Here is a 144179-nt window from a genome sequence, read left to right on the forward strand (position 1 = left end):
AACACTGCAGAAGCTACTTTCCTTCTATGTTTTGGAGAGGACAACTCTCCTGTAGGAGTTAAGAGGCAAGAACAGCTTTAGTTCCTTCAAGCTGCTGAATGAACACACGTAATTGCTGAAAACTGTGCGTACGTTTGGCAAGAAAAGTAATAGCTGGTGACAAATGCAAGTTTGTCAAGCCACACAGCATTCAGTAAGAGCAGACAACAGGTAACAGTTTTTAAGGAGCGAACAAGGAATCCTAAAGACAGACAAAATCTTCTGTTGTCAGAAAGTATTTCACACAAATTGCTGCATCTGCATTTCCCCAGTTCTCTTCACCTGTTCCCATCACAAGCATTTTCTCAGCAAGAAAGAGCCAGGACAGGACCTGCAAGAGAGCCACAGCAGTGGCATAAGGGCTAATGCTCTGTAGACAGCATAGAAATCCGACTGTCAGAAACCAAGGATAGTCAGAAGGGAGGCTGGAAAAGGAGGGGAAAGTGCTATTTTAGAAGACAAGTCCATGCTGAAAGAAGTATGTATTTACCTAAAACGAAAGATCAGCCAGGGGTCCCAGGGTATCGTTAACTGTCACTCCCAGACAGCCCACAACACTGCTCCAAGACCTTCTGAATTTCTGTCTCATTTTGGAAGGCCTCCACTCTTAGACTTGTAAGCTCTAGACTCACTCTTTGGAAGGAAGCACCTGACTTCCTTTCGCCAGTGAATACACAAAACCGCCCAACTTTGCAGCTTACGCCCACGAGCAGCAAGTCCTGGCTGACGCTCAAAGGTGGGCACGCTCCGTGCTGCATGGTTGCGAGCACTGCAGCAGGCTCTTCAGAAGGGCCTGCTCCTTTAGAGCTCCCACTGGCAGAAGGTGAGGTGAGTTATTGTACATGAACATCCGTGGGAGAAAGTCAAAGCCAACAATTTCTCGGGACAGAAAACAGACAAGCAGAAAAGGCAAGAGAGCAGGATAAACATGTAAATGAGAGAACAGAAAAGCAAATTGCATTAATGCTACGTAGAACGTTGCCAAATGTAATGCCTTCTAAAAAAATGGTTCCTTGAATTGTGCCTCAGGTGAAACCTAAATCTTTCACTAAAAAAAAAAAATAAATAAAAATTGTTTCTACTCCTTCTCATAACAGAAGAACATGATCCTTGAAAGTGAATACCTAGAAGGCAAACAGCTTTTCCTAAACAAAAGGGTAACGAAACATTGAAAGGGGAAAAACAACAGATGGCATAACTGGCCTCACTTCAGTAGAGTGCTCAAGGGGAAAAAAAAAAAAATAATAAGCAGAAACATTTCCCAGTGCCTCTGGAACCTGAAGGCAAAGCAGCAGTAATGAAGTGGCTGTTAATTAACCTTTTCAGTTGTACCCAGAAGAACTAGAAGTGTAAGTCCTATCTTAAGAGCAAGAATTCCTACTTTACCCCTCGGCTGACCGCATCAGCTGCAAGCATAGGTCTTCAACCAAGGACACCAGCTGTGATGTGCCACTCAGGACATTAAAGCCTTTCTTTGGAAAACAGACCAGACCCAGAATTACTGAACTGGTGGTATCCACTGAAAAACAGACCACCACGAGACCATCTCTAGCCTCCCAAACTGGAGCTGCATTTTAGATCATGCGACCGTCTGGGCAGTGCATCACAGAAGAGGGATTGACAGAAGATTCTGGACACCTCCGTTCTTGCAGGGGACATTTATCCCTCTGGGCAGTATGATACTCTGTAGTATCATACTGATGGTTACCATGGCTAAGAAGAGATGGTAACTCTAAACAAGGCACAGGGAGCAAGAACCAGCACACTAACAGGTCTGCTGCAACTCTCTGGAGCCAAACACCCAAGCCCTGTCCAGTCCGATGTTTCGGGGTAAGAATACAATGAACACACCCCTGTGGAAAGATGCTTTGACTATTAGAACTGGCTGATTTAAGAACTTTTTGCCGTTGGAATGAACAAGAGCCTTAACAAAAACATGTCATCTGTTCACCGCTGACCAGCTCCAGAGAGTTTCACTGGTTTAGTATGTATATAGAAATATCTCCAGCTGGCATATTTGTCAAAATAACTCCAGAAGTGAGTTTAACAGGTATTTCAGCCACACTTAAACAATTCATGCTATACACAGATATGGATGAGACTTAAGTTATGGCAATGTTATCAGTGGAAACTACACTATTCCGTATTTTCCATTTTAGCAGAAAGAAGTCAATGAATACCTCAAGTACTACCAACTAAAAAAAAAAATCAAAAAAACAGTGAATGCAAGTACTGATCTTTTATGGATGACCATCCTGGCCGCAGAGTTTCTCTCAAAAGCCTTGTTGAAATACCACAAGAAGAGCCCCACATCTCAAACTGACAGCTTCCAAATCAATTAGCTGCATCTGCTCCAAAACCAAAAATCACTCATGCTCAGATTTCCACTAAAGCACTGGATAGACATTCAATAAAACAGAGACTGACACAAGAAGCATCTGGGAAAGCAGCACTTACTGCAGGGCTCCCCCAGAAATGATCCCCCTGGGATCATTTTCTAGGGTTCCCATTCCTTTTTGAGGGGCACATGCTGTTGGGGAGGGCACTGGCCCACCAGAGCCTCTGCAAGAGTCACTAGCTGGTCTTTCCTCCCCCTCCTTGATTGCTTTTTTTTTTTCCTAGATAACTAGAATATAGAAATATATCCAACGTACTTAAATCCAAAGAGACAGAGCAAGAGCATGGATGTGGTTGCTGCTCGGCGGGGGGAATATCTACGATTTTCTGAAATTCTGCCTGCCCTGCCCGAGCCCCCCTCCCACCCTACCTGGGGAAGAGCTCTCCTTCCTTGGAGCTGGGGCAGGGCCACCCGGTACCCAAGGGGCCGGGGTTGGCTCCCCCTTTCCCTTGCTCATGGTTGTGCTACTGTGTTTGCTGCAGCTTGAAGCTGGTAGATCTCCCTTTGGATGGTGAGGGCATGGGTGGCAGAAGGGGGCTGGGGAGAAGAAGCCCTAAGCCTTGGGGAGAGGCAGAAGGGATGCTGCAGACCTCTCCTTGTGCATGATGGGAAGATCCCCACCCAGGGCCACCTCACTCAGGCCACACAGCTGCTTAGCTGCCCGTTGCCCTTTATTGCTGCTGGCCACATCTGTTTGCTGGACCGGGGTGTTGGAGATTTGGACAGGAACTGCCAGTCGCAGCTAGGGTGCTGGATCCATCCTGGGTCCAGCACACAGTTTGCCTGGGCAGGCCACCTGGCAGCCAGAAGCCTCTAGTGGGGAGCCTTGGGAGGGACTGGCAAGGGCGTGTTTGGCACAGGGAAACCCTGGGTCTGGGTCTCGTTGTGCTCAGAGCCTGGGTTTGATGATCAGACCCCCCTGACTGAAAGCCTGTCTCCATGAACCGTGTCCCTCTAGACTGGGAGAGCATCACCAGTGTCCTGGCCAACCTGCAGGGCCAGGTGTCTGACCTATGGGGTGAGAAGGGGAATGTGAGCTGGTGGCAGTCCTCGAGGGGGCTGTGGGGATGGTAGGGGGAGGTTGGGCAGGGAGAGGTGCAGGTGAAGTGCCCCCATGCTGGGATGACATGGGGGACTGTGCCCTGACTCGGTCACAACTCCTGTTCCCACATCAGGCAGCTGGAGGATGCCATTGGCAAGTTGGGGGTGGCTGGAGCCAACGGGCAAGTGGATGGCAGCGCCCGCATCAGCCTGTGAGAGCACTAAAAGGCTGGGAGAGGGTTTCCTGTGCCCCGGGGCTGCAAGGGAACCCGGGGGGGCTGGGGGCATATTGCTCTGGGGGCAAGGGACGCATTCTCCAAGTGGCCCTGCAGAGGCTAAGCCTCCCTGCGTGCCTCTCTCGCTGGCCAGGTCCGTGCTGGCAGAGATGGAGCAGGAGCTGCGAGAGCAGCAGGAGAGGAACAAGGCCGTGCTGGAGCAGCACGTGTCCAAGGCAGCCGAGCAGCTGCAGGAGCCGGTGAGGCCAGGGCAGGAGCGCTCCCTCCGCCTGCGTGCTCAGCGAGGTGGTCCTGGCAGGGATCCAAGGCATGTCCCCTGGCTTGGGCCATTGGGTCCCCTGGGCAGCTGGGCTCACTGGCCACGTCCATCCCATCTCAGAGCAGGTTCCTTGTTGCCTTCCTGCAGCTGGACGAGCTGACGGCAAAGGTGGAGAGCGCGAGACAGGAGCAGGTGAAGGCGCAGGCAGCACACCACATCTGCAGCAGGGACACCAGCGTGTAGCTGGGGCAGCACCTGCAGCTGTGCGAGAAGCTGGAGGAGCAGGTGGAGTCCCTCAGGTGGCATCAGGCAGTGGGCAAGGTGGCGAGGTAGCTCCCAGGGAGGAGCCAGGCAGGAAGATGGTGGCATGGAGGGCTTAGGATGGTGTTGCTGGGAACCACCCTAGCTAACCACATTGATGTTTCCACATAATGTGGGGAGCCTCTTGACACTCCCCAGATTGACTTGTCCAGGTTGGCATCATGGAAGCAAATTAAAGCCTCGCTGCTAACGTCCTGCTGGCACTGACAACCCGTGGTCACCAGCCAAGTAAGCTGCCCTGTGGGGCAGCCATCCCCCTTGCATGGCACCACCTTGTCATTTTCCTCCATGAAGGAGGACGAGGAGCTGCTAAAGCGCATCCAGGCCACCATTGAGCAGGTTCAAGCGGACCATAACACACTCCAGAAACTCCTTGATGGACACCAGCAGTTGCAGAAAGATGTCGAAGGAGGTGGCTGAAACCTCCATGGGGTCAGAGCATTCTCCAGGCTGGGACCACAAGGTCTTTGTCCCCCTGCCAGCCTTCTCGCAGCCCTGCAGAGGTGTTAAGTTGTGCAAGGGGCACAATGTGCTGCAGGTTCACTTCTCCCTCTCCTAACACGAGCTGGCCCTGGCCGTCATTGCTCCATCCTTTCCTTACCGCTCTCCTGCAGTTCCCGTTGCTCGAAAGCAGACAGAACCGCTCTGGCCAGCAAAGTCAGTCGCACCCAGTTTGAAGCAAACATGGAGCGGCTGAAGGAAACAATGGAGGAGCTGGTGAGCCATGCAAAGAGCCAGGAGCAGAGCTGGCAGCAGGTCCAGCACCAGCTCAGTGAGCAGCTGGACGGCAAGGTGAGGGCTGACTGGTCCCCGCTGCGCAAAACCAGCCCCTTGGGAGCCTGGCAGCCTGAGCCAGCGTCCCTCCGAGGGTCTCCCTTCCCGCTGTCTCCCCCGGGGACTGCCACGTCCCATCATGGGGTGGCTGGCTGAGGGTGCGCACCCGTCCGCAGCTGGACCACCTGGAGCTGGGGCCTTTCTGGGAGCAGCTGGAGGAGCTCTGGAAGAGCACCGCGAAGCAGCTGAAGGATGACATGCTGCAGACAGCGGCTGACAGTGCAGCTGGGCTTAAGTAGTGGGTGCAGTGGGGACAGTGGTTGGGACCTTGCTGGGGTGGGGGGTATAATCCAGGCACCAACCCCCATGCTTCCCCTCCCCAGTGGCTTCAGCTGAGCACTCAGCCCCACAGATGCTCGGTGGCCCATGGGCCTTTATTGCTGCTGGCCAGAGCCAGTTGCTTGGTGGCCAGGGCAGTGGGGGTTCCACCAGGAACTGCCAGTCCCAGGTGGTAGCTGGGTCCATCCTGGGGCACTGGATGAGCCCCTCTGCCCAGGAGAGGTGGCCGTGGACGAGCCTGACCTATGCTTTTGGTGAGGAGGCAGTGCCCGGGGGTGAGGGGCAGGGGTGACACACACGCACACCCACCCCCCGCCGCAGCCCCTGGGGCAGGCCCTGGCTGGGGGCAGCTCTGCCAGCCCAGGACAGGGCAGGCAGCAGGGGCACCTGCCTGGCCAGAGAGACCCAGAAATGGAGTCCTGGCCCCCATCCTGAACCGCACAGGCTCTTGTCCTGTGCTACCCAGGGCTGCCCCCTCCCCCCTGCAACATGCTGGCACCTCCAACATGGTCACCTGTTGCTCTGTCTGCCAGTCCTCCTGCTCCATCCCATCTCTGCACCTCCCCGTGTCACTCCAGACACTGTTGGGGCTGCAAATTATGGGGCACTGCATGCACTGCCGGTGGCCCACCTGAGCCCCCCGGGCCTGCAGGAGCCTCCTGCGAGGGGCCCCCAGCCTGGAGGAGAATAGGGACAGTGCAGAGACTCAGGCCCAGGGCATGCGCCAGCTGCCCTGTGAAAAGCGGGTCAGGCAGGAGCTGCAGCTGCAGCAGGAGAGTCCAAGCCACCTCCAGCTTGCCTCCATGGCTACAAGAAGTGGCCATGATGAAGGAGTCACAGCCTGTGAGAGCGATGTCTCTAAGGCAGAGCTTCTTTCCTTTCCCCTGGGTGCTCCCTGCCAGACGCCCCCTCCTCCAGGGTCCGTGCTGCCCCTTAAGCCGAGCCCAGCAGGGTCAAGGTCCTGGTCCCTAGAGATCTACCCCCACCACCGCTGTGTCCCAGGCCATGACTCCACCAGGAGCTCCTGGCATCCCAGCCCCATGTGGCAGTGGGCATCATGAACATCCAGAAGGCTCTTGGCTTGGTGAGATGCCGCCAGTCCCCTGGGAGTCAGCTGAGCCCTCAGTCGCCTCCGTGTCCCTGTCACCGTCACCCTGCTGCGCTGGCTCCTGCCCCTCAGCCATTGGTGTCACCTGGTGGGAAGGCTGTCCCAAGGGGGGTTGGGGGAGCTGACCTCTGCCTGCCAGTGCTGCCGCAGGGAGGGCAGAATCAGGCCCTGCTGCCTGCAGGGCAGGCTGGTGCTGGAGGGAACTGTGCGTCCACCAAGGCGATGCTCAGGCACTTTGGAACTCGGCAGCACAAAAAAAAAGGCAGAGAGGTGCAGGGCAGGAGGGGAGATGAGGTCGTACCCAGGCAATCCAGCCCCAGGCACAGCCCTCTGTCCTGGGCCCAAGTGAACTGGTGGATGCTCCTTTTAAACCCTGCTCCAGTGTCCTGACTGCTCTCCCTCCCCTCGTCCTTTCCCGGAGGAAACTCCAGGATGCTGCCAGCAATGTCGGACAGTGATGTATGGCCGTGAGCACACTCGGATCCTGCAGCGGGACAGGAGGTGGCTGCGTCCCCACCTCTGCTGGGGCTACCAGTCTTCCTGCGTCAGGGCACGGTCCATGGGTTGGCAGTGACAGCGGGGGTGGTCTGGTCCCTGTGGACCCTTCCTTCCCCAGGAAGGGCTGAGCCTCTACCCGGCCCTGGAAGAGGTGATGCCCTGGATCAGCTGCTAAAACGCCTGTGCGGGCGCAGAGGGGACGGAAGCACTAAGGGCGCTGGGGAGGGGCGAGGCAGATGTGGCCATGGGACCTCAGGAGGTCTCTGCAGGATGGGCAGCCTTTGCCTTTGGACTCTCGTGGGGCACTCGAGTTTGGGCCTGTGAGGCGGTGGTGTGGGGACAGGGGCTGGGGACATGGTGAAGGGCCTTGGGGTCTGTCATTGCTGCTGCAAGGCAGCCTGTAAGCCTTCTCCCCTTTTCCTCCTCATCCCTGGACGCCAGTGGGGGGCCAGTTAAGCTCCTTCTACATGGAGCCTGGCACCCAGACCACCACTCCAGGATTGCAGCCAGGGACCCCTGGCACCCAGACCACCACCCTGTACCTGGGGATGTAGGCAGAAGCTCCCATGATCCAAGGAGAGGGATCAGGGGTTTAACCAGGACCCCCCTGCATGGAGACTTGCCTCCCTGGCACTGAGAAAGTCCCCACGGAAGCCACCATGGGTGCTCTGGGGACACAAATGGCACAAGTGCCAAGGACGGAGGTAACACTTTGCCCAGCACACAGCTGCATCTCCAGGACACTGAAGCTGCACATCACGAGTTGTGTCTGCTCACAGCTTGAGACACAAGCTTGGAGATGCCGGTCTCGTGGGTCCCAATGGCCGTGCCCAGCAGCTGGGACAGGTTGAGCAAGGCCATGGCTGCTGCCCTGCCTGAGCCCCCGGAGCCCACCTGAGGGGGATGAGAGTCTTTGTGCTGGAGGGGAACAGAGTGGAAGGGATGGAGGGACAGGCAATCCTCTTCCTCCTCCTGCTCTTCTGCCATTTCTCCGGTAGACTGTCACCAGCCCTCAGTTTCCCCAGGGAGAGCTGGGTGTGGGAGGGTTGTCTGGGGACGCTGGTTTGGGCCCTGTGCTCCACCAGCCCGCTCACTCCTTCCCGAGAAATGAGATTGAGCTGTTGGGCCAGGATGGCCACAGTCACAGGGGCTGTTGGGACAGGCAGCTGCCTGCACTCATGGGCAAGGAGGGCATGGCGGGGGACCCAGGGGGGGTGCCCAGGTTTCTGCCTGCCAGGATCTGGGAGGTGAGGAGGAGTGTAGGGGCTGCTTCAAGCCAGTAAGACCAAAGCCTGTACATCTGCTCTGGCTCTGGGCAGTTTTCTTTTCGAAGCTGGCAGGGTTGAGGTGGAAGAGGGAGGAGGAGGATGAAGAGATGGGAACAAGATGGCCTGAGGCAAGAAGCCGACTCTCTTCTGAGGGCTCCTCGGCCCTCACTCCAGTGACTGGCAGAGCTGCTGCCTCAGGAGCTCGAAAGCTGCACCCAGGGACTGGTCAAGCTTTCCAGGCAGCACTGGGCCTGGCAGGAGAAGCTGCAGGACCCCTAGAAGGGCACCGGGCCACGTCAGCCCGGCGGTACAGCACCAGCACGGGGAGGGGCTGGGGGCAGAAGGGCAAGTTCTGAGCATCCGTGCTGATGTCGTGGCTGGCTCGGGTCTGGCAGATGCTGTGGTCTAGTGTCCACTGGCCCCGACCCACCGCCTCCCCGCGGCCTTCGGGAACCCAGTGGATACAGGAAAACCCAGTTTTTGAGGAAAACCCAGTTTTCCTCAAGCGCTTGGACGTTTTGAGACACGAACGTCTCCGGCTTCAGGTCAGCCGCCTGCTTTTGGCTTCCGCTGAGGCTGAGGTTTGAAGCGAAGTCTGAGGAGAACTGGGGCTGTGCTCCAGAGTACGACCCAGGGGACACCGGCACGACCCTCTGCACCCGGGTGCTGCACTTCCATGCTTTCTGCCCAAATACAGCCACTAAAAGCAAGCCTGAGCCAGGCAGCAGCACTTGAGAAGCCCCGACCTTGCTTCTGCAGGGGGCTGACCCCTGCCCCTCGCTGCCCAGCACCACCGCCTCGACAGATAACCCTGAGGAGGGGGACAGGATGGCACCGTAACCAGACCTCTAGGGGAGAAAAAGCCCTCTACCCAACTGGGACCAGCCCTCGCTGAGGTCGCGCGGTAAAATACTTGCGTACTATCCCTTCAAACGGAAGCGTAGCATTAGTAGGCTGATCGATATCAAGGACACTGACTAAAGTATGAAAAATTTATTAATTGCACGACTTCAAGAGCGTGACTGTTCTCTGCGCTGTCACAAAGGTCTGCTGGCTTGGTGGCGTTACCACCAGGCAGCCCTTTTCTGTGCAGAGCTGGAACAAAACAAGTGTCTCGACTCTGTGTATGGCTTTTTGCAGACGGGGTGAGAGAACCCGTGTTTGGGGCAACATTTTAGTGACCCAGATGGGACTGCCATAAGGCCTTGTCTGCATCGTCTTGCCGGCAGTGAAGGTTGGGATCGGAGTGGACTCCAGCGCGCACCGACCAGATTGATCTGACTCCTTCAGATCCTCTCCAGCGCTGGGCGGTAGGCGACTCAATGGTGCAACGAGATTAGCAGAGAGCTTTGATGGGGAAATCGGAGGCTGGTGAGTGCCCATTACTCCACTGAAGTTGCAAAAATGTGATAATCTGGTGGAATAGAGGATTGTCATAACCGGCAGTGGAAAAAGACAGGGGAAAAACCTCTATATATATATATGGAAAAGCGAAATGAAAAGTTGTGTTTTGGAGAAATGGGTTCTGATCAGTCTGATATCCCTCCTTGTTCACCCTTGAGTTGTATTTTAAAAAATTGGAACCGGTTTGCTGGAGACCCTCTGACAAAATCTCAAATGAAAGTGTATTGTAATCACAGTGACCGTTCCATAAATTAGAAGGTGATGCAAGGTGGCCAGAGCGTGAATCTGTGGACTGTGGCACTATTTTGAAGTTAATGTTGTTTCAGAGACACATGGGGGAGTGGGAAGAGCTACTGTATATGGATGCTTTTGTGTCGTGTTGGCTGCAATGAAAGAACTGGAAGACAAAATGTCAAAAAGAGAAAGTGCTATCAAAGGGAAATGGAGACTTCTTCTCGGAGAAATCTGAGGAGGATGTTCAATCGTTGGTCCTCCCCCTCTCCCTTCTGCTCCATCCACTCCTCCTCCGTACAAAGAACCGGAGCGGACAGAAGGATACAGACAAGAGCTTCAGTGCACCCATTTCAAGTCGCACCAGGGGGCAGACAAGAAACAAGAAAATCCTGAGTTACCTGCCCACAAGGGAAGCACCAAATTGGGATGCAAATTCCCCAGCAGATCCCCTGGTTCCCCTTCAGCTGGGGAATGAAACTAGTTGTGAAGGACCTTTCAGTAAAGTGCCAGCTGTGGGGGCAAGGGGAAAGCAAACACTAAGGCCTTTCTTGCAGCCCATGGACTGCGTCACTGGAGGTACCAAACTAACTCATGAGTTTCTCTGCACACCGGGATGCCCTGTTCCTTTACTAGGACGACACCTACTGTGCAAGTTAAATGCTCCAGTTACATTTTCCAGGGATTCTGTGAAACTTCACATCGCTTCGGAGATGGTGTGGAGAGCACAGATGTGTTTGTTGACTGACAGAGAGCTGGAGGAAAGTGAAGTAAACATCCCAAGTACAGGGATGGGCACGATGATCGCTTTGGTATGGGCCTGTAAAGAACCAGGGAAGGCCAAAAACGTAGAGCTGCTACCGAAAACTGTAACCAAGAAAACTCTCCAAACGAGCTGGTAGTTTAGAAAGCCGATGTTGGTTTATTGCAGCACTGGGTGCAGAGGGGATCTCTCCACCTAACGGGCACACCCAGCCCCAGGACAGAAGCTCAGTTATACATTGGAGTCATGCATGTTCATAGCATTTCCCTGAAGTTGTACATATCAGGTGTTTTTCTCTTAAACAGTTGGTTCATTTTCTCTCACCTGGCATGTCAAGCAGTTTGCATGCCCAGTCCATTGCCTCCGCCCCTTTCTTTCAGGTCTGGGGCAGGTTTCGGGTAGGTGGTCCATGAGTTGGTGGTCGCCATCTCCCCCTGCCAGAATGACTTTTCCCCTAGTTCTGCTGCATGTGCTGACAATCCAAAACACGGTAACAAAGTGAATGTATTTTCTGGGATGTTCCCCCTTCAAGCTCAGCCAATTCTTGATAGGGAGTTTCTCAACTAATCCCTCCTGACTCCTTAAGGAGTTGTGCAGGGCGGGGCGATGAAGATTGGCTGTGGGTCGACTCTGACTTTCTAAACCTGAAATTGCTAGAAGTGTCTATTCCTTTGCCCCCATCCCAGATCACAAATACAAAACAAAATCCTCTGCCAGCTGCAGCGCAGGCAGGAGTTGATGGGGTGGCGAAAGAGGAGCGAGGTATTATCACTCACACTCACTCCCCCTACAGTTCTCCTGTCTGGCCGCTTGAAAAGTCGAATGGACAGTGGAGGCTCACCATCGATTACAGGCAATTGAATGCCAACACTGCGCCTCTAACAGCAGCTGTACCAAACACTGCAGAATTAGTGACTCGAATTCAAGGAGCATCACACTCATGGATGGCAGCTTTAGACGTGAAAGACATGTTTTCCATGATCCCTCTTGAAGAGGGAGACAAGGCACAATTCGCTTTCACTTGGCGGGGAACACAATATACTTTTAACAGACTGCCTCAAGGGTATAAACATTCATAGATTCATAGATTTCTAGGTTGGAAAAGACCTTAGAGATCATCGAGTCCAACCATCCCTAATCCCCATTAAACCATATTCTCAAGTAGATCATCCACCCTATTCTTAAACACATCCAGGGATGGGGACTCAACCACCTCCCTGGGCAGCCTATTCCAGTGGCTGACAACCCTTTCAGAGAAGAAATACTTCCTAATATCCAACCTGAATCTCCCCTGACTAAGCTTATGCCCATTTCCTCTTGTTCTATCACCCATCACTAATGTAAAGAGCCCTTCCCCCACCTCCCCACCATCTTTTCTCAAGTATTTATAGGCCGTAATCAGGTCTCCCCTCAGCCTCCTCTTCTCCAGGCTAAACAGCCCCAACTCCCTCAGCCGCTCCTCATAAGTTTTATTTTCCAGCCCCTTGACCAGTTTAGTCGCCCTTCTTTGGACTCGCTCCAGGAGCTCAATATCTCTCTTAAAGCGAGGGGCCCAAAACTGGGCACAATATTCCAGGTGCGGCCTCACCAGTGCCGAGTACAGGGGCAGGATCACTTCCCTGCTCCTGCTGGTCACACTATTCTTGATACATGCCAGTATCCCATTGGCCTTTTTGGCCACCTGGGCACACTGCTGGCTCATATCAAGCCGGTAGTCAACCAACACCCCCAGGTCCTTCTCTGCCAGGCAGCTCTCCAGCCACTCTTCCCCGAGCCTATAGCGATGCTTGGGGTTTTTATACCCCAAGTGAAGGACTCTGCACTTGGCCTTATTAAAGCTCATGCCATTGGCCTCAGCCCAATGATCCAGTCTGTTCAAATCCCTCTGAAGGACCTCCCTACCCTCAAGCAGATCAACACAGCCTCCCAGCTTGGTGTCGTCCGCAAATTTACTGAGGGTACATTCAATCCCCTCATCCAGGTCATTGATAAAGATGTTAAACAGAACTGGACCCAGCACTGAGCCCTGGGGAACCCCACTGGTGACCGGCCTCCAGCTGGATTTAGCCCCATTTACCACCACTCTTTGGGCCCGGCCATCCAGCCAGTTTTTAACCCAAAGGAGGGTGTGCCTATCCAGGCCAGCAGTTATCAGTTTCGCAACCAGAACACTAGGAGAGACTGTATTGAAGGCTTTACTGAGGTCAAGGAAAACTACATCCACAGCCCTTCCCTCATCAACCAGGGGGGTCACCCTGTCATAGAAGGTGATCAGGTTTGATTGGCAAGACCTGCCTTTCATAAACCCATGTTGACTGGGCCTGATCACCCGGTTAACCTGTACGTGCTCATTAATAGCACTCAGGATAACCTGTTCCATGACTTTGCCCGTCACCGAGGTCAGACTGACAGGCCTGTAGTTCCCCGGATCCTCCTTCCGCCCTTTTTTGTAAATGGGGGTAACATCCGCCAGCCTCCAGTCCAGCGGAACTTCCCCAGTGAGCCAAGACTGCCCAAAGATAATGGACAGGGGTTTGGCAATGACATCCGCCAGCTCTCTCAGGACTCTCGGGTGGATACCGTCAGGCCCCATAGACTTGTGGGCATCCAGCCGATGAAGCAGATCCTTGACCCGTTCCTCTTGGATCACAGGAGCTTCGATTTGCTCTCCCTCCCTGCTCTCAGACACCATAGGCCAGCTCACCTAGGAACTACTAACCTTATTATTAAAGACTGAGGCAAAGAAGGCATTAAGGACCTCAGCCTTGTCCTCATCCCTAGTGACTAACGTACCCCCTGTGTCCAGTAGGGGCTGGAGGTGATCTTTAGCCCTCCTTTTGTTATTAATGTATTTATAGAAGGTCTTTTTGTTGTCCTTTACGGAGCAGGCTGGTCTAAGTTCCAGTTGGGCTTTTGCCCCCCTGATTATCTCCCTACATGTCCTAACTTCCTCCCTGTAGTCCTCCCTGGACGCCTGCCCATTCTTCCAACACTTACAGACTTCCCTTTTTCTTTTGAGGTGTTCCCAAATCTCCTTGGTCATCCAAGCTGGTTTTCTACCCCAGCGACTCGATTTCCAGCACACAGGGACAGCTTGCTCCTGTGCCTCTAGAATTTCCTTTTTGAGGTGTAACCAGCCCTCCTGCACTCCCTTACCCTTGAGAGCTGTCTCCCATTGGACTTTGTTAACCAGACTTCTAAACAGCCCAAAGTCAGCTCTCCTAAAGTCCAGCTTGGCCGTTTTAGTGCTCCCCCTCCTAACTTCCCCTAGAATTGAGAATTCTATTATCTCATGGTCACTATGCCCCAGGCGTCCTCCAACCTTCACATCTCCCATGAGACCTTCTCTGTTCACAAACAGCAGGTCTAGGGGAGCACCTTCTCTAGTCTGTTCACTGACCAGTTGTGATAGGAAGTTGTCCTCTACACACTCCAGGAATCACCTAGACTGTTTTCTGACTGCCATGTTATACTTCCAGCAGACACCTGGTAGGTTAAAGTCACCCACAAGGACAAGGGCTGGTGAGTGCGAGACTTCCCCCAGTTGTTTAAAGAATAGTTCATCAGCCTCACCGTCCTGATAGGGTGGCCTGTAGCAGATACCCACTACAATATCCGCCTTCATAGGCCCCCCTTTGATTTTTACCCACAGACACTCCACCGAGTCATCCCCAACATTAAACTCTAAGCAGTTAAGACCTTCCCTTACATAAAGGGCAACCCCGCCACCTCTTCTAACTCTCCTATCCCTCCTGAAGAGCTTGTAGCCATCCATGGCAGCCCTCCAATTATAAGAGTCATCCCACATTTCTGTGATGGCAACTATGTCATAGCTTCCCTGGTTAACAAGGACTTCCAGTTCCTCGTGTTTATTGCCCATACTGCGTGCGTTCGTATAGAAGCACGTAAGTTGGGCTCTCAACCCCATTGCACCCCTGGGGGGGGGGGGTAGCTTTAATTCCTGAGCCATTATCTATGGGATTTTCTTTTACCTCAAGGCAACTTGTGTGTTCCCCCTTACTACACACACCACCCCCTACTATCACTGATGTGGCAGGCCGAAGGTACCTGCCTACACACCTCTTGTCAGACACTGGTGGGCCGTCCTCGGCTGTTATTCCTCCAAGTCTGGCAATGCCCCCCACCCCCTTCACATCTAGTTTAAAGCCCTATTGATGATCCCAGTTAGTTCTGCAGCAAGAAGCCTTTTCCCCCATGGAGACAAATCTGCCCCATCCCTGGATAGAAAGCCTGGCCTTGAGAAGGTCAGCCTGTGGTTCAAGAACCCTAGGTTTTGTTCCTCACACCACTTATGTAGCCAATTATTTAAATCCTCGCTCTTTGTTTTCCATCCCATGTCATGTCCCGGAATGCAGTCTTATGTCATGTCCTGAAATGTAGTCATTATGTAGTCTTATGCCTACTCCTATGCCTATCCCCCTGTCAGTCCCTCCCTTTTCTATTAAATCAAGTAAATTCTTTTACTCGCATAAGTTTCCCGATTGATATAACGCTTCGTGCATTGAAGACACCCTTTTAAACATATGCCAAACCCACACGTACAGCCGTGTTAGTAACAATATCAAAGCAGCTGTAGCTATTAACAGTATATAACAGGATGTATTAGATGATTGAAAAGTCCTGTAGCAGAAGGTGACCATCCAAAAAGTGCTTCCCACCATTTATGTTCTCCATCCTTTTCTACTCTTTTTATAATTTTATCTCGTTTGCATCATAATGAACTGTCCCCAGAGTTTTCTGTCCACTATTTCTAATTTTTTCCAGTATTTGCATTAAACCAGGATGTTGCAGCAATTTCTTTGTCAGTTAAATTTGTTCCCATAGGTGTGGGTAATAACTCCTAGATCAATGTATAGTCTGACTTTAGAATTTGATGGGATGTGATGGGAACAGAATAATGGAAGTCGCATCCCGTGATCCGAGTGAAATTACAGATGCAGGAGTTTGAACGATTTTTAGTTTCTACTTCCGTCCCTTCTACAAATATGGAGCTACATTTTGTTTGCAGACACGCACAACCTTTCCCTGCATATATTATGATTGTCTTTGAGCCAACATCAGGGCGAATTTCAAAATGACACACCTTTTGATCAGTATCAAGGCAGATATCTTGTGCTCATAGGGTATTACCTTCACCTAGAAATCCTTGTTGTTCTTGCACAATGCAGGATTCTAGATCTACTGTTTGCCATCTGTCTCTTACCCTTTGGGCCCATGTTCTGTGTTTGAAAGGATAAAGCAGGGTTCTGTCATGGTATATCCCTAAAGCTATGATGGGATGTATCACAGTTATTAGAGCATTACGAATGGTTAATACAAAGGCCGTAACTGTGTGCGTGGTGGGGTTGTAAGTAAAATTTACCATATTCCACCAGGATTGAAGCTCTCTTTCTTTACTTGTGGCACCATCCCAGACTACCTTTTTTCAGTGGGAAATATCCCCTCTTTTCCTTCTCTTATAATAGAGGCAGTTACTGATTGCATCCATAGTTGGGCCTGAACACAATTCAGGGCTAGCGAGACATTGGCTTGTAGCCCGTCAATCACGTCTACAATTATATTGTGATCTCTTATGTTTGTTTGTTCCCAGTCTGGTAAGATTTGTGATGCTAACCACTGGTGAGCTCCTAAAGTCAATAACGAGGATTGTAAGGGCCATTGCAGTTTTGACCGATCTGTAGTGACAGCAGCCAGTTTGTTCATTATTACTTCTGAGTCCATGGTATTGAGAACTCCCAACCCTGTTCCTAACAGCCCCGTCAGACCTCTTGGTTTTTGTCTTTGAGAAATACCCTTCCTCTTTCTTAGCCAAGTAGTTCATCCTTCACAAGAGGTTTGTAAGAAAGAACACAACGGTTGGATTTCTGCAATGCTAATTTGCATTGATAACTCAACCCTTTTGAGAGAACATTCTGGGACATTGAGAGAACATTGAGAGAACAGCTACTGTCCTGTGTTTCTCATTACATACAGACCGATTTCATAAATTTTGGGTTCGAGCTTAGGTGCTGGCATAGGTCGTGTGATGGACATATCTTTTTATGATGTGTAACTATCGCAGCGGGCATTGTTGTAACAGGCCCAGCTACGGCATTTATTTTAAATTTGAATGAGAGTCCCATAGTACTATCGGCCCAGACACAAACCACTCCAGTGGTTTGTACTAGTGTGAAATTATGCCAACAATCTAATTCTTTAGAAGCACAGATCTTTGCACTTTTATTTGTGGGAGTAATTGAGATAGTAATTTGGGATGTCTTTTTATCCCATAATGGGGCCATTAATCATTCGGCATCCTACTTTGATTTTTTTTTTCCTACATTTCCTTGAAGTTGGTAAATTCCCTTTGTATCTTTACTCCATTCTTGTTTTAAATATTCTTGATTTCCATACATAACCACAGTAGATAGATTTAAACCTTCTCGAGCAGAGTATTTCCCCATGGGTCCAGGTCTCAGTGGCTTGTGACCAAGGCCACTCTGTATCATTCTGGCTATAAGGGCTTTCCCACCCCTGAATTATGACTGTGAGAAAAATAATTTCCCTGGTTGGACTTGTGTGACCTTCCATGGAGATCTATGGGCCTTCTTTACTCTGGTGTGATGAATCCAGGCATTCTGCTCCTTAATCTTGATTGCTGTGTAGGAGGTGAGGAGTACTTGGAATGGTCCTTCCCACTCTGGTTTCAATGCTCTTTCTGCAAGAGACTTTACATATACAAAATCTCCAGGTTGTATATTATGTACAGGTCCATCTAGACCTCTGCTTCGAGTTCCAAATACATGTTTTTCAATTTTTCTGAGTTGTTTGCTCAATGCCACTGTATAGGAAGTCATAATTTCTTCACCAATTTGTGAAGAAACCCCCTTTTGCACTCCATAAGGCCGCCCATATAAAATCTCAAATGGGCTCAGCCCTTCTTTTGCTCTGGGTTTGGTTCGTATTCGTAAAATTGCCAGAGGCAAAGATTGGGGCCAAGCCAATTTGATGATTTGTTGTTTAAACAAATGATTAATTTTCTCTACTTGACTGCTCGATTGTGGCCGATATGGAGTATGTAATTGCCAATCTATTCCTAGATGGTGACTAATTTGTTGCACTACCTTAGAGATGAAGTGTGGTCCTCTGTCTGAGGATATTACTGCTGGGACTCCAAGCCTGGGTATTATTTCTTGGAGTAATGCTTTGGTTACTTCTCGAGCTTTAGCTGTTCTACACGGAAAGGCTTCTGGCCAGCCTGAAAAGGTATCAGTTAGTACAAACAAATATTGATACCCCCCTTTTCTAGGAAGTTCTGAGAAATCAATTTGCCAATGTTGTCCTGGAGCATTCCCTTTCCCAATTTGGCCCATTTCTGGCTTTGCAATGTTCTTTGGACTAGTCTGGAGGCAGAGATCACATTGCTGAGTTACTTGTCTGACAGCGGTATACAGATTTCGAGCCACTATACTTTGGATAAGATATTTGTATAATGCTTCCACTCCTCAATGGCCTTTCTTGTGTTCTTCTCAGACTAATGGCCAAACCATGTAAGAAGGAGCTGTAAGTTTTCTGTGTGGTGTCATGGCCCACCCATCCTCATTATATGATCCTTCTAGATCTGTAATGAGTTTACAGTCCTCCTTTGTATATTCTGGCTTACCTTCTAAAGATAAACATCCGTCAGGGGTTAGTGCCCCTTCCACCTTTATCTCTTTTCTAGCAGCCTGTTTTGCCTCTCTATCCGCCATGTGGGAAAATAACCGAAATTGGAGAAAATTGGAGAAATACAGCTTTGCAAAGTTTAGCTCAAAGGCTGCAATATTAGAGCAGCTTTGAAACACGGTTGCTGCTCCCAGGACGGACACGGCCTGCTGGACACAGCTGCTGCTCCCAGGAACAATCAAGCCCACACAACATCCTTGAAATGGGGAGTGGAGTGATATGGAGATATCACGGCTCACCCCGTTACAAACAAGGCCCACGCAATACCCTTGCAATGGGGAGCAGAGCGATACGGAGGTACCACGGCTCACCCTGTTATCAGCGATAAGGGAGCACCTGGTGAAAGACAAATCGCAACCGCTGCCTTGGCAGTAATGGCGAATTAGCCACTGAATCACACCTCCACCCCTCACGAAAGAAATTTTCACCAATCCTAATGAAGTGATGTATGACTAGAGTCACTCGAGCTCCACCTAAAAGTAAAGAAATAATATAAAATGGCAAAAGACAAAGGGGATGCTAGGGAGAAGCCCCCCCCCCCATTGGAACGTCTGGGATCAGTCGACGGGCTGAACCTCTCTTCTCCCCCCCATAGGGACACCTGTTGGGAAAGAGCTCTGTGTTCTGCGCACTTAGCTAACACCTTGCAGCTATTTAGTATTATCACTGATCCATAATAGTTTTATATTATCACTGCAGTATTTTAATTAAAGTTGTTTTGTAGTCAGTCACTATCACCGGCTATCCTTGAACCTGTATTCTGTCATGAATAAAATATATATATATATATATGTTTCCGGAAACTTTTGAATTATTAAAAGGAATTTGGCCCATAGTATTACTAGTGTCGGTCCCTTATAAGTGGGCAAACCACCCTCTGATTCACCAGACTGCCAAGGGAAGGCAGGGGGAGTTGGACCCAAGGGTCTCACCTGACTTGGGAACTGGTATACTGGCCAAATTACCTCCTGTTTGTCTATTAGTGCCGAGTCCCACGATAAGCCAGACGAACCACCCTCTGATTCACTGGGCTGCCAAGGGAAGGCAGAGGGAGTCGGACCCAAGGGTCTCGCCCAACTTGGGACACTGATAGACTGGTCTTTTGAGCTCAAAATGTGACACGCCAGTTCATTTCCTCTTTCCAATTCTGTGCTCACCTTCTGGTGTGCCCTGATGTGCATAATTGCTACTCTTTGAAGAAGTTGTACTGCATTTAAAAGTTTTAAAATCTCTTCTGCACCCTTGATAGCTTTTCCTTGGGAATTTAGCAGTCCCCTCTCTTTCCATAACGCTCTGTGGGCGTGTACAACTCCAAAGGCATATTTAGAATCAGTCCAAATATTCACAACTTTTCCTTAAGCTCTTTCTAGAGCTCGAGTCAGGGCTATGATTTCGGCTTTCTGTGCTGAGGTGTCAGCTGGTGATGGTCCTGATTCTATTACCTTTTCAGAAGTGGTAATGGCGTATCCTGAATGTCACTTTCCACTCACAACATAGCTGCTTCCATCTGTGAACCAGTGTTCTACCCCCTCCATGGGGGCATCTTTGAGGTCAGCGCGGCTGGAGTGCGTAGCCTCAATTGTTTCGAGACAGTCATGATTCACTGGTTCTCCAGTGTTCCCACTGAGAAATGAAGCTGGGTTAACGATGTTAGTAGTTATAATTTCAACATCATCCTGTTCGGCCATGATGGCTCGATACCTCAGGAACCTCAGCGGGGAGAGCCAATGTCCCCCTTTTCTTTCAAGGACCGCAGACACTGTGTGGGACATGAAAACAGTCATTTTCTGGCCTAAGGTAAACTTCCAGGCCTCTTGGATATTCAGGATGACTGCTGCCACCGCTCTCAGGCAACTGGGCTATCCTTTTGCGGCGGCATCCAGTTGTTTGGAAAAGTACGCCACAGCTCGTCTGTATGGTCCTAGGTCCTGTGCCAGTATCCCTAATGCTATTCCCTGCTTCTCATGGGAAAATAAGAAAAATGGTTTACTCACATCAGGGAGTCCTAATGCTGGCGCTGACATCAGGGCCTTTTTCAGCTGGTGGAATGCCTGGTTTGACTCCGTATCCCACTGGAGGTATTTTTGGCTGGATGTTACTAAAGAATACAGCGGTTTAACAAGCAAGCCATAGTTGTATATCCAGAGCCGACGCCACCCCGTCATTCCTAAGAAAGTTCGTAGCTCTTTCCCAGTCTGTGGTCGGGGGGTCTGACATATGGCTTCTTTCTGGGCTTGTCCCAGGAAACGCTGACCGGCACTGATTTCATACCCAAGATATGTAAATTGTTGCAATGTTACCTGTGCCTTTCTCTGAGACACCTGATACCCCTGGAGCCCAAGAAAATTTAGTGAACTTACAGTCCAGATGACGCAGGATTCTCTGGTATTGGTCGTGATAAGGAGGTCGTCAACATATTGTAATACTTTTCCTTCTTCTTGTGGTGGTTCCCGTGACTCTAGGTCTTTTGCTGGTTGTTTCCCGAAGATGGTAGGGCTGTTCTTAAACCCTTGTGGCAACACCGTCCAGGTGAGCTGGGTCTTTCGACCACTCTTGGGATTTTCCCATTCAAAAGCAAAGATTTTCTGAGTGGCTTCATGGAGAGGGAGGCAAAAGAAGGCATCTTTTAAATCTAAAACTGTAAACCAAGTCAAATCAGGAGTCAGGGCACTTAACAGGGTATATGGATTCTCCTCGTGGAGAACACAGAACCATGGATCAGAACGCCACACTTGCTCCACAGCCAGGCTGCGTCTCACTCGCTCAGACACTCACTCAGTGATTAATCACACAATCACACATTTCAGGGCCGGCCCAGCAAACTTATACAAACATCAAAGGCCTTATCACATGCGCTAGTGTTCGATGGTATAAACTTTGAATGGTATAAACTTTATGAAACACACGGTACCAGATTTTACAACAGATAGCAGTATATAGAGATTTCAAATCGTCCCCCTGCTTTCTTACACCTCTCACCCTTTTCGGGGTGCAGGGCCAGGTGCGGCTGGAACGAAACGTCCCCTCTTGTTACTTACACAAAACACGGAACGACAGGAACAAGAGAACATAGAGCAGATAACAGACAATTACCGATCCAGCTATTACCCCTCCTGCAGCTGCCAATATTCCATAAGCCATATGACTGGGAGGTTGCGCTACTCACCCACCCCTCTGTGTCAGACTCAGTGTTCGGGCGCCCCAGTGAAATGCCAAACGGCGCCTCGCCCTTCAGGGAAGTCGCGACAGCCTCGGAGTTTGCTCGATCTGCTCGCAAGATCGCTAGCGGCCTGCCAGTCCCTGCTTCCTGCTGGCCCCGTCTCCGGATCTGGATTCCAGCTCACCAGTCTCTGGTTCTTGCTGGCCCAGATTCCAGCTCACCAGTCTCTGGTTCCAGTCTCTGGTTCTTGCCGGCACAGATTGATGCCTTCAAGGATGAGAGATTGGTGAGCTGGAAACACCCCAGGGCCCTCCTTACCGCAGGGCACCCTGCCCTGCCCGGGGACAATGCTGCACGCCGGACGTCTCCGCGCGATTTACCAGCAGCCCCACACACGGACGTTTCCGTACATTTCTTACCCGTTTGTCCACGGCTCAGGAAGTCCTTGTCTGCCTCTGGGTAATCGGCTGAGGAGAGGAGGCTCCTCCGAGGAAAGTTCTCGGGGCGCGCCTAGGGGCGTCCGCTCCGCAGTCGGTTCCACAGTCAAGCAGAGAGTCTCCTGCCTGGCTCGTCAGAACTGACATGTGGAAATAGACTCTGCAACTCAGAAAGTTGCAAAGTCAGTGTGTTTATTGCAGTGCTGGGTGCACGGGGGATCGCTCCACCACAGACATGCACCCCCGCCGTAACAGTTTTCTTGTATTTATACAGACACACTCATCACCCCCTCCCCAAAAGGGCAGTCTCTCTCCCAGGAGATCATTTCCATAGCCCCCGCCTCAGGATCCGCCTCAGGCTCCTCCTTGACACGCCTCCTGGTGGTCGTGGGCAGGGGTCTTCAGTATGAAGGCCATAGGTCTTCCTCACTGTGTGTTTTCACTTCTTCCCTAGAATTCCTGTTTTGGCTGGGCTTGCAGAGCCAAACCGTTTCCCAGCCTGGCCTGTCCTTGAGTGGACACCTGGTTGTCTCCTACTTGTTATTGTTTGAAGAAAAACGTTAGTTCTTGTTAGTCCTTATCTCTCGTCTTTGTCTTTTCATTCTCCCTACGGGTCACGAGTTACAACCTTGCTAGCGTGTATTTTCTCTCTCTTACCGGGGTAGTTGGTGTTTCAAAGCAGGGATTAGTACTTGATAACTTCTAACATTTCACAGAGCTGTTTCACAGAGCTGTGTATTTCACAGAGTCTTATGTAGTCTTGTGCCTATTCTTATACCTGTCCATAGAAATAACAGCTAATATAGTTTTATATGGTCTTATGCCTACTCCTATACCTATCCCCCTATCAACACCACTCGTCACTGTCCTCCACTTGGACATTGAACTGTTGACCACAACTCTTTGAGTGCGACCATCCAGCCAATTCCTTATCCACCGAGTGGACCATCCATCAAAACCACATCTTTCCAGTTTAGAGACAAGGATGTCATGTGGGACAGCATCAAATGCTTTGGATAAGTCCAGGTAGATGATGTCAGTTGCTCTTCCCCTATCCATCAATGCTCTAACCTCAGCAGCAGTTGGTGAGAACAAGGTCCAGAATGGCACCTCTCTTCGTTCGTCCCTTGGTGGAAGACGCTGCGGTGCCCCGGGGCCTCTTCCCGTGTTGCACCCGCGGTGCAACCGGTGCCATCGGACTTGGACACGCTGCCGTGACACAGCTCCGTGCAGCCCGTGCCCGGGGAGACGCGGCTGCCGTGCAGGGCAGCCGTCCCTGCATAGGAGGGCTGAGCCGGGGCAGAGGGACCATCCCTGCCCCCCGCACAGCCTGGGCCCGCCGGCAGCCACCCGGGAGACCCGTCCTGGCCAGGAAGCAGCTCCGCTCCCTGCGCGTGGAGGCGGCGAAAGCACAACGGAGTTTGCCCGCTCCCTCGCATGGGGGAATGGCGAAAGGCTGCTGCTGGCTGCAGCCACACACGTTTCCAGCATCTGGCTCTGAAGCCAAGAGCCCTGGAAGCAGGGCATGAGAAATGCAGAGAAACATGGGCTTCCAGACAGCCCAAGAAAGCAGTCAAATGTCAGGAGAAACCTTTGAATCCCAGCGATCCGTCCGACAAGCACTTACACAAATAATCCACAAGAACTTCTTTTCCCTAATTTTCCCTCCAGGTCCCACCATCCTGCAGCCAGAGCACTGACCTCATGTTGACAGGGCTTTAAACTAGACTTGAAGTGGGAAGGGGGATGTCAGGCTTGATCAAGACAAGCTGAGAGCACCTGAGGAGCAGCAGAAAGGACATCCAGCCACTCCAGCCAGGAAGTCAGCTTCATTTGGAGCCCAAATTAAATGCCTCTATGCAAACGCACGCAGCACGAGGAATAAACAAGAGGAGTTACAGACGTGCGCATGCATGCAGGGACATGATCTTATTAGCACCATGGAGATGTGGTGGGATGAATCCTATGACTGGAGCGTTGAATGGAAGACTACAGACTCTTTAGGAAGGACAGGCAGGGGAGAGGAGAAGGAGGTGTCGCACCCTATGTCAAGGACCAGCTGGAGTGCATGGAGCTCTGCTTTATACATTTCATGTGCACAGATTTCAGGAGGCAAGCACACACATAAAATCTGGCCCATTATTGTGATTAAACAGTCAAGTACCTTTAAAAACATTATTTTAAGTAGTAGGATTAACAAGCATTTCAGAACTTGGAAAACTGAGGTACAAAAAGGTACCTTCATAAAGCTGCACCTCTCTTAATTCAGGGTATGTCACTATTTCTTTTCAACCACCATTCAAGCAAACCTGCCCAGCACTTGGAGTTTTGGACCCAGCAGCATATCACATCATCAAATGTGCTTTCATTTTTTTCATAGAATAAGTGTTCCTTCTACCTCAGATACCATTTTTGTCTGTCTCAAAGAGAAGCTGAGTGTTGAACCTGCAGCACTCAATCTAGTGTGACTACTCTAACTCCTCTTCCAGACATAGCTTCTATTTTTATTCATCTTCTTGGTGTGGGGCTGTTGCCTTCACAGATCGACACGTTTACATCCTAGAGAACTCTCAATATGCGGCTTGTTCTCTTCTGAAGAAAGGATAAAGCGAGCTTTTAAGACTGTACTTCAACCCTTCTCTTGGAAAAGCACATCCATTTCTAGGCTCATGGAAGATCTCAGCTCCTTAATGTTGCTTCCAGGCAGCTGCTGCCTGTGTGTGTACTCTGGAGACCTGCCCTTCCTAAATCCCGTAGGACACATGGAGTCGTGTGCTACAAACACATCTGCTACTGCAGATACAGCAGCCGAAGCAAGTCATTGTTGCTCTTCTCTGTGTCCATCTGTTCTCTGCCCTTGTAGGGGTCTGGCTGACAGCCCAAGTCCCTCACCATAACTCCCTGTTCCCCAAGTGCGCCAACACTTAAAACAGTCCTCTGCGCATTGGTCAGCTGTAACACAAAACGGCTTTTTTGTCAAGCTGTCAAATCAACCGTGCATGTTACTGCGCTATTTCCTTGAATATAGATGCATTTAGTCAGTACCAGACACCTCCCCGTCCTGTCCTTGGGTCGGGCTAACAAATGCCTGCTGAAGTCCCACCACGCACAAAGACCGACATTTCAGTTTTGTGTTTCCCGCTCGCGGTGCCGTTTAGCGCATAAACAGGTGACTCCACAGCCGCAAAGGGCATTCACCCTCCCCGAATCTATTGTTTGGATACCTGGATTTCAACTGTACACAAAATGTTAGGGACTGGTGTGCTGTCCCTAGGAAATGACATCCTTTTCTGTATCTGGAACTTGTTTTAACCTCTTAAGAGCGTACCTTTCATTTCTTCTCACCCCAAGGAAGAGGTGTCACCACAAACTGTCACCCAAGAAGGGGCTGGGGAAGGGAAGGACTGGATAATTGACTGTTCAAGACAAGAAGTTTATACCAAATCCTTGGCACACTCTTTTCTCCACTTTGATCCACGCATTTTTGTCTCTGTTGGTGGCCAGTCGGGCTGCCCACTGGTCACACCAATAGTGCCACTCCAGCAGCAGTTTCTGTCTGTGGAAAATAAATGCTGTGTCTGCATCATCTGGATGTGAGCAGAGAAAACGGATGGTACATCAGGTGGTAGAGTGTGAAGAAAGCTTCCAACACCTTCATTTAGCAAGTGCTGACACGACTACCTACCATCTTTTTGGCCACCTTCAGAAGAAGCCTCCTGCAGAGACCCATCCAAGGCTGCAGACCCACGCTGACACCCAGCTGCCACTGTGGATCAGAGCACACCGTGACCGTGGTTTCCAGGCTTCCTCTCAAAGCTGCCTACCTTCTGTGGTTGGTTCTGCAGCTCTCAGCGACTCTGGATTCAAGGCTTCCCCAATGCGTGTTGCAGTCGAGCAGCCTTTTCATCTTCTGTTTGCTCCTGGAACAGGGAGCCAGGGCCCAAGGGCTGCCTCACAGACAGCTCTTCTCTCAGATGGGGTCAGAGCACTGGAAAGCCCAATTCCTGATCTAGGGGAGGGTGTTCCTGCCCACGGCAAGAGGGCTGGAACTAGATGGTCTTTAAGGTTCCTTCCGACCCTAACCATTCTAGGATTCCAATTCACACAAATTAGAGTGGAGGTGGCACAACAGATACAATCCCAATGTCTTGATGATGGTACAGGTGTGTCCTGTTTTATGATTAAACTAATGTAGAGGCCATAAACTGTTACTATTAAATTAGGATCTGAGCAGTTGAGGGAGGTTGAGGTACTTGATTGTTGCATTCTAAAAAAAATTAAAACAAGCAAATAAACAAAAACTAAAAAAAGAGGTAGAATAGGGTGGGAAGGACTGTTTTTTTGCTGGTTTTGGTTTAGCCTCTGGAAATCTAGGATGGATAAGAAGAGGGGTGAAAGAGACAGCTAATCCTAACAGACCCTGCTGCTGAGCACATTCTTCCCTGATGAGGTCTGTGCAAGGGACGCTCACAGAGAAGCCCACTCTGAAGCAACCAACCAATCTCTTGTTTATTTAGTTTGACAAAGTCAAATCCCAACCTAATCAAGTGTGAAGGATTTTGTCCCCTTGTGGATACAACAGGCACGGCCCCATGGCACAGCAGGTACTACCACCTCTGCAGCAACCTCCAGCCACCTGTTCCTGAAGTCACATTTCCAGTAGGAAATCAAATGCCTGTCCTTAAGCAGACATCTTGGGCCTGGGTTTTCCATTCCTTGAAAATCCTCAAGCAAAGATATGGTATTTTCCAAAACATCATGCTCTAGTTCTACTGCATTCATTAATCCTGATGAGAAATTTTGTCAGGACTACAAATGTCTCCTCTGGCCTCTGCGGTCCACAAAAGGACAACTTTCCCTTGGTCCCCTACTAAATCCTCATACTAAACTTAATCGCATCATATTTTCTCCAGCACTTTTTGGTAAACAGCCATTTCTTCAATGGAAAAAAAACTGTAATGTTTTCAGCTACATTAAAACCTACACAAGCTCTTTCTATTCCAAGTTTGTTTCCCCCTTTAAAGGGAAGTTATCACAGATCAGTTTTTTCTGCAGCTTAGACTGTTACCTTAGCATTGCACAAAGACTTCTTGCAACCAAAAAAAAAAATTAAAAAAAAAAAAAAATCAGAAAACATCCTTTTGGTAGTTACAGTAAACCAAAGACAAGTCAGACCGTGGAAGTATATACACATTTAACATGTACACACAGCCAGGCTCTCTGACCCCCCACCCCACCAGCACTTTTAGACAAGTCATCTATGCCAGGCTGAAGATTTTCTAACAGTCAAAAAAACAATGTTGAGACTAAAGAGCATATTCAATGTTCAAAAAATCCCAACCCCAACCCCTGGGAAATCTAATGCCTGCACAGTTCTGGTTCAACACAGGTCCACCATGTCACTATCAGCCACACGCAGCTTGAAGGCTTTGCCCTGCACCTGGTGACTCTGCACTTCTGCCCATGGGAAAAGGTCTAAAACCAGCAGGGAAAAATCTACCAGCAAATTCCTCTTGATGATGAATGGAGGGAACGCCAACACTGCCATGTTTGTGGTGATGACAGGATGTCGCAAGGAGAGCACTCTCTCCCATACAAAGATCTAGACCTCCCATCTTCCAGAGCTCTGGGAGTTCCACCTTCAGTGGGCCATGGAGTCACACCATGGTCACCAGGCCATTGCCAAAGCAGCAACAACTGAATTCTGCATTAGCAATCACTCTCCACTGCATTTCAGGTGCAGCTCCACGTGGACTGCCGTGTGGGCTGAAATAAACCACCTCCCCTCTGCAGAGGTCCAGTCCCCTCTGAGACAGCACCTCTATGCCATCACCTGCACTGTCCCTGCTGACCCTCCAGGCTAAGGTCCCTAAACAGGCTTTGACAGAATCCTAACCAGTCCGTAAATTTCCTCATTCCTCAGGTTTTCAGCCTAAATTCAGCAGAAGCCGCTGAACAGAATCCACCCGCGGCCAGGCAGAGCTCTAGGGACCACCAGCACCAGCTCTGCTGAACCAGCAGAAACGTGTGCTGCGGGGAAAGGCTCTCCTTTCGAAGGCAGCTGGACAAGGCTGGCAGAAGGAGATACCCCACACCTTTGCCTCCTGCCTGAATTCCCCATTCCTGCCCCTGCCAAGTCACGAATCATCATTTCGGCCATTTATTCACTCAACCTGCAATCATTTCAGTTTTGGAAAAGCTTTGCAAGAGACTTGAAAAAGGTTTGTTTCTTTTTTGGTGTGAGGAACGTTTTGATCTCTCTTCTTCCAAACCTGACTACACGAAAGAGGAAAGAAAGTATCACGGCTTTTGCATTTCTGTTTTTAAAGATGGACTCTCTTGCATAAGAGAACCATCAATGCCATCAGTATTGATCCAGAGGGAAATGAAACTGCACTTCAAGCTCTCTGAAAACACCAACATTTAATTTTATAACATAATCAGGGGTTTATTCCACAATATAAACTGCAACATTTGATACAGCTACCCAAAAAAAGGAGAAAGCCAAAATACAGCTGTGGCAATTACTTTACAGACTGTTTGTTGGTTTTTTTTTCCTGTCTTCTACATCACTGGGCCATCAAGTGACACCAGGATCTAACACTGCTTTCTGTACATCAACCAATGCTAGAAGCAACCACAGTTCAGAATTGTGATTCCAGTCACTGAAACCTGACATAGAAGTTATTGCTCAGATAAATAAACCTAGCCTACGAAAACAAAGTGGAAAAAAAGTAAGTCTCCAAAGAGTTAGCAGGGTAACAGGGATTTCCTCAAAAGAGGATTTATTGGAAAATTCATGGTGCAGGTTTTTTTGCACCTACCTAACCCAAGCTGAATTAAATATGCCGGTTCAATTCCAGAGAGGTAACTTAATGCTGTACAATAAAAGGTGCAATGTTTCAATGCCTTCCAACCGGTGGAAAACCCTGCTAAACAGTCGGCGTCTCAAACCTCAACAACCACAACAGATCAATGGAAAATACAAAAGTGTCAAAAATTGCTTTGAGTTCTGGAAAATGATCCCATAAGGATAGAAGTAGCACCATTTGCAATCTGGTTCTTCAACCAGCCCTGTGGTTTTATTGGAAAACTCTGACAACCTTCTTTTCTCAAGTCCTGAATGGTTTTGGGGGAGTTCTACTTCCGATACCGAGAGTCTTTCCCAGCGCAGCTGATGCAGATGTAGTCCTCCTTCTCTGCCATTTCTGGCGAGATCCCCACACACACTTGGTGGAACCACTGGTTGCAGTTGCCGTCGCACTGGACCCAATCCACCTAACGAAGAACAGACAGACTGGCATTCAGAGAAGGACCAAATAAACACACAGCATTCGTTAGTCACTTTTGGGCTCTAGATCTATTGAAACGAGTGATAAACGTCCCATTCTACAACTGGCTAGTGCTGGACATTCAACTACACTCACTGTTCTCGGGACTTCTGTAGCCCAGCTCCTCTGAAGCTGAAAGTAAGTCAAGGTCACAGTTCTCTTATCCCTCCTGTTGCTTTCCCACCTCGAGCAAGGTTATGGAAGGCAACTTCACCACAGCCCTCCCAGACACCTGGGGATGTCCCTCTGCTCCATTTCCAGTACAGACTGATCCGTGCAGAGCTCCAAGGCACTGTCCCTCTCCACAGAAAGGCTGCAACCCACAGTCTGTCTACAACCCTATTTCAAGAGCAGAGATGAACGCAGCATCTGCACAGCACCACCTCCTCCTCATGACTCTATGCAGATGTTTTGATGTCCACCTGCCTTCCCCGGACCCAGCTGCGTGACTGCTCTCTGACAAGGTGGGAAGGATCATTACGAAATGAGTCCCAGCAGTAGCAGAAGCTGTCTCTGGGTTCCTAACTGCCTCGTGCTCTCTTTGGAAATAGTATTTCTGCAACCAGTTTCAGGGCAGCTGGATGTCCTAGATGCCAGTGTTCAGAACACCACAGCGGGTCTCGGCCTCTACTGACCTCATCTCCCTCAGGCTGGAGACAATTCATGGCAGGGCAGATGGCATCTTCATCCTCAGAGTCCTCCAGCTCAGAGAATGACACGTCTGAGGGAAGCAAGTGGCTTTCACTGGAACGCTGTATCTCAAAGAGACGCTCTCGCTCTCTCTCCAGTTTGCTAGTGCAGAGATCCTTTGAGCGACTCAGTTTCAGGTTCTTCTTTTTGGCTGTTCTCCTTCTTGTTACTCTTGTTCTCTTCTCATCACAGCAACTCTCTCTCTCAAAGCGCCGCTTTAGTTTCTCTCCATGTAACTGATTCCATCCTTTCTTCCTCGGCAACACTCGTTCTATTGGAAAGATATTTTGGCAAAATTGGAAGTATGCAGCTAACACTGATGATCCTGTTATTCCATACCCTGTTTTTAGGAGTAGGCTTAAGTAAAAGTGCAGTGTTTGACAGAGTGCTGCCTCTTCAGCAGAAGCAGGATGTGTAAGGGCAGCAAAGGATAGGGTCACACCCCAGAGACAGAATTTGTAGAAAAAAAGATTCTCAATTCCCACCTCTGAGTCCACCGCTTCAGAGGCAGCTCTCTTGGAAAGCCTCTTCAACACAGGAGAAGATTCAAATTATGACAGAAGTATTTAAAATACAGAGAGTGACCACAAAACCCAGATTCAAACTGCAAAAATGCATTAGGACACAAAATTATATTCAACAGTTTGCAAAAAAATCATTATTAACTTCTTGAACAAGAAAAACGGGTTTTCATGAAAGTACAGACACACACAAACCTCTTCGTAAGCTTATGGGTTCAGGCAGAGCCTGAAGCCTCTACTCCAAGCGACCCCAAGCTCAGCGCTGTTGTCAGACACTTGCCTTGTCATTTGTCGCTCCAACGGATGATCTCTGCTCTGTTTGCAAAACAGGGCTTGGCTTTGTGAATAGCATCTGGTACAGCTCCTGTATTTCAGGCAGAGAAACCTGTAGCAGCTGGGCTTCCATCATCAGCTCATCCAGTTCTGTGCTAATGACTAGTAGGAAAGACAGGGAGAGAGGAGAAAAGGAATTCTTCAGTGTCAGCACTGCCAAGAACCGCACAGATAATGAAAATTCTTCTCTGGAAGCACATTAAAAAAGAAAACAAAAGAACAAATCAGTGAACGACTTTTTTAATTCTCCAACAGTATGAGTTAATTCTTATCTGTTCCCTCTTCACTGCTCGTTTTTAACAGCAGGCTTAAAAAGAAAAATAAAGGCTTGGCCAGCATTTCTTGCTGATTCAAGGATAAGCAATTGCCACCATTCTTGGGAATTTCTCCTGCTCCTGAAGCTGCAAGAAGCATGATGATCCCCTCACTATGTAAACAGTGGGTAAAATGAACAAACTGAGTCAATCCATAACCAAAGCCAAGAGAGGAGAAGAAAAGCCAAGAGGATAAGCCTTGCAACGGAGTCATGCTGTATGGTCAACCCACTGCCGCTATCAAGCTGCAAAACTTGCTGCGGGCTTTGGAAATAGTCACAGCTCGGGGAGGCCAATATCATCGTGTCAATAACAGCTTTGGAATATAATATTCGGTGCAACTCAACTACGGCCTGAAAAATAAACCTGGTAGTACAAAGGATGGCAGTGTTCGATTGTAGCGGGAACGTTAAACTGGAGTGTCTTGTGCAAGATTAGAATGGACTGAGCTGCACTGACTTGACAACTCGAAGAGTAGATCTGTGTCCCTGGAGCATTACGCATCAGGAGGAAAGAAAAGACAAATAACTTTTTACAGTCAGAAGATGACGCAGTTCACAGCGTGCCTGCGTTAGTCCCACGAACACAGAGCCTGAGCTAGGCAGCATGCAGAACCCGCGGCGGAGTGACTGGGGCACAGCCGCAGCAGCTGAGAAAACTCAAGTCTCTGTGATGTGTGACAGTTGTGCCGCAGCAAAATCTACGTGGACTCATGTCCTATGGATTAAGTACCCCATGGTCTCCAGCACCACTTCCCTATGTCGTCCCCATCCCCCTGCTACAATTTCCAACGTCTCTCTCCTCCATTTCCTTCCTCTGCAGCCTGTTCAGCTGGCCACAGCCCGCGGTGTGCTGTGCATGTGGGAAGGGACCAGCTCTCAGCGGATGCCTCTTGTCCTACCATGTGACATCTTTTCATGACACGCAGGGAATTTCTATCGCTGAGAAATTCACCCCTCTGCCAAAGCTGGACGTTAAGTTCCAAAGTCACTGAGGGGATGGAGAAGCAACTCAATGTACTGCGCAGTCATGTGCCTCCCTGCCTCACCCATCTCCTGTTGACCTGGACACCCTCTCTTCTCCACCAAACTCACGGAAAGAAAAGGATGGGGTCAAAAACAACAAAAAAAATCAAAGCAAAGATTACAAACCATGAAGTGGGATGCAGTGCTGTCCTGCAGAAAATACAGAATGTAAATACATGGTTCTGTTATCCCAGTCATGAGGCATGGAGAAAGACATTGCTCCAATTGTCTGGGAAACCTAGAAAATAAAACAAAAGGTACAGATATTTTCACTAAACTTAGTTCTGAAGTGTCAAACAACTGCAATACAACAATTACTTCTCTTACAATTGCTTACATCTTGTATTCTTGGAAACTGTTCCATCTAACACACCCAAATCCTTCATCCTACCCCTCAAAACAGGCCAAAGCAATTTGATTGCCCCAGTTCTTGGCTGTGAACTCTCATTGCCACAGAGATCAGGAACCACCCCTAGTGCAGGCAGCCATGTGCTCTACCAGAGGAGAAGGAGCCTGTGGAGCAGAGACAACCCAGGCAGAGTCACTGCGGCCATAATCCCACACGGGTGGAAGCGAGGGCTTCAGCTCTAGAATGGACTCAGGGGACATGTCACCCTTTCCCCCTTTTGCTCACAACAAAGAAGTGATTTCTCACTGTCTTGATCTGATGAGACACCATACCCTTTGGAAGCACTTCTCTTTACCGCAGCACACCCAGAAGACATGCCAGTGGCCAAACATGTGCTTACTCATGCCAAGGCCGTGACGCAAGACAGCAAGTGTCAGTTTGGGACTCACGAGAGTCCCAAAGGCATCTCACCAGGTGCCTTCCAAAATAGCATTGGCCTCGCTAATTCAAGTGTCTGGGCCCCTTTCAAAACCTTGCTCTCGTCAAGTCTCACAGCTGCTTCTCAAGGGAATGTTTCCAGCTCATCTAAATGCTCCACGTGCTTCACTTTGGCCAGTGCCAAAGAAGCCCAAGTCCAGTGGGTATGGCTATGAGCTTCTCTGGGGGAAGGAGAGTGCTGGCTTAGCCCAGAGAACAGGGAAAACAGAATTGGGACAGGACAGGACAGCAATGCTGAGGCAGCGGGTTTGCCAAAAAACCACTGCAAATCCATTGAGACCAAAGCTTTAGCTCAGCACCTGTGCCGAGTTGGCTCTGGAGGCCACCTCTAACCTGCCCGCAGGCCCGTGGTCTCCAGGAAGGCTCCTTAGCGCAGGCTCAATGAGGGGCCCGAGCTGATGCGTGTGGTCAGATGCTCTTCCATTGAGCTTCCCAGGCAATTCCGATTTGGGAAATGCAGACATAAGGACTTGAACTAGCTCTGCTAGAGTTACCTTGGATTTAGGAGGTTTACTGAGCTCCAGATCCCACAAAAACAGTTAGCAGTTAGACTGCTCTCAGGTCAGAGGAACCTCACGGTACCACACTGAGCTAATAAAACTGAGCTAATAAAACTGAGCTCACTGTTTCCATTTCTGACCCAAACATCAACTTATATGCCCAAAACCTTGTCCAGTTTTATTCAGCTATCCTACCTGGTCTAGTAAAAAGATACTTTCAAACCTAAATTATCAGAAAAATTCTATTAGATGCTTAAACATCATTTTAATTTCTAAAACTAGGCTTGCCTTTTTGAAAAAATTGGTCTATACAAGCAGCTCGGTGTGACTAAGTTACGTGAGAAGCAGCTACAATTGCTCTTTCAAGCCCATGTGGCACATTTGATGTTTTAACGTAGCTGAGCGTGAAAACACAAACACACAGACTAACTGGAGCAGGGTTGGACTAGCAAAACTAAGGGGTTTCAATCAAAAAAGGAAAAGAAAGAGTGCATTTAATTTTGGGGTGGTTTACTTCAAATTTTTTTCTGCATTTATTAACTTGGGAAAGCTAGAAGTGCTTAACCCATTTCCCACTATCCCTGAGCTTTTTGCTGAAAGATCTTCACTGGAGCAAGTCTGAAACTCCCTCAAGACCGCTCGTGAAACAGCTGCAGCTGAACTCAGTCATGTCAGCAGAATATTCAGCCTGGGAGCTCTAGCATAAAGGAGAAGGAGAAAAAAGGAGCAGTAACGGATGAAGACACCCTCTTGAAAACAACCTCATCCGAGAGCTGAGCTGGGAACACACCGGACAGTTTGTGTCTCTGGTACGAATTCACAACACTGAAAACTACACTGAAACACTGGTAAGAACAGAACAGAAAGACTGACTGACTACTAAGCACTCTAGAAACAAGAGCTTCAGCAACTCTGTCATTAACAGTGTCACATGAGAGTGTAGGAGCTGGGAGGAGGAGAAGGGAAAACAGGCCCTTTAGGAGTCATTGTTCCCAGGACTCCAGCAGAAGGAGAACAGGAAGCTCTGGCTGGAGGAACACACATCCTGCCTAACTGTCAGCAGAATCCCAACTCCTGATATCTGTAAAGCAGCACACAAACAGCATGCCTGGCCAGTCTTTGTACACAGATACAGGGAACCCAAAACCCAGAGTGGTGCTAGAGGCTGTTCTTGCTGACCACACACCACCCACCGCCAGGAAACCCAGAAGCAGCTCAGCCTCACCTGCTTTGTCTCTGGCAACTGGCCTGCTGTGGCTTGCCATCTGGTGTACAACAGTCCTGAGCCAACTGTGTCTTGTACACGTTGGAGATTCCCTGAATAGAGCATTTGTTGTGCTTTGTGCTGCCAGTTCACAGTTCTCTCGATCATATACCGTAAGGCATCCCCCTCAGGAAGCCTCACACGGATACGCTGCAAGGAGGCCAGCAAAGGCAGGATCTTTTCCAAAGGTGGCTTTTCTGATCGATGGCAGTGTGGACAGAGCCACACACGAGGTCCCTGCGAGACGTTGGGCACCGAAACACAGCCGGTATGGAAGAAGCCTCTGCAGAGTTCACACTGTATCATCGGAGCAGCCGGCTCCTTCTGGCACAGACAGACTTTCAGTTCGGCGTCCTCTTCACTAGACAGCACCTTCACCTCGTTCGCTGCTCGCAGAGAACGCAACGCTTCCATCTCTTTCAATCGGGCTTCCCCCAGTGTAGCCATCTAAAGGGAGTTCAAAGAAGGGGACGCAACCGCGAAAGGAACGTTATTCATTAGAAACAGGGTGACCTCTGCACAATCATACTCTTCAGAGATGCCAGCGAGTATTGGGGATCATTAAGAAGCTCCTCACCCCTGTACGCCTTCAAGGCTTTCAATGTTGGAAACCAGGCAGTTAGGAGCACCTGCAGCCACGTGACTTCAGTTTCCTGCCACCTTCTCATCAGGCCCAGAGATACAAAGCTAATTCCTTTACAAAAAATAACTTCCTCGCTCCCTTCCTCTCTGTTCCAAATCCTTTGTGTTTTGTACTACAATAGCATTACCTTCACTAAAGCAGCTTAAATGCTGAAACCAGTGCAAATTTGGCTCACAGGTACTTCTCTATGACCATGTCTCTCGTAAAACGTATCTGGGCAGTTTCTGGAAATAGAAACACATCTCTGATCCCCACCTTGCACACACTGTCAAGTGCACAGGGCTGTACCCCGACCTATGTACTCACTCTGAGGTTTGTGAACACTAAGCGAAACTCGGGTGTACTCCTGAATGTGGTGTTTACCCTTTCTACACCTGCTCAGGATCCCTTTTTTCAGGAATCTTTAGCAGGAGCTGCTATTAAAGATAGCAATATATTCCAGTTCCATGAAGGCCATTTCGTAGCAGCTGCAACTAATTAATTCTATGTATTTTATTATGTACATAAAAATAAATGTACGCAGGAGGGTTTTAGAAATATAGAAAAATCAGTTATTTCACACATCATGGCTTTGAAATGTGACAACTAGAGGAAAACCAGCTATGCAAAAATTAAGACGACTGTTCAGCACAGGCAGACATGGGACTCGGGCACAGCATGCGATGTCACGTATGCACGGGTGCTGAGCACTGCAGCTACAGCGCTGGGTTGTGAAAGTATCCACACCTCCTCTAGAAGATTCTTGTTCCCCTCGTGTCAGAAGCAAAACCTGCCACGCTAAATGAACACATTTTCCTGGGTGCAGTCCATGTGTCCTTCTCTTTCAACACCCCAACCCTTAACGAGAGGTTGTCTAGTCAAAGAGGAGAACGGGGTGTGATTCAAAGGGCCCAGTCTCTTTTCCTTACGGCACTCGTAGGGATGCCGTCAGTAAGTCTGGATTTCAGACAAGGGAGGTCAAAACTGAAGCACTGAACCTACAGGTTTTGAGTAGCTGCCATAGGTTAAAACTTTAATGTCCCACACCTAAAGGGACAATTCTATCCAAACCCTGCCAAATCACTTTACTGCTCCCCCCTAATCATGGGACATTGTTTAATCTGACCATGGTGGAGGCTCTGAAATAGGTCTTTTGGGATGAAGCACTTCACCACCACCGACTAAGCCTCCTCCATCCAGAACTACTGGTTTATTGCCTGAGGTTTTCTTCAACTGTCGATGGTGTTTGTTTTAATTATAAATGGTGTTGGGTTACTGTGTTCTTTGAAAGGATCAGACTTGGGAAAGCCCTAGCCTATCTTTAATCAGGTTTTAGCATGGTGGGGGAAAAAAGGTCCCCATTTTTTATTGTCCTATGCTTTCTTAGGCTATGGGCATTGCCTGGCAAACTGTAAGACTACTTCACGCACAGACAACACACATTTCTTCCACTAAAAGCAACTGTGGGGAGTCTCACAGCAGCAAGCACAGAAAAGCGCAGTCCTATAAGTCCTCCTGCAGAATAGCACAGCAAGCAGAAGCGAGCGGAAGGTGACACTCTGCACGAGAGGCAGACAGAAACAATGATTCAAAGAACTTTGAAGAAACCCCAGTTTGAAAAAAATCTTCAACCACGTACCGCAGATGCAGTATCTTTGCTCTCAGAGAGCGCTCTTTCTAAGTCACTCAGACTCTCCAGTTTAGTGCTTTTCTTCTTTCCACTTGGCACCAGCTCCTTCAACTTCTTCTGCTTTCTCTTCAGATTCAGCATTCCAACATCACACCAGGGACATAACACCTGATGGACAGAAAAGCATGATTGCCTGCAGCATTTTTCATGCATTTATCCTGCCCTAACACCCCTACAATGCGACTCTTAGAACAGGGATTCCTGCAGTTGTCTCCAGGAAAGATTTGGGGGACCAGGATGAGGTTATCTGGGAAACAGAGAGAGCCGGAGGGTTAAAAATTCCATGTGATAAAACGTGCAGAGCACAAACACCTCCATGTTTCATTCTGATTGCTGGTATCTAGAGACAGTGGATACCCTGAACAGCCTCCATGCGATTCCAGCTGCACGCCTGGGCAAACAGCAGAGGATTCCAGAGGCTGCCCTGCATTCCCAGCTGTCCTAATGGAGGGAAGAGGGCTAGGAGTAAGGGGAACTCAGTGCAGGCCAGAGAGTGTGCGTTGCTCAAGAACTACAGGTGTTCACACACATGCAGCAACAGATCCAGAGGGCCAGCTAAAGCAGCTACAGCCTCACCCTGATCACAGCTCACCCCCGGGGACGAGGCAGGGATGAACCCGCGCTCCAGCGAGCTGCTGCAGCCTGACACACTGAACTAAATGCAAGGCCACAAACAGGTCAAGATTTCCATGTTCCTATTGAAAATGTCAGACTGTGGCACGGCATGCTCTTGTTAGGCACTGATTCAAAAGAAGACAGAAAGTATAGCTAAATCTTAAGCACTTTAAAACTCTGACCTATGCTTTTAATGATAATTTAAATCTCATCTGAATTATGTTAAAATAAGTAATAGAATCCTAAACCAATTCTGCAAATATACTTAATATTGACTGCTATTTCCGGAGTTAAAACCGCAACTCAGAGGTGCCTTTGCTGCGGTATGAATGGCGGTCTTCCCCAGAGCTGAGATCTCCTACCTCCAGAAGAGAGTAAGGGGAGTTCTCGCACAGAAATGTGTTAGCTGCACACTCCTTCCACGCTTGAACTTCTGACACCAAGGACTCCAGCCTTGGCAGGTAGTCCAGATGCACTGGAATAGATCGACCTCTCGTGACAAGTTCCACTAATGTGTCCAGTACAGGCACACGTCCTCCAACCTGTCAGATTATAAATTAAAAAATGCTTGATGTATAGAAGACATATCACTTCCATGAATCACAGCGATTCATTAACTGAAGGCAGAGCGAGTAAAACAGCATTTACTGTTAGACACTTCAGTCACTTCCACAGCTGCTAGTCCAACACTTGTGCTTCTCATGCTCTAGTCATTATACTTAATGTAATTACCAAATGACAGTTTAAAGTAGGGGGGGAAGAAAAGGGACTGCCAACAATATGAGCAGAGTCCCAATCTAAAAATCTGCATTCACAGCAGAAAATCAAAATAATTTTGGAAGAGACACAGAGGGCAAGTCTAACCCAGTCCCCAGCACGCCAAGAGCAAGGAACCTTCTCAAGTGCCCAAAATGCCCTTGGAAAGCCAGCTCTGCTCGTGCACTTAGCAGCCTATGCCTCAGGCGAGACAGTTACAAGAGGGCCAGAAGCCGAGCAGCTCTGAGAGGGAATTTCTACAAGAGGCCGTGATGCAGGACTGGAGAACTCTTCATCCAGAACAACCCCAACATCTCTAGCAGCAAACCTCAAAGCACTGATACCAAGAACTTCCTGCAAGTCACAGTGACTGCAGGCATTTACTAAAATCTTCGCAGAACGGAAGCGCAAATTCTGGACGCGTACAGACATTGTTCTGTATTCAGTAGGCAGAATTTCAGAATCCAAACCCAGAAATTAGCAAATGCCAAGACCAATTCACTCGAGTGCTCAAGATAATCCTCAAACAAAAGTTAGTATTACATGAGCTTTATTCCTTCTAAAGTTTAAAGCCCAGGACAACTAATTTTTTTAAATAAAAGCTTGAATTCAAAAGAAGTTTACGCTCAATTAAACTGAAAATACTAGTAAGTCAGATTAGAAGTTCACCTCATGGAAAAAAACGTGGACAAATGAAAATGTAAGAAAATACTTGGCAACTTTTGTCACAATGTGACATCAGAGCTGTCCCAGTCCCACCCCTTCCTGATCTGTGCAGTCCCACTGACCCCTGGCTCAGTGCTGGCCAGGCTGAGCCATGAACCACCTCAAAGAGTCGGCCCGGCTCCGATGACTCACTTGGGCTTGAACTCGCACCGTGTCCGGCGGCATGAGCAATTGTGCTCACACAAGGGGGGAAGTGGGAAGAGAGAAGAGGAGAGGGTTAAACTGCCATTGAACTGTAAAAGAAGCAAAGAACCTAAAAAAATAAACAGGAAAGGAAACTGGATCCACAAATAACACTGTCTGAAAGGGTAAAATTAAAAAAAAAAAAAAAATAGTGGGAAGCAGCAGAAGCCAAGGTGAAAACCTGTATAGGTCTTTCTCTTCATCAGACTCTGGTTTTCATTCTCTGCCATCAACTTTTTGCTCAGTTTAAGACTTATTTCAGAGTGTGAACTCAGAAATGCAAATCACACAAAGCTGCAAGAAGCCTTAAAAATGGAAGAGGATGGAGGGAAGAGGGAAGGAAGTGGAGCAAATAAGTAACTTCCACCTCAAATTTCAGACAGGACTACTACAAAATTACACGTATTTTAATCTTTGAAATCAAAGGCTGGCCATACAGGAACAGGACAAGAAACAGCCTTGAGACTGGCCATGCTTCACGGTGAACAAATGAGGGAATACCTCTCCATCCCAGGACACCTGAAATATCACTAATGATACAGACGTGGAAACAGCAGATAAATTCTGTGGGGCCTCAGAAGAGGCGATTCCCCCACCAGTGAGTATGAACAGCCTTGTGTCAAAAGGTCTTGGTGAGACATTACCTGCAGGACTGTACATAAGGCATGCTCCACAAAGGTGCATTCAAAACTGGAGAAAATGCAAGGACAGGATTTGTCCAATCAGGAATATTTCTGGATCTGGAAATCTTTTTTTTTTTTTTTTTTTTTTTTTTAAAGGCTGCTAGAGGAAAGTTATTTGCTTAGTGAAGCAAATGAAGGCTGTGAGATAATACGATTGGGGACTTTTACACACTTTAGGGGATCTGTTTATTCAGGAGTCGGCAAGAAGAATTTAGATTGTGTCACCTGCTCCATACTATGATACTATGTGTTACAGCAGTGCAGGAAGATGCAGAACAGTACACAAACATGTGATTACCAGGTAATTGTTACTAAGTGATTGAGCAAAACTTCCCTTCAGGTAAAGGTCCATAATAATAGAACATCTTTTAAACTTCAGATTTTTTTAATAGTTCCTTTCTAGACTTTTTGGCAATTTGGTTAATTGCAGAGGTGAAGGAATACAAAGCAGGTCCAGAAACAGAAGTAAAAAGAGTAGCACTCCTCGGAGCAGAACTGCGCCCTGTCTAAGGCAACAGAGGTTTCAGATGAAGCCTTCTTAGCTCAGCATGATCCTGAAGCACCAAGCGCACAGAAGAGAGCGCAGAGCATGGGTCTGTTCACCTGACAGGGGCTACAATCACTCACCAAGAAGCCAAGAGCACAGGCTACGTACCTGCAGAGCTTCCACTTCCCGCAGCCAGTCTTCGGCCTTCTGTACCGCGTCTTTCAGTGCGACACCAGTCGGCAGATAGGCTGGGATCTCCTCTATTTCTCTCACTGCCGCGACAAGACTGCTCAGGGACTGCCGTGGACTAGGTAGACAAAACACCTCAGAATGTAAAACACTGCAATACAATCGGGGGTCTTCTACTCATCTGGTGCATTAAGACCGAAGGGTTACAGCAAGTAACGATGTTCTGTCCAGCACTAGAGGTGCACGCTGTACAACCAGGGCATTAGTAATGCAGGGATGCTTCAGAAATGTCTAGTTGCTTGTTATAGACTCCTACTAGAAACAGTCGCACATTTGGGCTTAAGGGAGATTTAACATTTATTAACTTTTGAATGGAAGAACCTTGGATCCTTCAACGCACACTGAACCCTAGGCTAGTACCAGCTAAGAGATTCTAGGTGAGAAGGTTAAAAAAAAAAAAAATCTGAAGATGGCTTTTCCGTATATCACAATTTGATTCTGACATTTTAGAAGGGTACAAATACAACCACATCTCCATTTTGGAGGCTAAATCCAAGATCATTCCAGTTTTGTGCTCTATGAAGTTATCACATAAAACAGTATCGTTACTAACGGGTAAGAAACACTCGAATGCTTTCATGATTATGAGGCTGGGGGGAAAAAAATAGAAAATTGAAAAAAAAAATAAAATCAAGAATCCTGAGGGAAGAAGCCTTGCGTACAAGTCTGTGCCACCTTTCTAAACTTTACACAGATGGCACACTCTCTCCTTTTACTTTATAAATCAGAAGGTCAAAGTAAGAAGCAAGAAAACTTTTCTCAGTCGGAATGTATTTGGCCCATTTCCTTCTCCCCTGCACCAATTAGTCTGGAAAAATCTCTTCTATGTCAGAAATAGTCCATGTAATAACATTTTACCAGTTGGTAGTATATATCTAAGCTCTATCTAGACGTGCATCCTCCAGTCTGACATGGAGGGAGGGACGCAGGTGGAAAGTGACAAAAGGAGAATTTGCACAATGATAGTGGAGCACCACAAACACTGCAAGCAACAACATTTAAAACTGCTCAGTCACTCATCTCCCTTCTTCATCCCTCTCCTTTTTGGATGGCACGAGTTTTGCCTTCATATTGTGAAATGGGTGAACAAAAGAGAGCCCCTTCAGAAGTAGAGCCAACTCTTTCCATCTTACACAGCTCAGGGAACTACAAAATGTAACGTTAAGATTTAGCTTCTACCTGGCCTTGAGTAGATTTCTGGCTTTGTCATCCCAGTGTTCAGACACAGTAAGGAGCTCCTGCAGCTTCGCCATTGCTTTCTCAACTGCTGGGTAGGGAGCGAGTCCAACACCTGAGTCTATAAGACGTCTCATATCATCCAGAGTAAGAGTGCTTTGGTCTGAGGAAGCCAGTTGCACATCCTCGAGCCAGCGTGCCTGTTCCAGACGTATCCGCAGTTCAGTCAGTTGGGGTAGATCAACGTCGAAGTCAAAGCTGACATCCAACAGCTCCTGAAGCTCTGCAGCACTGGGCATTTCTTCAGAGAGAAGTTTTTGGCTTTGCTGTTGGAAAGCTTCCACACGATCAAGAAGATCCTGAATCATACAAATGCAGCAATAAATAAAAAGAACACCCTATCACTAAACATTGAAGCGTAAGCTTAAACATTTAAGCACAAGCCTCCTGGCAAACACCCCATTGCAACGCACACAACATGCACGGCAAATTATCATGATGTCTGGAACACTGAAATAGTATCTCTTCCACACCTAGTGTAGACATCAGCATCTCCTCATACATAATGCGTCCACAAGCTTGAGGATCATAGATCAAGGGAATTCCACTCCAAGCTCCTTTGAACTAAGAGACAGGTGTCCAAAAGAGGTCTCAGAAGAACAGAAAGGATCTAAAGGGACATAAGTGTTCCACCAGTGCTGGTTTCTGGCTTTGTTCTTGAATGATAAAGAAGGCTGAAGAACAGTAAGGCTAACATTAAAAAGGCTTTGGAGAATGCTGGGAAGAGCACTGAGCTTCTGTGGTTCATTCATCATTCAAAGATGATCTGAGGGCTGGAACAGTTCTGCTATGAAGACAGGCTGAGAGAGTTGGGGCTGTTCAGCCTGGAGAAGAGAAGGGTCCGGGGTGATCTTATTGCAGCCTTCCAGTACTTAAAGGGGGCCTACAGGAAAGCTGGAGAGGGGTTTTTTACAAGGGCGTGTAGTGATAGGACAAGGGGCAATAGCTTTAAACTGAAAGAGGGCAGATTCAGATTAGATATAAGGAAGAAATTTTTCACTCTGAGGGTGGTGAGGCACTGGAACAGGTTGCCCAGAGAAATTGTAGATGCCCCATCCCTGGAAGTGTTCAAGGCCAGGTTGGATGGGGCTTTGGGCAACTTGGGGTAGTGGAGGGTTTCCCTGCCCGTGGCAGGGGGGTTCGAACTAGATGATCTTTGAAGTCCCTTCCAACTCTAACCATTCTATGATTCTATGATTTCTGCTGTACTGCTAAGGTCTTTGACTGGACCTAATCATCCTTGCAAGCCAGAGACATTTTACTCCTTCATGCAGCCCAACACCAGCTCTCTCTCCCTCTCTCTCTCTGTTCAACAGCTAATTGCCCCCAAAAGGTACAGCTGTGGCTGCTTGCACTTCACCCAGGAGAATGGACAGCCAGAGTAATCTCACTGCGAAAGCTGGCATTATTCTGTATCTAGCCCTCCTGCCCAATGCCTCTAGTACTGGCTGACATGCTATTCCAGCAGGAAGTTCTTCCTTCACAGCTGACATCCTGGTATTTTGCCAATGAGGCTGTTTGCCATGGGAGGCAATCTCTCCCATAATGGAAATAAAGCCTTTTTAAGATATATATTAAATTGTGAACTGATCTCCAGTAACTGTTGGTCATTTATGTGAACAGCCTGATTTGCATGACTACATATCATTTAGAGTTGTTGAGAATGACATAAAAGAATAGCCTGACCATACGTGTTTGATACTGCCCTGTTCAGGAATGCCAGAGGGAGAAGAACTGTTTGCATGTCTGGCATTCCTATCTTCTGCTTTTTAAACAGTAAAATAACTTCAGAATTACAACGCTATAAACAAATAACTGTATATAGGATTACACAAAATCTGATTCACACCTTGCAGACCTGATACAGTTTCAAAAGCAACAGTCGTAAATCCGAGTTGAATTGGTCTATTCTGATTCAAAGCTCCATGATAATGTCTGGTCTCTCAGTGTTGTGTGGATGCTTAATCATAGAATCATAGGAGAGAGTTCAGGAGCTGGACCCTGCATCTTCTGGATCTAAGAGTCACAAATATGCAAAGCTCTGCTTCTTTAAGACAGGAATTGCAAGTGCCCAGAATTTATGTTCCTTTGGTTTTTTATTACTCCTCAGTGTGATATGCAATATTTTGGCAAATTCTGAAACCAAGTCTTCAATCACTTTAAACTTCTCTGAGGGCTGATCATCTGATGAGCAAATAATCAGCACCAGCTGATGGTCATGGGAGACAAAGTGATCTGACTCACCATCAGCAGCAGGTGCTCTGCTACAACAAGTATTTAGGTAGCCTAGGCTGGTAGCTTTGGCCAGGGTTATCTGTGTTGAGTCCTGGAACATGGGCTGATAGCACGAGGAGGTATCTCATTACTTGACCAGAAGAAAGCTGGTTCTGGGTTCACAAAGAAGGGAAGGGACATGCGTGGGAGAACTCTCACTCAGATCATTACGGAGTTTTGAATGTTCTCAGATAAACCTGGCTTCACTCTGCAGAGGAGACTAGTTAACTGACCCCCAACTTTTAAGTTAGCCAGGTCATCCTGCTGCTTCTCTCACACTACTTCATACAACATTAACGTTTGGAATCCCCCATGGAGTATAAAATCGACTGACCATGAACACCAGCAGGTCAGAGCGCTGCATTCTTAAGCGACTCATGTGCACAAGTTAGCCAGGGCTGACAGTTTAAAGGCATTTACTTTTGGAGCTACTAGTAAGACAGGAGATCAATGCAGTGCAAATACGCCACCGACAAATGCTCAGGTTCCTTCTCCAGCGTTGTCCAAGTTACCTTCAGTAATGGTGTCTGACTGAGGACACAGGGGAGAGCGTACAGCTGCCTCACGAACAACCGGAGCTCATTCACAGTCAGCTGATTTTGACATTTTCCTCCTCCGGAGCGGTACCTGCAATTACACACAATTCAACTTTGTTGGATGCCACTACAATAACCAAAATAAAACATAAATGTCTCAAAGATCTGCTTATGACTTCTCCTAAGTCAACTTTACTCACAAATAATAGAATCAAAAAAAATCACAAATAAAAAGAATCCAAGCAGCCTCAGGCTCACATACATGAGAAAACTTCAGTTAGCTATAGTAGAATAAGCTATTGTTGGAAATACTCTTTCATATTCAATAATATTCTGCAACAACTACCAGCCTTGGAAGAGCACTGGTTATTATAGAATAAAATTAGGCTTTTTTCCAGAACACAAAGCAATTGTGGATAAACCATTCAGTTATGTTGCAAAAGCTATTGCAGCAAGCTCTCCCCATGTCCATACCTGTCGTGGTTTTTGGACTGAAGGTCGAGACAAGAACCGAAAAGGGAGCACCCACCAAACATGGTCTCGGGCAAAACATGACTCAGGCTTACTTCTTAAAACGAAATAATTTATTAACAGTTACAAGAGACACAAGGGAACAAGAAAACCGGTTACTTGAGAGGAGAAAAGAGAAAACAAGGCCCGATCTTAAAACAACACCTCCCCACCCCCTATTTTCCTTTCGTTCCTGGCTCTGCCTTCCCCCCAGCGGCGCAGGGAGACAGGGAATGGGGGAGTACAGGTCAGTTCATCCATGTTGTTCACTGCCGCCTCTTTCTTAAAGGAGGAGGAGTCTTTACACCATTTTTCCCTTGCTTCGGTGGATCCCCTACTCACAAAGAAAAAGTCCCCAAACTTTTCCAAAGTAAGTCCTGCCCGCAGGATTGCAATCCTCCCCATGGATCGCACCAGTTCGGGCTTTACCAGTCTCGGCCTCTTAGGGAGCTGCTGCCACTCGCGTCGGCGTGGGTCGTCCCACGGTCTCCAGATGCCTCCACGACCTCGTCGTGCATTCCATGCCCCATTATCAACAGTACCTGGTCGCGCATCCCCTGCTCCACGACCTCTCCTGGGCTCAGGCATCTCCTTCCCGACGTGGGTTTCTCCACAGGCCACGAGTGGGTCGCTGCTCCGCCGAGTACACCCTGGCTGCAGGGGGGCCGCCTGCCATCTCACACCGATTTGCAAGGGAAGCCTCAGCTCCAGCACACCTCCTCCTGCTCCATCTTGGCTGACCCGGTCGTTGTAATTGTCTTCTCTTAGATATTAATCCTCTCTGGGGAAGCTCGGCCCGGCGGGCACCCCGGGAGTGGGGCGCTTACCGAGTCCCCCATGCGGCTCCCCCGGCGCCATCTTGAGCACATGGCGCCGGCCCGGGCCCGAGCGGCCGCTCGGCCGGGAGCCGGGAGCGAGGGCAGCGCCCTCCTGCTCTCTCCTCGCTCCTGAGCAAAAAGCCCTTTCCCGCCCCTTTGTCCCAACTTAAATAGGGCCATTCGCAGAGGCGCCGCCTTGGCTCAACCTCCCCCGGGGGGGATGGGACTCCGATCTGGTGGCACAGGGAGCAAATCCCCTCCCCTGCCACCAGAACACCCCCCCACACATCAAACTATCACAATACCAAAAGAGAACAAATCCCAGTTTCGAAAGGGTTTTACATTCACAGGTCATGTAGGCACTTCTGAAAAGCCCTCTTTATGCTGAAATCATCCTTTTCATTTTTATCTGAAAGCTTTGTATCAAATGAGTGGCTTGTAAGTGTTAAGAAATCGGCTAATATTAAAAACCTCTCTAAACTCAAGCCAATATCAACTAGGTCTGAGAACCCCAAACAGAAAAGGAAAGAAATCTCTTACAATGCTGGCTCAGATTTAGTACACAATATGTCGTTTAAACAAAAGAGGAAAACAACACCCCAGCAGGATATGCCAGCACAACTGGAATATATGAATACTATAAAATAAAATTTCATTTATCATTCTATGTTAAAAACAGGTATTTGTAAAGGATATGCAAGATCACATTGGGAGTTCCAAAATCCATAGCAAGCTGAACAATAAAATTCAGTCAAAGTCTCAGGTACAACACAGGCTGGTTAATGGGCTACTATGTTTTCCTAATTTTTCTGGAAGTTGTGTGTATCTCCTTTCAACAAAATGCCCAAGCTTTTAAAATAAATATTTATGTATATATATACACATACACACACACCTGTACGTACCTAAACTGCAAAACTGACTGTCGCAAGATGTTTTGGATGACTGGACATTACATGAGCCCAAAAAAAAGCATTCACAGAAGAAAAGCCCACATCCACCCAGGGTTATTAAGCACAAAAACGTACAAGGTCTTGCAATTCTTGGAGACTCTAAGAAGCAGAAACGGTATCAGGAGGCCTGGAGAAGGAAGGGGACGGACAGAGAGAACATCCCTTTGTACTTGCCCTGCTGCCATACTGTTCCCTTCCAGGGTCACCTATGTGCTTGTGCCAGGGAGGAATGCGGGCTATGCTGTCCTTGGGCCCGATTCAGACAGCGGTTCACAGAACAGTCTTCCAAACAGCATCTGTTTGGATGGCTTCATCACCCATCGCCGAAAGAACAAATGGAAACAGGGATGTACAGCCCCTCTGCATTTCTTCAAGTACTACAGAGATGGTGAGCGAGAGTGACAGGATTTACTCTCTGGGAATATTTCTCATCTACCTCTGTCTTCTCTCTCCAGGAACTGTCGTGTACACTCCTCAGGAGGAAATCCATGAGTATCACTGCCTACCATGATTAACAGGGATAACCTTTCCAGCTGAGTCAAGTCTACTGCAAGACTCTTCCAAACTGAGAATTCAAACAAAATGCTCAGTCCATAAAGCAAAGTCCCTCGAAAGCATGAAACAAACTTTAGGCAGAATGCACAATCCTTCAGCACCAACACATAACAACAACAACAACAGGTTGCCCAACATCCTGCAGCTATGTGAACTGCATGTAGATGACACTGCATTTGATACAATATGTAATAAGATTTTAAGCAGATTATTCCCTTCTTTTTATCTTCCTACATCGGTTATGAACACTCCTCCCTTTCGTTTTTTCAGAAAAAAAAAATCCCTCAAATAATATGGGTTTTTAAAACTCTAATTATGAAGACACGCAACTGGACTTTTCCCACAAATATGCCACCAAAAGCTCCAAGGAGAAATGGTGAGAGAAGGGCTAAAACCACTTTGGAACAAACGAGAAATGCAATCCAAGCACTGCCTTGATCCCGTGCAGCGTGACCCTGGGAGCACTATCCAGCACAGTCTATAATGCTGAAGGAGCTGGCAAGCACAGCTGTGAGAAAGGCCAGCAGGCCCTCACAGCGACAAAAGAACAGACTTAGTCAGCAAGATGAAGATAACAATCACTCCCCGCTCTTTCCAGGCCAAGCAAAGTCCATGTGCTGGTTTTGCCTGGGATAGAGTTCATCTTCGTCATAGTAGCTTGTATGGGGCTAGGTTTTGGATACGTGCTGAAAACAGTGCTGATAACACAGGGATGCTTTAGTTCCTGCTAAGCAGTGCTTAGACAGCATCGAGGCTTTTTCTGCTCTCACCCCACCCCACCAAGCGAGGAGGCCAGGAGTACACAAGAAGTTGGGAGGGGACACAGGCGGGACAAGTGACCCCAACTGACCAAAGGGATATTCCACACCATATGGTGTCATGGTCAGCATAAAAAGCTGGGTACACGTTAAGAGCAGAAGAGACCCTTGAAAGAGCATGCCTGGCACAGAATAGCTGGAAAGGGCCCGGCTGCTGCTCCAAGTTCATCCTCAGGAGGCCTGAGCAAATACCAAGGATAGGAAAATACATGGACTGGAAAGGCCGGATGAGGAGAGATGGCTCAACGCTAAAGGAAGGAAGAGATCAGGAGTGGATAAATCCTTCGACAACAATGACATGAATCTCTGGGTTGGAAACTACTTATCTGACAGAAATTATGTCTGTTGGAATGCTGAATTTTTCATTTCCTGTTGCAGTATTTTTACATTGCTGTGACAGAGGCTTTATCCTCTTGTGTTTGCAAGACAGTGAGGTTGAATTTTTATCAAGTCCTTGCTACAGACTTACACAAGGATGAATAGGAAGGGAAATTGCAGCTACAAAAATAATGTCTAAATAGAATCATAGAATCATAGAATGGTTAGGGCTGGAAGGGACCTTCAAAGGTCATCTAGTCCAACCCCCCTGCAAGGAACAGGGATATCTCCAACTAGATCAGGTTGCTCAGGGCCTTGTCCAACCTGGCCTTGAACGTCTCCAGGGATGGAGCATCCACCACCTCTCTGGGCAACCTGTTCCAGTGTTCTACCACTCTCATAGTAAAAAATTTTTTCCTAATATCCAACCTGAACCTACCTCCCTCTATTTTAAAACCATTACCCCTTGTCCTATCATAACTGGCCCTCCTGAACAGCCTCTCCCCATCTTTCCTGTAGGCCCCCTTGAGGTACTGGAAGACCGCTATAAGGTCACCCCGGAGCCTCCTCTTCTCCAGGCTGAACAGCCCCAACTCTTTCAGCCTGTCCTCATAGGAAAGGTGCTCCAGTCCTCTTATCATCTTCGTGGCCCTCCTCTGGACCCTCTCCAACTGGTCCATGTCCTTCTTATGTTGGGGGCTCCAGAACTGGACGCAGTACTCCAAGTGAGGTCTCACAAGGGCAGAGTAGAGGGGGAGAATCACCTCCCTCGACCTGCTGGCCACACTCCTCTTGATGCAGCCCAGGACGCGGTTGGCCTTCTGGGCCGCAAGAGCACATTGCCGGCTCATATTGAGCTTCTCGTCCACCAGTACTCCCAAGTCCTTCTCCTCAGGGCTGCTCTCGATCCATTCACCACCCAGTCTGTATTTGTGCCTGGGATTGCCACGACCCAGATGTAGGACCTTGCATTTGGCCTGGTTAAACTTCATGAGGTTGGTACGGGCCCACCTCTCCAGCCTGTCAAGGTCCCTCTGGATGGCATCCCTCCCTTCCAGCGTGTCGACGGCACCACACAGCTTGGTGTCATCGGCGAACTTGCTGAGGGTGCACTCCATGCCACTGTCCACGTCACCAACAAAGATGTTGAAGAGGGCCGGGCCCAACACGGACCCCTGAGGGACGCCACTCGTGACCGGTCTCCACTTGGACATTGAGCCGTTGACCACTACTCTCTGAGTGCGGCCATTGAGCCAATTCCTTATCCACCGAGTGGTCCATCCATCAAACCCATGACTCTCTAATTTAGAGAGAAGAATGTCGTGCGGGACAGTGTCAAAAGCTTTGCACAAGTCCAGGTAGATGACATCCATTGGTCGACCCTTGTCCACCGATGCTGTCACCCCATCGTAAAAGGCCACCAAGTTGGTCAGGCACGATCTGCCTTTGGTGAAGCCATGTTGGCTGTCACCCACCACCTCCTTGCTCTCCATGTGCCTTAGCATGGTTCCCAGGAGAATCTGCTCCATGACCTTGCCAGGCACAGAGGTGAGGCTGACCGGTCTGTAGTTGCCCGGGTCCTCCTTGTTCCCCTTTTTAAAAATGGGGGTTATGTTCCCTCTCTTCCAGTCATCGGGGACCTCGCCAGACCGCCACGACTTCTCGAATACAATAGCCAGTGGCTTGGCAACTTCATCCGCCAGTTCCTTCAGGACCCGCGGATGGATCTCATCAGGTCCCATGGACTTGTGCACCTTCAAGTTCCTCAGATGTTCTCGAACCTGGTCTTCAAGTACAGTGGGCGGTGGTTCATCCTCACAGTCCCTGCTAGTTCTTTCCACAGCTTGGGTGGTAAGACAAGAGGCTTTACCATTGAAGACTGAGGCAAAAAATTCATTGAGTACCTCAGCCTTCTCTATGTCCTGGGTAACCAGAGCACCAGTATCCTTCCGGAGGGGGCCTACATTCTCTTTGGACTTCCTTTTGTCCCCTACATACCTATAGAAGCATTTCTTGTTGCTTTTTATATCCCTTGCCAAATTCAATTCCTTCAGGGCTTTAGCCTTGCTCACTTGATCCCTGGTCACTCGCACAGCTTCTCTGTATTCCTCCCAGGCTATCTGTCTCCGCTTCCACCCTCTGTAGGCTAACCTCTTCATTTTCAGTTGGTCCAGGAGCTCCTTGCTCATCCACGCCGGCCTCCTGGTCTTTTTGCCCGACTTGTTCTTCGTCGGGATGCACCTCTGCTGAAAATAGTAGCTGAATGTTTTGCTGCCAAAGTCCTTCCAAGTCGGCGTTTAAAGTACTGTGAGAACACAGGGAGTGACAAGCTACAAGACAGCTGCTGAGGCAGGCAACATGCAGAAACCACACATGTGCTGTTATACCAGCACAAAGAGCAACTGCTCTGATAAACACCACGTTGTTCAAAGCAGCAGAGACAGAGTAAAGTTGTTCTTCCTGAAGTACTTCATGCTATTAAGAGTGTTGGACTTGAGCAACATCGTCCTTCACAAATATAAAATATAAACCCAAGAGTCTCTTAGAAACCTGTCATCCCATGAGACTAGATACAGCCACTGGAAGTCTAAGCAGAGAACCTGCAACAGAAGATAGTAATTTGTGACTCCCAAAAGAAAGGCTTGTACGTTGATACACTCGCAAACTGATGCAACAAGGAGACCTGGCCTTGTCCTTCTGGATCTTCTGACTCCTTTCAACTCATTTCAGATAGGCGGAGTGCTAGCAGGACCAAGCAGCCGGGTCACAAAGAATGGATTACCCAAACACTGCCCTATCTTCAAACTCCTCGGCAAATAACCTGACTAAAAGATTTAACAGAAGTGCTGCCAAAGAAAGAGCAAGTATTATTCACAGCTCTCATACAGTATCCCCATCATCATCAGCTCAGGAAGTTAAGACACCTTGTTTTTTCACAAGGCATAAGTGTAATGAATACAGTGACATACGCACTACCAACAGATTCTCAGTCTCCATGGCACAAAGACAAGTGGACTGGACCTTGTTGGGTGTTGCTTTGTCTGGAAATACCACAGCAATTCTTCCTTTCGAGGAATGTTAGAATTAATTTACTGCCAACTGTCAAACAGAGAGGAAGAAGAGATCGAAAGCTCAGGATGTTTACTTACTACACGCAGGAAAGGCGAATCGCCCTGTAAAAGAGGGCTCCTGAGAAGGCAAAAGATTGCTTTCAAGTCGTTCACACACACTGCATCTATCACGGCCACCGGCATCTATCTTCAGTGACTCAATTTTGTGGCAAAACACACAGAGTAACATTTACCTCGTTTGTCTTTTGCCATTAAGAAGCTGCTGTGCAACTGAGGCACATTTGTCTGCATCCTTGGTAACTAGTCTGAGGTGTCGCAGTAGATCATTGTCTGGAAACTTTTTCATCTCTGATTCTTCTATCAAGCCTTAAACTGATGAACCTTTTGGGAAAGACATTAAGTTAACAAAAGCCCCGCTTTGTGATGGATTTTAAATGGTAAGGCTGAGTAACACAACTACAGAAATATATTTAGTATATATAGAAATATTTCAACTTCAGTTATATTTTGTGTCAAAGCGATTTACAATCTTCTCACACAGAGCCAGAGTAGCATAATTTCTGGGACAATAACAGCTAAAACATTTACTTATAAACATGAGATTATATATGACATCCTTTGACTGTCATGTAAGACAAAAGTTGTTAAGTTTCAGAAACTAAAACCTGAAAAATTAGGCCGTTTAACAATTATGTGTTGTAAAAAAAGAGTAAGATACTTACTTCTTTACTGTTTATTTTTGCCTCCAGAGCTTCGTTAACGTTGGAAGCCCATTCGTTGTACGATTCCGCACGCGTCTTTAGCGCGTTCATCATTGGATAGAGCTCCTCCAGGGTATAGCGGTACCTACAAGTAGCACAGAATTCAAACTCTGCAGCAAAAACCGGGGGGAGCAGGAGGGTGGAAGGGAGGGGTGCATTGGTCTATACAACACAAATGATCTGCTATGCACCCAGGGTTATATATTAAGACATAGAATCACACTAGGTTCCTCCTAAAACAATTTCAACATTGCAATTGAAGCCATCATGGCATTGTCTTAGGACAAGCTACATTCATGTAGGACAAAGATGGAACAAACAACAGGAAAGATGAGAACAGGAAGGAAAGCTAACAAAAGCAAAAAAGTATCACTTGGCAAGGACCTGGAATGTAAGGGCTGATGACTTTCTTGCTAGAAATAAAAAGTAAACTTATCCAGCAATTTTTGCCATTGTAGAGCAGAAGAGCCGAATGCTGAAAGAGTCTTTGTCTTTGAGCACAAAAAAGGGACTTTGTTTTGGGGGCATGTCCTGGTTTTGAATGGCACAGAGTTAGTTTTTCTTTTTAGCAGCTAGAAGAGCTCTGGGTTTTGGATTTAGTCTGGGATTCGTTATGACAAGAATGCTGATAATCACTGATGTTTATAGTTGACAGTGAGCAACAAGGCCTTTCAGCTGCCATGTTCTTGGCAGTGTGCAGGAGCACAACAGGTTTGGGGGGAGCATGGCCATACAGAGGGCCTGCAACTGCCCTTAGGATTTCAACTTAGACCTGGGACTGAGGGCCAAAGTGGCCAATGAGTAATCCACATCATGCAGCATCATGCCCAGTATATAGGGGAGGGTCTGACTGGGAAGTTTGGAACTCTCTTTGGAGGCTTGTCATCGGAGTTCTCTCTTCTCTCTCTCACTCTCTTCTCAGGCCTCATGCTCATTCATGATTGCAAGATCAGGACTTACCTTTTCAGAATCATTTTCTGGGATGGGACAGGCATTGGTCACTGGGTGGTGAGCAACTACACCGTGCATCACTCGTTTGTATACATTATTACAATATTTTATATAAAAACCCATTATTGTATCACATTACTTGTAACTTTATATTATTTTATTGAAATGTTCTTATCTTAATCCATGAGTCTCCTTCCCTTTTCCCTTTAATTCTCTTCCCATTCCCAGGGACGGGGGAAAGTGAGTGAGCAGCTGGTAGCATTTAGTCGCTGGCTGGGTTAAACCATGACAGGGCACTATATTTGCCCACAACTGAAAGAAACAGAATACAAGACCAGAACCACTGACGACATGGAGCAGGCCACCAGCTTATCAAACCGCTTACCTACACACACAAGATACATCACCAGAACACAGTATTATTGCTATCTAAGCTTACCCCAGTCTATATTTGTAGGTGGGACAGGAGCAGAGATCCTCGACGTGGTACAAGCACACCAATAATTCCAGGTTTACAGGGACAAGAAACAGAGACATGAAACAGGTGGTTTTACACTTTAAGCACTGCCGCTCATCATCAGGAAAGAGCTCAAAAGCCACTCTCGCTGAGTCAGTCCCTTCCCTGCAAAGAGTATGTTATTTCAATTCAAAGTCTACAAAGAGTGGATCACTCCAAGCTAAAATGTCAGAGGCTAAATTTATCGAAGGAATAATGAACTTCAGAAATAAGATATTAAAACTAGATAGACAGAAATCTTGGTTAAGGAAAAATCAGCTCTTCTGACTAAATTACTGAAAGAACAATTATTACTTTAAAAGAGACACTCTGAACACCATTAAAGGGCAGATGCTAAAACAAGAAGCACGATAAATGCTTCTTTACCCCAGGGTCCTCTGAAATCAACAACCTACGCAGGAAGTACTCATACCTCTAAGCCATTGACAACACAGTACAGTCCCAGCATGGTTTCACACCACTCTTTTAACTGTTCCTCCATTCAGTATCATATTATTTCCTACAACTCACCATTTATCAACCTCTCACGTAACCTCTTCTCAGCTTCAAATCATAACGGCCATGTCTTTCTGAACCGTAGATGCTACCACAACATCAAGAACATCTGCTTTGGAAGCCATTTTACAGATCATCTCATCATGAGAAAACACACAGTAACGGTTTAGCAGACGGTAATGTTCCACACATTGGCGACCCAACGGTAGCTGCATTGAAAAACATTAAGATACTCACTTTTGATGCTACTAACCAAGAACTATCCAAATGAAAGGGCCAAGACAAATCCTTCTAGCAACAATATTCAAACTTCTAATGTACAACAAGAGAAATCAAGACCCCGAGTATCTGGTAAACCAGGAGTGCTTCTAACTGTTTCACAGTGGACACTGTGGATGCAAGTTGTTTAGCGAGGTTCATGGGGGGAGCGCACTATCTGAAAGAGACCATAATTAGGGGTAACTCAATCACTAAATCACAGTAGGCTCAGGAAGACCCAAGCTAAAAACACACAGAGGTTGGTGAAGCATCAAAGGGAAGAGTACATACACCTGTCCCATTCCTACCACTCAAGAGATACCCTGTCAAAGGCAGGCTGCAGGGTATGCTGGACCTTCTTTTCAAAGGATACGGCTGTTTTATGTAGGACATGACCTGTGTTGCAGCGTGAGAAAACTGCTGCTGACCTCCATAAAATCACTAAAGTCCCTAAGTAACGCCAGGCAGAGTAAACAATTCATTAGGAACTGGGCAAGTTACTCATAGCTTTATTTTAAGGCTGTCATTAGCCAGGCAGATTGCCATGCTTACAGTGAGGTTACGTGTCAGAGTCCAGAATGAAACTCAGGGAAGAATAAGAGGAAAATCAAAATCAAACCAACCGATATGTGAACATAGTCACAATTCAGAACACTTTCCCTCAATTTTAGTCATCTCCTACTTCCAAGTTATGTTTTTTAAGTTTAGCAACGTTTTTATATGGGCTACATTTACAAATTGCTAAGACCTTTTATGGGGGAAAAAAAATCGGAAGATAAGTAATTTGAAATATCAGTAGCTTTAAAGGATCTTTCTGAGAAATCTGCTAGGAAGGAGAAATGATTACTTGTAACATTGAAGCAACTCTCCTTCATTTGTTTTTATTTTAAAAAGGACAAAAAATTTAATACTATGACCTAACAATTCTAATGTGTGTCTATCTCTGTTGTTTCAATGAGCTGAGTGACACTGGGAATAAAGTACTGGTCTGTAAACCTTCTGTTTAAACACTGAAACCTTCTGTGCCCTTCTCATTAAGGTATTCTTCCCTAAAAACCTACAGCAACTCTGCTATCCAGAGGATGCAGTCCCATCAGATGCAATTCTTCTTATTCTTCCCCAAGAGGACTATCAAAGTCTTAAACTGTTCTTAATGTGTGATAAATGTATCATCTGATTTCATCACAGAAGCTGGTAAAAAAGTCCAAGTCAGCTTTGTTTTCAGCTGCAGAAAGCACCTCTCAGAGAATTCCCAGTGCAATAAACAGAAGAAATTCATTCCAGCTCTTGACAAGTTGAACAGAATTTGGGGACACAAAAGGAGTAGATTCTCACAGCACTGGTGATTCTCATACTCTAGGCATGCACAGAATCTTGCCTACCTTCTGCTGTAAAAGATACATCAGCGCTAACGTCTAATTTCAAACCAAACCTCAGGAACCAGAGAAAGCCCACAGCTAGTGAGCTGGTGAAAGATCTTCAGCAAAACATTATGCCACTCACAGGCTCCTGATCTCTGCACTAGATTTGCGCACCAGCAGTAAGTTAGAGCTGTACATCAGCTGGGAACAACTTTGGAACAGCATACTTCATGAAAAACTGAGGTTGGAACATACCCAATCAACTGTGGCAGGAAGTTCACAGCTTCAGCAAAATTGAAAACCCTGATTGAAGCCACTGTGATAAGCTCTTGGAAAGGTGATCACAAACTCTCCAGCACACTGATTGGTTCGATAAACCTATGAGAAAAGACACACAAGCATTAGGTCAAATCGAAACAGAATGGAAGGCTGTGAAGAGAACATGGATTTCCAATTCCTAGTAACTTCTAGGATGGCTTCGGACGGTTTTGAAACGTAAGCCCAAGAATTACAAACAGCATTTGGTAACTCGTCATAACCAAACCCTAGAAAGCAAAGGGGTTACCTTCAGCCACCCTGCGCTCTAAGCCATCTGAAGTCAGCCGCCTGTGCCTTTCACGCGTTGCTGGCTGGGCACAGTCACACAGGTAAAGCACGGGCAAGGCTCTCGTCAATGCACAGCTAAAGGGGGGGGAAATTTGGAACCTCCCCAAAAGTTCATGCTGCTGTACATCTAATACTTTAGGTGCAATACAATCAGCATGAAAGCAGGCAGGTCTTCCTGCATCTTTCCTTTTGGAGTCTCTCAAAGCACAGCAGACATCACAAATTTTGTTACTTTTTTCAGATTTTCCTTTAAGTCCCAAGGTCAGCTAGTCAAAAGCTAATTAAGTGTGTAAAGGGACATAATTCCCATGAATAATCTAATATGGAATATAATGGAAACTGATGAAAATGTTTTTCAATACCAAGGACTTATCAGGAAAAATAAGAGGATGTAGATGATGATTAAAGGCGGAATGGGGTTTGGCCCCTTGCCATAAACTCTATGCCAAAAAATTGTCTCTGATTAGACAGACATATGAAGAGCTCCTGCCATGGTTTCAAAGGTTGAGACTAAACTTTCCAACTGAGATACAGAAATAGAAATAGACGAAGGTGGATCTCAGAGAGAGTTTGCCAAGTAATTCCAAAAGCAGGATTCCATTGCCATCTGTTCAGACTGGCTCATTAGCTAGGCAAGGAAGGATTACAACACACATGGAAACTACCACAGCGTCCTCTGGAATAAAAGTGGCTTCAATTATCAGCTCTGAAGTAGAATTCAGTGCAAATGAAAGAGGGTTGGGTTTGGTGGGGTTAGCACAGGAGTCCAACAACATACAGGCACTCCGTGGGCCATCAAAGTGTTCGGGTTCATTATGGTGACAAGTTGGTGCAAAAGATCTGGCTGAGATTCAAATAGCTCTGGAGCAAGGCTTCTTCATTACATCCTCCAGATGTTCAGCTGCATACCCTGGGGCTCCATACCACGTTTTAGGCTCCCCCCTGCAAGATTATTAAAAAAGTTAAATATAAGCAATTTTATAAATTACATTTTATGTCTTCTGCTTTAACATACACCATGCCAAAAGAAGGGTATATCACTAGGAAGAAATGCAAAGATTAAGTACCTTCGCTGAAGCTTCAACATTTTACACAGGTCCCTCCTCCAGACCTAAGTTTTCTACTGCCTACATTTCTGAGCACGTACTTAAAATATTCTGGGGAAAAAAAAAAGGCTGAAGGAGTCCTCTGTGAAGTTCTGATGATTCCAGCACAACTTCAAAACATAAGTTGTTTGCCTTTTACCATGAACACAACTTCCTCTTGGTTCTAACAAACAAGCCAGTTTCTGTCTTGTGCGTAATTGCCATAAAAGTGACATATACTAAGTAGAAACGAAAAACTTCCCAACTATGCAAAAGACATCAGGCAAAAACTAAAAATCCATATCCAGTGTAGGAACAAAGGACTTTTAGCAACAGCTATAACAATGCAAGCCAGTTGAGAAAATTAAGGTTATGCAGATGTGTTCCTGTAGATATTGTTTCAGGTTTACAGTGAAGCTGGCTCACTGCAGCACGAAGATGAAAATGCTTTCTAATCCCTTACAAAGAACGACATTAGAAAAGGGATTTAGAAAAGAAGATAACAGACAGATCATTTTCTCCCAAGACTCCTGAAGAGCTGGCAGAGTAAAGGTGACCCAATGGTCGTCTTTTTTCCCCATAATCATGAAGCAACTGGGAGGATTCCAGAAGAAAAGAGTGAATCCCTCATACCTAGAACCTTATTCCTATATTCAAACAGCACCTCCGTCATGGTGGAGGACAGCTAGTGGGACAGACTGTGGAAGGGCAGTTACAGTGATATCACAAGGAGTAGCACAAGTAGAGCAGATGCTACTCAGTGTTAAATGACTATGCAGCCTTGGTCATACCCTTGAACAACTCTAGGAATTCATGAAGACCAACCACAGATGCAACCAAAAACACTCCCGTATCCTGACTCAATACTGGGTTAGTCAAGAATTTTGCTCCCTGATACATGTTGGTGTCAAGGAATGGATGACCGCAGTTAGCAACTGTGCTCAACTTGGACCAGGATACTGGTACCAGGGGTCTCTGGACTTCAGGAGAACAGATAACGAGAAGAGATGCAATTCTAATGGATGTGTCAAGGTGTCAGCCTTACAAAGGCAGCGAGCTGCAGAGTGATGAAGGTAGCAGTTCCTTCTGCAATGCTACCTGACAGCTCCACGTTCCTGCCTTGAGAAATAATGGCATCAGTGACGGTAATTCTTCCTCTGACCAGGACTGACATCTTATGTGTTTATTTGCAAGCATCTTCAGAAGCACAGTCTTTGGTTTTTCTCCTTTTAATCATTCAAGAACTAACACAGCATGTAGAATCACGCAGGAGAACTATTGAACTCGAGCCTATGAAAAGCCTACTGCTGTAGCCTGGTTTGACCTGGGGCTATCTGCTCAAGCACTGCACCAGGACAGAAGCTCCTTCAAGGCACGTGGCAACACTGAAGAGGGACATGCCTTCCCTAGTATTTCACAAAAATGAGTCCCACCTTCTGAAGGCTTTCCAGAGTTTGAAGTGCTCTCTCTTCAGTGACAGGTCATTAAGATTGACTCCTCTGGCCAAGAACAGTATTAACCTCAACTACACACTGCTCTCGAATAGGTTAAAAAACCCCAGACTTAAACCTCCTAGTTGAAGGGAAATACAGAAGAATATCTGCAAATGAAACACAAGGCATCAAGGGCTTTTCATACTGGAGAGGAAATAATTCAATGCAGTAGGGCAACTTTCACATGAGTTTGTGAATATATGTATGTGTGTGTACATATACATGTATGCACTTATGCATCTTTATGGCCTTTGACTGCAAACACCAATGCAATCTGGGACAAATTCTGGAGGACATAGTGCTATTCTAACAATAGCGTGGGAAGGTCTCCTAGAAAAAATGCAGTTTCTACTGCAAACAAAAAAAACTCCTCTCCTTCCCACAGTTTTTAGCCTGACTGAAGATCCAGGCAAAATGAAAAGCAACAAATGACAAGGAAGATGATTTTTACAATGTACTCCTGATCACTCATCTACTTAGCCTCACTCAAACATTTGTTTTAATAATGTCAAGCACTAAGAAAGAAAGCAAATTAAGTCACTGACTACTTGGACTGTGCTACAGCAGCAGCTATTTCAAGGAGCAGCAACTGAATAACCACTGACCTACTGAATAGCAGCTGCGATGTGGTTTTACCATTTTACTGGAATGCTTATGCGACCAAGGAAAGGGAAAGAGTTTGACAGCTTTCAGAAAGAGTGAAAAGAAAAATTCAAACTCTAGAAAAGCCGTTGTAAGGTGAGAAGTCCAAGTTCAATCTAATCGGAATATCAAAGAGATGGCAAAGATCTGTCCTGATTACAGTTGATAAGTATTCCCTTGATGAGAGGATTTATGAAAGAATGATCAATTTAACAGACAAAAAATGTGCAGGACCCTAAGATTGTTAGTTGAAGCTAGATGATTTTTAAAAAAAAAACTTGCATGGTTTTCAGTTTCACATCGAGCATAATAAAACATTTGATGGAGCATCTGCTGCATCTCTCATGGATGTTTTTAAAACTGGGAATGGATGTCTCTTTCCAAATACGACCTCTTGTCGAAAAGCAAATCAATGCATGAATCACATTGTGTCAGATTTAACCCTGCTGCTACAGGACTGCAGGGGTTATTCTGGCCTCAACTCTAAGAATCTGGTTTTAGCCCACTAATTAAAAAAGGGGAAGGGGGAACGAAAGGGAGATTGCTTCTCAGGGCTGTTTAGTCCTCAAACTCACCCATGCAGATAGTTAATCGAATAGCTCCAGTGGTCTTCTATATGCCAACAAAATGAAGAAAAGCACATTCCTACGTAGAGCCAGGGTAATTTCATTCCACATATGTCTGCAGTGATGTGAGCAAGAACAGACTGCTCCATCACAGGCATGTTGTTTAAATTCCAGCCACTATCAAGGTATTCCTGAATATTGAACAGAACAGTCACAGGTTTATACAACATGGGAGTAAAAAAACCAAGAAGGTAAAACTGCCAAAAGAGCAACAGAAGAAAACCATCTTTCCCAACTGAAAAAACAGAAGAAACAGGTCAATGAATGAAAAACAAAACCTCCATTGCCTTTGCTCCTTTCACAAACCTTATCTGACCTGCTTTGTTAAAATGAGACTTTTTTTTTCTCTTGGAAGTTATTTATTAACTTCTACGATAAACCTGTGGCTTTTAATGTCTGATCACAGCCAAATTCATTTATTCAAAAACTCTGATGTAATCCTCCTCTTCAAATACTAGGGCCAGATACACAAAACAAACACTTTGCAATCCCCCTCCATTACTGTGCTTTGAACCAGACAGACTTATTTATCAAGAACTGCAATACAAACATACACAGTGAACTAATAAAGACCTACCTCTTCTTCTAGTCTAACTTTAAATTTCCCACCCCGAACTGGGAAGCCACTGCCAAACTCCTTCGAAGCAATATCAGCTCCATATTCTACTGTCACGTCCTCTTCAATGGTACTAACAAGTCTCCAGAATTCTTTTTCAACCAGCTCGGTGGGGACCATCTATGTATGAGAAGGAAAACAAGGAGTATATCCTGAGGAATCAACATGTAAAAAGCATATGCATGAAAGCTATCTCAGGGAGGAACCTCCACTAGAATCATAGAATGGTTTGGTTGGAAGGGACCTCAAAGATCACCTAGTTCCAACCCCCCTGCCATGGGCAGGGAAACCCTCCACTACACCAGGTTGCCCAAAGCCTCATCCAGCCTGGTCTTGAACACCTCCAGGGATGGGGCAGCACAGCTTCTCTGGGCAACCTGTTCCAGTGCCTCACCACCCTCAGAGTGAAAAATTTCTTCCTTATATCCAATCTAAATCTCCCCTTTTTCAGTTAAATCCATTGCCCCTTGTCCTATCACTATCACTTCACTAGCTTGAAGTATTTCCCCATTTCAAAATCATTTCAACTAAAGAGAAAAAAAACACAGAAGAAAATGTGGTTCCATGCAGAACTCTTCCTTACAGACACTTCAAAAGTGGTAAAAAAAAAAAACCAACCACCAAACAAGGCGGCAGTGAAACAAGAAACCATGACACAGCAGAAACAAGGATTCACTGCCTCTGCCACTGAGTTCTGAGAACCTCTAATTTGGGATTTCATCCCATTCAAAACTGGAATTTCCCTCTTCCCCTCAAAAGTTATATATTTTAACTAAGAACAAAAGATGAACTCTACATTATGGCATCAGGATAAATACATGAACATACATGTACTGGCATGTTAAAATAGTCTGACTTGAAGGCATCTGCCATTTCTCCAAACGTGCGCAGTGTAGTCTCTTGCCGCTTGTTCAAAACCAAATGCTTCTTGAGGCTTATTACACTCCTGCAATTGAAAAGATCATTATTTCTAGAATGCATTAATAAAGACAATCTGTGCTCAGATTTTACACAAGCTGGCTGCTATTACAGCATCTGATGGGTAAGAAGGCAGGACACCTGACCAAAACGAAAGGACTGCCCCAAGACGCACAGCGTCAGAAGAAGAAACTGCTCCGCTTCGTTCACCAAATCACAATATTTATTTATTTCTAAATCTGCACAAACATCCTTGCAGTAATACGCCTCATTTCTCCTTCCTCTAGCAGAGCAAAGTGAAAGAAAGATGCACAGACCTCGACACTGAAGCACCTGGCGAGACTCCAATTTTCAATACAGAGCAAAGGTGCCAATTCAAATCCAACGTATTCTTTAATGGCACATCCATTCTGGCTCCCAAATATTAAGTCATAACTTTCAATTTGAAGCATGCCCAGTCTTCATTTGGCTTTACCCTCTATCACTTTGTTTGCACAATCTTAAGCAATAGCAAATCATATTTTCAATCCCCAGTATTGAGTTTAAAAAAAACCCACAGACCAAAAAGAACCTTCAGCCTAACTTTGATGGTTTGTCGGATTACCTGAGCCAAACATTGGGGACACCTCCAGTCCCCTTTGGGAACATCATGAAGGGGTGGAATTAAACAAAAAGTATGGTAACTGTCATCACAGCCATCACACAACAGGAGACGGTCCTCATCGTTACCACTGCCACATAAGAGACACACATACAAATCCACCTGTAACAAAAAATTGCCAGAGTGGGAATTGGAGCACTTCAGGTAACTCATGGTGAAACAGCACTTTGGTAACTTGGTCATCTGTGACTTTGGTCAAAGCTTATTTCACTTTATCCCTGAAATGGAAATGAGATAAGCAAACACCAAGTATTTCTGTAAAAGTTTAAATAACTCCCTTCTGTTATTTCAGGAAGGACCACAAGAGTTGCATGCCTTTCCATGGTTTTTTTTTGAAAATGGCAAAAGCTTTGATTCGGCAGCCAGGACAGTTTACGTCAGCAGCACTTGGCATTCGGCAGGTATAACGTAACACCTGTCAAGGGCTCACAAATCCTTTTCTTGTTGCTCTCCCACGCAGTGCACGTGCACAGATGTTTCATCTCATCCTCTGCTGAGACCACCTGTCTGGAGCCTCAGAAGAGAGAAAGGGGTTGCTCTTGGTGGCAGTGGTCCTCTTTTTCCCCACAGTCTACCAGCCAAGATGTTCCTTTCAACTGAGAAGGGCACCAGCTTTCTCGCAGAGCTATGCGCTTTTGGGCAGTGGGGCAGCTGTTCAAGAGGGCTGAGGGAGGTTTCACACAGCAGCTGCCAAGCCCCAAGGAAAAAGTTCCAGCACTACCCATGCGGGAAGGGCTGTCTGCTGCCTATCCTACACTATACCTTCATTAGCAACAGGCTGAAGGCTCTTCTCAAATACAGAAGGGAGCTGAGAGGACAAGCAGACCCTGTTGTCTTGCATTGTTATAAAAGAAGCAGCATCTCCTGCTCCTCCTCACAAGCTTTCTTTGTTTGGAGGTGGGGGGATCAGGCTTCTAGTATATGCACATTTATTTCCAGGCATCCAGCTAAAGCACATTTTGGGGTTTAGGAATAACCCAAGTAGTGGTAGGGACAAGAATCTCAGTATCATCTTCTCAAAAGTGAGACAAACAACCATTGCTTTCAGTTTGAGGTCTTTTGGAGCAGCAGTAGCGGTGCATGGAGAGTCGGAGCAGGAACAGAGTTGTTTTCTGAAGAAGCATTTGAACAACAAAGCTTCCAAGTCAGTGCTGAAACTGTGCACTAAGTGGCAGGTCCAGAGAGCCGGGTGCCAAACCTCGCATCAAGCTCCCTTGAGGTTAACGAGCAATGGGGAGAGTGACCAGTTCACAGAAGAACCACTTCTATTTGGACTCTTATTTCAAAAGGCTTACTTTGAGACTGCACCTTGGAGACAGAAAACAAGTTACTTCGCTTAGAGATAGTGAAACTTAACTATTCAGTTGTTTTCAGCTTTGTGGCGGCAGGAAGATTACGAGTGTGTACTTCCAGCAGGCACAGATGCTGCTTTGTTTCAGCCCCAGGGTCACACGAAGAATACAAGAGCCCGTAGTGTGATGTAAGTGGCATGAGATTTCACTACAGACCCAAGAGAAAACCCAGAAACACCTGCAAGGAATGGGAAGCAGCAGGAAGGCAGGGTGTACTCACAGCATTCGTGGGTTTTTTAGATCGGACTTTGCATTTGTCTTTCTCTGGCTCCCCGGCATGTTCTCTCTTCTCGGAAAGCTTCACTGCACTATGCATTTCCTTTTCTGGTGCAACAGAACAAAAATGAGGGTGTTACAAAGCACTTTAATGCTTAGCATTACTTGTTCTTATTTATTTATTGGTTATTACTTGTTAGACTGCGTAACTCCAAGTTATTTGTTGAATCACTTGCTATCCCCATATACACACTTGTTCCAGTTAGCTTCAGGCAAAATCTGAACGCTTGCAATGCCTTCAGAAGCTGTATTATCAGAAAAACCAAGCATGCCATCAGGAGAGAGCAATCACCAGCACAACCACCCTTTGGGGCAGGTATTTTAAATCCCATTTCAATTAATTTAAATTAAATTACTATCTTCATAAGCAAATATTTTGTTCCATGGGGTGGTTAACAAATGTGGCTGAATTACTCCACTGATTTTACAGCAAAACATCACACAGAGACATGAAACAACACTACAGGTTCCTGCAATGAGCTTCACACTTCAGTTTCCTATAGCAGTCGCTTTCATGAAAAGATACCGTCAAAGACGAGCACGCAGCAGACGTGGCCTGACAAAGAAGCAGTTCCTCTACGTTCTGACACTCCTACCTAATTTGGGCATGTCTCCACTCAAGTCTTCATTCCCAACATCATAAAGAACCAAAAAAACACACCCCCAAATCCATACAACAGAGTGTGAAGAATCCCAGGACTCTGCTGCTGAAGACAAGGGGGCAATGAAGACAAGCTAAGAAATGAAGTTCTTAGCTGAAGTTACAAGTGAGCTGGAGATCTTTACACCTGGACGTGAGACAATCTGAAGCATTTCTTGGAGTCAAATTGAAGCAATTTAAAAATCATACTATGGGACCTTTATTGTGAAGTTCATGACATACTATCTTTTGCCTTCAGGAGTTTCATTTCCTGATTTCAAACTCAAATTCTTTCCTAGAAGTCTCTGAAATCTGACACATTCTTGAAGGAGTTTCCCCTATTTAAAGCTAGTGGATTGATGCTAGCTATTTAAACACAAAATAGAAATATGGCTCAAATCTCATTTCTGATTGCTCCATAAGAGACACTGATGTTAAAAAAGTAGATTTTTTTTTTTTTTTTCCCAACTGAGAATATCATCTTCTCCAAGATGATATTCTTGGAGAATAGCAAGAATTACTTACACTTACACTCTAGCACTTACAAAACAAACAAAAAGATTTCAAGGCCATAAAAGAACTTCTACAATAAGTCCCAATTTAAAAATGAAGTTAACAGAAGTCTTTTTTTAAAATACTTTGAATTGTTCCAACTGCTGAATTTAACTCTGGTCTGAAAATGAGTTTGTACGAAGTAACAGAAACTGCATTCACATTTTGTTTCATTCCCCACTTGTCACTCACCATTTTCACCCTTTGGAGGTGCATATCCCATTCTACGTCTCAGATTATGAGTTCTGGCTTCTGGAGGGTCAGATTCAGTTTTAACAGTGGTTGTCTTAAAAAAAAAAAAAAAAAAAATCAGTCATGTCCTTAGATGGAACACTTTGGTTTCACACTTGCATTTGGGAAAATGCCATCTAAACTCACGGCTGCTTGCCCAAGGATGGACCGACCGTTTTGGAACATACAGCTGGACACTGCACGCCACGCTGCAGGAAAGGCTGCGTATCCAAAGAGATCCAACCTGCACCCAACTCCTCCCGCCCCTCAGAGCTGCTGTGGCTCTGAAGAAGGGAAAAACCTGGCCACGTCCAGCACTCAGCGATGTCCTAACAAGAGAGTGCCTAGTAAGATCGAAATCATTCTCTGCAACTCTCTACAGTTGAGGAACTTTGGTGGCAGACCTTGCAAGCTTTTCAAACACACATTTCAATACTCTCAATAGCTGAGAAAGAACTGGGGAAAAAAGACAATTTTGACTTTCAAACTCAAAAAGAGCAAGGAACTTTCCTAGATTTTCTGTTACTCTAGAGAAGCAGAACACACTCCGGTCTAAGTGGGGAAGTCAGTCGGTGTATTGTGGAGCTGTCAACACATGATAATGTTTTTTTCCATTTAATTCTTGTATTTCTTTCCTGAAGTTTCAAGACTGTGGGAGAACAACTCTTAAATTCCTCAGCGTAAAGATGGGTTTCTCTAACATTGTATTTTTTAAGCCTAATTTCTTAAGGAAATGAGGTCATGAAACCACTCTCTTGCTACTCACACAAGCCAGTCCGTTATTAACCGCTCCCTGAACCCCAAATAACGGCACTTGTTGGCCTGGCTCTAAAAGCATGACTGTCAGCCGGAACGCACCATCAGGTATTCCAAGGGGCAGGGTTTGCTGTTGTTCTGCTTGGGGTTTTTTCTAGGCTTTTTTGGTTGTTTGGTTTGGACTTTTACAGAGGTGGTTTTGGAGTTATTTACTCTATCTTTTGCGTTCTGTTTCTCCAAATCACTGTCTCCATGAGACCAGGCAGAGGTCTCATTCCTTAAGATAAGCAAAAAAAATGCTGCTCGTGATACTTAGTGATACTGAATGAGGCTCAGTTTGCACTGATCCTTGAGCAATGCAACAACAGATCCCTCATCTTCTGCATCTTTAACTTCTATGACTTGCGTCTGCAATCTGTGCTTAAGCCTCTACTGAGCTTCACAAGAGCAGCTCTTTTTTCCAGCCTGAGCCTTTTATCGCATCAATTCATCTCACTTTTACTCCAGCAGCATTGTGCTGGGCTTTTACACTTCTCTCCATCAACTATCTAAATCCGTTGCATTTCAAAACCAGCCGAGGACTGTCATTTCCCTTTCGAATTAGGAACACTCTCTCCTGTTCACTCAGCAGGTAGGAAAGGGCGAGGTAAAACTGTACGTGCCTTATAACTGCAAACTTACACTTATCCCACAGGCTGTAGTTTTGGCTAGTAAGAATAATTTACGGTCCTTTCCTGCAGTTCCCTTACTGTAAATGCCAACAGTAGATGGTTAGCCTTTGGAAAGCAGGAAGTGTCAAACCTGTACACACGAGAACATACTTAGGTTTTACAATTTAAGACACGGACAAATCCTTGTATATCTCGTTTGAGCAGAAAGGGGAGACATGTTAACCAAACTTTACTACTTTGCAACCAGGTCAGCGCAAAAAATCACCTGCTTGTAGCTTCAATGTAGAATAAATGGATCTATCTAACTGACTTAGCTGCCTTTGCACTGAAACAGCAGAAACATTAACAAATCCTAACTTTTGGAAATTATTGTCTTTAAACACTACAGCTCTTTACTAAGCGAGTCAGTCCATCCTGCTTAATTCAGCTTTAGCTCTGCATCTTTCAAGCCTACTCATAATCAGGTATCTTCTTTCCACAAAATTAGGTGCATGACACCCATAGTGCTCAGAGAAGGAGCTGAGAGGGAAGCCTTGCATTTTGGCTAAGTAGGAGCAGTTTGTTTCCACAGAAATGACAAAAATTCACACCCTTTGTGTGACAGCCCTGTCAGAAACAACTAAAATTTTAGTATCTATTTGCCCTGCAGTTCGTCTTTAAAGGCTATGGTAGAACGAGCATCTTTCAACCACAGGCAGATATTTCAAATGGAAAGTGTCAGATCAACTCCTGAGGTTCTCTCAGAACTGTAAATCTCCTTGTAACCAGGTATTGGAGTGGAAAAGCTGTAGGAAACCTTAATTGTAACTTATTAACTAAGAATAATCATAGGTGGAATTTTCAACAACAAAGCTGTACTACTTGGTGGTAATAAAGACCACGACTGGAACAAGGGCAGTTAACAGAGTCTGAAACAAACTTGAACAGAAATCCGGATTATAAACAGAGCCAATCCTGACCTTCCTAACGCGTGATGTCACCACTAGTAAGACCATCTCCTGGCAATAAGCCTCCCCTACTCTTCGCCTGCTCAAACAAAGAAATAGTAAACTCTCTGAAGGCAGCAACATCAGGCTGGAAAGACTGAGGTCACAGGATTACAGTTCTGCAGCAACGAAGGAGACACATCCTGATCTCCTCACACATGTCTTCACAGGGGAACTCTACGCAGATACAACCAATGCATTTTACACTTATCCACATAAATATGATTTCTTAAGCACGTGTAAGATTAATCCTGTTTGAGTGTACAGAACCACACCATGTTATGCAATCTTTTTCCTTATATTGCATGGTGAAAGTAGCACAAACTGATAGAACTCAGTAAAAAATGAAATATACCAATGCTAATATTATAACAAAAGCCTTCTCTGCTCTAACATCTGGCTTCAACTCCTGAAAGACTTACAGACGTCTCCCAGCATGTTTAAAGAATAACCACTGTTCCTGGCTGTCCTCTGAGGGAACCACAGAGATCAAAGCTGCGAAAGACAAGGTTCACTTCTAGAATTTGCCACCTGTATTTTAATCCAGCAGCCCCATAGTATTTGTAATCATGCTAAAAACATTATTATCGCATACACACTCCAAACTAAGGTAGAAGTGGAACGGCTTCAGTAGAAGAGCCTCTCGGAACCCCAAACCTCAGGAACACCCTTTTGAAAGGATCACACAATCCTTACCATGCTGCCCATAATTTACGCATTTACAAATGTTCAGGTATGTTTGACAACGACAGAGGAAAAGTTCCCCAGCTGTTCAGCAGGCACGGGCATTCAGCGATCTGGTGGAAATAACACTGGTGCTGTAAGGAACTGAAACCTGTCGTGCCATGTGGCCAGGCAAACCAGCCCTGCCTTACCATTTCCAGCTGGGTCACCACAGAGCATTTGCCCGGATACAGACGGATTCTCTCACCTCCGCTCTCAGGCGTTTTGCTCGACGAGCAGGTGGACAAGTTTCCGATGGCTGAACAGACTGTCTCTGCGGAATATCGTGGGGCTTATATTCCTTGTCCTTTGTGTCACTGGTGAGATCTGGTTTCTGCAAGCACTAGAGAGACACAATTTGATTACTTAATTTCTGCCTCCACTTCCAATGCAAATTTTGTGTAGAGCAATTTCCTTACTAATGTGAAAGAACACAGACAGGCCTTTAATAATGACTGTGCTGAGTTCATCAAACTAGGCAGTATTTATGACAATTGTAGCATCACCTACTTGAACGAGTCACAAAAATCACTTTTTCTTGCCTGTTTACTGAATGCAGAAACCATAATAAAGGATCCTAAATTAAGCTGAAGTCATGCTTTAAATGTGATGAGAACCAAACATTTCTCTCTGACATCACCCAGACCAGTTCTTCTAGCAGATGATGATTTTGGAGACTATATCAACAGCACACTGGAAACTGCTGCAGTGTCTTCAGGCTGCATTACTGTGATGCTAACATACAGAGCAATGAAAAAGCAAATTACAGCCTACCATACATCCCTGTCTTAACTGAAATACAGTTTTGTCTGAAGAACACTGCAGAAGCTACTTTCCTTCTATGTTTTGGAGAGGACAACTCTCCTGTAGGAATTAAGAGGCAAGAACAGCTTTAGTTCCTTCAAGCTGCTGAATGAACACACGTAATTGCTGAAAACTGTGCGTACGTTTGGCAAGAAAAGTAATAGCTGGTGACAAATGCAAGTTTGTCAAGCCACACAGCATTCAGTAAGAGCAAACAACAGGTAACAGTTTTTAAGGAGCGAACAAGGAATCCTAAAGACAGACAAAATCTTCTGTTGTCAGAAAGTATTTCACACAAATTGCTGCATCCACATTTCCCCAGTTCTCTTCACCTGTTCCCATCACAAGCATTTTCTCAGCAAGAAAGAGCCAGGACAGGACCTGCAAGAGAGCCACAGCAGTGGCATAAGGGCTAATGCTCTGTAGACAGCATAGAAATCCGACTGTCAGAAACCAAGGATAGTCAGAAGGGAGGCTGGAAAAGGAGGGGAAAGTGCTATTTTAGAAGACAAGTCCATGCTGAAAGAAGTATGTATTTACCTAAAACGAAAGATCAGCCAGGGGTCCCAGGGTATCGTTAACTGTCACTCCCAGACAGCCCACAACACTGCTCCAAGACCTTCTGAATTTCTGTCTCATTTTGGAAGGCCTCCACTCTTAGACTTGTAAGCTCTAGACTCACTCTTTGGAAGGAAGCACCTGACTTCCTTTCGCCAGTGAATACACAAAACCGCCCAACTTTGCAGCTTACGCCCACGAGCAGCAAGTCCTGGCTGACGCTCAAAGGTGGGCACGCTCCGTGCTGCATGGTTGCGAGCACTGCAGCAGGCTCTTCAGAAGGGCCTGCTCCTTTAGAGCTCCCACTGGCAGAAGGTGAGGTGAGTTATTGTACATGAACATCCGTGGGAGAAAGTCAAAGCCAACAATTTCTCGGGACAGAAAACAGACAAGCAGAAAAGGCAAGAGAGCAGGATAAACATGTAAATGAGAGAACAGAAAAGCAAATTGCATTAATGCTACGTAGAACGTTGCCAAATGTAATGCCTTCTAAAAAAATGGTTCCTTGAATTGTGCCTCAGGTGAAACCTAAATCTTTCACTAAAAAAAAAAAATAAATAAAAATTGTTTCTACTCCTTCTCATAACAGAAGAACATGATCCTTGAAAGTGAATACCTAGAAGGCAAACAGCTTTTCCTAAACAAAAGGGTAAGGAAACTTTGAAAGGGGAAAAACAACAAATAACATAACTTGCCTCACTTCAATGGAGTGTCCACCAAAACAAACAAACAAAGAAAAAAACACAACAAAAAAAGCACTTTTCACTGAAAAAAGCCCAGAAGACATTTTCTAAACATTAAGGTTTCAACAACTATTTAAGCAGAAACATCTCCCAGTGCCCCAGGAACCTGAAGGCACAGCAGTAGTAGGAAATGGCTGTTAATTAACCTTTTCAGTTGTACCCAGAAGAACTAGAAGTGTAAGTCCTATCTCAAGGACGGGAATTCCTGCTTTACCCCTCGGCTGACCTCATCAACTGCAAGCATAGGTCTTTAACCAAGGACACCAACTGTGGTATCTTCAGTCCTGTCCCAACTAGCAGAGCCTTTTTGGTAAGATTAAGCTTTTCTCCATAATTACTCTCCCATAAGCTCATCCTACATGCTGTGATTGAGACTGTGATCAAGACTGTGATCGAGATCTCATATTCAGAGCAGATGGTTGCACGTGTAATCCTTGAACTCCCAATGGTGGCAGAGAGCACATTAGAAGGCCATCAGCTGAAACCATTACAGAGCAGCTCCTTCGCCAGGCAGCTGAAGGACATGGCAGGAATGTTCACAGGGCCTCCAGGATGTCAAAAATGGAAAAAAAATAGAGGGATGCAATTCATCTCCTCCAGGTTTACATGTTTATGAAGCAGTAATTTACACAGAGCCTAATTGTCCAGGCTCCCTGTACTTGCTGAATACAACTGGTCTACCCCAGCTACGTATCCACTCGAGGAGAAGAATCATCACACAAAAAGGCACTGCTTTTTCTCCAGTAACAACAAAGGGTCCTAGAGAACTAGCTCACACAGGAACATCTGTATTAGAGGTGTACACATATAAATCTTTGGCCATACGAATCCCAGTCAGGACATTAAAGCCTTTCTTTGGAAAACAGACCAGACCCAGAATTACTGAACTGGTGGTATCCACTGAAAAACAGACCACCACGAGACCATCTCTAGCCTCCCAAACTGGAGCTGCATTTTAGATCATGCGACCGTCTGGGCAGTGCATCACAGAAGAGGGATTGACAGAAGATTCTGGACACCTCCGTTCTTGCAGGGGACATTTATCCCTCTGGGCAGTATGATACTCTGTAGTATCATACTGATGGTTACCATGGCTAAGAAGAGATGGTAACTCTAAACAAGGCACAGGGAGCAAGAACCAGCACACTAACAGGTCTGCTGCAACTCTCTGGAGCCAAACACCCAAGCCCTGTCCAGTCCGATGTTTCGGGGTAAGAATACAATGAACACACCCCTGTGGAAAGATGCTTTGACTATTAGAACTGGCTGATTTAAGAAACTTTCGCTGTTTGACTGAACAAGAGCCTTAACATGCTACTTGTTCACCTCTGAACAGCTCCAGACAGTTTCACTGTTTTAGTATGTATATAGAAATATCTCCAGCTGGGGTATTTGTCAAAATAACTCTGGAAGTGAGTTTAACAGGTATTTCAGACACACCTAAACAATTCATGCTATACACAGATATGGATGAGACTTAAGTTATGGCAATGTTATCAGTGGAAACTACACTATTCCGTATTTTCTGTTTTTGCAGAACGAAGTCAACAAATACTCCAAGGACTACCAATTTAAAAAAAAATAAATAAAAAAAACAATCAGTGAACGCAAGCACTGATCTTTTATGGATGCTCATCCTAGCCGCAGGAAGAGTTTCTCTCAAAAGGCTTGTTGAAATATCCCAAGAACCACCACACATCTCAAACTGACAGCTGTCAAATCAAATAGCTGCATCTGCTCCAAAAACAAAAATCACAGATGCTTAGATTCCCAGTAAAGCACTGAATACAATATACAATAATACAATAAAATGGACACCTCCACAAGAAGCATCTGGGAAAGCACCACTTACTGAGAACGCATGGAGGAAAGGCAAAAAGAATCTCACCTGAGAGTCTTCCTCAAAAAACAAATTCCAAAACAAACTCCGTTGCAAACTCCATTGCAAGAGGTTGGGAAATAAAAAGTCAAATCAGAGTGAAAAATGAGCTAAACCCAACATATTTCTGTGGATTCTCTCAGTTCATTGAAAATACACGCCTCTGCCACATATGGGAGGGGAATATTTTAACAGCTAGTGGCGGGGGAAAGGAGTTAAAAAATGAAGTTAACCATACCTAAATACCATTTCCTGCACTGCATCCACTAATCACAGCCGTGTGGAACAATTATTGGGTGTCCATTGCAAGAGAGAGCTTGGTAAGTTACATTTAAAAAGAAGCATGACCTCATTTGAGAATGCTTTTCCCTTCTAAAGAGTCCACGACCAAGAAAACCACGAATGTAAACATCAATTGTGTGATAAACACTTGCATGAGTGAGGTTACCTGTTTCACAACCATCAGTTAGATCTTTCCCTGTGCACTCAATTGCACCTCAAAAATACGGAAGCAAAGCAAGGTGTCACAAAACAGATCAGCTACAAAAAAAAAAATAGAATCCACAGTTTTCAGAACTAATAAAATGCAAAGTTTTCAATTAAATGCCTTCAGAAAATGGTGTTGCTATCCACTGCTTAATACAAATGTGTTTGAGGCAAGGTAAAATATTTTTGATACAGCAGTCTTCCTACTACAGTTTTCTTCAACTATATTTTGTTCTCATGCTCCATTCGCAAAATACTCAAACCTACACAAGTTAAATTATTTCTTTCTGAAGGTTTTGCAGAATCTAGTTCTTCTTCACTGAAAAGCAATCAACACTAGCTAAGTAAAAAGCCTTCAATTCCAACACTTCTTGACTTACACTAACTCCCTTCCTCGTTTTGGTAGCTTTAGGTAAACAGCTAGTGTTGATTTCTGTAAATTGGAGACACGCTTGTAACAGGATTAGGGCTTTTATTGCTTAAAAAAGGTCAACACTCCTCTCTTTGAAAGATCACCATGGTAAGAGTGTTTCAAATAAATAAAAATAGACGTTGCAACTGTAATCTATTTGGGTTTTCCAAATAAACAACCACTGCTCTAAAAGAAAAGCCCTATTTTTCATTAGAGATTACGTTGCTTCCAGTCTCAATCAACCCTGAATTCTGTTTTAATGGCCAAACCTAAGCAGGAAGGATGAAGATTTAAACTTGAAAGAAGTCAAAGGCCACACTGTTAACTACACTTCGATATCCATGAAGCATCCTCGAACTTGGGGCATCCTTAGCAAAAGCAAGATGAGTTACTGCCACAAAACTGCCATGGTTTGACATAGTCCCTCAGTCACTCTATGTACAAGCGATACAGATTCATAGCACTCTTGTTCTGCCAGAAATGGACCTATAACCATCTGTGAATATAGTAGCCTTTTGCATTTTACAAAACAGCATTAAAGAAGTCTGAGTGTCCCCTATCATAAGGCTTCTGTAAATTGTAGAGAGAAAATACAAAAAGGTAGTACTCAAAGCAATCAGTAAGAGGTTACCTTGAAGACTATTTATCTATCAAAAAACTTTGCTTTTGATTAAAAGTTTGCCTGAATTGCTTGCATCAACACCACAGATTACATCTTGTCACCTGCATGCCATAAAGCATCCAATGCATTCTTTGGAAATGTTCCATCAATTAAAAACAAACAAACAAACAACAGACTGGCTGCTAAATTAATTGGACTTCAGTTAGCTTCAGTACAGCTTACCAATAGGCTTGCTCCAGACTGGAATAAGTTGTAAGGATAGAGAATGCGCTCATAATGTGCACGGATGTGCGAACCCACGGCTTTGCCAGGAGCAAATCCCATCCTAGTGGCTATTTTGGTCCATTTTCTCTCCTTGCAAACTACATCAAATCCTCCTTCTTCTGCAACTAGCTAAAAAGCAGAAACAAAATGGTCATGCGTTTAATACTAAACTTGTCAACGTTTAAGGAAAGCACTGCCAGCTTAAAAGAAAACACACCACCACAATTGCTATTTTAAACCAGAACAGCATAAATTTGAAACCACAAAAAAACACCCCAAAACCAAAACATGGAAGTTGTTTCAAAGCTGTAACTGGAAGATGTAACATACAACCTATTCAGGAAGAATAAACTTGTTGAACTACTTTACAAACAAGTCAGCACCTATATTAAATGATCAAACAGTAACTCAGCCTACTTTTGAGAATTTGGCTGGCTGCAGTTTGTCACGCAGCCACATGTCACTTTGTATTCCAACATGACTTTTTAGCACAGTACAATCAGTTCTCACTGCAACAAATACTATGAAATAGGCTCAAAAGCAATCAACTGAAAACTAACCCAAACGTAAAGAAACAGAGAGAACACAGCCTTGGGGTCAGTGAATCCCATCCCTTGCTACCCAAACACACAAACTTTTCCAGAAGTTTAACAAGCTTCATAGTAAAACCAATTGGACTTTTTTTTCTCCCATATTTCTAATGGAAAAATGTTTTTCACTGCCGTCACTTTTCAGAAGCTTCCTCCAGTTAAGCCTAGTTTATTCTTGACCAGTTTGTGTCCAAGTTCAACTTTAAAGAAGAGCTGGAAATTTAGTATTATCTCCTATCTCACATGCAAACTCCCACAATACTGTATTTCCTACTATTTTGTCACACTAGCTACGCTGGGTTAAACAGAGTAACCCTTTTTCCAGTTTAGATAGACCCCAAAATCTCCTTTGAACAATTGTGATACCATCCCAGAAACTGAGATAACACAACATATTTTTAGGAAGAGTTTCTCCCTTCTAACAGTCTTACTCTATTAAGCTGAAATAAATCCAAGATCTTCCTCTCCACATGTGGAATTTTCAATGTACATCCTTGAAGCTCCCAAAACTTTGCAATCTGGTCCAGGAAATTCAGCTTTACACGAGTTTGGGCCTGAAAAGGGAAAAAGTAAACTGTACACTAAATGCAGATTAAGCTTTTGTTTTCCAGTGTTTGTAACGTTGCAGCCGCAGTTGCCTGCCTGGCTCTTCCCTCTGCAAGTGCCATTTTCATTTTTCCCTCTCATCATATGCAGAAAAAAAAAATCCATACAGGTGCCACCAGTTTTTCCTCACGTCACTTTTTGTTAACTTTCAATGCATTTAGAAAAGTACTTTCTGAAAACAAACAAGCAATGAGTTATTATTGCTAAAAACTACCTGAACTAGCTGCATTGCTAGGATTTATTACATTAAAAAATGTAATGGTTTATTACAATTTGGTTTACTTGTAATAAACCAAAAATAAACCAGTATTTATGGTTTATTTAAAAAAAAAAAAAATTAAAAGTGTTTTTCTGTTAGCCCTTTTCACTCCCAACTGCATTTGTTTCATTTTTATGAATACAAACCAGGTGGCACAGGGAAAGCCAAACACTCATGTTTGCACAGCAACTCACACAGTAAGATAATTGGACTGTTGCTGTTAAGCAGTAGCTTAGATTTAAAATCTGGCACATTTTATTTTCATTACATTTTCTATTCTTCAGGTAAAAATGGCCATGTCTATACAGACTAGCTTGTTCTTAAAACTCCTGTGAGCTCTGAACCAGCTTGTGTCCACACAAATGTCTCTTAGCACCCAAAGCCAGGTGTTCAAGCCCTTACCCTGGCACTCCACATAACCACATCAGGACTTGAGAGAGCAAGCAGCAGAAGAAGAATCACGCAGGCAAAGAATCACTGTCATTCCAATTTGTACCAAGAGTGAGCTAACCAGGACTCTTCGTCACTCCCTTCTTCTAGTCTAAATTCATGAAAGCAGTGAAAGAAAGTGCTTGCGAACAGCAAACTTCCACCAACTGAATCCAGACTTTGTAACTGTTTCTTCTAAATGGCTTCTTACTTTTAAAGCACTCTCTAAATGTTGCATCTCTTCTACTTTTAAAAGATGCTGTAAATGTGCAAAATGCAGACACAAAACTACAGCACTTAAGAATTTGAGTTTAACCACTTCTAAGCACCTCTGTGTGGAAAAGGCCTGAATTATGTTCCTTTAATGAGCATTAACTTTACTTTTTATGCTTGGTATGGTTTTAATGAGGTTCTGAAACAGATGAATTTCTGTGCTAATTAAAAACTGATGTTCAGAGGTCCTGAGTGCTGTCAGCTGAAGTCAGAGCTCATGGTCAATCCAGTAGAACGAAACACTTCTCAAAAATATTTAAACCTTTTGGAGCAGAAGCAATGCTCAACTTCATAGTTTACCTCTAGTTCATTGAGCCTCTGGATCCTCGGCGTAAAGTGAAGCTTATCGACATCACATGCAAATGGAGGCTGCCAGTCCTGGAAAAAACAGAAGAGCTTCATCAGAGGACCAGGAAAATGAAGGAAAACTTCTCTATGTGTCAGTCAAAAGCCAGGTAAGCCTGAAGAGCATGGAAGAGGTCTCTATGGTTTCCAAACCCTCCTCAGCCCTAAGCAGCACAGCATGTGCCTCTCCAGCACGTGGCAGGACCCCAGCACAGTGGCTGTGCAGCATCTCCCTGCAGGCAAGGGCTGCATCCCACCCTGTCAGCCTCCAGCTTTGGTGAGGTCTGCTTTTATTTCCAAATTACTTCATGTTGAACAAGCCTAGAAAGCAGGAAACAATTAAATATACTAAGTTAGCTTCTGCCAATCCAGTCCACTCCTTAAATATTTCATTGTGCCTTTAAAACAGACAGATGTTGAAACCACAAAACGAAAGACATTTGGGGACTGAGGACCTGTCCTCAAAGATGAGCCTCCAGTCGCATGCTGAGTCAGTCCATCTTCTCCTTATACACGCGGGGTGGCTAAAGGTGTGGCACAAGCTATTTGCCCCAGTCTCACAACAACTGTCACCTGGCCAGGTCCATTCCCAAATAAGAACCGTACGACAGCAGAGGGTTGTGTCTGCCAGATAGCCAGAGAAGAACTCCGTGGGAAGTGCTGCCACCGCACAAGTCAAACCCACCCAGCACTTTAAATGAGAGCAACAGAAACTCAGTTACAACTCTGAGATAGGAATCACTTGCATTAGCTATTTCAGTATTGTTCCCATACAAAACACAGAACAAACTGAAGTAAACCATGATCCAAACCAGAATGCCTGCCGCAACTGGGAAGACTAACATTTGATAGCAGAGACTTTAAATGGTCCTGAAGGACAAATCCAGCAGGTAGCATTCATAAATGCTGGTCTCCAAAACAAACAGCAGCTGCACTAAAAAACAAACAAAAAAACACAGAAAAAAAGCTTATTTTCTTAATTCCTTGTCTGCCAACATGGAGGAACAGCTGGAATACAACCAGTTAAAAAAGATTATCATTACTTTCACAAAATACCTGCAACTAGTAGCATTATTTATAAATACAACCGTAAAGCAATTTTATCTTTTAGATCTCTGACATCTATCGCATGTAGTTGGTTTGGCAATACGTTGCTTCACTAAAGCAAATTAGATTTGATTTAAACTTGACAGTAATTTATTACATACAAAGCTATCTTATTATCACTAATTACAGAATGAAGTTAATGTGTGTGAGAGCTACTGATGGTGGAGTAAGACAAGAGCTTTCTACCAGGAAAAAGAACACTTCCTCAACGTCTGCAAAGTGAATCATAGAATGGTTAGGGTTGAAAGGAACCTCAAAGATCATCTAGTTCCAACCCCCCTGCCATGGGCAGGGACACCCTCCACTACACCAGGTTGCCCAAAGCCTCATCCAGCCTGGCCTTGAACACCTCCAGGGATGGGGCATCCACTTCTCTGGGCAACCTGTTCCACTGCCTCACCACCCTCAATGTAAAGAATTTCTTCCTTATATCCAATCTAAATCTGCCCTCTTTCAGTTTAAATCCATTGCCCCTTGTCCTATCACTACACACCCTTGTAAAAAGTCCCTCTCCAGCTTTCCTGTAGGCCCCCTTTAGGTACTGGAAAGCTGCTATAAGATCACCCCGGAGCCTTCTCTTCTCCAGGCTGAACAGCCTCAACTCTCTCAGCCTGTCTTGATAGCAGAGGTGCTCCACCCCTCTGATCATCTTCGTGGCCCTCCTCTGGACTCGTTCCAGCAGCTCCATGTCCTTCTTGTGTTGGGGACTCCAGAGCTGAACACAGTATTCCAGGTGGGGTCTCACGAGAGCAGAGCAGAGGGGCAGAATCACTTCCCTCGACCTGCTGGCCACGCTCCTTTTGATACAGCCCAGGACACGGTTGGCTTTCTGGGCTGCCAGCGCACATTGCCAGCTCGTGTTGAGCTTCACATCCACCAGCACTCCCAAGTCTTTTTCCACAGGGCTGCTCTCAATCCATTCTCCGCCCAGCCTGTACTTTTGCTTGGGATTGCCCCGACCCACGTGCAGGACCTTGCACGTGGCCTTGTTGAACTTCATGAGGTTCTCACAGGCCCATCTCTCCAGCCTGTCAAGGTCCCTCTGGATGGCATCCCTTCCCTCCAGCGTGTCCACAACACCACACAGCTTGGTGTCATCTGCAAACTTGCTGAGGGTGCACTCGATCCCACCGTCCATGTCTCCAACAAAGATGTTAAATAGCACTGGTCCCAGTACTGACCCCTGAGGAACACCACTCGTCACTGGCCTCCGTGTGGACATTGAACCGTTGACCACAACTCTTTGAGTGTGACCATCCAGCCAATTCCTTATCCACCAAGTGGTCCATCCATCAAGACCATGCCTTTCCAGTTTAGAGACAAGGATGTCGTGTGGGACAGTATCAAACGCTTTGGATAAGTCCAGGTAGATGATGTCAGTTGCTCTTTCCCTATCCATCAATGCTGTAATCTCATCATAGAAGGCCACCAAATTAGTCAGGCAGGATTTGCCCTTAGTGAAGCCATGTTGGTTGTCACCAATCACCTCCTTGTTTTCTATGTGCCTTAGCATAGTTGCCAGGAGGATCTGCTCCATGATCTTGCCGGAGCAAGTAGTAAAAGCAAGAAGTAAAAGCAAGAACTAAAAGCAAGAACTAAAAGCAAGAACTAAAAGCAAGAAGTAAAGCAACTTAAATAAGGTCCGCATCACAAGTAGGAATATTTGTTATTTTAGCAGACATGCTAAACTAACTAGTGTCAAACACAGCCATAGAGGATTTGCAGAGCAATTGTCTTACATACAAACATCCAGGCTCAATTCTACATTATCACAACCCCATCCTAGCACTACTGCAAGCCCAAAGCAGAACTAAGTACTTCCACAACTAGAGAGAAGAGACGAAAGAGTCAACAAGAGCGCAGAAAGCCTGAAGAGCTAAGAGGGATGCAAATCTATGCATTTTATCAAACACACGTTGACTAATCCACACCTCTAAATTAACAATGAGAGAGAAGTTTTATGATCCTACAAGGCATTTTCAGTACATCAAAACTTGGCAGAGCCAGGTTGAAATTAAAATCTGAACTGGAAATTAGATGACAATAGAGAGGGGTGGTCAGGATGACAAATTATCAAGAGAATGGTCAATCCTCAACCAGTGAAACACGCTTCTCAATAATTTTTTTTTTTTCTTTCAACCACAAGACTAGGACTGGTGTCCAATGGCATGATGTTCTTAAACAACTACATTAAAATTAACCCTACATTTTTGGTTGCCAGAACACCAAATGCAATGAAAAATTGCAAGTCTGACGAAGAAAACCTTTGACATTCTTTTGTAATCTCCCAATATCTCATGGCCCCCAAAGTGTAAGATGAGAAACATGACTGGGAACATTTAGGGCAAGATTTGAAGTGTCATACTTCAACACAGGAAATCTGACATTCAAGCTGAACCGAATAGTTAGGCATAAGTCTGGAGCTTGCTCCATACATGAAGACAGAAGACAGGCAACTAAATCAGGAGAGAGCACATAGTCGTCACGACGCACAGAACACCCATGGGACAATCTAGGGACCAAATTAAACTGTCAAAGGGAGAGGTGTAAGACCCTAAGCACTTTGCTTAGACTGAGAAAGTAAATGAAAACAAAAGAGGCACGAGCTGACTGACTGCTTAGCCAAGCAATAAGCTAAGGCTGTCTCCAGGTGGGCCATGCATTACTCTAAAACAGGATCCTGTAATAAGGATCTGCAGAGGACATGAAACAGGAATAAAAAGAACAGCAGCAAGAATTCAGCTCACACAGGCAATGACGCTACCTCTAACGCTGTCACTGACCCTGATGCTGTGCTTCAAGGCTATCGCTTACAGCCAAAGCACTGGCAGACCCTCAGTAAAGCTGAAGAAGGAAGAGGAAAACACAGGAGACTCTTCTGGTTGGGCCACACGTCCCCTGGCACGGAGTCTGCTGCTCTGGGGAGCAGCCCAGAGGAAAGCCTGTGTGCCCTGGGGCACAACAGGAAGAACAGGATTCCTACCTACCCACACAAGGGTCCCCAGGACAGATACAGACTTAGGGCTCACTGCTAAAAGCAGTCTGTCTTCAGACAGGAGAGAAACAAGTTTGTTCCCTCTGCTAATGAAAGCAAATGCAGACGTTTTTGTGCATTATCTTACAGAAACACCTCATTCACAACATGGCATACCAAAACATACTACTCAGAATTAGCCGATAAGCTCCACACATCTCCTATTTATTACTGACTGGCATACGTTTTGGGAAACTCTCCTTTTTGGCCAAAGACGCTTGCTCTAGCAAAGCACTAGTTACCTGGTTCATCGGAAAAAGTAACACGACTCCAAACAACACAAACTTCCACAACAGGTATTTTCTACACCTTGCAGTTTAAGTTTAATGATACTGAATGAACAATACACACACCAGAACACTTTGATGGTACATCAGCTGTTTTACAAAGAGAAGCTTTGGAAACTCGATCTATTCAATGCAGGACTTCCAGGATATGGCTTTTCAGTCTCTCAGGCAGATGGGTCCATTAACTAGAAAAAAAATTAACAGCCTTAAAAGTGTTTAACTTTTAGCAAGGAGAAAGTCATTGCAAGAACTTCTGTTGAGATACAGTAAATTGGCTTAATGAGAAATAACACTGGATTTATTCTGGCTTTTGACATTTTTAAGCAGCTACTAAAGCTGAGAGAAATGTATGCTATGTATTATATAATAGGTCATATTAGATCATTATAAAAAGACTTCTGACTACTGCACATCCCATTTATCACAAACTGTTTCACATGACATTAGTCACAGTTACAGACAGAGAGCCATTCACCATCTGGAGAAATTTACAGCAGGTGTAGTAAACAGACAATCCTGACTATCATTGATTCATTTTAAAGTGACAACAGCTCATTCTGAAGCATCTGAACTACAAGTTGATATAACCCATGAGAGTAATATTTATCATCTCATATTACAGGGTATGGCAAGTTGCCCAATTCCTAAGCAAGATGCTTTCAACCCTTCTTTAGTAAGTGTATCACCTAGTCAACCAAAAGCTTGTACACACTTTGAAGCACAACTTACAATAAATGCAACGCTCACTAGAAGGAGTACTGAGACGTGTCTGACAGCAATGCCTTCGGGCACCTCGGGAACACCGCCGCACCACCAGAGGCAGCTCTCGCGGCAAGGCTGACGCGAACCCGACGGCCCGCAAACGGGCCTGGCTGCGAGAGGAGAGCCCGGGCACACCAACTCGGCGGGCACACCAACTAACTCCGCGGGCACACCAACCAACTCCGCGGGCACACCAACCAACTCCGCGGGCACACCAACCAACTCCGCGGGCACACCAACCAACTCCGCGGGCACACCAACTAACTCCGCGGGCACACCAACTAACTCCGCGGGCACACCAACTAACTCCGCGGGCACTCCGCGGGCACACCAACCAACTCCACGGGCACACCAACTAACTCCGCGGGCACACCAACTAACTCCGCGGGCACACCAACTAACTCCGCGGGCACACCAACCAACTCCGCGGGCACACCAACTAACTCCGCGGGCACACCAACCAACTCCGCGGGCACACCAACTAACTCCGCGGGCACACCAACTAACTCCGCGGGCACACCAACTAACTCCGCGGGCACTCCGCGGGCACACCAACCAACTCCACGGGCACACCAACCAACTCCGCGGGCACACCAACCAACTCCGCGGGCACACCAACTAACTCCGCGGGCACACCAACTAACTCCGCGGGCACACCAACTAACTCCGCGGGCACACCAACTAACTCCGCGGGCACACCAACTCACTCCGCGGGCACACCAACTCACTCCGCGGGCACACCAACTCACTCCGCGGGCACACCAACTCACTCCGCGGGCACACCAACTCACTCCGCGGGCACACCAACTAACTCCACGGGCACACCAACTAACTCCACGGGCACACCAACTAACTCCGCGGGCACACCAACTAACTCCGCGGGCACACCAACTAACTCCGCGGGCACACCAACTAACTCCACGGGCACACCAACTAACTCCGCGGGCACACCAACTAACTCCGCGGGCACACCAACCAACTCCGCGGGCACACCAACTAACTCCGCGGGCACACCAACCAACTCCGCGGGCACACCAACTAACTCCGCGGGCACACCAACCAACTCCGCGGGCACACCAACCAACTCCGCGGGCACACCAACTAACTCCACGTGCACACCAACTAACTCCGCGGGCACACCAACTCACTCCGCGGGCACACCAACTCACTCCGCGGGCACACCAACTAACTCCGCGGGCACACCAACTAACTCCACGGGCACACCAACTAACTCCGCGGGCACACCAACTAACTCCGCGGGCACACCAACTAACTCCGCGGGCACACCAACTCACTCCGCGGGCACACCAACTCACTCCGCGGGCACACCAACTCACTCCGCGGGCACACCAACTCACTCCACGGGCACACCAACTAACTCCACGGGCACACCAACTAACTCCACGGGCACACCAACTCACTCCACGGGCACACCAACTCACTCCACGGGCACACCAACTCACTCCACGGGCACACCAACTAACTCCACGGGCACACCAACTCCGCGGGCACACCAACTAACTCCACGGGCACACCAACTAACTCCACGGGCACACCAACTCCACGGGCACACCAACTAACTCCACGGGCACACCAACTCCACGGGCACACCTCCCTCCAGTCTGTGTCCCAGAGACCTGTGAGACCAGCCACTCCCATCCGGTGTGCACTTGCAAGGTCCTCAAAAGCAACTGGCCTGGATTTCCCCCTTTCTTAAAAAAAAAAAACACAAAACAAGTTCAAAAAGATCTATTTAAGTCTCTTTCAACAACTACACTAAACACTAAGATTAAGGATACGCAAAAAAACCCCAAGAAAACCAGAATTTAAAAAAAAATCAGGAGGTTTTACACCACCCAGACTCTTCGTCTGAAATGACTTTGTTACTTTCTGTTGTCCATGCATGACTGTTAGAAGCTTGCAAGACAAAATCATTTACCTACATCAGTGTGCATTTGTTAACCAGACCTAGTAGAATAAACCTGAATACAAATCCATGCCAAAAAATGAGACTGGCATCAAAATTTCAAATTTTTCTATAAACTTTATAGACAAATCTAACTGTGCAGAAGGCATACTCTAAGAATCACAGTAATATTTCAAGTAGTAATGCAAACCACAAATGGTCAGAAGAACTACTTCTATACTATTTCTGCATTTCTCTTGCCAGATTCATCGCTAGAGAGATTGCAGGCTTCATATAATTTCAGCTGGTAAACCTTGCACCTCATTCAAACTCACTATCTAATTAAAATTTAACCACCCCCTTGAATTCAAGTGAACAAGAAATTACCACTGTCACCAGTAAGCTGTTCTACAAGTTAGTTAGCTTCTACTTTTCTTTTTCCCCGTATCCCCATCTCATTTTTAACCAAATATCTTGTTTGCTTACTGTCCAAGAAGCTATTCATGAATGTTTCCTGGAAGCAATGTTTCAAGACATTTTTCAATAAACAAATACATTTTTTCTTCTCTTCAGGACCAGCTTTCCAGCTGCGCAAATGAAAATTTTCCTCGGGCTTTTTTCTGAAACCTCTCCTATTTTTTCATCATCTTTTGAAAACCACAAATAGCATTCTAGTTGCAATCTCCCCAATGTCACACACAAAAAAAAGACATCACTTTCATGATTTTGCTAGACAGTGTCTCATAGTAAGATCCAAAATAATAAATTAGCAATTCTTGCCAGCAAAACACATTCATTCATTTAACTATAGCAATTCACTGCTTCCCAGGATGCCCATCCTGCGAGCATGACCTACATTCTTTGTTCCCAGATCTATGATCTTGCCCTTGCAAAGGTGTTACGTGATTGCCGTCTCTGAGAGGGAAGGAGCTGCCTCAGTGACTCAGGAGGTCCCCTTCAGACTCATGGTTTTATGACTACATTAAAAACACACTCCGAAGAAACTCAGATGGCAGAATCTATGTAAAACTGATGTGCACCACCATTTATCACCCCAGCGTTGTCAGTGGGTCATCCACAAAGTTTCCTTTTGAACAGGAACTAATCCCTCTCTGACCCTGTTAAAAGGCTAACATTAGTTGGTAACTCACATCATCAGCTAACCTAATTTGCAGTGACACGGTCCTTGCTTGATCATTTTGAGTACAGGTGACTTTTCCACCAAAAACACTGAATTCCTCCTTGCTAAGAAGGGACTTCAGGTGCAGTAACATGGCGTACACACAGAACTCCTCAATTATGTAAGCTTGGTGGAATATTTCTCATTTGACACAAAATCGGGCTCTGTTAGGTATTGCAGACTAGCGAAGGAGAATAAACGCAACCACAAATCCTTCACTCCGAGAACCACAGCCAGGCAAGCTTGCAGTGGGAACCATCTCTCTAGACGCCAGTGTTTCTGTGCCAGCTCCAAGCTTGGAGAGAAATAAAAGCTCAGGTAAACTGGAAATGATTCTCAAGCATCAGAGCCAGCTGCTCTTTGGGACCTGAAGGCAGAGGAAAGAAACTATACATAGAGTTTGAAAATTAACACAAAATAGGTAGCAGGGTTTACATACAGGAGATACCAGTTTTCTCTCCATGAAGGCAACTGCACGCAAGCAACAGATACAGAGGCTCTGGCAGCACCAGCCAAGGAAATGCAACGTACCAGCAGCACCACACAAACAGCTGGAGATGCATGGGGTGTCAGGGTCAGTGCCCTGACAGCGAATCCAAGATCCCCGATCCGCTTCAAAGGCATTGACCTAGACCTAGAAGCAGAGCATCCATCAGCACTCTGCTGTCAGCAACGAAGGGCATCAGGCCCCAAGAGCAACTGTCACCTTCACTCAAGACACAGTATGTTGTAGAAGGACTTTCTGTCTGATCCCACAGTACGCTCCCAGAGGACATCCAAACGGTGAGCGGCACGGACAGTGCAGATGACCGTTTCTGGAGTTCTCCCATCACAAGCCTTTGGAGACAGTCTGTGCCCTCTATGGATCTGTACCAACAGCTTTCAAAACCTGGATTTTAATCTCAACATAACTCAGATTAAGAAAAGATCTGAATTTAACAGCCATCCCAGAAGAGAAGCAGATCAGCTACAGACAACGCTGCTGGCTCTGTCCATCGGCAGCCGCAGAGCCTCAGCTGACCAGGGCTCTGCGTGGAGATTCCTCTGTGGCTTCAGCCGCTGCAACAGCAACTGTCTGCAACCCCAGCTACCGATAACACTCTCCATTCAAGCTGCTCAGATTCACTTGTAAAGCATCTACTTTCAGTGAAAAGCAATTTACCCAGACACATAAAAGGGTGGCAGGTTGTATGATCCCAGAAGTTCTTCCTGGCTTTTAAAAACTCAACCTGGTCTCCAGAACATGTGCACAGCACTCCCCTCCAGCAGTTCCCACATACAACCCAGTAATGTGGGCTTGAGAGAGAGCACATCCTAATGGATATGCAGGCATAAATTAGTTCCATTCACTGGCAGTTTTAATTTCAATGCTGCAGAAGGGAGTTGTGTTTAGTTTGAAACTCTAATTTCAGCTTTTAGCTAATTCACACAGTTTATCTCAAGTCAAACAAACAAAAAACTACAAAAACTCCCCAAACTTGCTGCTACTATTGCCCCATATAGAGAGCTCCAGACTAAATTGTTTCATCTTAAATTTTCAATGAGCTTAACAGAGAAAGTGTTGAAAACCCCTCACTGGAAGAGACTGAGTCAAGGACAGGACATTCTCATCATCCTTTAAACAAACTCCAACGTTTCAGAGTTTAAAGTGCAGAAACCATACCACTGGTGACCACAACAGCGCTGCACATGGCAGCTGCCATTAGTAAAAGAATACTCCTTTTTCATACCTTCCTGATAATTAAATATCAGAGAAAACCAGTAAATAACCTGCTCTGAACTTACTTAATTTCACCATATGACCCCTGTATTCAACACAGTGAATTCTTCATTTAAAGAAAAAAATTTCCTAATAAGTTTCGGTGACTGACCAATTTTTCTTTGCAAGAATTTGACAGCATGTCAACAGGAACCTCAGCAGTAAAACATTTCCTCCCCCAACAGTGCCCATTCTTGACCCCAAAGTGCCAGAAAGGGGCAAATCCACCACCACTCTGGCTTTTTTCCTAATGTTTTTACCTTTCACAGGTCAAAATGCATGCCTGAACTTGGCTTGTGCCGAACAGGAATCAGCAGCTCAAGCGCTTCTCATCGAGACTGACAAGTGACGCAGTACCTATTATTTTCTCCCTATGAAGCTCACTTACATATTTTAATTGAGTTCTCTCTGTTTTCTTTTTGATAAAATCAACTGACTGAGCCTCTGTATATTACCAAATCAGAGGGATCATCACAATCAACTTCCTGTTTAGGACAAAGTATAACAATTCTCTGCATTAATTCCTGTTTTAGCAGTGGTATGTTTTACAGCTCCAGCACCAGGAGATCACCAGAGCCCTCAACAAAGTTGCTTCAAAAGCGAACTGGGTTTAGTCCACAGTTTAATGAAGGATTTTTGGTTTGTTTTGTGTTTTTCTTTTTATCCCTAAAAATGACAATAAATCAAGTAAACAGATGAATGAGAAGCCTGAACAGACGTAGTTCAAATTAATGCTGCTCCTCGAAACACATCCCTGGAGCCGCAGCTTCAGTTCTCAGAAACCCTGTGCCTTTAGGTTTCACCACTCAAGCTTGTTCAAGGTTAAATTTTTCAAAATTCATTCTTTCCCATGCAGAACTTTATTCACACTTCTCTGTACTCTCTCTAGTTGTCAAATCTTTTTAAAATCCTCAAACGAGCGCAGTATTCTAAATGCAGTATTTTCTACTCTCATGCTACCACAGAGGTAAAATAATTCAATTTTTTACTGAGAAACTCAAAAGCTGCATTCCCTGGTTTAGTGGAAGCATTCATTCTACCATTGCACAGGTTTCCACCAGGATCCACAGTTCTTTTTCTACAATATTCCCTCCTCTAAGACTGTGCTATGTTATTGTGTTCCTAAACGTAAAACTTCACACTGAGTCCCACTTACACGATGACTGTTTCATAACGTCCATTGTTTACTAGGCAATTGGGATCCTCTATAACAACGTACTGTTCACTATAAACCTGTGATCTACATGGCACAATTTCTTTTCTTCTAGACTTTTAAGGAAAACTAGATACCCTTGGCTTGAGGTGTTGAAAGACCATTAGAAACGTATCCTTCATTACAAATTCTCTTTAACAGGTGAAATAATTTGTGATTCCTTCAGTATGGTATCAATTTTGCACAATAACAATTATTATAATTGGAATACTGCAACACACTAAGTTAAATTTTTAGATCTCAGATCATGACAACACAACTGACTTAACCAAATACAGAGTCTCATAGAAAACAATCAAACTAATTTGACATCGGTTTTCATACAATTGTATTTCATACTTTTCAAGTTCCTATGCAGGATGGTATCAGTCATTCTTCTACCCTGTAGCAAGATATGGTCAACAACTCTTGCACTCACAAAGAATTTAAGCCCATAAGGAAATTAATTTTTCCTGCCCTCCTGAAAGTTTCCCAGTATTCCAGCATTTACTGAAAAATGCCAGTCACTAATTCAGAGAAATCCAGCATCAATTACTTCAGGATTTCAGATACATTAATACAGACTTTCTAATCTTAAATGCTTAGTTTTATCACGGCAGACTTAAGGTTACTTGGAGGCCTTAACTCTATTTCTTCATATTCACACTATTTAAAGCAATGAAATTTAGCCTGAATTTTCTCAATTTTCATGTTTGGCCATGGAAAAATTATGGTGTTTCTAGTATATTGTACAATATATTGAAACAGATTAATATGGTAAGTAAGGCTTAAGTAATTGCTATTAGCTATTTCTTCATGGCAGCAAAACAACTACACAAGTTAGTGTGGAAGTGGAACAACAAGTCCATTCTCAAGGAAACACTTGAAGAAACAGTATCATATGCTCTACATTTTACCTTTTATTCTTGGAGCTAGACTTCAAATTTGTTAGACTATTTGCTTTCATTAATTACTAGTAACTACTTACTTCAAATAACAATGATATTATGCTCAAGCAATACTTCATTTCATGCCTCTAAATGCCTCCAGTAATTTGCAGAGCTATCATAAAATCCTCCATAATGTAAAGCAAGCACTTGACATGCCAAGTTTTGGAATAAACCACTATTCCAGACTACTGTTTAATAAAGAAATCCTACGAGGATGTTTTCAGTTCATAGAAGAAAATTCCAACTACAAAACAGCATGTGATGGACTGCAAAAAAGTTGTACACCATTCACTTTTCTGCATCTAGCTCCCCACCTTCAGTTCAGCAGCAGAGTGGAAGTATCGCTGATTTACATAGCACGTTACCTACCAGAAGCAACGACCACTGGTAAAGCCCTGTATCTCATCTGAAGACTGCTACCAACAGGACTGTCTACTTATGCTCAAGACTGTTAAAAAAAGCCTTCGCTTTGCTGTTCCATACAAAACGGTGTCAGTGAATATGGTTATTGTTGCACCCTCTACAAGACATTGCAGTATCCCAGAATCACCCAAATAAGAGCAAAACTAAATCAGTGATGACTGGAACAAACTGAACTGCAACGAAGATGAAGAAAGCTTCTTTTGAGTGCTCAGCTGCAAACTGCTATGCAGAAATTACAACTCCTGTTATATTCCTGGATGTTTTTTCATCTTATGAACATGCAACCATCACCCAGAATCCGTTATCTTCCACCCAGAAGTCTACGGTACATCAGATGCCTCGATAACCCCCTCACAAAACAGTTCACTCTCCTCAAAACCTGCCACACAAAAGGAGCCACCACAGATGTGGTTTTCTCCAAGGCTACCCAGTGCCCAGCTAATGACAGCAGAAAGGTACCAGAGAAAAAGATGACCCTGGTCCTTCAGAGAACAGGGAGCTCTCCTCTTCACAGTCTGGTGCTGAAAATCAGAGCTAGCTTAGGAGTAAGCACTTCTTCATGATCAAATTGTTAAGCTACAATTGGGTACCACCAGTCTCACACACCATTATTCGATGTTGCAGTTCAGACACAAAAGCACAAATTTGTCTGCTGATAATTATCCAGCAGAGGTTAAGCTAAAATAATGCAAGTCTAGCAATCGAATTTTTAATTCCTTTTTCAGCACAGATCTTGACAGTTCATGGTGCTGCCTATGCGTACGTAACCAGATTAAGGACACAGGCAAAAGCTTCACTTGAACTCATGAAGATTTCACACCTCAGCTGTTGTTAAACAGTGCATTCTGTTGGAACATACATAATTTTGTCAAAAGGTCGGTATAGTTTGTAGCTCATGGTATTATAAATCACCTGATTACAGAGAAAAGAACAATAACTCAATTGTGGCTCCTGTTTTCTGGAAGGCCAGGAACTACGTCAACTCCCAGGCTTTTTCTGGTAGATTTGGAAGGGCTCCCTCTATGCTCTAGGCTGGTGAATGAACAACTGCTTGCACAAGTCATCCAAGCAATCATCTAGGGTAGGTAAGAGCCATGGTAGCCAAGCTCTCATGAAAGCCAGGCTCCATGCAACTATTAGGTGTTCAGCCCTCAGCAGCTCCAACTGTTTTCATCCTGCTTCTAAACATGTTCAGTGAAACACATGATTATAAACACAGACAGGTATTAGCTCTTTAGTAAGTGAGGATCAGAGTATGCTGAAAATGCAGTTGAAATAAGTAATTCATTCCTTAGGAGAGATATTCATTTATGAGTCTCTAACAGATAATACACCTTACAAGAAGCCTTTATTACAGGGTTTTGGCTTTTTACACAAGCAGCCAAAAAACACAGATGAAATTTTTTAAAACAAACTACAACTGAAAACATCTTCACAAAAAATCTGTTCTGCTCACAGTTGCTGAAATACCGTTCGTAATATACAACCCAAAAGGATTGTTCTACTAAAAAATATTACATAAGTTCAATGTTGACTGTATAATGAAAACCATTTTATCCCCTCAACTATGTAAGCCTTTGGCTACACTGCATGAAAAGGGGCACCGGCATATTCTACCTAGGTATAAATGCAAGAGTGTTCTCGTGTGTGTTCATACCACTGCAAACTCAGACTCTTCCAGGGAAGAGACACATCTTCTTCTCTGATGAGATTCACATTATTCAATCTGTTAAAAACGTTTCTATCATTTCAGACAGTAATTCAGAGTTACTTCTATTTTAATTCGGAAGGAAAAGGATGATTGCCAACAGGAATCCCAACAATGATCAATACATGAAACTGAGAAGCATTTGTTTCTGAACATTATTTCTTTGAACTCAAAAGTCTCACCCACAAAACTGAAGTCTGCAGAAATGTTCTGTCAGCTTCACCTTCTGCATGAGATTTAAGGCTCTCAGCTGCTGTTTAGCGTTCTAGCTGTTGCTGTCATGTTAACTACCTCAAGCCAACTGCAGCACCCCAGACTTCTACCACCCTCCAGAGCAATTCACTCAAAATAAAGGTGAATCACATGCTTGTTAACTAGATTGTTACTCTAAGAAGCCCCTCTCCTCACCAGTGCGGTTGTTTATCCCTTTAAACAAACTAAGAATTACGACTACACAACCTATGGTTCTAAGATCTTTGCAGCACTTCTCAGTAAATTGAGTAGACCAACAAAAGGAAATCAGAATTCACACCCCAGTTTTGAGCTTACTACACCATCGGTGGAGAGGACGATAATGAAGATGAAGGCTTATTACTCTCCCCACTGTGTACTGCACTCTAAAATGGTGGCCATGTCTGTCTAGGATTCAGCTCGCAAAGCCACCAGCCAAACTCTCAGCTGCGGAGTTTGGTGCTGTTCAACTTGAGGAAACAGCTACCCGTGTCCAAACGCACCCGGACCAGGGGCAGGGCCGGCGGAAGGCCGCGGCGGAGCGGCCCCCGCAGCCCCCAGCACCACAATGCCAACATGGAGGGCAGCACCCAGGCAGCTGCCTCCTCTGGGGCTCGGCACGGGCCCCGCTCGCCGCCAGCGCCCGCTGCAGCCGCGGGGGCCCGGCCGACTTGTAACTTCGGGGGGCCGCGCAGCGGGGCCGGAAGAGCGGCCGAGCCCCGCGAGGCGGGGAGGGCGGCGCGGCCGCAGCAGCCGCTCGTAACCGGCGTCGGCTCCGGCCACTTTCCTGCCGGGCAACTCCGGCACTTGGGAGCGACTTAGACGGGCGGGCGGGGACGGGCGGGCGCGCCGTAAGTCGCCTCCAGCCCCTCGCCCCCGGCCCGGGCGCGCTGAAACTTCACGGCGGCGGAGGGGGCGGCCCCGCCTGCCCTCCCCGGCCGGCCCCACCTGCCCGGGGGTCACCTGCGCGCCCGAGGGAAGCGGAGCGGCCACCGGCGTGAGGGGGCAGAAGGGGCGGGTGGTCGCCAGTGCGGGCCAGGCCACCACACAAAGGCCGTTCCCCGGCGGCGCCATGCGGGCACTCACCGGCGGCGGCCGCACCTTGCAGATGCCGGTCTGCTCGGCGATGGGCCGGATCTTGTGGATGAAGGCGAAGGGGTCGGCGAACTCCTCCCAGCTGGGCTCGAAGACGGGGCACTCAGGAGGGGGCAGGAACTCGGCCATGGCCCGGGCCAGGGGCCGCTCTCCGCCGCCGCTCCGAACAATCCTCCAACAGCCGCTGGGCCGCTGAGCGCCGCTGGAACGGGACGTGCGCCTCCGCCGGGAGGGGGGAGTGTGTGTGTGTGTGTGTGTGGTGGGGGGGGGGGGACAAACAGTCTGAGAGTGAGAGAAAAAGAGTCCGCCCCGGCCTGGGCGGGGGGAGGGGGCGGTGGCCGCCCCGCCCTGTCACGCGCCTTTGTGAGGGGGCGTCGGGGCTGGACCCCAGGGAGGGCCCGGTACCACCGGGGCAGCGCGCTCTCGTCTGCCCGCTGGCCGCTGGCGGGGGCGGGGCGAAGAGCCGGCCACAGTTCCCCTCGCCACGGGCCACTGCCCGGCCTGGTCAGCGCGAAGCCACTCCAGGCCCTGTCCCGAGCTCGGGTCGTTACCCGCCGCCGGGCTCAGCGCTCAGGGACGGGCGGCCCCGAACGCACCGCTCGCTAAGGCTCCCCGGGAGCCCCGTGCCGTACGCCGGCACCCGGCCGGGCCCCGGCCCCGCGCACCGGCGCCTTTGTGCGCGGGCCCTGGCCCCGGCCCTTAGGCCCGCCCGGCCCTGCTCGCGGCCGCTCTCCCCAGCACCGCCGGTTCGGGGAAGCCCCTCAGCCCTGCGCTGCGCTCTTGGGCCCCGTGCCCACCCCCGCGGGCAGCACCGCTCCCCCGCACGGCCGCTCCTGACCCGGGGGCTGCTCTCTGCGCACCGGCTGGGCTGGGCCGAGCCAGCCGCCGCGCACCGCCGCGCCCTCCGCCGCCCCGGCGTCGCTGAGCGGCACTCGGGCCGCGGCCCTCGGCGCTCTGTTTACATGCGCGGAGGGATCCGCCACAGCTGACAGCCACCGCTGGCCGGCACTTCTTTTTTTAAAGAGCCTCTCCGCTCGCCGCCATTGGCTGCACGGCGGCTGCGTCACGGCCGGGGCGGGGCCGCGCGGCGCGGCGGGGCCGCATTGTCTGGCCCAGCCCCGGGCGGCGCTGCGCGCCCCGGCGGGCCCGGCCCGAGCCCTTTGTTCCGCGCCCCGCGGCGGGGGCCAGGCCCCGCTCCGCTCCCGCCGCCCGGGGCGCCCCTCCGCCGGCCCCGCGGCAGCAGGGGGAAGGCCTCTGCCGGTAACGGGGATGAGGAGGCGCCCTCCCCCCGCACCAACGACTAACGTGGTTCGCCCCCCGCCGGGCGGTGCCCCTCCTCCGTTACCCGGGGCGGGGGGACACGGCTCAACGCCCCGCTCCCCCGCAGTGCGGGGGGAAGGGCGGCCCCGCCGCAGCTGCAGGCGCCGCACGTAGCGCACGTGCGTGGCCGGGCGGCCCCGCCCCGCCCGCGCGCACCCGCCGCTGCCTCCGCTCAGCCGAGGCGCGCGGCGGCTCCGGGCCCCCCGCGGGGCGCTCACAGCGACATCCCGCAGCCGCCGCTGCCCCCCGGGCCGTTCCACGGGGAGCCAGTGACTGCCGCGGATACGGGGGAAGCTCCACGCACACAGCTGCATCCGTCACCTTTGGAAATCGTCCCAGATTAAAATGAACCTTTGTGCTGTTCACAACCTTCAACTGGGAAACGAAAAAAAACACCAACCTCTAAGATGAGCACACAATGCTCATGTTGTAATTTTTAATCAAACTTCACTTGCTGACCTAAAATTTTGAATAAAACTTAAGAGAAACGTTCACTGCTTTATTAACACAGTGGCTGATCAAGTCGGCTGCAAGACTTGGCACGGAAGCAGCTCACGGCAGGTCAGGGCTCAGGGCCCTCGGGAACCTAATCCCGTGAAAGCTGCTATCACCTGCACGCACAGAGTAAACTTCCCTCACACCAACTCTGTATCATTCAGTTGCTCCCCTACCACAGAAGAATACTTTCCACACTAAATGTTGAAGTTGTCAGCTCTCTGAACTTCTGCTTACTCTTAAAATAAATAAAAAATTATGTATAGAGCATTCGCTGCCAGTTTAAGATGATGAACCTTATTCTTCTCCTCACTTAAAAATGGAGAGAGAAAAAAAAACCCACACTAAAACCAGCTTTTGTAAAGTGTATTTGTGCAGACAATGGGAAAGGGAGGGTTCCTGGACTCTGAGCCATCGTGGCTGCAAACCCTTGGGTGATGCAGAGCTGAGGCATGGAGGCCCATCAGACACCTCCCAGCCCAGGCACAGCCACAGCTCAGAGAAGGCTACAGAAAAGAAGCTGCTCTAAGCCTGGCAGCACAGGCCTCTGTCCAACACACAATGGTTTGGAGGCCACACTCAGCCTGGGAAGGTGCCAGGTCTAAGCTAGCTGCTGGATCAGCAAGTGTCTCAAGAAGGCGAAGCACTGGGTGTCAGCACCAAGAGCTGAGCTCTTTTGAAAGTCTCACCCTTGTAGGGACACACCCTGATCAGGCTTCAGGGCAGCAGCCAGGCTCAGGTTCTCAGAGCCCTGGAGAGACCTCCACCATTGGGAGCATCTCAAACTTTTCCATGAGCTCTGGGAAGAGGCCCCTGCAATTTCCTTTGCTGAATTTTATGACCAGAACCCCACGAACTCACTTCCTTGTACAAAAGCAGTATCAAGTTCAGACAGAAATCTTAAGCCATTTGTGTAAAATGCCCCATATCTATTTTATACTTTGACTTTACACCAACAGAATCTCCAGTACAAATTGCCTTAATACCACAATCTGGAAAGAAAACTAAGGTGCTTAATCACCTTTGAACAGCTGCTCTGCATCGTATCCAAAACAAGGGTGTCTGGCACAGAGAACACTTCAAGCAACACTACTTTTGTGACTTCAGGTCTGAGAATTTCCCCAAGAGTTTCAAGGATGCTTAAACACCAGCAGTTTTGGGTGGACAGCAAATAAATATTTTTGGCAATGACTCCTCGAGGACTTGTTCCATCATAGCTGGAAGGACCATGTTTAGCAGGACCATTTCTGCGGATGCAGTCACATACAAGTCAAGATATGACCCAAGGATGAAGCAGGTGCCCTGAAGGGAAGGCAGGGTGGCTCAGGTCTGGATAAGATGGAGATTTAGGGTAAGTAGTACACTCTGGAAGGTCTGTGTACCCCATCAGGCATCTTACTTGTCCTTCCACCTCACTACCTGCTAATGTAAACTCTTCATCAACACAAAACTTTTGCACACTGCCTTCTCTTGTATCCTGCTTCTGCTGGGACATCTGCAGAGTGTTTGTTGTATTCAGGGGATTAACATGGCACAGTACTGTCTTAGAAATCAATCATCTCAGAATCTGGATTCTGTGATGAATTCCCCAAGTACCACAGAAGCATGAACTGCAGAAAGAAAAACAGATTTCATTCAGCTGGAATGAGAATATAGACATTCCTTCTTCATGGTTCAGGTGACTGTCATTAATTAAAACCTTTATTAGATAGGCTTTCTTCAAGCCTGTTACATTTGTTCCCAGTGAACAGAATCTCCCATTTGCTGTAGTTCAGTATTACACCCAAGAGACAGAGCAAGCTGCTGTCCTGGCAGTGACCTAGCAGACACATCAAGAAATAAGGGAGTATCAAAGCTTCTGACTGAAGGCGAATACTCTTCACTAGGTCAAGGATTTTTCCTTGGCAAGTCCTCCATCCTCACTCACTTGTGCCTAGTCCTGTGCCTAGCTGTGAGCTCTGCATAGAGCATCTGTCCAGAATCCTTCACGTTTGAGTGTCGCTTCACATGCTGCTTCAGCACAGCTTTCTTCACATACCATTTGTTTACAGGAAGTCACATCAACCTGTAAGGATACTTAGCCAATTCTGTTTTGTTGGGCAGGAACCATACTGGGAATCTTCCTACTGTACTAGTACAAGTCTCCCCTCTTCTGCACTAGCCATCATTGCCTGGAGCACCACGTTCATAAAGCCTGTATTGACTTGCTCCAACTCAGACTGAAAAAAAAATTAATCTTCCCTCCCTTTTATGTACATGCCCATGCTATTCTAGCCTACCTTTCCTTTTCAGACAAGGTGAGTACCAGTCCAGAATAATTCCAGTTAAATCAGCATTTAGATTGATACTTGGTAACTTTGGATCACATTCCATCCATTTCCAGGCATACACTAGACAGCTGTTGATTCCAGTGCTAAGAACAGGCAGTCATGAGGGGAGTAGCTAGGAAGAAGCAGGACCTCAGTCAGGAGAGGGCATCTTTCATCCCAGAGGCCTGGAGTCTGTTCAGTTTAATCTGGTAACACAGCAAGAGCCTTTACCACAGCCAGCTCCTCTGGCACCAAGTGTTCGTTGCATCGGTGCAGAACAGCAGGAACACTGAGATGAGATATAGGAAAGACCATATCCTGGGCCTCCAAGCAGACAGAAGATATCTGCACTTCAGACACTGAAAAAGCTAACTAAACTGCTTCCAGAGCCTCCGTAGTTAGCAATACTTAAGAAAATATGTTAATACTACACAACCTCACTCCAGAATTACCTAGAAGCAAGGTGGAGGAGATCTTGCCCATGGGAGTCCAAGTTTTAGACTACCATGTCCAGAGATGATCAGCACCACATAGGGAGTTTACAGTCAGGTTTTTTTTCTAAGTCAGAGATAAGTGAAACTCCACTGAAGTTAAAGCACTCATTTCATCAGCAGGCAGTTTGGCCTAATTAAATACTATGTGTTTAGATGGTCAAATTACAGTGCAGGGAGAGAAATCTGCTGAGCCTTTCAGCTCTTTAAGAAACTAGGTTGGGAACAAACAGATTTAGTAAGCAGAATCTGACAGATCAAACCAAACCAGTTTTCCTGGGCAAACCAGCAGCCTGTACAAACCTGCAAAGCAGTTCAAGTTTCATCATCAAGGCTAGAAAAGGGTTTTTACATTTTCCAGAAAGCCAGCTGCTCCCAGAGATGCTGATGCATGTCAGTCCTTGACAAAAAGGACTATTGGTGTAAGCTGCTGCAATCTCAGGATCCTAGTTAGAATTATGGAGTATTCTGGATATAACACTGTCCTCGTTTTAGCTGGGACAGAGTTTTTAGCAGCTAGAAGAGCTCCATGTTTTGGTTTTACTCAGAGGCTCGCTCTGAGGAGAACGCTGATAGCAAGTTGATGTTTGAGACTCCAAGGACTTTTCGGTGTGCCGGAGTGCAGAAGCACGGTGGGATAAGGGGGGAGCATAGCCGGGACAAGGGGGACACGATTCCCCTTGTGATTTGTGGTGGAACTTAAGATTGAGGCCAAACTGGCCAATCAGCATTCCATATCATGCAGCGCCATGCCCAGTATAACAGTGAGGGGCAGCCGCACAGAAGGGCTTTGGCGCTTTGGCTCTTTCGCCGCTTTTGCTCTTTCGCGCTTGCTGCGCTGTTGCTCTATTGTTTTTCTTTCTTTCTCTCTCTCCCAGCACTCCCACTCTCGGAGTGCTATCTCTCTCTCTCTCTCTCTCTCTCTCTCTCTCTCTCTCTCTCTCTCTCTCTCTCTGCCCCTCTCTATTTCGGGGCCTCGCGTTCGTCCGGGATTGCAGCTTCGGGACGAGACGGGCTTTGCATACGAGGGGGTGGTGAGCATCTACCCTGTGTATTAAATCATCTGCATTAAACTGTTCTTATCTCAACCCACGGGTTTCCCGTTTATCCTTTAATTCTCTCCCTCATTTCTGGGGGTGGGGGAGGGGGAGTGACCGGCTGTGTGGGCGGGTCAGCCTAACCCACAACAAACACAGGCTATGGACATTTATAAGCATAGCTTCCAGCTCATAGACATCGTACTGACTTTTGCTTTGACACTAGGCACCCAGACTGTTTGTCTCACATTGCTTCTGCTGAGACTTAATCAGCAGGACACATTGTTAGATGGAGAATTAGGTACTTTGCTGGCAACTTCTGCTACAAGAGAAATATTGTTTTCAACACATAGATGCCCTGGTACTTTTTTTTTTTTGCTTTTTTTTTCCAGAAGCTGCCCTCCATGCTCCACTCTGTGCTGGCTGACATGCCGGCTCAAATGCCTTCTGTGCTCTGAGGAAGCCAAGCACCACTAGCTCTTAACTCTTCAGACTGCAGGCTGAAGATGTCAGCTACAGGAAACCATGCAGAGGGGCCATGCTGAAGGGGTAGGCAGGAAATCTGAGCCTCATTTGTGAGCTAGAGCTGAGCTGGCCGAGGACAGAAGTCCCACAGCTGCACACAACACAGCTCCTCGTGGGGACTATGTCAATAGGCAGGTAAAAACAGCTGGTAACCATGTGGAGGACTAAAATACCTCTGCTCAAATATGGAAAGTCCTCTGGAGTTGTGCAACTGCCTTCAGTATTACTTTTATTAATAAAATTCTTAAGTCTCATACCCTATCATTAGCTACTATTAAAGGCTGAGTAAAGTCCTACTCCAAATCCTTGGCCAGACTGCCATAACAAGGATAAGCAAACCACAACCATAGGAAGCACTGGAAAGGCAGAGCTGAGGTGCTGTTTCACATGTCTCTGCTCTCAGGCAGCTGCTGACTCAGGCTGAATAAATTAGGGTTATACCTTCTTGCTCCTCACCATGCTAATACCAAATGGAAGCAGTGTGGGGCACAATCTGCTTCCAGGCAGGATGTGCAGAGGGTGGGATTCTTCCAGTTAAGTGTGGAGGCTGACAAGGGACCAGTCATCAATGCATAACTTGGACAGTCAGTGAGGGTGAGGCTTTGACATTCATTATCGTAAAGCAGGCGTCTAAAACAGGTCAGAGTAACCTCACCCTAAAATCCCCTTACTTCTCTGCATTGCCTGTATAGGGAGCCTTGGGTGACTAGTTCAGCTCCAGACCTCGATGCTTGAGAAACTGAACCGCACTACTAGGCCCTGGCAACACACCAGAGCAACTTGGGAAATACAATTTGCCATGATGAATAAAACCACAGAGCACATCTTTTTTTCTTAGAAAAAAAGACTTCAGAATGAAGATGCAGTTTCTCCACCCCTAACCCCTTAGCTGCAGTGAAACAGAAAGTACCATCACAACTGTTCTCCTAAAAGTATCTGAACTCAGCTGTGGTTTCTGCACAGGGTGAGTAGAAGCAGCACCTAAAAAAAACCCCACCAACCACTCAGAAGACTGTACCTTGTGCTAGTCTTGCAGAGCCCACTACCACAAAGTGGTGACAGATTGCACCACCACTGATAAACCCACTGCCCTCTTCTCCACAATTCAGCAACACTTCAGGCCCAGGCAAGAAGCAAAGCTGGCTTTGCAGAAAAGTTTAATTAACAAGCCTTGTTCCTAGTCAAGCTTCCTGCCTCTGCTGCAGCTGAAATCCCCCATGATTACCCAGACATATGCTCCAGGATTCTCTTGCCTTTAGACACATAAAGGGTAACATTAAAGAGGCAGTAAGGAGACTTCATTAGCTTGTGCAATAGCATAGTACTCAGGGGATGTTTGTGCTTGGGTAACCTGCAGCTGCATTCAGGATGGATTTACACACCTAGTTCAAATATGCAGATACTACCCAAGCCCTCAACACTTCCCTCCAACAAGCTACTACCCAGGTTTCAAACAGCAAGTATGCACAAAGTAATCTAAGCATTTGTGGGTCACTTAAAATACACTAAATTTTTACAATCCAAGGCTGAACGGACAAGGAGTCAGAACACAAGAAAAAGTTTGGGTTTTAAACCACCATCATTCACTGATGAAAAGTCATGGAAAAACTGCTTTTAGAAGGGATTTAAACATGCAGAAATAGTTGCAGATCACTCAGGTACATTGGAAAATGTGTAAGAGCTACATGAATTAAGGCAGAGAAAAATATTTCAGACAATACTGATGACAAAAGTGACAATGTTAGCAAAGCAAAGGTGGTAAGAAACAACATCAATCGTACAAGGCAGACTGATACAGAATCTGGTAGATGGCACACAGGTTTTGCAACCAGCTGGGGAGCCAGAAGGCAATTCAAAGAGGAAAGGATGTGATTAAACAACCTGGCAATGGAAAGAACTTAGGAGGATAGACCATAAAATACCAGAATTTTTGCAAAGGAAGCCTGGCTTATTGTGTTTATCTCTAGAACCACACACATCTGATGATGATGTAAAATTTCAAAATCTCCAACAGAATTTAGAGCATCTTTTGCAAGGAAGTACAAGACTGAACAAGAAAAGCTTTCTAGTGACCACAAGTAACACCGTAAGGATTGCTCTTGATCTGCCAGCACCTACAATTAGCAAAAAAAAAGATGTATCCGCACATAGGTGCTTTAGAGAAGTGTCTGCAATAAACGAGTATGAGCATTTAATACATCTAATCAAAAGTAAATATGGTCTAAATCAATATGCAGTCCAGCTGCCCCACTCAGCCTCACCAGGCATGCAGACACTGAGACATTAAAATACTTGTACGCAGTGAAAATAATGAAGATAATGAAGTCAGTGCACATATGCTGTAGTAGATGAAGCTGGAACTTAAACACACTGTTGATATCTGCAACAGCAGTGAATAAAGAAACAGACACAGAATTTGAAAACAGAGAGAGGAAGATAAACACTAAACATACAGCAAAATGAAAAACAAGAAACAGAAGAGTACTTTGCATAGAACCACCAGTAACTGTTGCCTGAATTATGAAGGAAGTCAGAGAAAAGGAAACCATTCTGGGTGCCATATGTGCTGACTGCAAGACATTAACACCACTTTCAAAAGCATTTGTGGTCAATGGCAGAAACTGTTCTATAATGTATTTTGAGATTTACTGGGACACTTCCATACATACATATGCTTTTGCCTTCCACATAAACACTCCATATAAGTTGAGAAGAACAAAGGCAGAAACCATTTTATCCCAGTCATCAGAGTACGCTTGAGACTGGTTCAACAGCAGCTGTAGCTGACCCATGGTACCCTACAGTTCGCTGATCCCCAGCTCCAGCACCCAGCTGAGCTGGGTGATCTCACACTGAGCCATCTTAGTTCATGACAGCAAAAGAAACTACGCCCTTCTTCCCCCAACCAGGGGTAAGTTTTCTTGCCAGTTTAACACAAAACATAGTGCCAGGGGCAGTGCAAGAACATGCACCTGATTACCTGGATGAGAAAAGAGGGAGCACTGGGATAGCAATAGCCAGTAGTTAAGCTGGTTTAACAGCAGCTACAGACATAAACAAAGCAACTCTGCATGGGACACAGTTTTGACAACTTGTGCAGAATTGCAGAGGATCAACTCCAGAACTGCCTGAAGACAATGCCAGGCTCAAAATGATACATCAGCATCTCTTTGAAACAATGCATACCAGTAGCATTCACCCAAGGCAGGTTCTACAAACTGTATTTTGAAATAACTGAAAAGCCACAAAGATCTCCATTTTCAGTATAACTGACTGAAAAGTAGCTTTTGCAAGTGGTAACGATGCAAGACTATGAAATGCTTTTGACAGTTGTAGCCACAAAGCTCTAACAAAAGGAAAATATGAAGATGCTTAAGGTCTCTGTAGCCGCCTTTGAGAACACTGCTTGGAATTCCTCCCTAATTTGAAACTGTGCAATAAGCCACTCATAGCATCCACCACTGAAAAAGGATTTTGGACACTGACAGTAACCTCATAGATGTCACTGTCTTAAGAGAAATTCACAGAAATGACAGATTAAAACTGCAGAGTGAGAACAGATTCTGAGAAAGTTTTAGTTATTTCAGACAGAACAATTTGTCCCAATTCAAGTTCTCTAGAAGTTAAATGCATAGTTCTGGACTTGACACCTTAGGCCTTCAACGAACACTTAGGAAATTCACTTAATTCTAACTTTACCATCTAGAACAGGCAGAAAAATCCCCCTGTTCCTGTTATCTTCTTTCCCCTAATCCTCTTGATATTGCAGAAGAATCCTAATGCACCTAGCTCAGACTATAGGCAATTTACTTTCAGGTATCATGCTTGGAAAAATTAACCTTACCCACCATACACAAGGCACAGAGTCTGGGAGAGGTATGAATTGACTAAGTATCCCCTTCACTGATCTCTGTTCAATGAATTGCCTGAGGAGCAAAGCTGACAGAAGTTTAAGTAGCTTTATGCAGATAGAGACCACCAATAGCATCTCACCATTTCAATCCTAAAATATTTAGAAACAGAACCACAGCTCTTCAGGAAGAGTTGTAAAGAGGCCCTCAATACAGTGTAATAGCAGTTAAACATCACTCATCACCTCTGAAAGGTAACAAAGCTGAAGCGGGAGAAATGCCTCATCAGTATTAACGCAGCATGTTTGGGACAGCCTTTCTGGAGCTCCGATTGTGTCCATATGGACAGAAACTCAAGCCTGTAAAGTTGTCTGAAATTTTTTTCCCAACTTTTCCAGGATCATCTGATCCTCAGTTCTAATCTTACAAAGTGAATTTAAATATTCCTGCCTATGATTAGGACTCCCTTTCCACTTTTTGAAACCCACAAAGAAAGGCTTAAACCCTTGTTCTTCCCTCAGCCTCACAAAAAAACCCACATGCTCAATTTTGCAGCAGATGATAATATAACATAATTACTGTTGCACATATTAGGCCAAAATTGAGAGACCACCCTCAAACACTTACTGGTATCACATCAGAAGCCTGGGGTAGATCTTAAAGCAGATCTGAGCTCACTTAATAGGTCGGAGTACTTCATTTTAAAGGGATTAAGATGTACTTCCTTTCTTTCTCAGAAAGAGTTATTCACTTAAGACTTCTTAAGTCTTCCTGCATTTCTGATGATCTATGTTAAATATTAGAAAAAGTATTTCCTAAACATTCTAGAATGTTTAGACCCTCACACTTAGTATTTAGTTATTGTTTTCTAGTAAGCATTCAAAAAGTATTTAACTTTTTGTGCCCAAGTACTCCAAGCTCTTGACATGGATCAGGAAAACCAAAACAATGCTGCAGAGAAACTGTGAAACATGCTCCTGAAAAAAACCTGGCAGGTTTACAAATCACTGAGGAAACAGGACAGTATCACAAGAGCTAAGAATATCTTTAAAAACGTTAATATGTTTTGTCACATAAAGCTGGCCATGGAAAGCAGGGTCTTCGGAAAGCCAATGGACAAGCACATGGCATCAGAAAGATGAAGAGACTGGGTTTTAACTGACTCAATTCACTGAAAATCTCCACAGAAGGCACCACTCCTTATGTGACTCTTATCCTTTTTTTTTAATTTAGTCTCCTGGTATTTCTCAGCCAGCACCTACAATATCTTCAGAACAATGTAATTTCTCCTGCTCCATCATGCTCTCATTCCTTCTCTGTTAATAGCCAGTTGAGACTACAAACCTCTGATCCTCTTGCCCAACTGTAAGAAATCTGTAGATCAAAGTTTTTGCACAGTCTGGAAGTTACATAGTCCTCCCTCTTGTTCAGACCAACATAAGAGAGGATTAATCATTATCACCTTGCCAATACACAAAGAAAATCCCTACAGCACTTCTAGCCAAATTCTGCAATATGATGGAAAATTTTTCTTTAGCTCTTTAATGCAGAATTTGTTTTTAAGCCAAGTACATTTTCAGAATTCAAATTAAAAAAAAAATTTTCTTTTTAAGTAATTCCTTATTAACATGATGTAAGAACTGGTGAGATCAGAAGTCACCTAATCCAGTATCTTATTCCTGACAGAAGCCTCAATTGCACTTCCTCTGTACTTTCTCAACCTCTGGTAATTCACAGGTCCTATACAAGATACGATATCTCTACATTTAGTACCCTAGCTCATTTTTCTTCCCAAACTTTTAAGCCTTGTAAAAAAATGAATTCAAAAGGTACAGATGCATTGACCAAAAAAATCTGCAAATAATTTGAGTCTCAAATTGTTACAATACTTCACCAGGGAAAGTGAAAAAGCCACCCCATTACATTAAAATAGCTCTGCATTATAGATAGTGACAACTGCTGTTTTGCTTCCGTGAAGCATCTCCTATATAAAGGAAAACATGACCTTGTGCAAAGGCAAACAGGTTTTTTTTTGGCAGAAATATAGGCATTTTAAAAACATCAGAAGGGAATGGCATGGGGTAGTATATTGGCAGCATTGTATCTCAGATATCAAGTCTCCACTGTTACAATGCTCATGCACCTTCTAGTCAAATCTGCAAAGTCAAGCACAGAATGACATCTTCCTTGTCTTAGAGTTTTCCAGAGTGAAAGCAGGATGTCAGCATGAGCTCTAACAAGACGGAAAGCTTGGGACAAGGCCATCAAAGACTACATGCACATTTACAGCAGCACATTGACAGACACTGCTATTCCCTAGCTTTATTTGTTCCTCAAAGTTTTCCACACGAAATCACTCCAAACTGCCCGTGAGACATCATTCTCTGACTCCTTACTATCACATTGTGGAGAAAGGCAGAAGGTAAAGCCAGAAAATCACATTATACAAGTAACATTATCCAATTTTTCAGATAATGCTTTGTATTTTCCTAAAACACTGCCAAAAGCAGTATAATTTGCAATCTTACCTCTACTTTTTTCATCAGAACTAATGGTCACCCGATTGTTTCTTATTCACTTTCAATTAAAATCTCACTTACCAATTCTAACTCCGAAGACCTATGCTCTCCTAAACAAGTTCATGCTTTTCAGCATCAGGCTGCTAGGGGGAATGTTATGTGAAAGAGTTTGAAGTATCTGAGGCACAAAAGCCCTTACTGAATTTTGAGAAAAATTTGCTCTGTAGGAAGAAAGTGGCAGCATGTGCAGCTGTATGCATGTTACCTATACTGTCCGTAAAGCTAAACCAGAGATTTTTATCTTACAACTACATTGTGGCATACTTCCTATATAAATTAGAAATGTACATGATTATATATATATAATATAGGCATTAACATATTAAAAGGCATTCATATTGCTTATTCAGAGGGCAGAGTGGGTGGAAGTCAGATTCTGCTGTACTGCATTCCTCTGGAATGGCACCAGAACTATCTTAAAACAGATTTTACAGATAAGACCAGCCATTTACAACAAAGTTCACAGAAATTCACCATGGGCTTCAGCTCACTTCCTCCTCTCCTCCTCCACTTAATGAGTCATAGAAGCTATTCTGTATCAGGTGATAGCTATTAATTGCCAATCTGGAGAAAGCTGTGTCACCACACAGGTAAAGATATATTTAGTTACCACTAGATAAAGCCTGCATTTCTGCCAGTGGTAACAGCCACACAACTTTCCAAAGCAGAAGTATGGGGATTTCTTACCAAAGAAAGCATGCATTTGAAGTTTAGAATTAAAGAAAGGCTTTCAAAAGAAAATGCTTTCTTTGCACTGTGTTAAGTGACAGCTAATCTTAACCTCTGCAAGTTTCAGGTATTCACTCTTACACTCAAATTTTAATTCAGTATTGGATCTTCTCTACATGTCAGGAAACAGATGAACCATCCATTTGTTAATTCAACCATACAGCTAGTAATTATAACACGTTTAAGGATTTCTGCAGCTAGCTGAAGCAAGAGCAGTTTTAGCAAGATTTTCCTGCTGCAATTATCTTGGCCTCATATCTGAGAAAAACACTGTCTTAGCTCAGTATGCAGATGCCTATGCTGAGAGCTAATTGCCCACTGGCTAATGCAACAGTGTTTCTTAATACTAATGTAAAGAAAATTTGAGTATGATGTGGGCTGAGAATGTATAATGTACTTTCAGCATCAGTCCAATGGTTAACAAGTGACATTGCATCTCTTGTCAACACCAGTGGATGCTTGTCATGTTTCAGCTTACCATCTTCTCAAAGTAGCATTACATGTTATTTTTAAAAATTAAAAGCATAATGCACCTCAAATCTAATGCCTACGTTGAACGAGACTCCCTAGTCAGTTCGAGTTTTTCAAAGAGCTCAGTATTCAATATGCACAAGCCTTTTACAAGGATGCTACAGAGTGCTGTGCCCTGCACAGACTCATCATTGTACACGCCCAGATAAAACATTTTGACGCACTGCAAATCAATTCCACTCTAAGCAGCAGTGTTCTAAAGGGTAATACACATGTACAGTGAAAAAAATAGACAGGACCTGCAGGAAACAGCACGCCAGACTCAAATTATGAAATATAGATAGAAGTCAAATAATTGCAAAAAGAAAATCACACTGAAGGCCAGCTCAGAAATCCACTCCTATACAACCCCCAGATACACATAACTTTCAAAGGAAATTGTAGTGCTGACACTGTGGCCACACAGCATTTTTTCATGATCTGCTAGGAGTACAAGATTTCACACAATATCTAGACATTTGTGAGGCATGAAATGTTTCTGCATATTCCTCATGGGCACAGCCATTACATTAAAATCTGAATGCATGCACTGAGATGAAGTTAATCTGATTTGCAATGAATGTGACTCTCTTGGGTTATGCCTAGCATATTGCTTAATGACCCAGTAATTAGTAAAATAAGTTAGACAACAGGACATGAAATTCTCTACACTTGTCTACCCTGGAACACAGAAACACAAGCAAAAACAAATGAAAAACTCACTGAAACTTAAGACATGCTCAGCTACACTGAATGGCAGGAGGTATGATTTACACAGCATCTGTATATTCTGCACGAGACCATGGCTGACAAGACAGTCTGAGGCACTCATTTAGGTTATAAAGCCTGAAGATTGTTCTCCCTTCTATATAAAATTGGTAACTTCCGTGTCTGCTAAGTTAGATTAACTTCAAATTGGATTGACTCAAACCAACAGCTGCAAGAACACATAGCAATTCAAGACAATCAGCCCAAGCATATTACTGGTCAGGCTTGCAGATCAGGCTATTCTGTCAGACCTTCAATCAACAGCAGCACTCTGCTAATCTAAATTAAAAGTGATACCCCCATCTAGTAGAACAAGTACTCCCAAGTCACAGTCAAAACTGAGGTTAGGGAAAGATTCCCACTTTATGAGTTGATGTCAGATACTGCAGCATTACCTGAATACTGCAGGTTTTCATACAAAAGGAAGTTAAGGCATTTTTTCATACCACAGCCAAGACTCCTGCTAAGCAGGTATGCACATCTTCATCAACTAACACAGGCTTCAAGGCTTGGCCTGAATCATGCTCTGCTATTAAATCAGAAGGAACATCAGTAAGGTTGAAACAGGACAGGGAGGAATTTTCCAGCTCAAATCTAGTCTTGAAGTTAGACTTTGGTATCCTATAAATCATATTCAGTATTCAATTGTCATCTTAACATATTTGACTATTCCACCTTTGCTGCTTCAGTGGGAGAGATTCCTCAGAGTCACTCGGCTCCAAGACAGAGATAGAAATAGTCAGGTTATTTGGTTTGTGGATCACTGCCCCGTGTCCTCAAGCCCCCACTCAGACCACGCAGGTTTCAGACAGAGGCTGTCCACATCCAAAGGTAACCTGAATAGCCAACTCCTCCTGTTACATCAGCTTACACAGAAGGCAGAGGATGGTAATTTGCAGATCTGAACCCATGGACTAATTGCTTCTGCAAAAGAATTAGTTTTAGGGAAAAACTAGTGTTTAACTCCAGCCAGCTAACCTAGAGATTTTGCTCCAGACAGCTTCAGGCAACAGGCTGATGCCACAGAAAGCTGGCAGACAGACTGCAGTTTTTGTGAAAGGACAAAGCAACACCAGGGCAACAACCACACAGGTCCTGACAAAGAAGAGGCAGGTTCCTCATGCTATGGTACACCCTTTCTGGACATCTCTTCTTCCAGGTTACTGTATCTCTAAGTTACTGGCCCATGCAAAGTTTAAATATAGGAGAAAGTAACTCAAATAGCCTTTTGTTTTAAAGGTGTTGCATGTTTTCTTGAGGGTAATACAAGGTTAGATCCTGTTGCCTCTTGTGACACCAGCTTTAGAGCCTTGAAAATAATGTACCTAACTAACCTCCCAGAAAAAGCTCAAGCACATTCTAGTCTTGTGTTGTGGGGGACAATATGCACTATTAGCTCTTCAAATTGCAATGTCCTAAGGACAAGAACTCATCTAACTAAAGCAGAATTATTTTATTCAGCCGTCTTTCTCAGAAAGAAATCCTGGACTACTGACTACTTGCATATAGTTAAAGAATGTACATAGTGTTTGGACACTACCAAATGTCTTGATTAAAGAAATTTATTCCAGTTATTTAACATGAAATACACTGCTACTGAAGAGACAGTAAAATGGCAAAGACTTTCAATTCACTTTTTTCTGTTTAATATTCTTCACCTTCATCTTCTCCATCCATTGAGTCTGTGCCCACTTCTTCATAATCTTTCTCAAGTGCAGCCAAATCTTCCCGAGCCTCTGAAAACTCCCCCTCCTCCATCCCTTCTCCAACATACCAGTGAACAAAGGCACGTTTGGCATACATCAGATCAAACTTGTGGTCCAGACGAGCCCATGCCTCAGCAATGGCCGTAGTGTTGCTCAGCATGCACACCGCCCGCTGGACTTTGGCTAGGTCTCCACCAGGAACCACTGTCGGTGGCTGGTAATTGATGCCAACCTACATGAAAAGGAGAAGAGACCATGAGTTTGTTTGCAGCATTTGGCATTGACTATAATCAAAGAAGTCAGACAACATTAGTAGAATAGCGTTTCACTCCTGAAACAACAGCTCTGTATAAGAACACAAGTCTCTTTCTCAGAATAGAAATCAGGTACCTACATGACCTCTCAATGATAAAATATACTTCAGAAGCCCATGACAGCAAATGAGAAGTCTATAAAAAAAACTATGATGTAACTGAGAATTACCTTAAACCAGTAGGGCACCAGTCCACAAACTGGATTGTGCGCTTGGTTTTGATAGCGGCAATAGCAGCGTTGACATCCTTGGGGACAACATCCCACGATACAGCATACAACAGGCCATGTACTTGCCATGGCGAGGGTCACACTTCACCATCTGATTGGATGGCTCAAAGCAAGCATTGGTTATCTCTGACACAGAGAGTTGCTCATGATAGGCTTTCTCTGACGAAATAATTGGGGAATATGTACCAATGGGAAGTGGATACGAGGGTAAGGCACCAAGTTAGTTTGAAATTCAGTAAGATCCACATTTAAAGCACCATCAAATCTGAGGGAAGCAGTAATGGAAGAGACTATCTGACCAATGAGGCGATTCAGATTGGTGTAGGTTGGGCGTTCAATGTCCAGATTCCTACGGCAAATGTCATAGATGGCCTCATTGTCAACCATAAAGGCACAGTCAGAATGCTCCAGAGTGGTGTGGGTAGTCAGGATGGAGTTGTATGGCTCAACAACAGCTGTTGAGACCTGTGGTGCAGGGTAGATGGCGAATTCCAACTTTGATTTTTTCCCATAGTCAACTGACAGGCGCTCCATCAGCAGAGAAGTAAAACCTGAGCCAGTGCCTCCCCCAAAGCTGTGGAAAATCAGGAAACCCTGCAAGCCAGTGCATTGATCAGACTGAAAGAGAAAATATATGTGTTAAAGCAATTGCTTAGACATTAAGAATCCAAAAACAAGCTCAAGAAAGACAACTCCGAATTCTGACACATACCAACCATTCAAGCTTCAGTAAAGTAATAATGAATTTGATTCATCCACCAATAATCATCAATAATCATCACCAATAATCAAAATCAAGGCGGTGCCTCATAAAACCCAATGTATTCTTGGCTATTTTAAGCCCCCTACATACTGGAGGGTGACCTCTCCACTTCAACTTACTATCTCAAAACTTTCCCTACCCCAGTTCTCAGGTCTAGGCATTAGCAATGAAAGACAATAATACTCAAAGAACTACAGACGATCTATCCTTTACACTGATTTGACATTCTCTACCTGTGCAAAATGGAGCAATCCTCTGTCCCAAAACTATTGCTCTAATCCTCTAAGAGCTGCAAGTATGTAACTCAGTTCGGGGAAGTGAGCTGTCAAAATGTGTTACACTGCCATTCCAGTTTAGTCTTCTCGATGCAGAAATTAGACTGCCTTGTCCTCAGAAAGAAGTGCCCTGTGATGCTTAGCTTGATTCCAAGGACTGACAGGGACTTAAGACAGCTTGTAAAAAGAAACTATGACCATATTTTTCAGGTTGTATTACAGCCTGCTGCAAACTTAGCTTTAATTAGAGACAGTGGCAGACAAGTGTTGAGAATACCACCGGTTTCGTCTACAAAAGGTGTACTTTTCAGTAAGACTCATTTAGCATTCCGTATTAAAGCACCAGACGTACACCCTGGATTTTTTGTGCAATGAGAATTCCTTACCTTTGTGACACAGATTTGGTAAAGTACATGCTTAACAGCCCTAAAAAGGGAACTCTAACCTTCTAAGTTGACATCTTCACAAATTTGCCACATGATCGAAGTACTGGAGAGCCTGAAGCATCCCAACTTACTGATATTTATTCCTTTTATAGCACCAGGAAACACAAACAAAAGTCTAAACCACAGAAGCAAACACTCTTATCTAAACTTCCTTGCAAGAGCCCCAGTCAGAGACCAATCCTGTTCCAGCAGGAGCTACGCAAATCAAAATTCTCAGTCTTGGCTTTCTGAAGTTGAACATGGAACTACAAAGTTTTGGGTGTCTCATCAGAATTTTAGGGCACTTTAAAGGCATGTCTGACAGGAATAATCAAACCATTCTCAGCTGGCTAAGAATAAAAAAGATGCAGACTAAGTCCACAGATTCTCCTACTATGGAATAAATTAAAGCACAATTTATAGGCCTATGTATTTTTTGATAACTTAATTTCCAATCCTGTAAAATAGGATAAAGATGTTTGAGAGCCTTCGGTGAAGAAAAGTCTTACCAGTTTCCTGATACGCTCTAGAACTAGATCAATTATCTCTTTCCCAACTGTGTAATGACCTCGAGCATAGTTATTTGCAGCATCTTCTTTACCAGATATCAGTTGTTCAGGATGAAAGAGTTGCTTGTATGTCCCATTCCTAACTTCATCTGGGGAGACAAGATGAATATTATAAGAAGTTAGTTTTCTATGTAGAACAGGTTTTTCAAACTTCTGAGGGTGTCCAGTCAGAAAGCAGCTTGATTTCTACCTATCACTAGGTGACACAATACTTAGGGTAGTCAATGTTTAGACACATTAAGAAAAATTAAGTTACTGCTTAAGAAACTCTCCCATTTTACACACAGGTTTAAATTTTTGACCTGCCAGAGCAATTTAAAAGTGGACTGCAGCAGCAGAATCATTCTTCCACAGTTTAAGAAACTTAAGGCCCACTTTGCAGATCAGCATCTGAAATATTGCTTTTCCCCCTTATTTTCCAAGCCCTCCAGGATGTTGCCTTACTGCTTCTGCAGCTGTGGGCAGTCAGAGCCTATACAACTTGCTTGTCTCCTCCTTTCCATTAATTGTACTTTCTGCCAAGGGAAGAGAATAATGTTCAAAGGAACAGGAGATGATCTTGTAGAGATACTCAGTTATTCAAATACTGAGCTGTAATACTAAGGCTGAAGAAACCATGCAAATGAACACAGAGCATCCCCAGCTAGCTACAGATTTGGAGAATAAATTTAGAGTTACCTCCACTAGTTATTAGAAATATGCACTTACATCTAGCAGGCTAAAGCTCTGTCCTACCACAAAGGTACAGAGACATTCATCACAGCTTTGTCTCTGGTTTAGCTCAAGCCATTCTTGAGTTGTATGCTAATGCAGCATTGCATTCTTTAATTAAAATCAGGCCGAAACCAAAGAGCTTTATTAACCACAGATGAAGTTGCCTTGCATATATTCTTTTTAATCTTAAAAGAGTGAGCAAGACAAAGCAGAATTGAAGATTTAAAGATAGTAACTATTTCAACCGATTTAGACTGACCAGCTACCACTGCAGTTTGCAATCCAATACTCTGAAGTATTTTCAAGCTGCACCAAAATAAAAACCATTTGAAGTCTACCATTCAAAATACATATGTTTAAGTCTTTCTGCATTACCACTCCAAGTAATGAAGAAGTATAGATAAAAGGGAAAAAAATGGAACCTAAAGAAAAGATGCTGGTATGGGCAACATGAGTCAAGATGGTCCTGGGAAAGTAACAAAACTCCAAGAGTTAAAAGGATCAGTCATTGGTCTATGAAAGTGTGCTGGAATAAACAATTTGGACTTTAGGAGATAGCTAAACCAAGCTTTCCCCTGGCATGCCATCCTTCATGTTTTTAAGTCTATCTGGGGCAGATTTTTAAAGACACTTGCATTGAATTTCCAGACATGTTACTGCCCTATTTATGGGTGGAAAATTTGATGGTATTTTACCACATCCACAGACCTGGTGTACATGTACAGCAGTTCTGCTGCTTTCACTTAGAGCAGCACTGATCTGAAGCTCCAGAAATCCCTGGTGTACACACATAGCAGCTACAGACCTGCTATATGCACAATAATTTTTTTTTTCCATGAACACAGGGCAGAGGAACATGCTACATGAATGGGAAGAATCATGCCAGCCCTGCCCGGGAAACTGAATCAATGATTTTCAAATAAGTAAGGCAGGAATAAAGAATGCTAGCCCCCAGAACGGCACATGATATAACCTTTAACAAAAAGCCCTAATACCAAGTATTTCATAAGACAGCCTTTTGCCCATCTCCCCATACTACACTTGCATCATTAACAAGTGCTGGAACACTATCTTTTACCATTTGTCCCAAGACTCATCAGCTACTCACCCCCCCGAGACAAGGCAAGAGCTTTGCCACCTGCTATCCCTCACCTCATTTCTCAGCCTTTTCTGGTTGTTTAGAGCCACCACCTGGCCAGCAGCAGAGGAAGCAACAGCCATGGGGCTCAAGAAAACAAAGTCAGACCTGCAACAGCTCCCGGGAATATTAGTGCATGGCCAAGGGTGCTTGGCTCAAAGTTATCAGTCCAGCACTCCCAGCCTAGACCTGCCCAGCAGCCTTCTGCTCTCCTGCAGAAGTTCATTCTACTGTATTAGCTACAGAAAGTGGTTTGGGCTGTTAAAATGAAAGTAATTACAAGAGACCCACAGTTTGGGTATATATCAGCAGCCTCAGCCTATTAACTCATCTCCCCTCCCCAGCTCTATCTATTGCAGAAAGATAAAACAGCAACTGCACACACAGAGGCAACACACCTCCTCTCCTACGAGAGCCCCAAATCACTGCTTAAGGCAAGACAGCCACAAGACTGGCTCCAGCAGAATTACTTCAGGCACACACAATGCTGAGAGCAAAGACAAGATTCATAACACAAGGAACAAGGGTCTTGTGAAACCAGGGAGCCCACATTGGGCTGGCAGTGTAGCCAATGCCACAGAATGTGGGATTGGTCAGTGGCTGATGCACGGGATCTGAACACTAAGAGCCGGTATTGCCAGAGCTTGGGATACACCTGATTTTCAGGATAAGAGTGGATTATTACTCCATACAGCAGCTGAAAGTTAAAGTGTGTGTTTGGGAGTCCCTGAATTTAGGCTGGCCATTAAGACTCACTTCTGCAAGCACTATTCAAGCTACAGAGAGTAGAATATTGTTTTGGGAAAGCACAGGAATCATTCCAATGAAAATTACAAAAGAAATCTGCTTAATGATATCTATCACATCTTTTAAAAAAGGTTCCTGTTGACTGCTGTACACATGCCATATTGTTTCAAGAGGTTTTAACTTGTTCCTTGCATAGCAAAAGCATGAGGCATATTCAGAAGATGCATTTAAATCCACAGGTTGGCAGAAGGTAATAGCTACATTCTTAGAGCTCCTAGTGCACATTTGCCAGTCTCAGTGAACATAAAGCCAAGTATTTTCCATCACTAGGAAGCTGTAGGCAGCAAGCTTTATGTAGCAAAATGCTTCAGGGCTTCAAATTTTTACAAGACAAAAGAAATGGATCCCTTAGTCAATAAAACATATAAGTTAAATCAAACCTACAGTCCCTTACTCAGGTCACTGTATTTACCTATTACTGCTGGTTCAAGGTCCACAAACACAGCACGAGGGACATGTTTTCCTGCACCAGTCTCACTGAAGAACGTGTTAAAGGAATCATCACCTCCACCGATGGTTTATCACTTGGCATGGTACCATTGGGCTGGATGCCATGTTCCAGGCAGTAGAGCTCCCAGCATGCATTGCCAATCTGCACACCAGCTTGACCAACATGGACTGAGATGCACTCACGCTGTGTGGAGAAAAAATTGCATCACTTAACAGAAACAGCAGTTTCCTTGTTTAGAAAACATTCAGCACACAGCTTGAACTCCCATGCTGCAAACCCATTATAACACTGGCCTTATTGTCTTGGTGTTAGAGGCCTTTGGCACAAAATACAACAGAACACAAAAGCCCCTTTCAGTCATCATCCACATCCCCCTAGAAAGATCCTTTTAGACATTGTCATTTTTACAAACTCATTCCTCCTTGTTGTTTCTGTCTGCAGACAGGAAGAGTTTGATCAACTCTTCCAAATCCTTCAGTCAACTCCTCTCCATACAAACACTGAACATTTAGAAAAACTGATGACTACACCTGTCACTGGCCTAAGTGTCCAGAAAAATTTCACCCCCAGAACTCCAGACCCAGGAGCCACATAAGCACAGTCACCAGAGGGAGCAAAACTTTCTGCAAGAACCAGGGTTTAATATACATAAAACGAGGGAAAAAAAAAATATCCTCCTGATCACTTTAGGGAACTTTGCCATTCTGTAATAAAGTCTTTGCCTAAAAAAATCCTTAGTAACACTTCATAAGTATAGAACATCAGGCCTCACATCACACTGCTGTATGCGAAGTACTAAACTAACACTAAACAAAACTCTACCTCATTTAAGCCATGTAGAAAATAGTTTACATCAAAAGAATCTGTTCATACCAATTTATGGGTTCCCAAGTTGCCTTTGATGTCCAGAGCACAAACACAGCTTCCTTAATATTTCAGTACAGGGTTTTGAATAGTAAAAGCCAAACAACAATGGAACGATCTCCAAACTCCTGGTCCATCTGTGGCACTTTATATTTAACCTCTGGTTTTGAGTGACAGGTAGACACATTCTAGAAGAACCTGCACATAGGACAGTTTTGAATGACTGTCACATTTAACTATGTTGAGACCCTATGATTGAGTGATACAATTAATTTGTGTCCTGAAACTCCAGCATAAGCAGGACCTGGAACTGCCTAGTCCACATCAATAATCAATGTAGGAAAGCAGAAGCACAGTCCTTTCAATTTCATTGGGAACCCCAAGAAATTAAACCTATATTTGCCAAAAAAACAACCCCTGTTCTCAACCACAGCACTGAACAGCCCATCCACCTAAGCTGTGTATTCAGACATACAGCTTCCAGGAGAGCAATCCACATCATCTCTGCAACCAGCCTTACCCAAAGCTGCTGCCACACTACTGCTTTCCAAGGCCATGACTCCATCCCTCTCCGAGCCGAAGCACTGGGCTTGGCAAGGTACTGCAATGGTAGGGGACAACCAGCTTACACACTGTAAAAATGGTGTCAGGAAAAGCAGCTTCAGCATGCAGCCCACAAGGCTGCACTGTCAGAGAAGCCTGGCCATGGCAATGAATTAAGCCACAGCATCCTTTCAGGACAGCAGGACAGCCTGCAACTTTTTTCTACTGTGAAGGAAGAAATAGTATAGAGACATATCACCACCTTAGTCTGGAGCCTCATCTGTATTGAGGTCCTATCAGTGATCTAAGCTTTGGTCAAGCAGCTGGGGAAGGTCAATGAAAGGAAAGGTGTAGAGACTAGCATGCCCAAGCAAGGTGAGTGTATGGAAGACTATGTATGACCTTTCTAGCATCAAATGAACTAGTACCACTACTTCAACTACACAAAGCACCAACAATTCACAATGCAAAGAAAATTTAAGTGTCTGAAGTACAACTTGAGCAACAACAGCCACAGACCAGGTCCTACAGGTGCCAGGTTAAACACATGGCATATTTACTTTAACAAAGTACAAAGTTCAGCACTTGGGGTGGAGTAACTCCCTGCATCAGTACAAAGAAGCAATTAACTGAGAAGCGAGAAGCGGCCCTGATGAAAAGATCCTGGGGGTTACCACAGTAACCATCCTGAATGTTCAGCAGGGCATTTTCATCCTCAGTAAGTCAAAAATGTTCCAGGCTACAAAAGGAGACACATGGCCAGAGCACCAAGCCTTCCCTCTCCTCTGTGGGGGGTTTCAGGTCAGATGTTAGGAGGATGCTGAGAGAATGGAAAAGCTTCCCCAGCAGAGTGGTGCTATCCTGGAACAGGTCACCAGAGAGGTTTGAAGTGGTCTACATCCTTGGAAGTTTTCGAACCTTGCCTAGACAGTTAGTCACAAAAACCTGGCCTAATGCGATTAGCCTTGCTTTGAGAGGTCTTTCAACTGCTTTCCTGCAACTCTACTAAGTGCTTTTAAGTAGTATGCAGCTACTTAATCAAACACACTAAGAGACTGCCTATTTTGCTCTGCATAGCCTTTTCACAGCAGCAGAAGTCTTACAGTGCCAAGAATACTAAAGAACAGAACAAAATCTGAGACTTGAAAGTATAGTCTCCAAGTTGTAAAGACATGCAAGAGAACTGTCACACTGATTATAACTCTGGGCCTTTACACATCACTGATGAAAGTTCATAGTTGATAAGGTTTAAATATCTACTATAGACAGTACTGTTAACTGCTTTCAAGCCAGAGGACAGGACACTGAATCCTTAAGAAAGTAACGCTAAATGCTCTCCCCTACTTACATTCACTATTTTCAAGCACAGAACCAGTTTCAGTGAAAACTCCCAGAGAATTTCCCCAGCCCAGCCTGAACCTCTCCGGCCTCTATTGCCTCTGTCTCCTTTTGCCATGGGATGTGCTGCAGCTTAAAAGCACTGGCTGACAAGTAACTGCCCTTTCAGTAGCTGTTCACTGCTACTAGGTAGACCCTCACTGTACTCTTTGCCAGGCTGAAGCAGCCCAGCTCTCTCAAACAACGCAGATCATGTTCTAGGTCCCTTGTGCTCTCCAGCACAGCATTTCTGAAACAGCTTCATCTGTGTGAAGCTGATAGAAAGCCAAGTTTCATGAGAATGGTTGTACCAACTCAGACCAAGTTCAACACCACACCATAACAAAGAACATTGTTTCCCTAGGATGAAACTCATGGGAAAGCCCATCCTTTGCAGAGGTGAGGGACTACATTCACACTCTTGACTTTGCTTAATTAAAAAAAATATGACCATAAACAGCCCCCTATGGCTGGGTTAGAGCAAGATAAGGACATCAACACATCCTTCCAATATTCTCGTAACTATGTTCAGTTCAACAATGTTTCCCACGCATTTACCATCGTACAGAAGCAATCTGCTACATTTTTACATTCACCATCCAACAGAAGCAATCTGCTACATTTTTTAAATCCATCTACCTTTAGACATCCAGAATCTATTTTTAAAAAGAGATCTACAGGTCAAACACCCACAGGGAGAAAATCTCATGCTTGTCCAGAGACTGCAAGAGACAGCTCCCACTTGTGCTGTACAGCTCAACAGCTGGTCTCTGCCCGCTTTATGATGTCTCAGCCTTTACCACACCTTCCAGATATCCCTTCGAGGCTGACTTGTAACTTACAAAGTCATTCCACCTCAGCTTTTTCACCCAGCCACTCTCACAGAGTCCTTCGGGAAATCTGCACCATCAGCCCATTCCCTGACCCTGCAAACCGCCCCACACCACAGCTGGCACCCGACTCCAGCAGGGACAAGGACCAGGGGCGAAGCAGCAAGCTGCACCCCGGAAGCACCCAGTGTGACTGGAAACACTGCAGGAACACTCCCTCCTCTGCCACTCCTGGTCCCGCAGACCCCAGGGCGGTTCCTCCCCTCCATTTCCGTGTTCCACAGGTGCCCAAGAGCGCACTCCCGCAGCTCTCGCCCCCGCCCCGCCACGTCCCGCTGCGGGGCCCGGAGCGCAGGGTGAGTTCGGCCCCCGGGGCTGACTGCGCGCTGGCGCGGACAGGCCGCCCCAGGCCCGGGCCGCGGCTCCCCGCTGCTGCGGAGGGCCCGGGCCAGAGCCACCTCCACGAGAGCCGCCACCTCAGAGCCGGGTGAGGGTCCCGCCGCCACCGGGAAAGCAGCCCCGCGCGGGCCGCCATGTTCTCGGAGGAGCCGCCACCATTTTCGGACGAGGCCGTGCGGCGGGACGCGGCATCGCACAGGCCCGCCGGGGCGGCGCGGCTCGGGGCCCACTGGCAACCACGGCCCGGCGCAGAGCTCGCCCCGCCGCCCCCTTCGCTCGCCGCGGGCTCCACGGGCGGGGCGGAGGCGCGCCGCCCGCCGCGCGCAGGCGGGGCCGCCCCCACCCCGCACCGCACCGCCTCAGCGCGCGGAGCGCCGCCGGGAGCGCGCCCTCCTCCCGCCCCCGCTCACCATGGCTCGGGAGCGCCGGGAGCAGCAGACGCGCAACGGGTCTGTGCGGCACCGCGACAGCGGCCGCCCTGCCCGGGCCCGCCTTATATGGGGGGGGCGGTGCGACTGGCTGCCCGCGCCCTGCTCATTGGCTATGCCTCGCTCGGAGGCGTAACCCTCTCGCAGCGCTATTGGGTGCCTCCGCGTCGAGATAGTTCGCTCTCCCAATCAGAGTCCGGCGGCAGCCGCGTAGCCACGCAGGGTGAGCCCCGCTGTGCGCCATTGGATGGCAGATATGAATTTCACCTTCGTGCTCTAGCTATTGGTTGATTCGTAACCGGGGGCGGGGAGGAGGCGGAGCTTAGCCTTCCCGCCAGCGGGGCGGCTCGGGCCCGCCTTCTCTCTGCGGTGCGTTCCGCGGGTCTCGCTCAGCCCCGGGGAGCCCAGCGCCGGATGGCGGCTGCCCCGGAAGGAGCCCCGAGATCCAGGCTGCGCTGGGGCTCTGCTCGCAGCCCCCTGCCCGAGGGGCTCCCGCGCTTCAGTGAGGATCCTGCCGGGCCCGGCCGTGCGCTCCGGGCCCCGCTCACGGACGGCCGGTCTGCGTGAGGCTGAGGGCCGGACTGCAGCGCGGTGCCCGGAGACCCCCGGCCCTGCAGGCAGGCTCTGCGGGGTACCCGGGGGTGGAAGGGTGAGACGTGGGCAAAGCTTTGTGTTTTCCCTCCAAGGAGGGCGGAGGGCTCCACGGCACAGCCGCCAGGCAGAGCATTGCGTGTGCCGCTGCTGGGATAGGGTCACACGATCAAAAGGGCTTCAAGCCGAAGGACCAGATCTGAAAAGGCCTGTAAATCCTACTGAAATCAGTACCTTTGGTGTTTAAATGCCCCAATTTGAGTGTTTAGATGGGAAGTGTAAAACCCCTGTGGTGTGTCCTAGGGGTTATATTAACAGAAATATTAATGAGATTGCCAAATTTACTTCTTGGGTGGAAAGCGGCTGCTGTAGTGTGTGCATCTAAAGTTTGATAACTGGAGCACCACCCTTTCAAGCGCAGCAGAGGCATCAATTTCAGCAAATTGCTTCTTCCCATGCTGAGCTATGCTTTAGAGAGCAGGATACGTATTTTAAACAATTTTAAACAATAACAAAGTGTATGAAGTTTTCCTCTTCCTGCCTGGATCTCCAGTCCTGTGAGCAGCCTGAAAAAAGTGACACTTTCGAAGGGAGTGTGGTGGAGTTGTGTCAGTCTGGGTCTACAGTCAACTGGAACGAGTGGTGGGAAGTGGTGAACCCCCTCACTCCTACTGATCTCAAGGGCATGACAGCCGAAGGCCCGCTAAGGATGCTACTATGGCTATTACCCAATTTCATTGTGATCATTTCAACACAGGATGTGGAAATGAACCTGAATGGATGCACACTCAGAATTACTGGAAGAAAGGCAAAAGTCCCTCTGGAAGCAAGGATTGGAGGATTGAGAGAGAAGGACAAAGATGGGGGGAAAAAAAAAAGCAGAAATAGGATTGAATATTTTGATGCTAAATGTAATGAGTGGTTGAAAACATAAGATGTAAGAGAGTCCCAAGCTGGCTATATTTAGAGAATTTGCCGTCTCCACATCAGAAGAAGGTGATTAGGGCTTGAGGATTGTTGGGAGCAAGCACATATAAGAACCTATCTGTTACTCCTGTTCAATAAGCACACTAAGAGTATCAGACAGAACCGTTTTTTGAACCATGAGCTGGGTGGCTAGGCTAGTTGATATCACGGGAGTATGTATAGCTTTGTAATTCATTTCTTAAACTAACTCTTCTCTGCTTTATGTAATCTAATCCTTGACAAGTACCTAAAGGGGGCCTACAAGAAAGCTGGAGAGAAACTTGACAAGGGCATGTAGTGTAGGACAAGGGATAATGGCTTTAAACGGAAAGAAGGGCGATTTAGATTAGGTATAAGGAAGAAATATTTTACACTGAGGGTGATGAGGCTCTGGAACAGGTTGCCCAGAGGAGCTGTGGCTGCCCATTCGTGGAAATGTTCAAGGCCAGGTTGGTTGAAGCTTTGAGCAACCTGATCTAGTGGAAGGTGTCCCTGCTCGTGGCAGGTGGGTTGGAACTAGATGATCTTTAAGGTCCCTTCCAACCCAAACCATTCTATGATTCTATGATTCCAAGCACAAACTATTTGATTAGTGCTATCAAGCCAGTATTTATTCAAAGAATGCAATCAACGTTCACTTCTCATAACCCCCGCTCCCATTCCAGCCAACCTCTTGCAATATCCTCCAGTCAGTTCTAAGACCTGACTGTTCTCTGTTTTTTCATCTCCTTTGTTTTGTGCTAATTGCCTTTATGCTAACTGCTTAGCCTCACCCCGCTGGGGTACGACCTTGGCTGCAAGCCTTTAGCTCAGACGGTCTCCTTAGTGAAGCCGTTTGGTAAGACAACCAGAACTGAAATCTGCAGCTGTAGGTGTTCATACTCAGATGGGAGAGATCACACCTGATCATGAGCCATCACAGCAACTACTAATGGAAGATGAAAGAGGAAATAGCTACAATATTTTAGCTGCTTTTTGTTCTTTTCGGAGGAACAAAAAAGCAGTGAAATGTTCTTTTTTCTCCTCTTATCATCTGTTGTGCTTCTCAGTTGGAACAAATACATCAGCAGCACCATGTGACTGATTGGACATTTGCAAACCAGCTTTGGGAATCCTTTTCCTGCAGGATAAAAGAGAAAATAGGCCAAATTGGATTTCATTCTTCCACAAGTTGTGATTGCATTGTAAATATTTCAATGTGGTTTTTTTTTGTTTCTCCTTAAAGCCTTCCATTTTAGGCATCAAGGTGAATCTGTGAGAATTTCATTTGTTCATGCGAAAAAATGTATTTGGTTCTGCCTTTTCAAGTTACTAAGGAAATCTTCAACCTGTGAGCAAAGTTTGACCTAAGCTCTAAAACCTATGGAAAATAAGTGGTCACAATGATTTTATTTTTTTCTAAATCTCACAATCTTTAAAACAGTTTTGTGAGCTTGAAAGATTTGATTCATGCTTTTACAAACACTCTGACCTGAAATAACACTCACAATGCTCTACCTGTTCTTTCAACTCTGCTAATGCAGTTTAGCAGTGAGTCAGACCCTGCGTTGCCAATGGTACAAATCACACTGTAGTATTTTATTCTTTAGCAACGCCACAAGACCATGAAACTAGAAGGGTACACACCTTGTAGAAAATTAAGATTGTTTTGTGAGTGCAATGAGCATTCTTATAGTATGCCCTGGCTCAGCTTAACCTGAGATTTTCACATACTTAACTGCTGAAATAATTACCTGGTCTGATTTGTCTCAGCAGCTATTGGGAAATGGATTTTTTGACATGCGCCTCAGCTCTGAAAAAGCAGTGTTATCCCTGCTAATCTGGATTTACCAGAACTGCTCCAGATGCATGAAGTATTTGTCAAGCTTTGGTGAGAAAATCAGGTTTTGATGCTACTTCGTCAAATGTCATACGGCCTCTTGTGCAGCTGAAATCTATTCTGTGTTGCATCAGCTGCAATAAAGCTTCATTCACTGGGCTTCAGTCTGCTTCTCCCATGGCATAAAAGGGGACATCAAGACAGTAGGAAAATGCAGTTGGCACTTCAAGCTGAGTTTGCCTCATTGTGCCTTTCCATAATTGACGCACTGATGAGAAGTAACCCAGTCTTACAGAAGCTTGTGTTGCTGAATAATTGGAAAAATATTTCTTGAGGACTGAACTGCATTTGACTGAATCTGACTAAACAATAGTGTAAGGTCCAAGGAGCTATCATGTATGCAGGTTTTCTTGAACACATTCTCTCTTCTCCTGCTGGAGATTATTTCTGCATGCAGTATGGGAATGTTTTTACATTTGTCCAGGGTTTCTCCATGTCTAGTAAAGCTATCAAGGCCCACAGAGCACAGACTTTGGCTGTGTACCATGTACTCAGTGAATATGATACTTTCAGAAAATACTGGACTTGCTGTATATTTGTGATAAATTCTCTGTAGCTGCACAGTGGGTCTGGTGATTCTCAAGGGGGTTGAATAAACCTTCATTGAATGTACAACTATACAGCGCTTGTTTTCTATTCTTTCTCAGAAGCATTGGACAAATAATGCATGCACATGCACCTCTATCAGAGAATTCCTAGGAGTGGAAGAGCCTTAACTCGGTGTCTGTCTGCTAACTACCTGTCTGAGCCAAGTTTGAAATGACCTGGGATTTCCATGCACCATTTTCTAGCCCTCAGATTGACAACAGCAACACGCTGCATAGATTTCAGCGAGGTATTGACTCCTCCTCATTCCCAGGTCACAGAAAACTTGTCTGGGTGTGAGGAGTGATGAGCACATGTGTATGGCTAGAGTCAAATGTTCAGATTTCATCACTGAGGGGACAATGCTTTACTAAGACTTCATTCTTTCAGTACTCTTTCATCTCCTCCTCTCCGAGTGCAAATCTATTCAATTTCAAATATCCATCCTCAGTTCTGTGTACTTCACCCTAGCTTTATATCTGGCTCCTTCCAGAAGTGTATAGCCCCTATGACTGTTTCATGTGAGAGAGACCCTCTCTCCCACATGGCTCCTTTGTGAAACCCAGAAACCAAATCCAGATGCCTGTTTGGAAAATTCCTACATAGTGACAGGGCAGACAAGGGCGAGACTAGACCGGGACTCTGCATATCCCTGGGTAGAGTAGTTTTTCACGCTCTAGTTTAAGTCATACCCCTTGGCCACCAGCCTTACACTGTGAGATGTTTCTGCCCACTTCAGGCCAGGGTTGGGAGGGAACCTAATCAGTGTGAGGGCCTTGCTCCTCAGGGACAGGCTTTATTCTGTGGCTCTGAATGACTCTTCTGGTCTCTAACATAATTGATTTTATTAATTACTTTACATTCTAGATGCAAGATCTGGAGCTGACACTGGACATTTGTTGGGAACTGGGGATGTGGCATGCTTGCAGCAGCTTACAGCAGGAAGTAGTGTGTTGCAGCAGTCAGTTCCTTAACATTGATTTCACCTTCTGATACAGTGAATTGCATAACCCAGGTGAGCAGGGATGGATCCGGTCACTCCTCTCACCTCTCTCCCATTGCAGTGGGACAAAGCTGTGGCCGGTTGCAGCTTTTATGGCCACCTGCTCATGACTCTCTGTGTCAATTGCCATCTAAAATCTTCTTTCTTAGCTCCCAGACACCAGTGTTACCCCATATACTTTCATTCTTTGTTCCCATTCTTTCCTCATCTCTTCCCCCAAAGGAGCACCCAGGTTTTCTGTTGGTCAGGTTGGATTAAATGCACCAAGAGAACACATGGCTGGGGTCAGGGACAGGACTGTGTTTCAGAGGGAGGGAAGGTGTAACGTAGTTAATCATTCACAAACACAGCCCCTTCCCTTCCCAGATAAGGACCAGCCAGGAGGTTAGTGATTCGTCAGCAGGCTGCAGGACTCTGCTAAGGGCAAGATGGAGTGGTGCCTTCCAAAGCAGAGATTGATCACCTCGATGTGTGCACAGCAAGTGGGCTGTTGCAAGCGAGGGCCCATGTCCATGCTGATCCTGGGTGCATGTCACAGGCTCACAGAGAAGCAATTAGCCCTGGCTGAATGTATGCACCATTGTGCATTGTTAATGCCTCCTGGCTGTTTTGGTAGTGTGGCAGAGAACGAGAAGTTGGTTTTAGATATATATTTTTTAATCCTGGGGTGGCTGTGCACATGAGGAACTTGCCAAGGACATAAACATAAGAGACACACTGGATCAGACGTGTACCTGCTGAGCTCAGTATAGCTTCTCTCGTGGTGGCCCACAGCAAATGCCTTGGGAAGAACGTAGAAGAGAGCCAGTGTAACAGAATCACTACCCCAGAATGTTCTCCCCACCTTCAGAAATTCCTGTCTCAGAGAATTCCTGAACCACTAGCCTGTGTTTTCTCATCCTAAACTATCATCATCTGGATACATTTTTTTTACTTGACTGTTTTATCCTGTCCCATTCCCAACGGGTAGCTGAATGCCTTGCCAGGGTCCATGAAGGTAATACAGTAACCTCCTGGATTTGGGGTCCTCTATCATTACAGGAACAGATAGTTTTTACTGTGGACAAGGAATTCCTTCCAAATTGTCTTGACAGGGATCTTCATGTATTTTAGTTTTGTTTTAATCTTTCTTTGTAACACTGGGTGCATTTCACTTGAGATCATCTGATCTGGTCTAATCCTTCTCTAGAAGACAGGCCTGACACCCTGCCTAGGGCAGCTTGCTACAGAGTTTTATGGCGCCTTGTATTGCACAGCCCTGACCTTTGGCTGTTGCAAAATACACTCTCGGCTCTGTAGAGGCTGGAGAGGGGCAAGGTTCTTGACATCAGGTAAAGCAGCACCTTTGTTAGCCTTTTGGAGAGGTGGAAGGGGAAGAGAAACAGGAATTTTGTTCTTTTTTTTCTCTGTAGGCTGGGAAAGGAACGACAGGCAAGGAAAACTGTTGTGTAAAGCCCAGCTAGCGAGAATGAGGAAAACCAGTAATTTTCTATGCTGTATGATGAGATTTTCAGTTGGTTTAGCACTGGCTGCAGTCAGGTACTGCCTAAACTAGCTCATCTGGCCATTCAGGTCTGGATGTCACTCATGGGCTGCGTGTCAGTAGTCCGTAGCTGCACCAGCAGGCAGCACTGTGTCCTTTTCTGCCTGAAGACATTGACATGAACTAAAAAAAACGTGTGAATCAATAGAAGACAATCAGAATGGAATGCTCTGTTTCGCTAGATCGGTTTTAAAATCAGAAACCATTGCAGCTCTCACTTTAGACCTCTCCCTGCCCCCACGTTCAGGATACAGAGGGTCACTGTGTAGCAGGAGATATGTACACTGCAGATTTCCATTTCCTCTGCCAGTTGAATATCAACAAGCCCTGCCGGGAAAGGGAGGCAAACACTGCACTGCCATCAGGGCGGTGGGGGTAGGGCCCTGCAAAGGAACTGGTTGTGCAAGTGGAGGTGCACCGGGCTACCTGGGATGAACAGGTCTGAGTGGGATGCTGCAAATCTTGTGACAAACCAGTTCAAATCACTGGAATTTGATTGCAGTGCAAGATGTTTATCTCATCACGCATACCTGGACATTTTATCTCAAATGCTGCATGCAGCAAACGGAGGAACAATTTGGGGAGAATGCACAATCAGTAGAATTCCACAACCAGTGGAAATGATCTCAGGCCAAACCTCCATGGGAGGACGTGGATTCTCCATGAGGGTTTTGGGAATGTTTGCTGGGTGCCAAAAATATCTTTCATTTATAGCTGAAAATATCCAACCAGACAGGGCTGAATTAATTTCTAACCTAACTACTCCTCATTCCAGCTGGGCTGGAAATCCTTAGATATGGGAATGATGAGTGCAGAAGACATAGCTAGAGCAGTTTGTACAAGGGAAGGAATCATTCCTCTCCTGAACACTGAACATGTGCAATAGGTATATCTCTAATTTTATGATTATACTTTGTTTATACCTGGTCCTCTCCCTGCAGGGAGTGTCAAAAGAAGTGGAAGGATGTGCTTGAGTTGCCAGATTGGAACCCCAAAGGTCTGGGCTCTCCTTTGTTCTGAGAGATTTCCTACATGACAGTCAGCAGAACTGCAGCAGAATGTATGTACACTGGAGATTAACATTTCACAAGCAAGTTTTGTATCAGCATTCTCTACCTTCCTCATTTGACTTTGTAGCTTTAATGTGCCTATAGCGTGGCTTCTTGTAGGTAATCCTTAAATAAGCTCCTGTATTAATGGCCTTAAATACATTCCCTGTTTTTGAATCTTACATTGTGTGCTCTTCCAGCTGTTTTAATCCTGCTCCTGCAAGCATGGACTTGGCTACCTGCCTTATTTTTTTCTTCTCTGCAAGCCCATGTTGCCAGGGCTGCTTCCATTCCCTGCTTGTTTCAAATGCTACTTCAGCTCTGACTTTCACACAGTACTTCTTCCCTGCCTGCTTCCCTGCTGGTCCGCAGTAACAAACCTCCATCAGATATTTGTAGAAGCTGAAACAGCTTCTCCATCAAGTCCACTTATTTTTTCTTTATTTTACAATAAAAGGCCTTCTCAGTTACTCACCTATTTGCAGTGCCATGTCTGTATTGAGAGTTTTGTATTGCTCTGCTGGTTGGTACTCCTCTGTCTCAAATTGTGTTGAACTTTGGTAACTGTATTGGTTAAAAGTCTTGGCCCAGGTTCTGCTAGTTACCTGGGAGTAAACTGACTCTAGCCTGCAATTTTTATTGTATTCTCCATCACTAACTTTTAGCTTAGATACTGAAAATACACCTTGTCCTGCCCTACTACAATAATTGGCCTCATTTTTGTTTGGGTAATTGAAATCACCCATTAGACCGGATCTCTCTCACTGTGAAGTTAAAACTTTTTCCCCCGGTTGAGCAGTAACACCGTCTACCAACTTATTCATATTTCCAGCGTTTGGACATTCCCATCTGCACTGATTCTTCACTGCATGGTCCTTTTGATAAGAAGCTAGTCAGCTGGTGGTGCGGATGGCGAATGTGGCAAACGGTTCACATCTTGTACTGGTTTTGACTGAGACAGAGCTAAATTTCTTCACAGTAGCCTGTATGGGGCTGTTTTGGATTTGTGCTGAAAACAGCATTGATGACACAGGGATGTTTCAGCTATTGCTGAGCAGTGCTTGCACAGCGTCAAGGCCTTTGCTGCTCATCATGCCATCAACCAGTGGGTGGGCTGGGGTGCACAAGAAGCTGGGAGAGATCACAGCTGGGACAGCTGACCCCAACTGACCCAAGGGATATTCCAGACCACATGGTGCTGTGCTCAGCAATAAAACAGGGGGGTGGAGGATGGTGAGGGCTGCCCTTGCTCAAGGACTGTCTGGGCATCAGTCAGTTGGTGGTGAGTAATTACTTTATTTTGCATCACTTGTTTTTCTTGGGTTTTATTTTCCTCTCTGTCTTTTTTTTTCTTTTTTAAAAAAATATATTTTAGTTATTAAACTGTCTTTATCTCAACCCATAAGTATTTCTCACTTTCACCCTTCGAATTCTCCCCCATCCCACTGTGGGGGAGTGGGTGAGTGGCTGTGTGGTACTTAGTTGCCAGCCAGGGCTAAACCATGACACATAGTCCAGAGACACCAGTGGCACGGCTGTATCTATCTGTGACTGTTAAGCAGCATGGACTGGATAGTGTCACAGATCTGAACTGGTTCTTGCTGTCTTGAGTGCACACAGGGTGCTTTTAAAGAGAATCCGATGGATTGTTGACCAATAAAGCAGGTAGAAACATAAAATCCTCCGTGTACTGTCTTGGATTTGAGATCCTCAGTGAACTCCTGGTGACACTGACCGATTGCGGAGGAGCATCAGAACAGAGCTGAGCATTCATTTCCCCACTAGCCTTGAAGAGCTAAACACACTGTACATGCTGACTCAGCCAAAGAGCTCCAGGTGGTACAGTAACCTGCGGAGGAGCGTGTACACAAGGCAGAATTGCTTTGCAGGCGCACAGCAGGACCTCCACTGCAACCAGTGCATGCAGTTCAGCACTGCACTGACCTTATGGTACAGCTGCACATTGCAACACCTCTCTTCACTGACACCTGTGTCAACACCAATTAAACATCAGTTTAGCTGGCTCAGCAGCACTATAAATCTGGTCTGGAAGGCAGCGGATGCCAAGAACTAGAGTGAGAGGGTCCCAGTAGACAGAAGCTGATGCTGTGCTGTGCTGCTCTGAGTATGTGCAGCACTGGACACTGGGGCTTCACCTCTCAAAATCAGGAACTGGATCACAGGTACAGGCTGCACACAGACATTGCCTTTCGGTGCTAGCATACTGGGTTTCCAACAGGAGTTCCCAAATCCCAGTACGACACTGGAGGGAAAGGAGGAAACCACATACCCATGAGTGGTGCCGGCATCGTGAGGGCCTTGTGGAGCATCGGCACCACAGCCAAACAGGGGGACCAGTGGCTGCAGCAGGGATCAAGCTGACAAGGGCACTGAGACTCCAAACTGCTGCTGACACTCGCGGCGACATCTCTCACTCCTGGTTCTTCCTTATCAAGGGAAGTTTCTCCCATCGGAGTCTGAAGCTGTGCTTTTCTCCAAGCATCTTCCAAAATAACCAGGGATTCTGCAACGAGCTGCGGTCTGGATGTTTGCCCTGGAAAGAGCATGCTGTTAATAGTGTTCCAGGCAGTGTGCAGAGCCAGCTGCTCAAGGAGGTGAAGGATACCTGTGCTAACATGCCTTTGCTTATTTTCCCTTGCTCTTAGGGCCTCTCTTCCAGCTGGGTTTGAACAATGGCAGAGGGTGACTCCTGGCAGCACGCAGACAAGAACATTCTGCCTCTGCATGTACAGTGATTAAAGCTAGCAACTGTCTCCCTTCCTCTGAGTGAATTCAGAGACTCCTGGAGGACAAGGAACATGAAAGGGGGAGCAGAAGCACAGCTGAGTACGCACACACTCCCTGCTGCTTCCCCATAGAGGAGAAGCATGGATAAACACATTCATGCAGGGAACTCTCCTAGCACAGTTTCTTGCCCCAGGGACGTGTTGGCTCCTATCGATGCCACAAATTGCCCTGAAAGACTTTTCAAGGACAGACTTTGCTTGCAGTTCTGACCTGTACTGCCAGAATAACACCCACCAGGAAGGCAGGCTGCTGGAAGAAACACAGCTCTGGCGCTCATTGCTTTGGCCTCCTCTGGCAGCTGCATGGCAGCTGCTTTGGTCAGAAAAGGCCCCATGTTCAGGCCCAGTTACATTTATGAGATCACAGCCTGCCTTGGGCTGTTCCTCTCCACCCCCAGCCTACACGTCTGATATAACGTGCCACGGAGGGAAGCGTAACCGTGTGTTAACATGCAGAAACTGTATCTGAACAGTTCGTACTTTAACCCAAGACAAAACTGAAGCCCCTAGGAAGTGACCAAGTGATGATCTAGAGATATATCCTCTGCCACAAGCTGTTTCCACCCGTGTAGCTGTCTCGGATTCAGACACACAGAACTTGAAAAGCTGAACTGTTGCAATCTCTAGGTTGGACTGTGCCATTCTGGATTAAGTGTTAGGAAAGATGCAAGAAACAATTTTTCCAGAGCCTGCCTCCCCCTCTCAGGAGAGAGAAGTGTTGTCTCAGTGACCCAGGAACCTGCTCACTCTTCTTCAGCAAAGCACTTGATTTTCACTCTGTGCGTGGTCAGGTAATTTTCAGATGCCAGTGCACTTCCTCTGAAGCACACTCCTGCAAAGATAGCCAAAGATTCCTGTATTATCACCACGGTTTTCAGCACAAATCCAAAACATAGCCACATAATAGCTACTATGAAGAAAATCAACTCTATCCCAGTCAAAACCAATACAGTTTCTCTCACTCATCTGGGGGGGTGCAGCCCCACAGTTCAGTAGCTCTCATCTGGATTGCTAGGCTACCGTATCCCTCTTCTCTACCCTCACCCACACAAAAAGGTCCAGCTGCACTTGTAAGAAAGCTGCACTTTAAGAACCTGGCTGGCTTGCAACTCAGTACAAAAGTATTTGTGCTGAAATGCATAACAAATTACTGGTTAAAAGGAGCATAAAGCTGGCTTTTATCAAAGCCCTTATTTTCTCTTTGCACTTTGATAGCAAGTTCCGCTCATCTGCTGTGGTTTCTTTCCATATCCTCCAGCAGCTGCAAAATACTCGATGGTTTTAGACAAAATACTTGGTGGTTTAATGTTCCTTTGATTCTAGAGTTTGGTCTTTATTAACCTGGCTTTGCAGGAGACAGGGAAGCATTTCCCGGCGCTACATTTTGAAGGACCCTAAAGCTATTTCCTCGCTATTGTTTCCTTCCCTCCTGCTTTTCTTGTTCCTGCCAGGGAGTGCAATGTCAGGCAAGTAAAATGACCTTCAGAGAATATTCATCATACATTTCAGACTTCCCTCTTCTCCCAACACCCACACATTGTAGAAACTGCCCATGCTGATACTGCAGTATTTGTTCACATCGTGCAACAGTTCTGCTCTGCAGCACTGGTGGTTTAGGGAAATAAGCAAGGCAACATATGTAGCAGATGTAATGCCAAAAATACCTCCTAGAAAAAAACTGGCCTTGTTTTCATCAATCCACAGCTCTTTTCTAAACTTTGCTGAGCTCCTTGTCTCTATACATGGTGGCAGCAGGTTCAGCAGAGAAGCTGAGCTGCAAGTATTGCAAAGATCCTCCCTTAAGCCCTCCTGGCTGCCTATGTGAGGACTAGCAGAAGTGGCAGAGCTCTGGAACACAGCAGGCAGACAAATAGCAAAGTTATCCAAGCTATTACTTCAAAGTCCATATTGTCATAATTGCTCTGCCAAAGACTTCTGTAAAGAGATGAACAATCATGGAGAGACCTTTGTCATGGAGAGACATGGGTATTGTCAAGCCCAGAAACCAAGACCTTTTTGCTGACTTGCAAAAGTCTGCTCCAAGTACCACTTACCCACTTCAGTGAGATGCACTTAGTTCAGGAGAGGAAGAGTGCGAATGCGACCTCTTACAAGGCATGACTTGTGGCAGTTACCTAAGACAGCTCAGCTGATCTCACAGCTTCCTGCTGCCAAAAATGGGAAGACCTACCCCTGCCATTGCCTCCTACCCTCCTGCCATCTCATGCAGGCTGCAGAGCTCAAATTCCCATGCTTCAACCCAGAAGCCCAAGAAAAGAAGTGTTAGCTTTACACTAAGGTAGCAAATTGAACACTCTCAGCAAAGAGCTCAGCAGCTGGCTTGAAGGAGAGGCTTGGGTGGGAAAGGGAGCAGAGAGGTGAAGGTACATAAGGTGTCAATGTCAGCCTGAGCCCAGAACATCGTTTGGGGCTGTGAACCAGTTACAATACCTGAGTCAGAGTGAGGCAAGCTCTTTTTTTAACAATCCTAAATATATTTATATTTATGATGCATAAATACGTAACCATTACAAATAGGCATGCCTTAAATCCGGATCGGGAAGCAGTTAGACAAAATTGTTATTATTTGTCCCCACCCAAAAGCAGCACTGATGTAAGGCCCCAAGTGCTGGAGGTTTTGCGTACTGCCACGCATAGTCCTCACCCACCTGGATGGTGGGATCAGCTGGTGCAAGGGTTGCAGGTTTGTTACTATTCCCTCTCTTGGCAGTGCTACAGCTGATCTCCCTGGCATCCAGTGACACGATGCATGGGAATGGTTCAAAGCTGCACCAGGGGAGGTTTAGACTAGGCATTAGGAAGTATTTACTGAAAAGATGCTCAAACACCGGAACAGGCTTCCTGGAGAGGTCATCAATGCCCCCAAGACTGTCAGTGTTTAAGAGGTATTTGGACAATGCCCTTAACAACATGCTTTAACTTTTGGTTAGGCCAGAAAGCGGTCAGGCATTTGGACTAGATGGTCATTGTAGGTCCTTCCAACTGAAATAGTCTAGTCTATTCTATTAACGCAGAATGGGTCTTATGAGCAAAGTCTATGCAGCTATTTATGTATAGAATAGAATCCACCTTCAAATTAATTTAAAAGCAATCTGCACGTGGAAATAAGGGTTTCTGCTCTGTCTTGTTGTCGATGATAAAGAAAGATAGGCTGCAAAATAATTCTTGACCTGTCTTAAGTAAATGCTTCCTGTACCTGAAAGTTGGCTCTTGTCTTTTCCTAGAAGTTCCTGCAGGCAATTGAAAAACAGTTTTTCAACATGCTAGACAAAAAGCAGTGAAAAGATTGTATTTGTGAGACTATCCAGATTTTTATTAGTGCTCATTAACACACAAATCTGTTTAGCACATCAGATGCTCCCAAATCTGATGTTGCTGTCTGTTGCATAAACACGGCAGACCTTCCCTCTAAGAAGAGGTTTGCTGACTGCATTCTTCCTCTAAATTTCAGTTAGCATCACAGTGGAACTGCCTGGGCTCAAATTCCACAAAGTGACGCTGCCTTTTCCCTCTTCACCATTTCGCCCCCCCCTGCCCCCCTAATTCTCACTTCAGCTCTCAGGATATGAATTAGCCCAGGCAATGGGCTCCTGAGCAAACAGGAGCAAACTGCAAACTGCAGAGCTCTACTGCATGGCTGCACCTTCACCACCACCATGTCCATGCCTATGCTACTGGGACTTCAACAGTGTCTCTCATGACTTCTCCAAGCTGCAGGAAGCCAAGATCTTACCTGAGCTTGAAAGATCCCAAGGTCTCATCGTACAAAAGTTTCCTCCCATGAAGTCCTAACAGACTCTACATTTCTTCTCAGCATTTCCATAATCTGTGTGACCCTACCTTATACTTAAGAGTCAGCAGGAACCAAATCTGGATCTCCTGGATGATGCACCCATTCAGCACATCTCCCCTTTCACACTGAAGGGCAGGAAGAGCTTTCATTACTCACCGTCACTGAGCAATGCTGCACTGAAGAGAATTCAAATTACTGCAGTGAAGAAGGCCTTTGACCCGAGGTCTCCCATCTCTCCAGGAAGCATTCTACTGACTGGGAAAAGCTGCTGCCACCACCTCAGCTCCATCCCAGTGCCACCCACTGAATACTCCTCCATATCAGGAACCCACATGTACAATTTTTTTGAGAAGAGTAATTTACTCAGCATTAATCAAGTTGATATTCACAAGCCTGTTTGGCACAGTGGTGTCTTCAAAATGAAACTATTGTGCAGCATATTTTATATTTTAGTAACATGGACTATAATCTAGGTATTACAGGTCAAAACACATTCCCTAATAGACAACAATCTAAGTTAAAGTGTGAAATTAAAGTGACGTGATCCCACTATTACACTGAGCCTGTGCAGAACCCAAGTGAAGCTCTCCTGCCTTTCTAGGTACATTTCCTTGGTGAACCTGTTCAGTTACTGGGCTTAGGGCTGGAAGACAAGAAGGGCAGGAGAAAAGCAGTTTCATGTCAAATGTGCATCTGATGCATTTAGCAAGGACACAGCACAGGACTCACCTCCTACCCAAGAGAAAGCCTTAATCACCAGAGGATGGAGTTATGCCTCTCTCCCTCCCATTAATAAATCTTGACTACCCACATCAGAGGTTTCTGATAAAGCAGCCTCAGAACAACCAACATCTTGGTTGTTCTACCTTAAGGCAGAGTCTCTGAATCTTAAAAGTGCAGGCGCTTAAGCACTGGAAGAAGAAAGGACTTCTTTCTCCCTCGCTCGCTGTCAGGATGCCTTTCTGGAAAATCTATCTGAGGCCATGCCTGCCTTAGAGTCCTGCAGCAATACTGTTTTAGTAGAGGAGCAAGGAAAAGGTCTCTCCTACAGCCTTGTGGCAGCAACACTGCCAATCCTTAAGTACAACCAGTCTTGATTTTGGTGGTGAGTACAATTTCATCATCCCAGCGCAATGACAGTTGTGCCTTTACATCTGCATTGGTACCAAAAGTGTTTATTAGCATGGCATACTGCAGTAAGGCATGTCCTCTGCGACCCAAGACTAGCACCGTAAAGCTGCTGTATTATTCATACAGGGGTTTGCAAATGGGGAATGCAAACTGGACCACAATTAACAGAGGATAAATACAGTGAGAACCATGGCTGCTGCAGCCTGCTTCGATTTTCAGTCAGCTTTGTGCCCATCTTTTAAAAGGCAGAAACCAAACCAGACACAATATCCCAGCACTGCTCCTATCAGCTGCTTTTACAGAGCAGAAATTCCTTCCCGACTTCTCTGTTTAATGCACACACAGCTGTTTTGACATTCTTCAGCAGAGACACACAGTCACTGGACACTGCTTGTCCAATGATTCAGGTTGGAATCTCTTCATTTTTGCTGTCTGCAAACTCTACCTGTATCTTATTTTATTTCCAAGTACTCAGCTAATAAAACTGCATTCAATGTTAGTTAAAATGCCTTACACGCACTTTAGGTGCCGTATATTCTTACGGGTTACAGTTGTCAAGTAAGATGAGGTTTCAGAGAACCTAAATGTTAGGGTTTGGGGCAGGCAACATTTCTTCTGAAAACCAACAGAAGATACAGCCTTAAACTCTACAACTGCTTTGGCTGTAGTTCAGTTTAAGCTGCCACGGTGATTCAATGCAGCAGTCCTGTCCTGCCCTTGCTCTTGCGCCAGCATCCACATTTACATGGCTGTGTCACAAACTGATCAGTCTGAAAGACGTCTTAGCACATTTGAAAAACAGCAGCCACACAAGGAAGCAGTGACAGAGAGCAGCCAGGAAGGCCTGGGGGCTGCTTCTAGCAACAGTGGCAAATCAAGCTATTTGGCAAAATTGCTACGGTGAGCCGTCCCTGCAGGTCACAGGGGACCATCCCGCCGCCGCCGTCCTTCCCCTGTAGGTTCAGGTGAGGGGCTCGCTGTGCTGGTGCTGCACTTCTTGGTGCTGGTCAGTCTGTGGATCTGGGCTGTGTGGCGAGCAGCTGGCTACAGGTCAGCCACGCCGTGGGGTAATGGCTGCAGTCAGGCATGGGGCAGTTGGGCCGTGGGCTGCCAACCAGTAGGGCTGTGGGGTGGCCAAGCTGTGGTCAGCCCCCTGGGCCATAGCTCGGTCCGCCGCTGCCGGGCACAGCGCAGCCAGGCTGCAGGGCAGTCGGGGCTGCTGGCGGCCGAGCCCCGCTCCCCAGATGCGTGCCCGGGACCACCAGCCTGTCCTCAGCCCACGCAGCGCCGGTGTCACTCGTGGGCCACGCGCTCCAGCGCCACGTAGAAGCGCTCCTTGTCGTCAAGGCAGTGCCAGCCGATGGGCCCCGCCTCGCAGTCGGCGCACACCAGGAACTTGACGTTGCCCACGTCGCGGGTGATGCCCACGTTCTCGAAGGAGAACATGTCGCGCACCAGCCAGTGCTCCCGCACCACGTCCCCGCCGCTGCTGCCCGCTGCTGCCGCCGCCTTCTCCTTCATGGGCGGCAGGAGGAGCTGCGGGAGACACAGAGTGACCGCCGCGCCGCGCGCAGGGGCGCCGCTGCCTCCCGCCTCCCGCCTCCCGCCTCCCGCCGCGCCCTCAGCCCGCGCCCGGCCCCGCACCCCGGTACCTCGCGGCGCGCGAAGGTGGCGGCGCCGGGCAGCAGCACTCGGGACCCGCAGCGCCGGCACAGCACCGCCTTCAGGTTCCGGCCCTGCGCGCACACCAGCTCGGCCGAGCCCGGCGCGGCGGCGGGACGGGGAGGAGAGGGCGGACGCGCGGCCGCCGCCTCCATCTCGGCGCAGGCCGCCGCCATGGCCGCGCAGGCGCGCGGGATGGCACCGCCCGAGGGGCGGGGCCCGGGCAGGGACGTCCGGCGGCGCCGGGGGCGGGCGCGCGCGCGCGGGGCGGGGGCGGGGCGGGCGGCTGCGCTCCGGTGCGGGTCGCGGCGCGCGCCTCGCTGCTGTGGGCGCGGAGCCTGCGGGCGGCGGCCGTGCTGTGAGCAGCGGGGCTCGGACGGCCCTTGAGCTGCGGCTCGGCCTGCGGGGCCCGAGGTGACCGACTGCCGCGGCGGCTCGGCCTTGCTGCCAGCCCCTGGGGGAGCCGCTGCGGGGGCCCCTCTGCTAAGGCACGGGGAAAGCAAGGGGGGCCTGGCAAAGCTTCCCGCCGCCGCTTTGCAGACGGGAGGGTTGTGTGGGTGCAGCGGCGCTATGGTGTTACGGTGCGGAGGATCCCTGTGTTAAGCTGGGCTGTTCACAAGCTGGTAGGGAACGGTTGGCAGCGGAAGTCTGTCTGTTCCCGGGCATGGGAACCTGGGGACACTTGATGGCTGTTACAGCAATCGGAGAAAGCAGAGCCCAGCTGATGCTGGGCAAAGGGAAGGTGTCTCTCTGTGAAGCTGCTGCGTGTATTTTGCATGGAGTGACTATGAGTATTTCCGAGACCCTGGACTATGCTCCTTTTCTGCTGCACACAGCAGCTCGCTTAGCTGCTGGATACAGAGAGAACCCCCTCAGAAGCAGGGAAGGAGAGGGGAAGAGTACACTGAAAGGGACAAAGTGGTGACAGTGAGAACAAAATGTTTTCCAGGAGAGGAAGCCAGAGTTCAGCCTGGCCCGGAAGAGCCTGGGGAGAGCAGGAGACTGTGTCAGTGCTTACAGGCAGCAGTGCTGGAGACAAAGTCCTGGGCCCAAGTGACTCTTGGGCTTGCTCTTAACTGAGTGGCTTTGAGGCACTGAGGGGCTGTGCTGCTTTCGGGACCTGCTGCTAGTGGCCCACTGTTAGCCCTATTGGAAAGATTAGTGTTACCCAACAATAAAGGGGTTAAAGTTTTGTGTAGCAGTTTCATGAAGGGTTCAGTCGGCAGTAGGTGATTTACACACACCTAAAGAAACTAATGAGATGTCCATCCTTGAAGCTGTCAGCAGTGATTAAAACAGAGACTCTTTATCAAGAACTGTCTGCCCTTGGAGGAAACATCCCAGAAACTGCATAAACTTTGTTCCCATGTTTTTCTGAACTGTGAACATGCAGTGACTTGGGGGAAAAGGGAATTCCGGCAGGGGGAGATGGCGACCACCGACTCACGGACCACCTGCCCTAATTACACCCCAGACCCAAAAGAAAGGAGAAGAGGAGGAAAACTGAGCATGTGAAGTAATTTACATGAAAAGCGAGAGAAAATTAACCAATTGTTTAAGAATATGTAAATAAGTTATGAATTATGCATGACTGTAGTGTATAACTAATTTTCTGTCCAGAAGCCGGGTGTGCCCGCTAGGAGGAGAAATCCCCCGTGCACCCAGCGCTGCGATAAAGAATACCTGCTTTCTGAAACAAGTCTGGGAAAGTTCAGTTTCCTTTTCAGGTATCATTGGAATAGGCTTGTTGATTGTAGCCACTGCTTCTTCAGGAGGGAAAACAGATCCCAGGAGAGCCCTGATTCTTGCTTTTTCCTGACCATTTATTGTAAATATACAACATCCTTTTCCTACCTCACTGTCTCCCAACTGGCTGCTCCTGAGAACTCTCAGGAGAAGCCAGAATTGGGAACTGATGTTCAAGGTACTAAAGATACAGGATTTATCTGCAATCCAGCTGCTCACCTCAGGCTCCAGCCTGGGCAATCATGGTCTTGAATGCTGCACTGTCAACCTCAGCTCTGCTCCCTACAATGAGCTGCAAGGTGAGTGTGGCTCTTAGACACAAACTCCACAGTCCTGTGAATCAGAAAACAGCATATGGGGCGTTGGAGCTCCTGAGCCATCTCTGGGTGCGTGCTGGGGAGCCAAAGCCAAGAGGGGAGCGGATGTGAAAAGGGAGGTGTGGAGCTCAGCAACAGCACAAGCAGCCCTGGGGCACCCACTGCTCAAAAGCGACTCAAGCAAACTTACTGCAGAAAGGTCTTGATTTGCCTGAAAGAGGCAGAAAATTTGGCTGGTGTCTGAGCGGGAGCCAGGCTGTTTCTGCTCACTGAGGAACTGCGCTGAGGTGGGCACTCTGCACCCACAGCAGCTAAGCAGTGACTGGCACAGCCATGAAACTCGGTGACAGCTCTGGTGAGCTGAAAGGGCTGAGACTTGGTCCTGTCCTCACTAGAGTACAGTGACTCCCCCTAAAGAGCAGTGAAAGAGGGGGCTTGGCTGGGCTCTGCTGGAACACTGCAGGGAGCAGAGAGGACATTTCTACAGAGCCTCAGTTCTGCTGTCTCCAATGCCCACCCTGAACAACTTTGTTCAGCTCTCCTCTGCCTCTGTGAAACACTGGCTGCAGGCAGCAAGTTATCTGTAGAGGAGGTTGTGCTGTCAAGTTTCTGCATTCTCCCTCGCCCAAGATGTGTCCTCCTTCCACAGGGTTCGGTGCTTGTGGTGCCAGAGAGAGGATTTCCTGCATTTCAGCAGTTCCTTGCTACCACACTGCAGGAGTTTCCTGCAGAAACAGATGGTGCCCAATAGCAGCTGGTGACAGGGATTCAGATCTGCTCTGCAGCCAGAGCAACTCAGGGGCTCAGAGACGTCACGGGATCCCCGTACTTGGAGATACTCTGGACTCAATGGAACAAAGTCCTGAGAAACCCAGTCTAAACTGGATCTCCTCTGAGCAGGATTACAGACCACTACAATTTCTTTTATTCTGTGATTTCTTTTCTTCTTGTGTAACTGTGAACACTTTGACAAAAATGACCCAGAGCCAATGTGCCCAGGAGCCCTGGCTCCGTCCCTGCTTAGGTAGTGCACTGTGTCCTGGGAGCCAGACAGCCTTTGCTGCCTCAAAAGCACCTGAGCAGTGAGAGTTCGGTTTCACTTACCGCCTCCAGAACTTCAGATCCTCCCAATGGGTCACTTCTACCTCCCACGACCAGCCAAAGTTTGCTGCATGCAGGAGGTTCCAGTGGAGGAGGCATGAAGCAAAGGCCCTTGCCTCCCTGATTGTAGCATGAGGTGAAGTAACACGTTCATAGGGCTTCAACTCGATTTTATTAACTAACTCTGCACATGCTAATTTAGATGGTAACATAATCAGTAGGGATCAAGATCCTAGTCAGATGCAGGGAGAGGAAAGTAAGCCCTCTTCCGGGCCCGGATTAAGTCCTTTCAGGTTGCAAGTCAAAACTTAAGTGTTGCATCAACACTTACCTTGATACCACCTGCTAAATTAACTTGAGAGGAAGCTTTCTTGGCAAGATCTACTGCCTATAAAACCCTGTTAGGTGGCACAACGCTGCACTGCTGCTTCCCAGCCTGTGATCCATGACTGCCGCCGGGCAAGGCTGTGCTGAGCTGGGCAGGTTGTTCAGAGCTGGTTGCTGCTGTGGGGCTTGTCTTTGTTACAGTTTTCTGAAATTTCTCAAGAAAGAAAGAAAAACCTACCAACCCAAAGAAATCTTTAGCCACTTCTTAACATTCTTGGGTGAGAGCTGTGTGGTGTTGAAAATTCATCCTTAATTCTGCATTACAGCCTTTTCTCCTAGATTGTTTGTGAAGCAGAGAGCTTCACTCTTACTGGTCTGTCAGAATCCATACCAGCTTCTTTCCAAGCAGAGTATTTTGACCCTTTGTTTTACCTTGAACAGTGGCCTGTAAGTTTTCTCATCTTCAGCTATGCACAGATGCAGACCATTCTGAAGGTTTATATTGTTCATTATCTAGCTGGAAACCCCAATTCCTTCTGAAACCCTTCAGTACATCTTGTCCCGGAAAGGCAGTGATGGGGTCTGCTGGCCATTGTGAATAGGGGCATGTTCTGCAGAGACCCAGTTCCGATACTGGCGCTGCAGTCTGCTGAGCTTCAGCAGAACCACGCACGGGACACATTTTTTTTCAGCACTAGTCACTTCTCTAGCTGAATCCTCTGAGGCCTTTGCAGGAGAGCAGGGCTGGTCAGGGAAGGGAAAGAGCAACTGACAGCTCCAGAATCGGTAGCCTGAAAACTCCCCCTCCAGGTACCAGTCTCCCTGCCGGTGTCAGAGGTGCACAGGGCGAGACAGAACCACGTATGAAATACGTGAGTGCTTCCTCATGAATACTGCACTCTCCTAAGCAGGACCTTTTACCTTTTTGGTTCCTCACATACTTGTCACTGGATAAAGAGTCACAGAGTTGTTTGTCCTGAGAGAGATGTATCAGAAGAGGCTATCTGAAATCTAGAATAGCGGGTGAGGTGTTTGCTAGGGGACCAGGTGGTGGGGAGCACATTCAGAGTCATCAAAGGCTGCTGGGGCAGGACACTGCAGTTTGCCTTGAAGTCAGCAGAAGGTCTGGAGAGGTATTCTGTAGCTACATCAACAGACGAATTAATACTGGGCTCCATTCATCCCACATGTCCAAGATGGACAAAGGAGCTGTTATTTTTTGCAATTGCAGGCTCTATTATAACAGTATTATCACAGTCTTTTCCTCATCTCTGCTGCCATGCTCTTCTCAGGCAGATCTTGCAACAAATTCACCCCTAGTTAGCAAGTCCTCCACGCCTGATAGGTTTTTGTGCCCTGGATCTCAACAGATGGAGCCGTTGTTTTTTACTACCACACTGAAGCTGTAGGGCAGAGGCACAGCTGAAGGTGGCTGCCTGGTCTAACACGGGGTTTGTACATACCCTCCACACGCAGTTAAACAAACGTCTTCAGGGTAGAGAACAGAAGTTAAATTCCTACTGGATCAGGAAATATTTTATTCTTTATGTTTTCATTAAAAAATAAACATAGGAAACAAAACCACAGAACACTTGTGTGATAGAAACAAACGCAGAAGGTCAGAGCATTGGCTGAAAGTGCATAATTAAGTCATGCTACCACCTCCCTGATCCCACCCTGTCCCCCAAGCAAGGAGTCAGCAGTAAGCTCAACGAGCAGCACTACACGGAGCAGAGGCCAAGCTGATGGCACAGGAGAGCCCGTGCTCCCAGAAACACAGCAAGGCAGGGGACATGCTGAGGAGAGTGCTCTAGTAAGCCAGTGATGAAGCTCTCACTTGGGGTTCGTGGGGCAGGCAAAGGACAGCCAGTGTAAGAGGATGTGGAGTTAAGAGGCAGGGGAATAAACAGCTGAGAACAAAGGGCAAAACAGAAGCCTGGACGTCACTCTGAAATGGCCCTGGAAGCAGAAAAATCCTAGATAAAAGAAAAATCAACACAATGAACCTGACTGAAAGGTTGACGTGGGTCCGATGGACAGAGTTCTGTCCAGGACGAACCCCAGTCACTCACCAGCAAGATCTACAGGGATCTGTAGATTTGTGTCCCTACTTTCAGGGCCTCAGCCTCTGCAAGGTGACCTCCCCACAGGGGCAGGAGCAAAGGCACTGCTACATCACAGCATGGCTCCTGCTGCCAGAAAATGCAGTGCTTTGCAGCTGAGTCTGTCAAGCTTTTTGAGGGAAATACAATGTGATGAACCTTGCTGAGTCCCCTCCTCAGAGCACAAACACTGCAGACCTGCTTCTACACCAGGCCATGAGCTTTTCCCCCTGCCCTCCGACCCCCACAGCCTCAGGCTTTTGGGTCTCAGTAGTTGACAGCTTTAATCTGCGACTCCTTTTGTGTGCAGACCTGTGAGGAACCTGCAGACGCAGCTACAGTGCAGCACCCCCTTAGACATGCTCGCTCAGTTTGGCTCCGCACTGATGTGCGCTTGAGGAGCATGTTTAAACATTCAGTATGTACAAGATGATTTGAAGCTGGAACATAAGAACAGCTGGATTCACCCTCACATATCCACATGGCTGAGAGCAACCAGAGGACCCATGCGGTCCTGCAGTGGCTGAAGAGACCATCCAGTTGCATGGACACGTCCTTGGAAGCATTCGCCAGGCTGGCTGATGCCAAGGCTGCCGGCCTCTCTGCTCTGATAGACTCAGCCACAGGAACAGCAGAGAAAGCAGCTTCTCCTGACCCACTTCGCCACCTTTCTCCAGCTTCACACTGAATCCCTGATTTCAAATGACTGCTGAGATAACACGTTTATGCACATGCTCTAGTCAAAAGCAGCACAGAAAGCTGCTGTTCTGTTGCCTATTTCCACAGCATCCACAACTGTCACGAACAGTCACTGCAAATCACTTGGGACTCTTCCTCCGGCTGAGACTTTTTAGAGTGTTCTTTGCAAATTCCCTCCAGATCACTTCTCCCGAAGCACGCAGACTCCAGCATCACAGCGCTGCATCCCCAGGGAGGTTACCACTTCCCAGTTGTCAATGATGGGATCATAGCACTCAATGCTGCTCAGCAGTGAGTTGCCATCGTATCTGCAAGGACAGAAAGTTACAAGTGAGGGATGCTGCTGAAGGAAGAGGCTGAGGTGTTCAGGGCCCTTCCTGGGAGGCTCAACAGCTGCACACAGCAGGGATGGCCTGAAATAAAACCACTGCATTAGGCTCCCTTTTGCTGTCTGCTGCTGCAGTCCTGTCTGTCTTGGCCCTGGACCATCACACTGCCTATTTAGGTTGGGCACGGTGACTTTGTGGGCCGTATCCTCTCATAAAGCTTGAAATATAAACGCAAGGAGAGGCCAGGGCAGCAGGCTGCATCACCTAAACTCACTTATTCCAGCAAACAGACTTGCAGGGCATCTTCTCTAGCCCAGGGCAGCCTCTTACCCAGCAATTGCATACAGCCTTCCTCGCAGCACTGTGGCCCCCACGTAGCAGCGGGGGGTTGTCATGCTTGTTACAGTTGTCCAGGAATCAGTGCGAATATTATAGGCTTCCACAGAGGAGAGATGTGCCGTCCCATCGAAGCCACCAACTACATAAATATGGTCGTTCAGCAGTGCCACTCCAGCACCTGGAAAGAGAGAAGGTGGCACAGTCACATCTGTGAGCGACACCATCAGCATCATGCCTGGGGCTTGTTGTTACAAGCCTGAACTATGTCAGTTCCTCCCTCTTCAGAGGATGTTTTCTTAGGCTTGTATCTCCCACAAAAGAGCTGTCATAACCCAGCGTCTTCTGTTGTTGCTGTCTCCAAGACAATACATGAAAACCAGTAACTCCACCAAATGCTGCTTCATTCTCTGGCATAAGGGGGACTAAGCAATACTGAAGCCAGGGCAGCAGTAGCAACATGAGATGTAAAGTGAAAGACAGCTGACACCCTGAACAGACCAGCACAAAGCTTGCTCTGCTGGCAGGTAGCCAGCTGGGATTCTGTCACCACACAGCCAGGTTTCTCTGGTGTTTCTGGCTCCCTGGTGTCACCCAGCCCCTGGCTGTAGGAAGGAGAAAGACACTGTTCCATGTGAAGCTGGAGAAGAGATTTCTTTGACATTGCTCCTCTGGGAAGCAGGGAAATGAAAACTGGTGCCCACTGCATGGTTGCAGAGGAGTAAGTGGCCGAAGCATC

At 46.3% G+C, this 144179-nt stretch overlaps 4 protein-coding genes across 4 annotated transcripts in view; all 4 read right to left on the bottom strand.

The window, feature by feature from the left end:
* Positions 1–28407: 28407 nt before the first annotated feature.
* Positions 28408–93212, bottom strand: KDM5B (lysine demethylase 5B). Its single transcript, XM_086630315.1, is given in 30 exon segments — positions 28408–29279; positions 29968–30248; positions 30251–30293; positions 30824–30978; positions 32342–32453; positions 34788–35273; positions 37088–37246; positions 38116–38295; positions 40757–40895; positions 42017–42372; positions 44860–44974; positions 52160–52307; positions 52645–52772; positions 54078–54260; positions 54666–54859; positions 56525–56647; positions 57654–57746; positions 57748–57817; positions 60671–60852; positions 61299–61457; positions 62166–62226; positions 62228–62283; positions 62860–63018; positions 64489–64592; positions 65929–66022; positions 69312–69446; positions 74830–75000; positions 75893–76015; positions 77329–77406; positions 92999–93212. Coding segments are annotated over 30 exon segments (4563 nt in total). The 5' UTR covers positions 93137–93212; the 3' UTR covers positions 28408–29141.
* A 16005-nt stretch (positions 93213–109217) lies between these two features.
* On the bottom strand, positions 109218–115189 carry LOC104372533 (tubulin alpha-1C chain). The gene is given in 7 exon segments (XM_086630316.1): positions 109218–109559; positions 109801–109904; positions 109907–110056; positions 110059–110488; positions 111843–111991; positions 114974–115066; positions 115069–115189. Coding segments are annotated over 7 exon segments (1245 nt in total). The 5' UTR covers positions 115094–115189; the 3' UTR covers positions 109218–109265.
* A 20906-nt stretch (positions 115190–136095) lies between these two features.
* RABIF (RAB interacting factor) lies at positions 136096–136659 on the bottom strand. Its single transcript, XM_086630326.1, has 2 exons — positions 136474–136659; positions 136096–136357 (listed from the first exon to the last, which is right to left on the bottom strand). The coding sequence occupies exons 1-2, from the start codon at positions 136657–136659 to the stop codon at positions 136115–136117; spliced, it is 429 nt and encodes a 142-aa protein (XP_086486452.1). The 3' UTR covers positions 136096–136114.
* A 5063-nt stretch (positions 136660–141722) lies between these two features.
* The window catches only part of KLHL12 (kelch like family member 12), a 24389-nt gene continuing 21932 nt past the window's right edge, over positions 141723–144179 (bottom strand). The window contains 2 exon segments of the mRNA XM_086630323.1: positions 141723–143083; positions 143435–143621. Of these exon segments, the coding sequence (XP_086486449.1) occupies positions 142957–143083; positions 143435–143621 (314 nt within the window). The 3' untranslated portion in view covers positions 141723–142956.

The sequence above is a fragment of the Tauraco erythrolophus genome (assembly GCF_009769465.1).
Source record: "Tauraco erythrolophus isolate bTauEry1 chromosome 27 unlocalized genomic scaffold, bTauEry1.pri scaffold_49_arrow_ctg1, whole genome shotgun sequence".
NCBI lineage: Eukaryota > Metazoa > Chordata > Aves > Musophagiformes > Musophagidae > Tauraco > Tauraco erythrolophus.

Excerpts from the sequence above, each read along its gene's own strand:
- RABIF (XM_086630326.1), bottom strand. The coding sequence starts at position 136,659 with ATGGCGGCGGCCTGCGCCGAGATGGAGGCGGCGGCCGCGCGTCCGCCC. Across the intron at positions 136,358-136,473 it reads CCACCTTCGCGCGCCGCGAG|CTCCTCCTGCCGCCCATGAA; the intron begins GTACCGGGGTGC and ends TGTCTCCCGCAG.